The sequence below is a fragment of the Alosa pseudoharengus genome, unplaced genomic scaffold (assembly GCF_046254945.1).
Source record: "Alosa pseudoharengus isolate Yale_2024_CS ecotype anadromous, Long Island Sound unplaced genomic scaffold, YU_APseudo_1.1 YU_APseudo_1.1_scf_2, whole genome shotgun sequence".
In the NCBI taxonomy this organism is placed as follows: domain Eukaryota; kingdom Metazoa; phylum Chordata; class Actinopteri; order Clupeiformes; family Clupeidae; genus Alosa; species Alosa pseudoharengus.
Window position 1 is genome coordinate 36,298,687 of NW_027468663.1, and position 131,239 is coordinate 36,429,925.

Genomic DNA, 131,239 nt, shown 5'->3' on the forward strand with positions numbered 1-131,239 from the left:
ACATAGTCTCATTTGGGATTAAACCAGTGAGGGAATTTAAAAATGTTGTCAGTGCAAAGATGAGGAGGTGCTACACTGACAGATCATATTGGTGCTGGTACTGCAAATTGTTCCAAGTTTTTTTGGCATGTAAATAATCGAAAGAAAAACAAATGTAGGCTGATAGGATGTGAAGGCCCAGATTGGACATTTCTGTGCAAGTTTATGTGACATGTTATCAGGCTTTTATACAAAGACTTCTCTTTCTCTCTGTCATTCTGATAAAAAGGCACTTATTGCAACTGATATTTGTTATCATTATTGGGGAATACCAGCTTTAATTGTTGTTGATTATTCATGTTATTTAAGAAATTTTTTGAATGACTAAATTAAATGAAACTTTTCTGAATCTTCTATATCCTAATTTCATTTTGATTTTTGTTCAGGTTAAGAACAGTTTGCAGTCATCTTTTTTACAAGAGAAACTGAACTGAATAGAATATATTTAAGCAATAAGACCCGAGAGGCCGTTCTATATCGTGAATATAGCACAGCTGAGGGGTGTTGTTAGGCACGAAGCGAGCAAAGCGAAGCTGAGTGCCGGTAAACAACTCTCTGTGCTATATTCACAATATAGAACGGCCTCAAGGGGCTTATTGCTTTTATAAGACGGCTACCACATACAGGACATTTAAAAATTGATACAAAATAAACAAATAATCATGAACTATATATATATACACATATATATATATATATACACATACATACATACAGCGGGGGAAGTAAGTATTGAACACGTCAACATTTATATGAGTAAGTAAGTATATTTCCAGTAAGGCTATTTGCATGAAATTTTCACTAGACATTAGTATTAACTCAGATAATCCACCCATATAAAAAATCCAAACATTAAAGTCCATAGGTTATTAGAGTTATGTGTAATAAAGTGGAATGACAGGAAAAAAGTATTGAACACGCCTGCTGAAATTTCTTAAATACTTTGTGAAAAAGCCTTTATTCGTAATGACCGCTTCAAGGCATTTCCTGTATGACGAAACTAATCAGTCACAGTATTCTGGTGTGAGTTTGGCCCATTCTTTTAAACAGATAGTCCTTTAATATTGAAGATTTCAGGGGTTCCTCTTGTGAATCCTGATCTTTAGTTAACTTCCAAAACTGGACCTTGATTTCCTTTCTCTGAAACCAATTGAGTGTTTCCTTTGCTGAATGGTTTGGATCATTGTCCTGCTGGAAGGTCTAGCCATGTCTCATCGTCATCCTGGTGGATGTAAAGATTCTTCCAGAACAAAATGACTCCATTCATCATTCCTTCAACTGTATGAAGTCTGCTAGTACCATGAGATGAAAAACAGCCCTACACCATGATGCCACCGCCTCCAAACCTCACTGTTGGTAGGGTATTTTTAGGGTGATGCACAGAGCCATTTCTCCTCCAAATATGGTGTGTACTTGGCTCTTGGGCTACTCTTCTGACTATCCTTCTGACTTCCTGGTCAGAAATCTTGCAAGGAGATCCTGTGCATGGCCAGTTGATGATGCAGTGATGTTCCTTCCACTTGCAGATAATGGCTCCAATACTGCTTGCTGGATGATTCTGAAGTTTTGAAGTGCATCTGTAACCAGTTCCATTGATATGTTTTGCAACAATAAGGTTGCAAAGGTCTTGGGAGAGCTCTTTGCTTTTACCCATCATGAAATGTTTCTTGTTTGACACCTTGGTAACAAACAACCTTTTTATAGCCCACCAGTATGTACTAACCCAGCTTATATCAATTTGCACAGATAGGAGGGATACTTTCTCTAACTACTTATAGATTCCAGTTTGTTCCTTGCCATTCCTTGCCTTTGTCTACTGCTTTTTCTTAGCGTGTTCAATACTTTTTCCCTGTGCCATTCCACTTTTTTACTCATAACACTACTTTAAGACATTAATGTTTGGATTTTTATATATGTGTGGATTACCTAAGTTAATACTAATGTCCGATGAAAATTTCATGCGAATAGCCTCACTGGAAGTATACTTACTGAAAAAAATGTTGACGTGTTCAATACTTATTTTCCCCGCGTGTATATATATATATAAATATGTGTGTGTGTGTGCATATTCCAATGACCATGAAGTGTTAAGCAATATACATTTATTGTTTATGCAATCAAGAACATGTACAGCAGGGTATCCCAAACTATGTCTTTCATAATTTTAATTTCACTGAATCCGATGAAAGATTATTGTATTCTAATGATGGGTTCCTGAAATGATTCATACTTAAAGCAAATGTCATAGGCAAAGGTACATTTTCTCTTTCTTATTGCGGTTGGGGAACACCCCTTAAAATGGGAGTTTTCTCCTGTCCCCGCCTCCTGGTGACACATCTTTACATCATATTTAACATCTAAAATAAGTCTTCAATCGATTGTCTTTTGCAGTATTTATATATGTGGTATTTATTGGATATGTACAAATAATTTGTGATTATAAACATATTTTGCATACTATTATTTATGTCAAAGTTGTGTCCCCGAATATGCACACAGCCCTGTTACCCAAACCATTTTTGCCTGGCAGACAGACACAGGAAATTACATCAAACCATTTTCAAAAACCATGTGTAGACCAAAGGTGAGTGCCCTTTTGAATTTTTATAAACTTTTCTGGGATAATAGAGTGGGTAGAACATAACCAGGCAACACTGTTATTTCTTTGGTATAATAGCAAGAAAAATAGGAGAGAGGCTGCACTATGCATACATACTCTTTTATTTGCACATACGCGTTTCGGCGTGTGCCTTCTTCAGTGTGCAGACGCCGGCACACGCCGAAACGCGTATGTGCAAATAAAAGAGTATGTATGCATAGTGCGGCCTCTCTCCTATTTTTCTTGTATGTATAACTATCCAGGCCAGCACTCTTAAAGTTTAGAAATAGACAAATTGAGTGAAGCCTGCTCCTATCCTCACTGACTTTGGTATAATAGCTAAATTTCACACCTAGCTAGAGGAGGAGAATGCTATATTAGCATTGATTTGCAGCCCTGTTATTTGCAACCCTGTTACTGTAATTAGTCAATAGGATTATTATCATAGTTAACAGGATATTTTTGGTTAATGATGTTGAGTGACATAAAAATGAATTTATTTATATAATTTAACATAATTTACATACTTTTTCAGACTCTTTTGTATTGGTAACAGGGTTGCGTACATTTATATACACAGCAAATAAAACGTACGAGGGGAAACTAGTACCTAGTACTTTTGATGCCAGATAATTTAGTAGTTTATTACCTATAATTCTTAAATATTCAAAAGAAAATGTTAAATAGAACATATTTTTAAAGAAGTGTATCTGCCTAAAATGTCCCCTAATCCTGGAATGTCCCAGATACATAAATACAAATAACGGCTTCCACACACAGTTGGAGACGCATCCCGTTCACTTTACATGGGCTTACGTCATCCGTTGCCGAACTGAATTGTGGGTCCGTTGCGTCGCGTTGCTCCCGTCGCTCGCGTTGAGAAGTTTTGCTGCACCGACGGACGGCACTAGCCAATCAAATTACGAACAAGCGAACAACAGACGGCACCAGCCAATCAAATTACGGTTATATCTTAAGTCATTTGCATAGCTACCATCAGGAACACCCACTGGTATGCGTTGAAACGCAACTGTGTGTGGAAGCTGTATAACACAGGGATGATGGACATATTTGTGGAACAGAAAACACACAGGTACATGGACAAACAGAAGACAAAACTTGAGAGGTAGACAACGAGAAGGGAACACCTGGGGAAGTCAATTAACAGCAAAGCAAGTTTGAAGAGGTGGGTTTTGAGGGCCTGTTTGAAGGCGGGTAGGGTGTTTGATTGTTTGATGTGGTTGGGGAGGGCATTCCAGAGAAAGAATGCAGCAGCTGAGAAGGCCCTCTCGCCCTAGGTCCGGAGCTTGGTCCTGGTGGTCTTAAGTGTGTTTGCATCAACGGACCTGGGGCAGATTAGTAGGTTGGAGAGGTATGGAAGGGCAAGATGGTTGAGAATTTTGTAGATGAGGATTTCTGATTTCTTGCAATTGAGTTGGAGAAAGTTTCTTGCATCCTGAGTTCTAGGAGAATGAGGATGGTGAGGATAGTGATTTTAAGGAGTGCAGTTTCGGTGCTGTATTTGGAGCTGAAGCTGAATTGTTATGGTTCAAAGATGTTATTGGAGTTCTGGTGGGTTTGAAGTTGGGTAGCCACAGCTCATTCCAGGGTTTTGGACAGAAAAGGGAGGGTTGAGATGGGCTGGTAGTTCTTGGGGATGTCTGGGTCAAGACAGGGTTTTTTCAGTATGGGGGGTGATTGAAGAAAGCTTGAGGGGGTGTGGGGGGGCAATGCCAGAGGCCAGAGAGGAGTTGATCATGTTGGTGAAGAGAGGTAGGCTGTGACAAGAAATGTGGGGATGGGGTCAAGGGCAGAGGTTGAGGGCTTCATGCTGGATATTATGGAGGATACATCAGCTTCAGTGATTGGAGTGAATGAAGAGAGTGACTGGGTTGCAGGAGGAGGGCAGGGGGGTGGAGGTCCAAGGGTGAAAGAGGGGGAGCAGTGGGCCAGTTGATTATGGATGTTGTCAGTCGTGGTTTTGAAGGAGAGGAAGGAATCACACTTGGAGGTGGCGAAGGAGTTGGAGATTGTGTCAATGGGTTTCAGGGGTTTGTTGATGGTGGAGAAGAGGGTCTTGGGGTTGTTGGAATCAGATTTGATAATGGAGAAGTAGTGGCAGAAGCAGGCAGAGTTGAGGGCATCTTTGTATTGCTGTCTGTGGAGTTTGGAGGTTTTATTTGGAGTGTTTGAAGGAAACGGGTTTGGATTTAAAGGGGAGGTGATGGTGTTGAGGCAGGATGAGAGTCCATTGTTGTAGGTTCCGAGCAGATGCTATTACTGCACAGTGACCCCCCAAGCCCATCTTATGGGTCATTCAACAGGTCCTTCCATGGTAAACAGTGTTGCGCGGTCTGCCCGAAATTAAGCGGTCGCCCGCGGATGACCGCGGTCACCCGCGGTTATGAGTCATAAACAAAATATTTTAATGATATTCGGGTCATTTGCGGGCGGGTCAGTTAAAAATAATGAAATATATATTTCCTACAAATAGGCCTACTTAAAATATCACGAGAAGGCTAGCATCAATACAGTAAAACATCAATACAGTAAAGTCAACAGTAAAGAAGCTGAAGACGCAAGTTAAAATAATAAAGACACCCCTTCAGGAAAAGCGATATAGGCTATGGGAAATATTGGGAAAAGTTCTTAAAGAAGATGACAGTAGTACAAGTTATGGTCTATGTAGGCCTACTTCTTGCGAAGCCATTTAAAAGTATGACAGCCAAAACGGGCAGCCTGCAGGAATAAATGTTATGGCACAGACTACACAGCCATATCTACCGGTATGTATAGGTTCGCGCATGCATAAAAGTTACCTTAGTTCATTGTGTTTGTGACTTTAAACAGTGGATGCGCTTTAGTAAAGCTTTGTGCTTCATTCAGCATTATAAACCAGTTCTTACGCTAACGTTTTGACCAGCAATGTATCTCTCTTGCCTACCTTGCCTCACCATTTCTGTTTTCGAAAGAAAGATGTATGTCCTTCAAATCTTTCCTAGTGTTCTAATCCTTGGTGGTTGCGTGCGTGCTTGCGCTCTTATTCTCATTCTCTCTCCTGCGCAAACATTATGTCCTGCATGCCTACTGCGTGTAGTTCTACTGCATAAAGTTTCGCAAATAAATTAGTTTGTTTTACAGAAATGGCCTACTGTCACACGGCATGCAGGCTATAACCAAAAGCACACATTTTGTAAATAAGCGGGTCGGATCGCGGGTCGGGTATAATTTTGTCCTAATTAATATTCGCGGTCCGAGTTGCGGTCGGGTTGATTAAAATATCGGGCGACCGCGGGCCGCTTGTGACCAAACCCGCGCAACACTGATGGTAAACCCAAGGTAAAAGGACACTTCTTCCATGCTGTGTTCACTACATCAGTGTTTCTCAAAGTGTGGTCCGGGGACCACTGGTGGTCCGCAAGCTATCCCAAGTGGTCCGCGATCAGACGTGGTAAAATATAATATAGATGAGTTGTTTGCAATATTGAACCAACTTGTATGTAAATCCAAACAGTTCTGCAACACTGCCTATGTAAGCTATGCCAATTTAAATCATATGAATCCTCTGGCACAATAAGTAAGGTGCAAAGACAATTAGCAAGGTAGTTCAGTGAGTAGGCCTATTGTGTCTATTAGCTAGGTGGTCCGTGATGTTTTTTTTTACTGGTTAAGTGGTCCTTGGTCTGAAAAAGTTTGAGAAACACTGCACTACATAGACCTCCAAGGTCAGATTTTCAGTTTTCCCTTTTATTCGCAACAACAAATGTTCAACTCCAGGCTCTTTCCATATGGCTCCACTTTGCCATAGTTGGTGGGGCTTTTTCTGTTTGTCACTGTCAATCGCTTGGTCAATCTTTGCTTTGTGGACAATTCTTTTAAGACCCTTGGACTTTCCCAAGTAGAAGTGAGCAATGCAACTCTTAGCTGGGAACATGTAATGGAAGCGGCAATGGAAGGACCTCTTTGTGGAAGTGACATAGGTACGGACGGACACAGTGAACAATAATGTTTGCCAGGATGTAATTGACCCTGTTGATGAAGACTTTCTTGATGAGTTCTCAAAGATGAACTGCCATTTGTTTAAAAAATGCTCCATCTGCGATCCATTTTTTTCATTCAACCACTGGAGCAGCCCAGCAAATGTGTCAGCACGCTTTCCCTCAAGATAACATCTGTTTTCTTTGACAGTTTGCTGTAAACTGATATTCGGTTGTTTGGATCTGTCAGTTTCTCTCTCTTCCCCAGATTTGCAGAAAATTTTGACATATTTATTAAAAAGTTCAGACACTCTTTTTTTGTTTCGCTCTTCAGCTGAAGGGATTGTTTCAATCGATCTGGGTTTCAAATATGTGAAGTAGTTCTCAAAGAATAGAAAGATCTCCTTAATCCTTGGCTTCAGTGAATTCAGGAATTTCTCATGCCTGGACAACACAGCTAGAAATGTATCATTAACTGGGCAGCTGGTTTCATAGAGGACACTGATGGGTAAGTTTCCCTTCAGAAACTGGACTATTCTATGCCACTGGTGACCATCATATTTGCTGGCAAAGGAAATGTCCTCAAAAACATTAAAGATTATCATGATCAAATCCATTTCACCAACATATCCAGATGTATTGTACATGTCTTGACGTCTTCTATATTTTTGCTCAAAACAATCCATGGGTTCATTTCTCTTTGCAAGTTCTTGTGAATCTTTGAAAGATTGTGTGGCCTTCAATGCTAACAAATACAAGTCCAGGCAGTCTGGGCTGATATCTCTATTGCATTCAATTTCATGCTTTAAACGACACTTGTACACTTGACCAAGAGTGTCTGCAATGTAGGAATTGTTGTTCTTCTGTTGGGCATCCAAGGCCCACTGCAGTGCTGATGAAAAATTATTTTCTTTGAGGTAGAAATGTCTTGCCAGAGCTTGAGGCACAGTTGCATTTCTGTCAAATCTCTTTATGGCTTGTTTTAATACTAACTTTCCCTCAGCCAGTGGCATTTTTTCCACCAAATGAGAAAACAATGTGTCTTTATCATCTCCAAGTGCTTTCCTTTGCCGAGTGATTAGCATACTTAGGATGTTTTTCACCAGTATGTCTTTACCCATGCCCGATTTATAAAGAAGGTCACAGTGCAAAAGGTTTATTGCAATTTCACTCAATTTTAGATGGTGCTTTCCAGTGAGAACCTGAAGACTGTTTGGCGATCATCTGGTGTAGAAATCGAACTGCTTGGTATGTACCAAATTCCTCAACATTGAAGCAAATTAATAATGTAAAGTAAGGATCCATTTTGTCCCTCAATGTTTCTTGTCCCCAAAGAGCATTTCTAATCCCAACAAATTCTTCACACAGTGACAGTGACATGAAAGAGCCATCGACATACGAGTTCAGTAGTGCCAGGAATGAAATGAGTTGACCTGTATGTGTGGAGACATCAAGGTCTTCGACTTTGTTGCATACTAGATCCTTTATGTACTTTTCACTGAAGTTGTTGGTCATGATCATAAAAGCATAAAATGTATCTGGTTTCTCATGGTGGACTTCTAGTTCTTTCAACTTCACTTGGAAAAAGTCTTGTTCCTTGGTTGAGAGCTTATTAGTAATGAACATGCTGTCGATTCTAGTATTTCGGAAACTTGCGGCAGGGAACTAGGATCTTTGGCAATTTAGTATGATTGCCAGTAAGTTGCCCTGCTTTGTCTCACGGGCTGCATAAAGAATGCATCTTTGCAAGTCCTCACCATCTTCCCAGTTGTCTACCAAAAGTAGCACAGGAGTGTAGCTTGACTGCTGGTCTTTCCCATAGGTCAGCAAATGTATGACTTGAGCTGCGATCTCCATGTTCTGTGCAGTATTGTTTTTAACAACTGCACATCTGAATTTCCTTCTCAAGTTCCATAGCACATGCATAGCCAAAGTAGTCCCACCACAACCTGGATCATGGAACAAGTTGATGATGATGCATGGGGAAGTGTGCCCCCCTGTAGGTGTCATCAGATTGTATAGATCTTCATATTTATCCCGTTTGATGAAGGGCAAGCAGCCTGGCCTTTTAGATAGATAAAAATTCCACCAGGTCACTTGTCCTCCTCTATAGAAGTTCTCCTCAATATTTTTCTTGAAATCCCCGAAAGTCTCCATGGACTCAATCTCTGTGTTTTCACACTCATTCTCACTCAGGATGTCAAGGAAGGTAATCAATTCCTCATCTCTCTTTGTCAGGACCGAGCTAAAACCAGTAGATGGTAAATATCGCTGTGATGACTGAGTTTGGGGCTCTCTTACTTTTTTTATGGTGCAGTTTACCTCATACAGGCTCAATTCATAAATACATTTACTACTTATGTCAATCTGGCACCGTGTCCCCACAACTTCTTTCCACTGGCTGAACACTGTGGAATCTTTGCAAATACAAAGCATATTATCTTCCCCTCCAAGTTTTCGGTAAATTGTACAGAATGTTTCAAGGAGAGGGTTGGAGACATCAGTAATCCCAGAGTGAAGTAAAAACACAACAATGAGCCTGTTTCTTGGAAGAATGTCAGGATTGAAAATGAAATTAATCATGTCACTCACTTCCCCTGCTCGTTTCTTCAGCCAGTTGCTTGTGTCGAAGGGTAAATTGTCCTTATTTTCCTCTTTTGCTCGACCATTACAGAAGACCCAGCTTGTCTGTTTATATAGATTTAACTTTCCAACAGTTGCCGAAACACTGTCTGAGTTATTGTACATTCGAGGCAAGTGAATGTTAGTAATGCGATCCTTTCGAAAAAAACTGCATGCTCCTGTGACTTCTGATTCAGGGTCAAAATCGAGTACAGCAAACAACTTTAGTTCTTTCAAAAAACTCAAGTGTTCAAGTTCACTTTCAGGGCATTTGTTTGTAACAACCAAAAATTGTAAGGAAAGCTCAAGTGTGTCCAAGAGTGATAAGCTGTTGTAGCTTTTGTCCTTGATGACTCTGAGACAGTTCTTGACATCTTTGTTCCATGGACTTGCGAGTTGATGCCCAGGTCAGCACACCCGCAGACACATCCATGAGCTTCTCCTGCAAGCATCTTGGATTCTTCTCAGAAAGTAAATCAATGCTGTTTGCCCCCTGTCGGACATATAGGCACTTATTTTTGTATTTCTTCTTTTCAAACTCTTTAAGGACAGAAATGTAGAACAATTTCTATTGGGTTTCTGAAAAAGTAGGTACAATGTCAACCTCAATAACCCACTTTTTTGAATATGAACCATCTAAACACTGGACTGGGAAGAATTTTGGGGGCCTGATGCATGCTCGTGCAGCACTTTGGTTCTCTTCAAAATACTCCTTCAGTCGCAAGTCAAATTCATCTACGTATTTCTCATGTGAAGCCAAATTTATGCCAACCACCTGACCATGTGTGTAGTGTGGTGCATCTCCTACTCCAAAATGGATGGTTCCATTTGTCCGAACATTTATGCATCTCTCTCTCACTGGCATTCTCTGTGTTAGCCATGAATTTGTACTCATGGATGGGCTCAATCAGATTACTTGGTCCCGTCTCTGGAGGAAGCAGTTCATTTTGTGTGTACATGAAGGATGGACTGTTCTGGTCAAAGGGGCATGGTTGGCACATACGTTTTTCAACTGGCAGATGATTAGAGGGGGCACAGACAGAGGCACTTTTAGCCTCCAGTTGACCAGTGGGATTTCTGTTTGGACTGTTAGCGGACTGTAAGGCAACCATATCTCTATTTTCAACTATTGAGGGGGCTTCTTTACCTACACACATTTTTGCTGGTTCTTTGGTATCACAACATTTATCTAAGCCATCTAGGGTTTTCTTAACCTTCTTTACATTTTTTGACAATTAAGACTGCAGGTCCATGCCGAATGCCTAAATCAATTAAGTCTTGTTTTTCAAAGTAGGCAAGACTGGCTCCTGAAACATCTTCATCATAGTATTTGTCTGCATACTCCTGTGGCACCTTCAGATTTGTCAGTAACCACCGACGAACATCCTCTCTGGTCCAGTCCTCTATCCTGTGTGGCAGGTCTGGTGACTTGGGACCTGGACCTGGGGCTGGCACTGGTGGTGGTGTACCCTATTGATTGGGGAGAGGTCGTGGGGCACAAGGAAGTCAAATGTGTTCATTTCAACTGCCAACAAAATCACCACTTAAAACAGCATTCATCAATGTGTATGTGTTTTATGTACCGTTGAGTTGCAAATACATATTTTCATTTTAGAAAATATGTATTTAGAAATACTGCAATAATAATAATGTGTTCTTGACGCAGATTACTGTGTCAATGTATCGGAAAAGGTCATTACACCAATACAACAAGTCTGCACAATTTGGAGACTCACTCTCCTGAATCAAAGAATATCTAGAATACTGTTGAAAAAATACATCATGCCGACAACCCTACCCTCTTCATTGATGATTCCCTGCTTAGATCCTGTGATACATGACCATGGGTTCTACAAGACAGAGGGAAAGCACCAATAAATAAACTTCAAAAACATACGAAAAGATAAGCATTAAAAGCATATAATTTAGGGTGAATGGTGAAACTGTATATGACTGCACTCTAGATTTACCTTAACTCTGAGGAATCTGGAGGAGCAAGGATTGTTGTCACTCATCAGAGGTTTAACTGTTTTGTCATCCTCTTTGCCAGACTTTCCAAGATCTGTGACTTTCTCAGAGCTTTTCTTCTTCCTTGTAAGTTGTGCTAAGCCTTCCTTGGCATCTGTAAATTATTGTTCATTCTAGCCTGAGGAGGAAGATTTTGTAACCATACACACATTTTAAGAATTTGCCCCACCCTTTTTTCAGTAAGCAAAGTGAGGTGTGCCATGGAATTTTGAGCAACCCAATGCATTTTTATACAGGCTCATGAAATAATCTATAGGGGTATTTATAGATGCATAAATGAGACAGCTTCTTAATTTAAAAAGCTTCTTACACCAGTGTTATAGCTGCATACTGTTGATTTGGCTGTGCTATAAAGTGATATACAGAATATTCATTTTTACATCTTTATTTGCAGTGAATACTCTCTGGGAACTAGATTCATGAGGTAGGTTATTTTTTACATTTCAATGTTTCAAATCTTCACAGGCTAATATCTCACCTTGACACAGATGCCAGCAATTTTATAATCCTCAGTTATGAAGACGGCCGTAATGAGTGTGTGAGTCTACTCCTATTTATTCTCCAGAGTAGCTTACAGATGCCTTCCTTTACTCTGGTCGTCCTAATGTTTGCTGAAATGTGAAGCATCATTCATCATCCACAAAGCTATTAAACATTAAATCAAACCGTCCAGAGGAAAACAGTTGCTGAGGGGCACCAAAGGCCTACACAAAGAGAGTGTATGGTCCTGGGAAACAAAAACATTTTGGTTTTGATTCATGTGACCGTCTCCTGTATTGTTATATGGAAATGAGGTGATTGTGTTAATCTATGAAGGTATATTGGGTGCAAAAGTGGCGAGCATGTGTAATGTGAATGTGTAACAGTAAAGTTGAAGTTGTACATATTTTTTTATATCTTGTTAACACAAAATAGGGGCTACGGGTTCACAAATCCTTTTTACAGGTACACAAATCCTATCCTGTGAGTCACAAATTTCAAGAGTCAGGCACTTGACACTTTTGCTCCAAACGTTGCAGCGCAGTTGGTGCGAAACATATGGAGGGTGATAGCTGTCAAAATATTCGTGTCCATAGATTTGATACACGTGCGTATTTGTCTGTAGTTGTGCATAAAATAAATATTTGTGAATTCTCGAATGAGTCCAGTCGTGCATAAAATATATTGTGTGTATTTTATCCATCAGAATACGGATGGAAAAAAAATATGAATTCAAAAATTACAAGTACGAAATCAAACTTTACAGTTGGCTTTCTTTGGTATGAGTACGACTTCGCACAAGTGACTCAACTGTCAAAATACGTCATCGCCGCATTCACAGGCATTACTTGTTGAGAAAAGAAACATAGATCGAGATCAAGACTGCGCATGCGCTGAGACGAATCCGGCGGGGGCAGTGCCATTACTGCGGGTTAGGCACGTCGGCGCTAACGTTTGTGATAGCTGATAGCTACCTGTGGAGTTGAACAAATCGTCTTTTCCCCCCTTCGTTTATTGTCTTACGATGTCGGGAAGAACCTGTTGTGTGTTCGGCTGTTACAACAGCAGTGGGAAAATACAGATATGGAACAAAAATATATAAGTTCCCCCGCCGTTATTACACAGCCTGCCCCTGTGTAACACCATACATAAGCACTACACAGATTCCCAGGGCGAGCCGAAGACCAAGCTGTTCGTCAGAAGTGGATTGTGAACATCAACCGAAAGGACAAACATATCACGGTAAGTTTTGTTTAACAGTATTAATCTTAAATCTTGCCAGTTGCCACAATGACTAGCATGCTGTTGTCTAGTCTTGCATGGCGATACTTTAACGCTATCTATTGGTGTGTTAAGACATGGCACCAAATATTTGACGTAGAAGCAAAACTGTAAAGTAAGTGTGTGCTAGGAACTTCGGTAGTCGCCAGAATAATTATCTCCATCAACTAAATGGCACTATTGAAAAATTATTCGCTTTAACTACTAACGTTAGGGCAGCCATGGTGGCCATCAAATCAACATGATTTGGCATTACAAACAGAAAACGTATGGAGTTCGGGGGCAGGCGACACTATGCTAGTTGCAAGATTGCTTTCCTTCTTTGGTAACGTTAGGCTAACCATGAAAACATCAGTCATTTGGAAAGATCTTAGTGCGTTTTCCTCCGATTCAGTATTGTAATAAACAGTTTTTGGGTAGCACTCACATTTAAAAATCACTTGGATATTTAATGTAGATGTTTATTTTTGGGTTAAATTTGTTGTTGTGCTGAGTTATAGTCTACATGTAAGTCAATGTCCTTTTCTCTATATTTGTATTTTATCAGGGGTCAATGTCATCTGGAAGAGCACCTCCCAAAAGATGTCTTCAGCCCTCACAAGAGGACACATGTGCTTGGAACTTGTGCACAATGGAATAAAGAACAGTTGTTGATGTATTAATTACAGTTTATTTGAACTTGACACTTCATTTAATTTATACAATACATGTATCACACATACCAATTGTTGTTATATTATTATTACTACAATTACATTACATTACATTTGGCTGACGCTTTTTAGCCAAAGCGACTTGCAACATTTAAAGCTTTTAAGAGCAATTCTAACAATAAAAAAAAAAACACAATAAGTGCATCAATGAGTGCAATTGTCTGTAGTAGTGCTATGAGAGGAGATGATCTCTGAAGACCTGGGTTTTCAGACATTTTTGAAGATGTCGAGGGATGTCCCTGCTCTAGTAGGAACAGGTAGTGCGTTCCACCAACGAGGGACGACAGATGAGAAAAGTTTGTATCGGCCATATGTACAAAAAGGTTCAAATATGCTACTAGGCCGAGGTCAAATAGACTGGACCAGGTCAGTCTCTGTGGAAAATATTTAGACAGGATATCAACAGTAATGGCTCAAATTTAAACTAATGATTCAAATATAAATATAATTCTCTGTGTGGATATAAGGGCCAAAAAGGTACACTAAAAAGTAGTGGTTCAAAAGGTAGGCATAGATTAATCAATAAATCCCTGTGTGGAAGTATGTGCAAAAAAGACACACGAAACAGTAGTAATTCAAAAGGTAAGTATAGATTTATCAACAAATCCCTGTGTGGAAGTATAGACGGAGCTTCATTAGAACAAGCAACAGTTGTTCAGGGACAGCTAACTTGATGGTCCTTAGTTGTGAGTGAAAAGCCATAATGGCGTACAAAAATTGCCAAAAACTGTCCATGCCCAAGCCTGTGTAAATTTTGAGTCTTTGTCATCCAAATCATAGGCCTACAATGATCAGTTTGTGTCACAGTCTTTTGTTGACTTAAAACTGTAGTTGTGGTCTGCAGTATCTGGACACTGGATGCCATCTTCTTTTGGGAGGTGCCATTGAGGTTTGGGAGATGACATTGACCCCTGATAAAATACAAATAGAAAAGGACATTGACTTACATGTAGACTATAACTCAGCACAGCAACAAATTTAACCCAAAAACAATCATGAACATTTTGCACAACATCTACATCAAATATCCAAGTGAGTTTTAAATGTGAGTGCTACCCAAAAACTGTTTATTACAATACTGAATCGGAGGAAAACGCAATAAGATCTTTCCAAATGACTGATGTTTTCATGGTTAACGTTACCAAAGAAGGAAAGCAATCTTGCAACTAGCATAATGTCGCCTGCCCCCGAACTCCATCATACGTTTTCTGTTTGTAATGCCAATCATGTTGATTTGATGGCCACCATGGCTGCCCTAACGTTAGTAGTTAAAGCCAATCATTTTTCAATAGTGCCATTTAGTTGATGGAGATAATTATTCTGGCGACTACCGAAGTTCCTAGCACACACTTACTTTACAGTTTTGCTTCTACGTCAAATATTTGGTGCCATGTCTTAACACACCAATAGATAGCGTTAAAGTATCGCCATGCAAGACTAGACAACAGCATGCTAGTCATTGTGGCAACTGGCAAGATTTAAGATTAATACTGTTAAACAAAACTTACCGTGATATGTTTGTCCTTTCGGTTGATGTTCACAATCCACTTCTGACGAACAGCTTGGTCTTCGGCTTGCCCTGGGAATCTGTGTAGTGCTTATGTATGGTGTTACACAGGGGCAGGCTGTGTAATAACGGCGGGGGAACTTATATATTGTAACAAACTGTAAGGTTGTCTCAAAATGGTCTTTATTGGTTACGCACCAAAAACACGAACGTCATAAAACAGGCAACACAAGGGAGGTCAATTAAACAAGCACGATACACAAACAGGGTAGTCACATACAATACACGGGGTAAACACATGAGGTACAACACAAAGAAAGACCATACCAGCTAACACATACACAACAAGGCAAACGCCACTACTCATACTACAACCAACATCAACATTATACACACACACACGCACAGCATTATGGGAGTACAGTCATACAGCTAGGCTCAGATCATTACACAGCCCCCCGAGACTTAGTCCATGTCCCCTTGACTCAAGTCTTACCCTACGTCAGTCCATGAGCCTGGCTGGGACGCGACGCTGTCTTTGTGGGCGCCCCGCTGTCGCGGCGGTGACTTCCGGTGAAGGCTGCACGGTGATCGGTGTTAGAGCCACAGCTCCATTGTCACCACGTTCCACAGAGTCAGTGTCAAAGTCTCCACGACCCTCAGCTGAGGCCAGGGGTCGATATGGGGCCAGTCGATCACGGTGGAGAGCCACAACTCTCCGACGCTTAATCAGTCTCACACGATAGACCACATCAGACAGCTTCTCTAAGACATCGCACGGCCCGACCCACTGGCTAGTGAGTTTCGGGGAAATGCCTTTCTTTCTCTCCGGGCAGTACACCCACACTTTATCGCCGGTCTGGAACTCCTGGCCGCGACAGCGCGTATCGTAAGCTCGCTTTTGACGTATTCCAGCTTCACTCATAGCCTGCCGGGCCAACTCGTGTACTCCCTTCAGTCTCTCGCGTAGCTGCTTGTAGTATTCCAGCCCTGGCTTACCTCCAATCTCCGCTTCCGGAGGCGAACCGAACACCAAGTCCACCGGCGTGCGTAGCTCTCGCCCGAACATCAGAGCTGCCGGTGTGCATTTCGTTGACTCTTGCACCGCTGTGCGATATGCCCAGAGCACCAGGGGCAAGTGTAAGTCCCAGTCCTTTTGTCGGCGGTCGGCCAATATGGCCAGCTGCACTGCTAGCGTCCGGTTAAACCGTTCGACCAGCCCGTCGCTTTGTGGATGCAGAGGTGTCGTTCTCGTTTTCCGGATGCCCATGCGCTGGCAAACCTCAGCAAACACCTCCGCCTCGAAATTCCGCCCTTGGTCGCTGTGGAGCTCTTCCGGTGCCCCGAACCGGCAGAACATCTCAGTGACCAGTCTGTCTGCTGTCGTGTGGGCGCTCTGATCTGGCACTGCATACGCCTCCGGCCACTTAGTGAAATAGTCCATAGCTACGAGCACGTAGCGATTTCCCCGCTCTGTGACTGGCAGTGGGCCCATGATATCGACGGCTACCCGCTCCATGGGAGCCCCGACTGCGTATTGCTGCAGCGGAGCGTGCGAGCGTCGCGTGGGGCCTTTCTTCGCTGTGCAGGCGTCACAGCAGTGAACATGCAGTTCAACGTCCAGCCTGCATCCCGGCCAATAGAAGTGGCTTCTCAGCCGACGAAGAGTTTTTGCGATGCCGAAATGAGCCGCCCCCACAGCCCCATGTACCTGTTCCAGTACACGGGCTCGTAATCCAGCAGGAACCAGCAACTGGAAAATGTCAGATTGTCGATCGGGGGCTCGCCAGTGTCTATACAACAGTCCTTGACGTGCTACTATTCCCGGCCACTGTGAATAAATCGCTTTGGTCTCTGGATCGAGTGCTGATACGTCAGTCCATGGCGGTCGCTGACCGGCTTCGATCCATGACCACACTCGGCCAAGCGTGGCGTCCTCCGATTGCGCCTTCCGGATCTCCTCCCTCGACATCACGTCCACCGGCGACTGTGCGTCCATGGCCTCAGCTGCCGCTCTGCAGTGCTGTGTTGTGGCGTTGGGCTGCGGTGCGTTGTCTCTCTCGCTGGCGTGAAGCTGGCGAGCGGTGGCTCTCTTGATGGCGCGGCGCTGGCGAGCGTTGAGTCTCTCGCTGGCGTGCTGTTGGCGAGCGTTGACCCTCTCGTTGGCGCGACGCTGGTGGGCGTTGAAAACAGCGACTCTCTCTCTCTCTGCCAGCGGTGATGCAGCCTGTAGCCGACGAGCGGGCTCCGGTTGAGCCGCGGCCAGACTCCTCTCCTCCCTCCGGTGGCAGTGTTGGCACTGGTCTGCTGCACACGGACGCCTGGACAGGGCGTCCGCGTTGCCGTGAAGACGACCCGCCCGGTGTCGAATCTCCATGTCGTAGTCCTGGAGCGCCTCCAGCCAGCGAGCCAGCTGGCCCTCCGGTTCCTTGAAGTTCAGCAGCCAGGTGAGTGACGCGTGGTCCGTTCTCAGCAGGAACCGTTTGCCGTAGAGGTAGGTTCGGAAATGGCGCACTGCCACCACCACAGCCAACAGTTCTCTGCGTGTCACGCAGTAATTCTTCTCCGCTCGGTCCAGTGAGCGGCTGAAGTATGCGACCACTTGCTCGCCCTGCTCGCCTGCTTGTGAGAGGACGGCGCCGACGCCCACGTCGCTGGCGTCGGTGTCCAGGATAAACGGCAGTCGAGGGTCAGGGAAGGCGAGCACTGGGGCCTCGCATAGCGCCCTCCGCAGCCGCCGGAATGCCGCGTCGCACTCTCGTGTCCACTCGAAGAGCTGGCCTTTGTGCGTCAATCGATGCAGCGGGCTGGCGACTGTAGCAAAGTCCCGAATGAAACGCCGGTAATATGACGCCAGGCCCAGGAAGCTCCGCAGCTCAGCACCGTCGCGTGGAACAGGAACGCCTCACCGTCTCCACCTTAGCTGGGTCGGTGGCCACTCCGGCGGCCCCCACGACATGGCCCAGGAACCCGGTTTGCCTCCGGAACAGGTGGCACTTTTTCGGGTGCAGTTTGAGCCCAGCACCTCGTATTGCGTCGAACACCTTTTCCAGATGTCCGATGGCACCGGTGAAGTCCGTTGCATGACACAGGATGTCGTCCAGGTAAACCACGCAGCACGTTCGTGGAATGCCCGCCAGGACACGCTCCATCAGTCGCTCGAAGTTCGCTGGCCCGTTGCATAGGCCGAACGGAAGTACCCGGAACTGCCACAGCCCTTGCCCGATGGTGAACGCCGTCTTCGGGCGAGCTTCCGGGGCTAGCTCAATCTGCCAGTAGCCACTACGCAAGTCCAGCGAGCTAAACCAGCAGGAGCCGGCAATGCTGTCCAGCGCATCGTCAATGCGGGGGAGCGGGTAGGAGTCTTTCCGGGTTACCTGGTTGAGGCGCCTGTAGTCAACACAGAACCGCCACGAGTCGTCCTTCTTCCGGACGAGTACAGCCGGCGCAGCCCATGGACTACTGCTTGGCTCTATTACTCCTGCCGCGGCCATTTCCTTGATCTTTTCTTCAGCTGCTTGTCGTTTGGCGAACGGCAAGCGGTGAGGTTGAAGTCGGATGGGCCGAGCATTTCCGGTGTCGATATCGTGTTGGACCAGGCTCGTTCGGGTGCAGTCCTCATCTCTTGCCGCGAAGATGTCGGTGTAGGCTGCTAGTAGCCTCCGCACCTGGCTACCCTGTGCTTCACTCAGCCCCTCACAGCTACGAGTGCAGAGTTCATTTACGGCTTGCCTTGTCTCTACAGAGGGCCGCGCTCTCTGAGCGGAGAGTGGTGATTGCTCAACCCGCTCTCCTGGCTCCTCTCTAGTGGGCGTGAGCTGAGCAGTGGCGAACTCAGCAAGCGGACCTGGACGAGACCTGTTGTTTTCGCGGGCTTGAGTTTCGCGGGCTTGTGTGGGGAGGGGCGGAGACTCAGCAAGCGGACCTGGATGAGACCTGTTGTTTCCGCGGGCTTGAGTTTCGCGGGCTTGTGTGGGGAGGGGCGGAGTCTTGGATGGCGAGCACTCTTTGCTAGTTTGCTTCCTGCGGGCTTGTGTGGAGCGAGTTGAAGAGTTCTTCGTCGCGCCAGCTCTCCGCACTTCATGCTCTGTTTTCCCCGCCGTGTGCAACACTACGCTGCTCGTCCCTAAGTGTAGTGAGAACCGGGAAATGTCCACCACAGCCCCCCATTTCTCTAGCACGTCCAGGCCGAGAATGCAATCATCCTGAATGCTAGCCAACCACAGCCGGCGGCTCGCCGTCTCCCCGTTGATGCACACGCACACCACTTTTTGTCCATACAGTTCCGCTCGCTCTCCGGTAACTGTTGTGATGCACGTTTTTGTCTTTTCCCAGCCTCTGGGTCTGGCTACCAGCGTGCCGGGTAAGAGACCGGGGCGCACAAGCGAGATGGTGGAGCCAGTATCGATCAAGGCGCGACACCGAGTCCCATCTAGCGTGCAGTCCACATACAGTCCTCTGGTTTGACCGAGCCGGCCCAGCCGTATGCAATCCATAGCCCCTCCCGCCGTGCCACCTTCTTCTAGTAACTGGGGTGCGAGCGTGAGGGGTGCCGGGGCTGGGCAGTACCACGCGATGTGTCCCGGCTCGCCACACCGGTGGCATCCGTCTCCGCTGGCCGGCCTCTTCCACTCGCGTGGGCGCCGTTGTGGTGGCTGTGCCGTGGTCTGCCGCGTCACCTCCATCGATGTCTGGCGTACGCAATGCCGCGACTCTGTTGTGCGGAAGATGTTTTCCACCCGTTCGGCTTCCGCGAGCGCCACGGACAGCGAGCTGGGGGCGCTCAGGCGAAGGTGTTCTTTTAGCCGCTCTGGGTGGATGCCTCGCACGAACGCTTCCAGTGCCATCTCTTCATGTAGACCCTGGCTGTACGTTGGGTAGCCCCGCCGGGCATACAGCTGCAGGTCAGCCGCGAACTTGCCCAGTCTCTCGTCCTTGTGTCGCCGTCTGGAAGCGAGTTGTTCTCTGGCATCGCTGATGAAGATTCTCTGGCCGAATCGTCGTTGCAGAGCTGCTTCGATTGCGGTCCAGCTTACGTGCTCCGCCGGTGGCAGGTCTTCTAATACTTGTAGCGCTTCCCCCTCCAGGGCCAACGCCACCTGTACGCCCGTTCTCTCCGCCGACCAGCCATTCAGCTCGGCTGCCAGCCGGACCTGTACCAGGTATGTCGCCAGCGGCCTTTCGCCATTGTAGTGGGGCAACTTTACGCTGGGGCGCCCTTCTACCGCCGCCGTCGCACCGAGGACCGGCCGGTTTCCATCGCTCCCGTGTGGAGAGCGGGTTCAAGTGGCGGGATGCTGCCATCAGCCCGGTTCGTTTCCTCCTGTGGCCGGGGGCGGGTCTCTTCATCACGGTCACGCTGCAGGCTGGCTCCGTCTGCTGGGCTCAGCAGGTGGCCATGGGCGAGCGTGCTGTCGAAGAGCCGTCTTGGCAGGAAACTCATCATCGCCAGGTAATCGGTTGCAGCTTTCTCCTCCCGTCCAGTAGGGGTCGTCATCCCACTTCTGACACCAATGTAACAAACTGTAAGGTTGTCTCAAAATGGTCTTTATTGGTTACGCACCAAAAACACGAACGTCATAAAACAGGCAACACAAGGGAGGTCAATTAAACAAGCACGATACACAAACAGGGTAGTCACATACAATACACGGGGTAAACACATGAGGTACAACACAAAGAAAGACCATACCAGCTAACACATACACAACAAGGCAAACGCCACTACTCATACTACAACCAACATCAACATTATACACACACACACGCACAGCATTATGGGAGTACAGTCATACAGCTAGGCTCAGATCATTACAATATTTTTGTTCCATATCTGTATTTTCCCACTGCTGTTGTAACACCCGAACACACAACAGGTTCTTCCCGACATCGTAAGACAATAAACGAAGGGGGGAAAAGACGATTTGTTCAACTCCACAGGTAGCTATCAGCTATCACAAACGTTAGCGCCGACGTGCCTAACCCGCAGTAATGGCACTGCCCCCGCCGGATTCGTCTCAGCGCATGCGCAGTCTTGATCTCGATCTATGTTTCTTTTCTCAACAAGTAATGCCTGTGAATGCGGCGATGACGTATTTTGACAGTTGAGTCACTTGTGCGAAGTCGTACTCGTACCAAAGAAAGCCTAACTGTAAAGTTTGATTTCGTACTTGTAATTTTGAATTCATATTTTTTTTCCATCCGTATTCTGATGGATAAAATACACACAATATATTTTATGCACGACTGGACTCATTTGAGAATTCACAAATAATTATTTTATGCACAACTACAGACAAATACGCACGTGTATCAAATCTATGGACACGAATATTTTGACAGCTATCCCACTCCATAGAAACACATTTGCACATCCGTGTTTCATAATCTGAGAACATGCACAACATTCGTGCATTTGTAAACCCAAATGTGAACTAATGCATCCGAAGTTGTGCATCTGTGAAATAATTGCTCATTAATAAAATTCTACAGATCGCTTTGATTTTCTTGCACGACTACAAGTCAATTGATACAAGTGCTCGAATCTGCTTCTACGAGTGACGAGTGAGACTTTTGCTCCTGGCTAGGTGATATAATAGGAGCGTATGTGTGCACGTCGAGCAGTCGATCGAGAAAACAAGGCGGCCGGATCTGGATCCTGGATCGCGCTCAGATTACCATTGCCTGCTCATAAAGTAAGTAACCTCAGCATGTTTCCTTATCAATGAAGGACACACGATTTATAGTTTTTCTTTGCACAAAGCGAGGAAAAAATATTTGTTGCGGTGTGTTCGAAAATTGAACGATTGTGTCAGATTATGTGTCCTAACGATTTTGGACGGGCAGTGTTATATTTCTGTACTTCTAAACTAGTTACAGAGAATGTCTAATAAGGGGAGAACTGCCACTCTCGGAAAACTTCCGGTTTCTGAACTGGTTGCAGTTCCTTCTGGTTCCACATGAGGGCGCTCGTCCACGAGTGCAGAATGCATGGAGGTCTATGGAGCTGTACCCCTCAAAATTCACTTTTCTCGGGATATAATTTTTTTTCAAGTAATTTGAATATTGTATTCGAAAGGGGAGGCAAAGAAAATACACTTGGTGGAGTATTATATTTTTTAAAGTCACTTAATTGTTCTAAAAAGCCTTTCAAACGTGTCAATGACGTCATTCATTAGCACAATGCTAGCGTGTTATGGGCAACAACGACCCAAACTGTAAGAAATCAAAAGGACATAAGTACTCGTTCATTCAACTTTTGACCTATAACCCATGTTGAAGTTATACAAACTACAGTCAAATCTGAGATTTGTCAACGACAATCAGGTGAAAGAGACAAATTTAGCCGTCTAGCTCCATTGACTCCCATTCATTCTGCACTCATGGCGATCGCCCCCAGTGGAAATATGGTGGAACTGCAACCAAAATTCGGTACAATGGGACTTAATACGGAGTGGCAAGGCTCTCCGTAGACGGGCTCTGCTAGTTATTTATCTAGCGATAGCTAGCTAGCTTGATCTGGCACTGGAGGATTTAGCAAGCAGGTAAGCTAAGCTAAACATAGCTGTCATGATAATGTAAACCAACAAACAAGATAACTTTCTTCATATTATTATCATGTTACTTACCTGAGCAGGCAATGGTAGTCTGAGCGCGATCCTGGATCCAGATCCGGCAGCCTTGTTTTCTCGATCGATTCGCTCGACGTGCACACATACAAATCTTTTTGCTCCTATTATATCACCAGAGAATGTCTAATAAGGGGAGAACTGCCACTCTCGGAAAACTTCCGGTTTCTGAACTGGTTGCAGTTCCTTCTGTGGTTCCACATGAGGGCGCTCGTCCACGAGTGCAGAATGCATGGAGGTCTATGGAGCTGTACCCCTCAAAATCCACTTTTCTCGGGATATAATTTTTTTTCAAGTAATTTGAATATTGTATTCGAAAGGGGAGGCAAAGAAAATACACTTGGTGGAGTATTATATTTTTTAAAGTGACTTAATTGTTCTAAAAAGCCTTTCAAATGTGTCAATGACGTCACTCATTAGCACAATGCTAGCGTGTTATGGGCAACAACAACCCAAACTGTAAGAAATCAAAAGGACATAAGTACTCGTTCATTCAACTTTTGACCTATAACCCATGTTGAAGTTATACAAACTACAATCAAATCTGAGATTTGTCAACGACAATCAGGTGAAAGAGACAAATTTAGCCGCCTAGCTCCATTGACTCCCATTCATTCTGCACTCATGGCGATCGCCCCCAGTGGAAATCTGGTGGAACTGCAACCAAAATTCGGTACAATGGGACTTAATACGGAGTGGCAAGGCTCTCCGTAGACGGGCTCTGATATCACCTAGCCAGGAGCAAAAGTCACTCGTCACTCGTAGAAGCAGATTCGAGCACTTGTATTAATTGACTTGTAGTCGTGCAAGAAAATCAAAGCGATCTGTAGAATTTTATTAATGAGAAATTATTTCACAGATGCACAACTTCGGATGCATTAGTTCACATTTGGGTTTACAAATGCACGAATGTTGTGCATGTTCTCAGATTATGAAACACGGATGTGCAAATGTGTTTCGCACCAACTGCACTGCAACGTTTGGAGCAAAAGTGTCGAGTGCATGACTTGAAATTTGTGACTCGCAGGATAGGATTTGTGTACCTGTAAAAAGGATTTGTGAACCCGTAGCCCCTATTTTGTGTTAACAAGATATAAAAAAATATGTACAACTACAACTTTACTGTTACACATTCACGACTTTAATGTGCACATGCAAAATCTGCAGTTAAATGTGCTCGCCACTTTTGCACCCAATATACCTTCATATTAATCATGGGCAGTGGAACTGGTCGGGCCGGTCTCGCCCGAAGCTTCAGGCTAAAGACCTTTTATGTTTTTTTTTTGTATTTTTTAATAGCATCGGTTGCCACATTTTTTGGGTTGATGGGCTCGACCAATAAGATAAATCACAAGTAGGCCTAGGCTGGATTTGTAAGATCTTCTAGTATCATCTGGTACCTGAACCCCCCCCACACACACACACGCACAAGCATCTCTGAGCAATTATTGTGGTCTGATTTTATTCGGTCTTTCATGGTAAATAACACAACTGATTTTATCTAAACAAACCGTAAAGACAATATCTCAAATGAGGATTATTCATGTGGAAATGCAGTGGTCCAAATGCAGGGAATCAAATACTATTCTGTGTATTGAGTAATATAGATAAGGGTTGTTTTTGAATAAAGTGTTTTTGATTCATATAATCTGGGAAGCATTGCAAAGCATTGTGTTCTATTGGCATAGTGCTCACTGCTCAATGGACAGATGTGAGAGGGTCAGCACTGGCAAAGAAACTGGAGAAGTATATAATTATAAGTATTATAAGTATATATATACTCTTTTGATCCTGTGAGGGAAATTTGGTCTCTGCATTTATCCCAATCCGTGAATTAGTGAAACACACTCATCACTCATACACTGTGAGACGAAGCACACACTAATCCCGGCACAGTGAGCTCCCTGCAACAACAGCGGCCCTCGGGGGAGCAGTGAGGGGTTAGGTGCCTTGCTCAAGGGCACTTCAGCCGCTTCCTACTGGTCGGGATTCGAACCGGCAACCCTCCGGTTCCAAGTCCGAAGCGCTAACCAGTAGGCCACGGCTGCCCACAAGGGAGGACAGAAGGGAGGACAGCAAGCATTCATAGCAGCTCTTGACATTACTGCAAACTTGTAGATAGATAGATATATACTTTATTGATCTCCTAGGGGAAATTCAAGAATTGTGGCTATTGTGCAATGAAATGATTGTGCTATTAAGCCCTGTTCTGTTGATTTGTACTGTATATTTGAGTTGTAGTCCAGATTAAAGTGTGTGTGGATGAGACTCTTCTATTGCTGATAACTGGGCTTCTTCCGGTCAGTCTGTTTGGAGTTGGTCTCCTCTGGTCCTATGCATCGAACCCCCTCCATCAGCTGTGGCGTTCCATGGTGACGATCTAAGGCAGAACAAGAATGACATCATTCCACAACACTTACATGTACTCAGAGGATGACTACTCCTACAGTCACCAGGGGGCGATGTCGGATCGCTTTCCTGGCTAGACTGGTGCTTTCCCTCTCTCTCTGGATGACTTGGGTGGTGCAGGGAAGAAGCTGCCCTGCTTATCTGGACGTCTTCCAAATCAGATGATTAAAGTAAAGGCCTCGTGGCATACCACTAAAGGCAGAACTCTCCTAATTCCCAAAAGCCCTAAATTCTGCTGCAGTTTTATAAGAGGAGTATCACTTTGCATGTGTGTGAGAGCGAAAGACTGAGAAAGAAAGAGAGAAAGACTCTCTCTCTCTCTCTCTCTCTCTCTCTCTCTCTCTCTGTGTGTGCGTGTGTGCTTGTGTGTGTAACAGGTTAGACCTTATACTTACTGTATGTATGAATCACATAATTGCACAATAGATCTAGGTTATCTAGTTACAGTTTAAATCTAAAACTGTCTCCCCCCTTCCTCTTTCCTGTCTAATATCTTTATGGAGAGAGGTAGGTTGACTGATTGCAGCAATTTATAAGCAATCTTATAAATATTTATATTAAATATAGTCATCCATAAGATTGCTTAACTTTATATTGTTTGTATTCAGTTTATGTATATTATTTGTGAGTTATTTTTGTGAATTTACTTTTTAAATGCATTGTTTACATGTATATGTCCGTCTAGCCACATGCCAAAAATAGCCCTACAGTGATGTACAGTAGTTTAGCTAGGTAGCTGGGATAGCACATTAGTACCTGTAATATAGTTGGTATGTGTGAACTTTTTCAGGAGCTATTGGCGAACTCACCCTGTACTGTATGCTTTGCTGTGTGTGTGTGCAGAATAAAACTTCAGCAGTATCCCGTGCTCGTTTTAGGTCATCTTTATTAATAATCAACACAACGCATTCTACCCAGTTACATGTGCTTGTGTGAGTCTCTCTCTCATCTCTATCTCTCTATCTTTATCTGTGAGTGTGTAAGAGAGACAGGCACACATGGAGAAAGAGAGAGTGAAATATGTGTGTGTATGTGTCACTATGTAAGTGGCCGAATGCAAGTGACTCACCCATGACTCTGGCCTGAAGTTTGACCCTCACGCTACCATCCCTTCTGCTGCGGTTGACCAGCATCAACTCCTCCTGCAGCACCCCCTCCTGCTGGGTGCTGTACTCACAAACAACTTTCATTCCACCTGTATCACACACAGAGACACACACACACACACACACACACACACAGTCACACAAAGACTGGCACAGAATGTCTTATTCATTGATTATTTATCACATGAATCTATATTAAACAGCATATTGTCATACTGCAGTAAATCAAAGTGTAGTGGAAGGTCAGTAAAATATCTGGAAACATAGGATAAGTGTCAGTGGTTGGGTTAACTTCTGACATCACAATTCGCAGTTCTACCACTGGGATAACTGGTGACTGCATAAACAGAAGAGTACAAAACAATAACAAAAATACACTGGCAAAGTCTCTGCGTCTGTAGTAGTCTACTCTAGGGATAGATCAATAAATTCTCCACGTCTGTAGTAGTCTACTCTAGGGATAGATCAATAAATTCTCCACGTCTGTAGTAGTCTACTCTAGGGATAGATCAATAAATTCTCCACGTCTGTAGTAGTCTACTCTAGGGGTAGATCAATAAAGTGCTGAAATAGAAAACTTCGAGTCTGGAGAATCAATTGGGTCTCCTCACAGGAATGATTCTTAAAGACATGTGTGGTAGCTCTGAGGAAGGACAAGCTCACACACTATGAAAATGTACACAGCAAGCAAATGTCTGTGTATATGTAGCATCTACAGTGTTTAAGTTACACATATCCGTCTTAGACATTATGAAGAATTGCAAAGAGACATGGGAAAAAGACAATACTAAACTATGAGTTATACTGACATAAAGATGGGGGCCAACCAAGGAAGATATCCAAATTCATGGGGGGGCCTTAAACACATTCACTGATTCTCCAAACAGAATCAGAAAAGCTATAATTTTAATATTAAGTCAATAATGTCTTACTATAATAATCTTAACATTAATTCAATAATGTTGCACTATAATAATTTTAACATTAAGGCAATAATGTCGCACTAGCAACCTTTGGTGTGGAGAAAAAATGCCAGCTGACGCATTTCAGCCTGTGCCCATCTAACTGAGGGCATATGCTGGGCCATAGATGGCGGAGCTGGTGCCAGCTGGCCCGTACCTTCTTGGCGAGGGGTGATGCGGGTGGCGCGTAGGCGTGGCTTGGCTGTGGTCCTGAGGGCAGGGGACAGCGTGGCATCTTTGCCCATTGATGGGACTTGTGGAAGATTGAAGATGATCTCATAGCGGTGATGGCTTCTCAGGAATCCTACCTGGACATAAAGGACAGAGAATGACGGAGACTGAGTCCGAGTAACTCGTTCATGTAGATTAAGATTAAGATTTAGATTAAGTGTTAGTTAGTATAATTTGTATTTTAGTATTTTAGTATATTTAGTATATTCTTTATCTTCTACTGTCCTTAATGCTTAGTTGTGTTCTTATATACTTTTAATTACTTTTTCTGCTGTTAGTGAATGTGTGTGTGTGTTGTCTGTATGCTACTGAGACCTTGAATTTCCCCTGGGGATCAATAAAGTATCTATCTATCTATCTATCTATCTATCTATCTATCTATCTATGTAGTGGAGAGATTGAGTAACTCGTTCATGTAGTGGAGAGATTGAGTCCGAGTACTCGTTCATGTAGTGGAGAGATTGAGTAACTCGTTCATGTAGTGGAGAGACTGAGTCCGAGTAACTCGTTATTTAGTGGAAAGATTGTATAACCTCAACATTTTTTTCTTGCTCTCAGCAGAGGGTGGGAGGGCATGAGAAGCAGTAGTCTTGAGTGCATTTCATAGAGTGTGCACAATATCGTAGAAATCATTCATCTTGTGCTAACACACCTGCAAATTATGTTAAATCAAGCATATTTCATACAAAGAGTGTGACTTTCAGAAGTTTTGAACTTTGAACTAAACAATGCTATTGATCATTGCCTATTCCTTTTCTAATAACTCTTGTGGATCGGTATACACCTCTGAAGTCTGCCTACAAAAAAAGCTGCCATCTTTGCCATGAGATCTGGTATCTTGAATTTTTTCCTATGGAAAAAATAACATAGGGATTTTGAATGATCACAACTGTTACACTCTCTCAGGGATGAAGAACTCTGAAATACAGGCGTTTTGCCCTACATACTTTTGTCATCTGCCTTCGAGTGATGGAGAACTTTGATTTTTGCTACTCCAGAGCTAACTTGCAGTGCAACTTGCAATAGGTAGCTTCGATTAACACCTGGATCTCCTTATATGGGCAAAGATGGCAGCTTTAGGTACCTTTGGCGAACTTCAGCACAGAACAAAGGGTTGATGCTAGAATGGATCAGCCGGACGGACAGGGGGCGGTCGTTCCGAACGTTCGATGCTGATGCCGATTGTTGCCATAGAGGAATGCTAAATTATTTTGTATACTTCCTCATAGCTTACATGTCTGAGGCTACGAACTACGCAGCTAAAAATAGCTCTTTAAAACAAGCCCATTGATTGGTGGTGTAGTGTGCGTGCTGTGGTGATCCTCACTCACTATAAATCCCAGAGGCCCCCCGCACACACACTCACCTTCACCAGGTAAGTCCCGTCAGATTCTGGTATAGCACTGATGACCCGGTCAGGCCGGGTCTCATCCGAACACTGAGGTGCCGTGCTGGCATACTCCTCATCAGGGAAATGCACCCCACCACCCTTTGAAGTGGAACCTTGACAGGAGAAAGAATCTGTGTCTAAGCAGACAAGGCCAGAGATACTCAGAGTATGTATGCAACAGCAGGGCTGATATATAGTCCACCATTCAATTTAAAAAAAAAATGCATTAGACACGTGTACCTTTAACCTAATCACTCAATGTTATTATTACTGTGAACATTGATTAATGGGCTGAGTTTACGTTATGTTCCAACTGATATGAGGTTAAGACACATCAGACAGTGGAGAGAGAGAGAGAGAGCGTGTGTGTGTGTGCTGAAAGTGACACACTGACAGAACAACTGTCAAAGATATTTTTTTTTCTGCCATTGCTTGTAGCTTCAATCGGGAATATTTCTAAGCTGTTACTCAATAAAATGGGTTTTGGTAAAATGCAACAGTGGCTTGGATTATGGATTTAAAACTGATGTAATCCATTAAATCAAGATAGCACTATGACAAACAAAAACACAAAAACGACACATAAATTATACAGGTAACACAAACTATACCAGCAGTGCACACACCTTTCCTTTCTGTTGCCATGTCAGCACTGGGGAGGGAATAATCAGCCATGTCAGTGTGATTTCATTTCTGATCGCCTGAACCCCTGCCTGAAGTAACCTGAAAAGGAAATCGTTGATAGACAGGACAGAGTAAAGGATGCCCTCGCCCAGCAACAGACCAACCACATTTCAACCTTCATCAGGCACTATTTTGTACCACACTGCCATAAAACGGACTGAGAGCACCATATGATAATTAGTGGATGAGCAAGTTGCAAAGGTAGCCTACTCTCAAATAGGCCCAGTTGGTTTCCCTTCTCTTTAGGCTATGTGCATGTAAGTATATGGATAAAACATTAGGCTAAATGATATCCACATAGTGAGGGCTTTGATAAGGTGAGGATATATATACAATATCCTCATTCCAGATTCAGTGACTGCGGGTAGCCCAGGTTGCGAAGACTGAAGAGTGAAACCCAATAGCCTTTAATCTCACCGCAGTTTTATCCAATGTCATTATGTCCTGTCCAGCTGTGTGTGTATTCCAGTGAGGCAGACAATGACTGGATTCAATCAAAACTAAAGAGGCTTAGGCTATACATGAACTACGGCAGGGCTAGAACAGAAACATAGGAAACTGGCGTTTTTAACATTGTAAGGTGGCGAACGAAGTAGACGAAAGGGAAATACTAAAAGCGTTATGTAACCAAACAGGCTTGGAAATAAAAATGTGTTGGCTGCCTATCGGTGGGATGGTCAGGTGGAACATGTACGAACGGGACAGACTGAGGATACCACCACCACCGAGTCTATTTTCGGAGTGGAATGCAAAAAGCAAAATCCGACCATAATAGCTGCGTCAATTAATTTAACAATTATACGCTGAGCAACTGCACTGGACAATTCATAATGATAATTCGAGAATAATTATGCTGCAATGAAGGTTATAGCAGTAGTTTTCAATGGTGAGATCAGAGACAGTAACGGGACAAGAAGTGAACATGAGTGGAATAGCCTTAAACATCTCACATAAATATTATGGTAAATCCAAAAGTAGCATCTCATAGGCCTAGACAATGTTATTGTTGTTCTGTCATTTCAAGTAAGATGTTGAAGTAGTCCTACGTGAGGAAATAACGGCTATCCAACTATTCCTTGAAGATATTTTGAAGTAAAGGTGCAGGCACAAACGCAATCGTAGTCTAACATGACATTTTTTTACATGCAGACGACCCCCCCATACGCACACACACACACACACACACACACACAGAGAGAGACACACACACTCTCTCTATCTATCTATCTCTCTCTCCCTCTCTCTCTCAAACACAGACAAACATAGCCTTCACACGACCAAAGCAATCTACCTGATAGAGCATCAAGGTGCACCTGTTCCGGAACGCAATCGGTCACCCTCATAAAAAATACGCATTGCCTTATTCCTTACAGCCTATACTCACCATTAAGATTATCTGATCAAGTCTAGTTAGTCAATCACCCGTCCCATTCGCTAGGTAATGTTGCAGAAGGACCATACGATGCACTGAGCTAGGACTGACGCGATTCATCGGTCACTGTGTTTAGCCTCAGTCATTGGCTGCGGATGGTCCCAACAGAGAGGAGAGTGCTTTCCCGTATCTTTGAGGCAGAATTGAATTCCGAAATGTAGCGCTCTCTGCTGTCGAGTTTCCTCATCATCCCCACAGATAACTCTACCTCCCTCTAAGATGCAAAGGACATTGGGGTCAATAATGTGTATAATATAATTACATTTATACATAGCCATATTCTACTACTCTTTATACTTTTCATCCTGCACATACACTTTTTACTACTCTTATAATGTATACTGTTACTACCCTGCAATGGTACTGTTACACTGCACACAACTATACTACTGTACATATTTATTCTGTTCTTATAATATATTCTATTATTTGTACTACTCTTATAATGTTACTGCTACTTCACTGCACATATCTGTACATGTTGTTCATACATTGTTCATACTGCATATCCTATTCTGCTCTTTAAGGTTACTGCTAATACACTGCACATATTTATAGTTATATGTGTCAACACTGCACTATCTTTTACTGTTTATGCACCACCTGCCCAAACTGTGTATCACATTGCACTTTTCTGCTTTTTTACACTTCTGGTTAGACATTGTCTCTGTACTCTGCACTATGACAATAAAGTTGAATCTAATCTAATCTAACCTAACCTAACCTAATGAATCAAATCGAATCGAATCTAATAATCCTCTGTTAATGATTGGGAATATTAAAAAGAAATATGCAAAACAGTGCCTAATATGAAGGAAATTATGAGTGAATATGTGTCTATATCCATAGTTTTATTTTGTGATTTGTTTTTACAATAACAGTTAAATAGTTGTCTAGATAGGTGTAATGTATTTAGAAAATGTTTAAAACCAGTGGATCCTGTGCATTGTGTAGGCCTATTTACATATGATTATTTGGAACAACTAAAGACAAAAGTGATGCAAGTGGCATGACTTGTACTGCCACAACATGAATTAGTCATAAGGAAGGGAACATGGAATTCAAGTGTCTGTTGTTTACTTCTTTCTTTAAAATAGCAGCCTTTGAGGATCTGAATTATTTTGGCTTGACTTTACTGTTACAGAGCAGCTGAGCTGAGGTTGACATCTGAGGTTTTATTTTGTCCACATAGTCCAAATTATACAGAACCAATATACAATACAGAAAGAATATGCTTATGTCTAGCATCGATATGTCCCATTCCCCTTACTCTTGTGAGATGGGACAGATGACCAGTGGAGACTCATTTTTGCCCGACTTGTTGGTGCAGGGGCTAAAGAAAGGGTGGATGACCGCAGTGAAGGTGTCCGTGTAGGTGTAGATGAGGTGCTTGGATCCCGCATCGTAGAAGGAGACCAGCCCGTTGTCCATGTCCACGAAGATTCCAATCCTCTGGGGCTTGCTGGGCAGGTTCAGCGCAGTGGAGGGGTCAGTGCGGAAGACATAGTCGTGTTTGTTGCGCAGGCTGAGGAACCAGAGACCATGTGCGGGGCTGACATTGATCTTGCCCTTGCGGTTGATGGCGTGGCTGGCTATGCCCAGGTCCCAGTCAGTCTTGCCCCCCACGTGCACCTCCCAGTAGTGGCGACCAGACGTAAATGCCTGCTCGGCCAAGACACAGACGACACGGTCAAAGCGCAGCGGAGAGTCAGGCACTGGCTGGTAGTGGTCACTGCAGTGAACCCGCTTGTAGTCGGTGGAGAGGACTAGCCTCGGGTGAGCGGTGGAGGGGTCAAGGGTCACATTTTCTGGATCGGAATGATGACAGAATGGACAGTTTAGTCAGAGGAGAGGATGTCAGGAGAATGAATTTTCAAAAACTCTTTATTACACTCTTAAAAATACATCAAGATCAACTTGACACTGTACTCAAAAAGTAAAAGTTAGGAAAGTTAATTAAAGAAATGTGCAATCTGTAGCTTGCCATTATCAACAACACACATCACGCTGTTGTAGCACCATTTTTCCTCAAAAACATCAAGAGAGGAGAGGATGGCAGCGAAGGTGCCTGACATGTATTTTTGTGTTATTCTGGCAGAATATTTTACCTGCATAATCCTGCACACTCTGCTGTCCTGAAACACAAGTTTCACATCAGTTAAGAGGAGATATATGTTTTTTACAAACCACTGTGGTTACAATTGAATTTGCTCTCTGGATAGAAGATGCAATATGAACTTACTTGGCTGACATGAGGGAAGTGATGTTTCTGTTTGTGAATGCGAACCTGAAGTGAGCAGAAATATGAGGTAAATCTTGAGTTATTATTTACTAATATTTAATTTATGGCACTGACTATAGCTGATTTAAGCACACTAAACAAATATTCGCTTGGTAAAGTACAGTTTACAATTTAAAAAAGTAATCAATTCGAATATGAGAATGTAAAATTTGAATTTATTTTCTGCAGAAATAAATGTAAATGACGAGAAACAGTATATCTGTATTTATGTGCACAATGCTGCTTGACATGTCAGAATGTCACACCACAGTATTGTGTGTGTGTATGTGCCACCATGTGTTTGCGGGCCAGTAAGATGGCGCTGAGCATGTGTGCATGAATATTTGATGAAGGCAAGCTGCTCTCACAGATCTCCGGCAGCTTCCGAAGCTCCTCCTGAAGGCGCTCCACCATATGAGTGATGCCACGCAGCACCGCCCCAGCCATGGGGTCAGGGGTCAACGACACCTGCGCCCACTCACGTGTCATAGGACTTTGCGTAGAGAGTGATGGGAAGGTCTGGAGGGAACAGAATGTTCCAGAAGGAGGGGGTTAAGCAAAGAGTGGGTGTAGGCAGAGGGAGCGGAGTGGATCAACCCCGCGTGGAGAGATATGTTGTGCACTCAGCTGGGCAGTGATCAAACATTTATGTCAACCTTTTCACAGGACACCCGTAAATAGACATAAACAGAACTCAAGCAAGGCTGTTCAGCTCCACACAAACGGCAGCAGGCTTTAATCTCAGTTTCTCCTCACAAGAAAAGGAGAAAGCCTAAACTATAAGACATGGCCTTGCATGATCTCATTATCACTGAACCTTGAAATATGCCTGAATGTGAGTTACATGTAATCAGATTGTCACTGGTATGCAATTACATTATATTAACATACACGCAACAACATTCATTATAAATCCAAGCATGATTTGTTTTCACAAACAAAGGCAGATGATGGACATTGGACAGTTTTGAAGATGTCCACTCTGCCAGAGCTGACCTTGAGGAAGAAGACGTAATCGTTGGACTCGGAGAGCTGTGTGAACGCAGCGCTCCTTCTCCTTAGCTCGTCCGTCTCCTGCTCCAGGTCGCCCAGGAGCACTTGTGCCCGCAGCTCGGCGGACAGGCGGCCTTGCTCCACCACCTCCAGCAGCTGGGCCTGCCTGGCCTCGATGGTGGCCACTAAAGACGTAAACATGCTGGCACTGCCCTGGACCTCATGGTCAGCTTTGGCCTGTGAGGGGACAGGGACAGGGCCACAGGCGAATGTGAACATTGTAACTTACAGACATGGAGGTAAGGGGAGAGGGCAAGAGGGGAATGATAACATGGTACAGACATGGAGGGAGTCAGACATGGGACAACATGACAGAGAGGTGGAGAGAGAGAGAGAGAGTTTATAATGAGACACTGGTAATATGCAGCTGATGCACTCTGCCCAATAATTTAGAAACAGTGTGAATCACCACCACACAAACTGAAGCAGCAAAGTTTGTGAAACACAGACTTTGTGTCACTGCCAAAACCTTTAGAAATGGAATAACAGAAAAAGAATTTACAGAGGAAACCATTCAAATAACAAGGTGGGAAATATTGGAGATAAAAACTCTAAAAGATAAAAGAGAGGGGAAGAGATAAAAACAGGCTAAAGATAATGACCGTCTTATACCAGTAAAATTGATAAGTGATGTTATTTTGTGTTGACGGGCAAAGTTATTTTCATTAAGAGCTGATGTGAGTCGTGAAAGTGACATATGGCCATGCAGCCATGCTAGTCAGCAGGGTTCATGTGGCAGAGCGTATTTGTACAGTCAATTGGAGTGTAGGTTGACTCAAGACATGAGCAAGTACCTGAATATCAGCCAAGGTGGACCTGATCTCCTTGGCCTTCTTCTCCCTCAGCTCGATCATATCCTTTAGCTCCACCTCCACAATGTCCATGTGAGCCTGACAGGAGAAAAGACATTGCTCTGAAGCAGCTGAGATTCCTATAATGAACCCAATTGTCTATTTCTAAACATAACACCTCTGTTATCACTGGTAACGCTTCTTATCATATATTTATGTCATACATATTATTTCATGTTTCATGAACACAAACACACACACACACACACTCACAGATACACAAACACAAACACAGGAAAGGAGAGAAAGAGCATATACACACACATACAAACATAGACAGATACAGAGACACACAACCAGTTCCAGACCTTCTTGATGGCCCACTCCCTCTTGGCAGGTACAACTGAGTGTCCATAGTGCTCCTTGTCGATACAGGCAGTGCAAACGCACACTTGGTCATTACGACAAAAGAGCTCCAGTCCTAGCCTGTGCACGGGGCATGGAGGCGCGTCCGAGGAAGTCTCGCCTCCAAGGCTGCCCATTGTGAAGCGCCGCGTGACCCCCACAGGTGGTGGAGAGTGGGCCTCATAGGGAGGTGGAGCCGGCTGGCCGCTGTGAGTGGGCAGTGGCCTCTGGAACCGGCTCTTCATCTCATTGATCAACTCGTTGGGCAGCTCTTTGGGTTGGCGCAAGACGGCCGAGGTGGGGTTGGCAGCAGCCGAGGAGACCCCTGCCGCGGTGACGCTGGTGGCGGCCATGGCGGACGCCGTGTCGGTAGCCTCGGCCATGCGTTTGAACTGCTCGGTGATCTCCTTCAGCGTGTGGTTGACATGCAGGTCGGGGCGCCGGCGGAAGCTCTCCTTGCACAGTGGGCACTGCCAGACCTTCTGCTTGTTCTTGCCGTCCCAGTAGGAGGAGATGCAGTCCAGGCAGAAGCTGTGGCCACACGGCGTGGACACAGGGTTGGAGAACATGTCCAGACAGATGGAGCAGCAGAACTGCTCCTCTGACAGGAATCTACTGGGCAGCTCCATACCGGTGATGTCCCCCACTGGGTCTGAAAGAGATGGTCACTTTTAGATTTATATTCATGGATCTTGTATAGACCGAGTAATGCACACCAAAAAAAAAAAAATATTCACAAGGTACTAACCTAAACCTTGGGATAAACATAACATAAAGAAGAAGCATTATCTAATGAAATTAGATACATTTGGTACATGTGATACTGTACATTTGGAGCCAGAATGTGCAACATTTTCCTCTTATTTTTAGGCTTATGGATCTTCGCAAATGCTTTTGGCCAAAGGTGTGCACAAAAATAACAATAAGCGGAATTAGAAATGAACAGTTTATAATAGTCATACCTGCACGTACCTGCATGTAATAAACTACATTTTAACAGAATAATAACAACAGTAAATCTTTTTAAAGTGTAACTCTGATGAAAACTGACCCCAGGGTCTTTTTCTGCATTAAAACACATCAAATAAGCCATGGAGACAGTATTTTTCGTTGATCAACCACTACAGAGTGGTTGATACGCAAACAGTGGATTAGCTAAGGGCGGTATTATTAACCTGACAGCCTCTTGGGGTATGCCAGGTTCCGTGGAATTTCATCCATTGGGCCCATACAATAAATTCATTTATGTGTACATTTAGTGACTTTACACCCATCGGCCTTTAGATGGTGGTGTTGAACAAAGGGGTGCTGGTACAGGATGATGATACTACTATATTTGACATACACACACACAAACACACACACACACACACACACACACACAGAAGCACACATATACAGTACACAAAAGCAAACACACACATGCACACAGTCATTTACATACAAGAGTAGGGGATGGAGTAGGAGATGGAGACAAATTGACAAGCGTGATTTATTTTTGCGGAGAGAATGTGCAGGACTGAGCGGCGGTCATATTTTGTACCACTATGCGATACATCTAGTTACCCTTAGTTTAATGTTTAGTTGATAGGCTTTAAGGTGTTGAAACGCCCCATTATCCATTAGGATAATAAAGCCTGAATAGGTGATATGATTAGGAAACGTACATAGCTGAATTTCACCCTAATAAGTGAAAAAACAAGTGTCTTAAAATAGCACTTCGTCAATAGGCCTGATCTCATAAATCATTCTGAGCAAGTTTTGGAGTTAGGTTACATTAGATCAAAGAGATTGATTAGAGAGTCAGATTACAAACAGAACACACACACACACACACACACAAACACACACAAACTCGGACAGACAGACAGACACACACACACACACACACACACACACACACACACACACACACACAAACACGCACGCACACACACACACACACAAAAAACAATGAACTTGTACGGGAGGGTGCAGCAGGTGAAAGGCTAACTGTTGTGTGTAGGAGAAGATAATGGGTATTTTTCTACACTCTTCAACTGTTGATGTTGAGCGGTGGAATGAGGCAAGACCAGCCACTCCAAGGCTCCCAGAGTTACACCACCAGGAAGCCTGCCTGGCAAGTATGGCCATATGACCACACCTCTCCTCAGAACTGACAAAATCACACAAATCAACTCAAAAAGTTGGGGAAATACCAACTCCAGTAAATCTTTGATATACGGTCTTTTGGGCCCCCACCATCGACTTCAAGGCAGCGCTGCCTGGAAGGCATTAGGGTCAGGTAAAGATTAGGTGGCAGTGTGGTATTGAAGTCGATGATGGGGGCCCAAAAGACCATCAAGCTAATCTGGTGCACTTAGTCAAACAGTGTCAAACAAGTCAACCAAACTACTGATAGATATGAATCAGCCTTTCACTTCCTTATTGACACTCAGGGGCAGGTTGAGAGAGTGGAGGGGGACATATTAGTGCAACACTATCAAGACATCAGCAACGGGATTCATCAATACTGAAATCCTCATAATTCCTATGTTAAATACAGGGAACACCTCACAGGTCATCAGGCCCTGGTTTCAATCCACAGCCTACACTAAAAACAGTCTTCTGTGCTACAGAAACTCTGCTGTGAGAATGGGCGGGGATAACAATATTTGTAAATGTATTAACACGTAATATTTTTTCTCTACCTCTCTCACTCTCTACCTCACAGATTGATACAGACTCACAATCACAAAAACACAGACACAGATGCACGCATACACACACACAAACACACAGACACAGGTGCAGCCACACATATTCAGATGCACGCATACTGTACACACACACACACACACAAGTACACACAGACACACGTATTAGACCAAAATAGCAAACACAAAGGGAAATGACATGTTCATCATCAGAGTTGATGTGTGCGTGTTGTCTTACCTGTGATTAAGTCCTTCTAAAAGCCCAAATGAACACCTGTTTGCTATCGTTTTTAGTCTCCCGTTGCCCTCTATCACACTGGCTACCCTTCTCTTTTTCTACTTCAGTTCTATATGTGGTATGCAGGAAGAACAGACTGGATTCAGAGGGCAGGCGTGTCTACATACTTCTGCATCACAGAACACACACACACACATACTAATCAGACCGGTTTTACAAGTATGCTTCAAGTACCCAGTCCCAGTCAGGGTAGCTAAAACATTTACACATATTGTCTTAAGTGAGGCACTGCAGTCATGATTGAATGGTAAGGTAAGGTTACATTCATTTTCTGGATTAAATTTTATTTTCAAATTAATGAAAAGTAATGATGGAGAGATCTGGTATAAAAGTTCCCCATCCACTATACCTGAACTTACATTAAATGACCTTTTGGGAGGGAGCCATCGTGACAGCTTATCACATCACAGGTGGGTCCAGTGCCCACAGGCACCCCCAGGTTCAGGTCCAGTGCCCACAAGGTTGTCCACATATGGGGGTCTGTGTGTGTGTGTGTCTTTGTGTGTGAGCAATCATTCACTCAATACTACCATCTGCAGGCCGATTTGTGTATAGTCACTAAATGTACATATAAATTAATTTATTGTATTTCCCCCCATGAACGGAATTGCATGAAACTCATTGATGCATGCATTTAGAGGGTGTAATAGTGACCCTACAGGTCAAATTTTGTGCAGTTCTGAACACGTCAGATACCTGCGATTATAGAGCCTCAGTTTTGCTTTTTCATTTTTAACTATGTGGCGCTAAATGAGTGGTTATGGGATGAGTTGAGATTGCCCCTTGAGCCCAACATACAAAACAAATGTGATCCTCCTTGGCTCTACGGTTCTCGAGATTCACAGAAAACTACACAACGCTATGCTAACAGCACTCATAATAACTGTGATTATTACACGGCTCTTCATAATGCTGAAGAATGCTCTATTCACTTGAATGGGCCTTCCTAATGTTCGGTGGTCTGATATTTCTTGCTAACAGACCGTTGCTAAGTATAACAGACCGCTGTAAAGGAAAATGGGGTTTATGCATCTAATAGAGCAGTGATTTTCAACCAGTGTGCCGTGAGTGATCTTCAGGTGTGCCGTGGGAAATTGTCCAAGGTCCAAAAACATTTACTATTTAGTTGTTGCAAATAGTAGGCTAGGATGTGCCATTGTTGAGCATCTGTGCCTGCAATGTAATTAAATAAATACTCTTTCATGTCAGTTGGTGGCAGTAGCGCAATAATGGCCTTGTTAAAGGATAATTCCAGTATTTAGCACTTTGTGTCCCTTTCTGTTTTTTTTTGGATGAACTAGAGTCTGGACACCTTTCGCCTTTGACTGCTTCAGAGTGGCTGGCTATGGGCATGCACAAACATGTCCTTAAAATAACCCTTAACGTTCGTTTTCAAAACTGTGCAACTCACCGAGTGGTTAGTGGTGTTTGTTGATTATTAAAAACAAATATATGATTTTGTATGTATGATTTAAATCCGTGTTAAATCCGGGATTTTCCATGTATGATTTAAATCCGTGTTTAAATCCGGGATTTTACAAAATGCCAAATAAAACACGACAGAAACTGTATTTCGCTACACTACTTGTTTTGGAACATCAACGAACTTCACTAACCACTCAGTGAGTTGCACAGTTTTGAAAACGAACGTTAAGGGTTGTTTTAAGTACATGTTTGTGCATGCACATAGCCAGCCACTCTGAAGCAGTCAATAGCCTAGATGTTGATTGCATTCAGCACTGCACCATGTCAACAGCGGTTTACACAAAGTTAGTTTCACAAAAGACGATCTATTCTCAATATTTGCTTCAATCATCGGAAAGGCAAACTGCTTATCAATTGGCAAAAAAAACAGTTCCTTTTCTATAAAACTTTGGTCTGGCATAGTAGCCTATTTCACGTTGTTAATTTGGTTTGTGTAGAACAGAAAATTGGTTGCTACGGAAACGTGATGTCACACTTTAGTACTCTATTCACGTCTTTCATATTAGTCCACAAGTACTGGAACTTCATTCAAAAGTGAAAGCAGACGGCTGATTAGCTGTGTTCTAAGAATTCAAGTTCAGCATGTGTTGTTGCAAACTATTTGTTTCTCAGCTAAAGCCACGATGAAATGGTAACAAATATGCTATAGGCTATGTAGGCTAAAGAGTCATATCGTGGGGAGTTTCTTGTTTAGTTTTGGGAAGTAGCGTGTAATAAGCGGGATAATGTATGGAACGCCGGTCATTATCGGGAAATAGGTCCCTTCAGGTCCGAACAAGACCCCTCCGCTGCATCGGGGTCCGGTTCACCCAGGACCTATTTGCCGATAATGATCGGCGTTCTATACATTATCCCTTACATACAGCATGATGATGTCAAATAGTTATCAGTATTCCATATAAATGTTCACATTTCTCATGAAACCCACTTATTGACTGTTCGTCTTTAACACCATCCTCCCAGTGTCTCTGTCTCCCTTATCACATCTGGTTGTCCACTGTTAGTTTAAACGATACATAAATCACCATTACATCATTTTAAAGGCAAATCTTTCAGACCTCAGTGATGGAATTTGCAATTGGGTGGGTCAACTGGGTATCAGCAATGTTTTTGTATTTGAAGAGTTTGGTTTCAAAATGCTATATCCTCCATTTTACACATTCGTTCTACAAGTAATTTTACTGGAACTGTAATTGGGTTATTGTTACTACATTTATCTTTACTCAATCAAACCAACACAACTGCAATTTTATTGATATTACCTGAAATACACAATTAAATAACATGTTTTCAAAAATGGAGATATAGCATTTTGGAATCAAACTCTTTTATTTTTAGGTGTTCATATTTTTGTTACACAGCAGATATTCCCGGGTCTGGTGGACCCACCACATTATTAGGCTTTTAAATCAATACAGCCATAATAATTTATGCAAAACTACTTATCAGATCTTTACTTTAGCTCAATTACCAATGATATACAGTGTAGACATAAATTATGGTTCATATTTGCCATTTACCTTTATCCCTTACTCTTATTATTTACATTTATTGATTTGGCCAAAGAGACTTACAGCAGTGGAATAACATTTAGGCTGTTAACATTTAAGCAGTTTTAGATTTAAGCCACAGAGCTACACTACAGCAATATAATACAAATTTAACCTATTGACATTTTAGCATTATAGGATTTAATCTTTTAAACTACAGGGCTACAACTAAAGCATTAGAATAACGTTTAACTACAGAGCAGAGAAGAATATAGCTAGGAGTTATCGCTGTATCTGTGCTCGAGGATAGTAATGTTTATACATTAAGAACTAGTAGAAGTATGGAGGAGAAGTGATATAAGAGGTGATAGAGAAGAGAAGAGAGGGAAGTAGAGGGAGGAGGGAAGAAGGGTAGAAGAGAAGAGAGGGAAGTAGAGGGAGGAGGGAAGAAGGGTGGAAGAGAAGAGAGGGAAGTAGAGGGAGGAGGGAAGAAGGGTGGTAGTACTAGTGCGTATTAGGTGTGTGAGGCTGTCAGAAGCGTTAGGATAGGAGGTATTCTTGGAAGAGTTGTGTCTTCAAGAGTTTTTTGAAGATAGAGAGGGACGCCCCTGCTCTGATGGAGCTTGGCAGATTGTTCCACCATCGGGGGACCACAGATGAAAAAAGTCTGGATTGCCATGGGAGTGGGGGCAGCAATGCCAGACAATGTTCCTCAGAGGAGCGCAGCGCCTAAGCACTTAAGTAAGTGGGTGCAGACCCAGAAATCACTTGTGACTTGAATTTGATGCAGGCAGCTAAGGGAAGCCAGTGGAGCTCAATGAACAGGGGCCACAGCATTCTGGATTGTAGCTGGATTGCAGTTGGGAAATGTCACATACTGTGTTATGTAACATTATCAGAGAATGCCATAGAAAGTCAAAAGGTGACAGCCGTTTTGTACAAAGCACAAAAAATGAATCTTTCCCCTTTTGCAAACACACACACACACACACACACACATTTCTAGCATGCAATGGGAAACCCAAGAAGAAACCCATCCTACATGGTGAAACTATGCCCTGGTAGGCTGGAAGTTAATCATCTTTATTTTATGCTCTGTTTTGTGCTCTGTTTGGCTGCCTGCCTCCCCCCCTCCTCCTTCCTCTCTCGTCCAGGTTCTCTGGGTTTGTCAGCTGGCCCGGGCCGCTTCAGAGCCCAGAGGACAGACACGCAGCAGAACAGATCCACAGTGAACACAAACAGTACAGACCCATATATTGCATAAGGGATGGCGCCTAACATAAACGTGGTGCTCAGGCAGACCCCCAACACTAGCAGCCAGACCACAGCTGACACGGACACTCTGTACCTCAATGGTTTCAACCTCAAGAAGAGCGTTGGTTGAAGCACCGCCAAGTACCGCTCCACGCACACACACATCTGGAACAGGGGTCGTCCTGACAAGAAGAAGCCATCAAAGAAAGCCTTAGCTCTATTCAGCTGACATACATAGGGCATCATCATATGCACCATATAGAGGACTGCAGAGAGACAGCAGAAGATTTCGGCCACGGCCTGGTTCAGGAAGAAGATGTCTGACGACTCACAAGTCCTGGTCTACAACACCATGGACTGGGGGTCCTAGGATGAGATTGACGAACTGACCACATGCATGCAAAATAAGAGCATGTGGGTCAGTGATGGGTCCAACCACTACGGATGAGGGTGTGGTGCTGTTCATTGTCCTTGCCTAGGTGGGTTGATGGGTAAACAAAAGCAACATGAAATCAAAAAAAAGTTCAGCTGATGTGAAATCCCTTGTCTGTACATACACTCTCTCGAAAAAGACTTCAGGTCCTCATTTGAATGATGGGCAAAGTGCACAGTCTTAAGTCTAACTGAATCTAATTTAATAATAGGGCCAAATCAACTCGCTAACTTAACATCACAGGACCTTAACCACAAACACTAATGAGTCAGTTCAGTGCTTGTGGAAAACGGGTGTGCATATCCAAAATATATTTTCACAGGTGAACCGGCAACCCTTCGGTTCCAAGCCCGAGGCCCTAACCAGCAGGCCACGACTGCCCCTATACATGCCACACCATAGCTATTGCTCATGCACAACAACTGTGCTTGTTGACAGACTTTGCTCTTTGCCTGCCATTTAAATTAGGGCTCTTCAAATGTTATGAACCCAACACATTACACTTACAGTAGTTGTTAAACCCACAAAAGTAACAGGGAATATCATGAGGATGACACAACATTATCAATTAGTCCACACTTATAAATGTCCACATTTCTCATGACACCCACCTGGAAATTGACTGCTCTTCTAGATCGTCCTCCCATTGACTCTGTCTGCCTTATCTCATCAAGCTTTCCACTGTTAGTTTAATAATCACCCTCACATGATTTCAAAGGCAAATCTCTCAGACCTCAGTGATGGAATTTGCAATTGGGTGGGTCAGCTGAAACCGTATTGGCAGATCTGTGAATGAAACTGAAAAAAGATTAGCCAAGCGTAATGGTGCTGTGCATGATTCAACTCCAAAACTTTTTTGGGCAGTATAATTGGGTAACAACAAAACAACTTAAGCATACAGTATGAAAGCTCTAGCACAAGGAGTGATACCAGTAGGTTTTTAGCTTTTCATCAATATGAATAAAAATAAGTGTTTCTCTCAGTCCCTTTAGTACATTTCTCAGACCCGACTTGAAACTCTTCATAAAACATTTGGCATTAGATCTTTTTCATACACCATGACATGGAACAGAATCATTTTGTCATTTGTGTCCTGCAGCAGTGTAGAATGTGTTGGCCTTTCCTTTATGTAACAGCATGGTCTTACAGCAACAGTAAAACAGTAAAATGAATATAAATCCAGTAGTCTATCTTTCACACACATACAGTCAGTCATGTGTAACTTTACTCTGTTGAGTTTCATATGACACAGGAAAAGTGTAGCTGTATTCTCAATTGATGTCATCAAAAATGGAGCCAGAGTTTACACATGACATCATGATGTCTGTTATGTTTTCCAACCATTCATTTGCTTTGCCAACAAAAGAGGAAATAATTTTGCATAAAAAACATTCGGTGACACTAACCCTAGCCCTAACCCTAACTTGTCATGACAAAAACTGAATGACACTAATCCTAACCCTAATTTGTCATGACAAAAACCGAATGACACTTTGACAGAAGCGTTATGTCATAAACGTTTAGGATTTGTTTATAATGTTTATGACATGCATGACAGTGTCATGTCACTCTTCTGTAGATACCTTCAAATAAACAAATAAATGCAAAAACAAGTCATGCTTAATGATCTCTCAGACAAATGAAAACATACCAAACCAGACCTAATGATGAAGGTATGGCTTGTCGTGTCTTTGAGACACGGGAGGTTGCCCTCCTTATGCAGCGTATGGAATGACATTACAATCACTCAAAAAACCAAGAGAGCATTCAATGCATAGGAGACATTGCAAACGGACCGTGTATTGACGATATACTGGGGCACGAGGTTTGTGATTAGCAGTGGTGTGTAAGTGAGGAAGAGGAAGCCCAGTAGCTTGGAGATGGAGGCCCTCTGCTTGTGGCTGTCTTGCCCCGCTCTGTGGCTCTCTCCTGGGCCCGGCCGTCTCAGCTCCCACAAGATGGACGCACAGCAAAACGATATCACCACACAATTCCAAATTAAAACCAAAGCAGAGGCTAACAGTCCAGACAGGACTAACAACTCCTACTTCAACCTTTATTGCCCTGAACCTTCTGTATTTGGTGGGGTAGACAACCGCTATACATCTCAATACAGGTCCAGGTGTGTAGCAAGCTGCCAGATTAGCCAGGTGGGTTGGGAATACCATGGAGAAAACATATATACCACACATATAAACATAATTGAGACACACACCTGCACATGCCTCATCCATGGATTTACAGGTTTCCTCTGAAAAACATGTGAGACTGAAACTTTGGTTTTCGCAAGACAAATTCATCTTCAGGATCACTGTCCAAAAAAAGAAACAGTTAACCTCGATTGGCTTCTCGATTTATCAATTTGATTACTTTTTGATTATAGGAAAGAGCAAAGAGGAAGTGCTGACAAACGCATCCTGTATCTTATTCAGTGCTGTCATACCGCACAAATTACATTTACAAGTACATTACTTTTGACAGCATAAATATCGAATCCATGAAATACAGATACAAACCACCTCACATATCAACCACAGCCCCATTTATATCATCAGTTTCACAGAAGCAGCAACCTACCTCAGGATCAGAAACCTCTATACTAGGACTGGCACCCCAGTCGCACGTGCGATGGTGGTCACTGACCATACCTGCGCTGGTGTCGACTACCCCTCACCATGCCTTAGTTATGCTGCTATAGCATAGTGCTGTCATGGACTTTTCATGTGTCACGCCGTACAACCCCCCCCTCTCCTCTCCCCCCTTCTCTCTCTCTCTCTCTCAACTCTCCCTCTCTTGCCTATTCCCACCATGGTATACTGTAACAATATATAGTACTACTGATTACTTATTGACATTAACCATTTTGATTTTCAGTAATACTAACCCACTCTACATCTCTCTTTCTTCCCCCTTACTGTACCTCACTTGTGAGGTATATCATCACCAGTCATCAACCATCCGTGTGTTGGCCCTCCTCTCACCCATCTCACCTGAAGTCCCATCCTCGACTGCCCTATTACTGCCCCCTATCTGGACTCCTGGCCCGTACAGCCTAGCGACCCACCACCAGCCTATGACAACTCTGCCCGGATTACTGGCCCATCCACCAACCCACCACATGCCCCTCGAAAACTCCCTTCCCCTGGACAATCCCAACGCTGGACTATTGAACTTTCTGTCACTAAATCAGGAATAACGAATTACCATAACGGATACGTAATCATCCCACCTCTTGTAACTTTCAGCTCAAGTGCTTAACACCATGTCTTATTCTCTACACCCGACTATCATATGCATTTGTCATGTATACAGACCTTACTGTCATGTACTGACCCTAGGCAGATGGGTCAGGCCCTTGAGTCGTGGATCTGCTCGAGGTTTCTTCCTATATATATCTCCAATTCTAGGGAGTTTTTCCTCGCCCCTGTTACCCATGGGCCTCTCTCTTGCTTTCCTTTTCTTCCTTTCTTTCCTTCTTTCTCTGATTGCCTACATTCTGTAAAGTGCCATGATACATGTGTTATGTTTTTGCGCTCTATAAGCACAATAAATTGAAATTGAATTGAATATACTGCAGTGCAGAATGTACCTATCAATATAGGAACACAAATAATAATAATAATAATAATAATAATAATAATAATAATAATAACAATATGTTATTCCCCCAGTTACCTATGTAACAATTCAACCCTATATTTTATATACGAGATGAACGGTACTAAATTCAGAAGGAAATAATTCGGACATTTGATTTTAAGTTTAGTTGCCGTTTGACTTCACGGTCACGTTATGCTTCTTCTCTCTCGCTTAAAGGAACACGCCACCCAAAATCAGTAGTGATATATGTTCTTACCGTAACTTTCACGAGTTGAGTCGTACCTCTCCCGCGTCGGTAGGTGCACTCAAACGCTCTGTCACGCGGCGGGAATGTGTTAGCATGTTGCTATGCTAGCGGGCTCTGCCGTGGCCGTAGAGAGAGGCACATAGCAGTATTCAAACACCTCCACGTTTTACCTACTTAAATACAGTTGCACGAGTAGTTGATGAAAAATGTTAGGGCACACAACATGAAACGTGACGATTTTCCAAGCGAATAAACATGAGAACTACAATGTGTGGCGCAATAGCACTTGGGAGTACTTTGACCTAGCGTGGTAATATTATTAACACCTAATTGTAGATCCTATCCACCACAGAGTTTAGAATCCATGCTGGATCGACCCTCAGCCTCTCCCTCCCCTCTGAGCAAGAGAGGCACACACACTAGAGATGCGCTGATGGGCTATTATTTCAACCATAACTGCATAGCAAAACTTATCATCCATCAGCCATCCATCAGCACCAAAGTTTGTTGACCAATTTTCAAAACTACACCTGCCCACCATCCGCTGGTTGTTTTAATGTAGGCTATATGGGTGATGCAGCGCTGCTGACGTGAGGCTAGAAAGCCCTTGCCTGTTCTAGAAAGACTGATCTAATGCAGCAAATATATTAAAAGGCAAAAGTCGTACATTGGCTAGGCCTATCCCCAGAATATCAGCAGCAAACTCAGTCTCTGTCGCGCAAAACAGTCTCCAAATAAAACGCACATCGGCCTGTTGCCTATTCTGCCAGCTTGTGACAATATATCGTCCAAAATGCTTGGTTGCATTGCATTCTCCACATTTTTAGCTACATTTTCATGTACCACATCAGCATTTGTGTTCAGTGAATCTTTTGTAAATTGCTTTACAATTACCGTCGGGCCTATAGGCCTATTGCCTGGCTTGCCTCAGCTTCGGTCACGTCCTTTTACAATTTTATCATTGTAATAAAAAACGCAATTTGCCACATAATTTCAGCATGCTCCTGGCCTACTAATTAATGCCTATTGTACTTTATTTTTTGCAAAAAGAAAGAAATCCTTGATAAAATAACAAGTCATTCACATTATAGGCTACTTATGTCAGGTTGACTGACAAGCCTGTTCTGAAGACTCCAATTCATTTTGACTGCACGAGCGCGTCTTTTTCAGACAGACATCGCAATTCATTTTATAGCAGGCCATCGGACAAATATGACGCCTCGATATTAAAGAAACTCCGACTCCATTCATTCTGAAAGTCCACCGCACAACAATGCAACGTGCATGTTCACATTTTTAGTAACAACCGCCAAACTTGCTTGCTTGCCTTACTCATCTAAGTTTTCCGACTATTTTTCTTACCTTCTTTTTCCGCTGGATGTTAGTGAGTTTGTAGAAGTTTTAGCTCTTACGTTCTGAACATCTCGCACTGCCATCGCCCGATGTCATTTCTTAGTCATATCACTCTCTGTCTCTCTTTTAAATGCCTATTCCCTGAATGGTAGGCTACAATTATGTGTTTTATATATAGGCTAATATCTAAACAAAATAACCCAGGCAGTCTCATCTAGGATATAACACAGGTTGAAGTTGGTTCTATTTAGGGAGGTGAACATCTGTAGATGACTCAGAAATGACATCGGAAGACAAGGAGTGAATATGGCAAGAGGCAAGCCGAAGTCTGCTGACAAGGGCCCGACGGTAATTGTAAAGCAATTTACAAAAGATTCACTGAACAAAAATGCTGATGTGGTACATGAAAATGTAGCTAAAAATGTGGAGAATGCAATGCAATCAAGCATTTTGGACGATATATTGTCACAAGCTGGCAGAATAGGTAACAGGCCGATGTGCGTTTTATTTGGAGACTGTTTTGCGCGACAGAGACTGAGTTTGCTGCTGATATTCTGGGGATAGGCCTAGCCAATGTACGACTTTTGCCTTTTAATATTTGCTGCATTAGATCAGTCTTTCTAGAACAGGCAAGGGCTTTCTAGCCTCACGTCAGCAGCGCTGCATCACCCATATAGCCTACATTAAAACAACCAGCGGATGGTGGGCAGGTGTAGTTTTGAAAATTGGTCAACAAACTTTGGTGCTGATGGATGGCTGATGGATGATAAGTTTTGCTATGCAGTTATGGTTGAAATAATAGCCCATCAGCGCATCTCTAGTGTGTGTGCCTCTCTCGCTCAGAGGGGAGGGAGAGGCTGAGGGTCGATCCAGCATGGATTCTAAACTCTGTGGTGGATAGGATCTAGGCCTACAATTAGGTGTTAATAATATTACCACGCTAGGTCAAAGTACTCCCAAGTGCTATTGCGCCACACATTGTAGTTCTCATGTTTATTCGCTTGGAAAATCGTCACGTTTCATGTTGTGTGCCCTAACATTTTTCATCAACTACTCGTGCAGCTGTATTTAAGTAGGTAAAACGTGGAGGTGTTTGAATACTGCTATGTGCCTCTCTCTACGGCCACGGCAGAGCCCGCTAGCATAGCAACATGCTAACACATTCGCGCTGCGCGACAGAGCGTTTGAGTGCACCGACGCGGGAGAGGTACGACTCAACTCGTGAAAGTTACGTAAGAACATATATCACTACTGATTTTGGGTGGCGTGTTCCTTTAACTGATTTCATTTCATACATGCAACAAACTCCATAAAATTAACAAAATAACCCCTACCCCAACAGAAATATATAGTTTAGTCCAAGCATGTACAGTTAAACTTGACCACTTTGTTCTACCCAGCCCCAACCCCAAAGTCATATAAAGCGCTACCGCAACTCCAGGTGCGCACAATGTCCAACAGAGGGAAAAAAAGGAGTCGCTCCTCGAAACAGAAAAATGCAATAATCCAATAGTCCCGTAATCAAAAATCCACAAAAGTAAACTGTAGGCCTACAGCATAGGAAAAATAAACACCGCGGGCTCACCATACCTAAGGCCTGAATGTTCGAAATGTCCCGCCGCTTCTCCGTTTCCCAGACAGTAGCCACTCTAGCGGGAGAAGCGTTAATCATTTTTTCGCACGAAATGTGCCGAGAATAATCTGCATGCAGCGTCTATTTCAATAATCTCCCGTCTGGTCTCCCGCTATACCCTTTTAAAACCTCCATCCCCTCAGGAATAGGCCAGGTGCACATCTCACGTGACCTCTCGACGTACAAGTAGATAGCCAAAACAAAATAGGTACATTTTCATTTTAAACAAATATTTCATTACAGTTCAGTTCAGTTCAGTGTAATATTCATAAAACTCGAAGTGAAGGCTCTTACCAACATCATATTCAGGCAGGAAATTAAATAAACATTTCAGTTATTACCCTATCTTATTCAATTCATAGGACAATCAACATATGTAGGCCTACAGGTTACACCTAATACAGCAGAAAGCCCATATGGATTTTCATGGGGTCTAAAGGGCAGCTCTATCTACAGCCTGGTATAAAATTTTAAACTGCTTTAGAATATCCTGATTATGTTTCTGTTTCTCATCAGTGAGCCTGCACATGCAGCTTTTGTGTTTGTTTGAGTGGGCACACATCTCATTGACATTGCAGCTGGATTTGGAATGTTATGTGTGTCTTTAAGTCATATAATATGAACCTCCACAGAGGCAGTCTGTCTCAAGTCCCATTCATCCATGTATTTATTTATTCATTTATTTGCTTAAATCATGCACATACTGTATGCAAACATGGGTCAGCACATTGTTTAGTGCAGGTGTGTTGAGAAGATGAGCAGAATTTCTATGTAAGTTCTAAATCCTTCAAATTCCACGCCATTTCTGTGACACTTCTAAAACACTATCAGAGCCATCTCCAATTTAAAGTCAACCTCCAGTCCTTTATGCTCTATCCAGTCCTTTATGTTCTATCTATTGCGGGCAGCCGTGGCCTACTGGTTAGCGATTCGGACTTGTTGCCGGTTCAAACCCCGGCCAGTAGGCACGGCTGAAGTGCTCTTGAGCAAGGCACCTAGCCTCACTGCTCCCCGAGCGCTGCTGTTGTTGCAGGCAGCTCACTGCGCCGGGATTAGTGTGTGCTTCACCTCACTGTGTGCTGAGTGTGTTTCACTAATTCACGGATTGGGATAAATCCAGATACCAAATTTCCCTCAATGGATCAAAAGAGTATATATACTTACTTAGATGTTAACAAAGGCCTTGCACTAAAGCCATTTATGCTGGCTTGTGCTGCTCTGATAATGCTCTGTCAGTCATTATCACCACTTGTTCTTTCTGTATAGTTGCCGCAGCACTAAAGCATGTTTATGTTATGCGTTAATGCATTGGCAGGAGATCCAGTATGTGTGCCATTCCAGAAGCACTTGTGGAATGTAATGGACACAGGTAAATGGTGAATTCAGTTTCCAAATCAATAAAGAACATTTTCATAATATCAAGATTTCCAAGAGCATATTACCTACTGAACTAGCACTGCAAGCACGGTCAAAAAACTGTGATCCTCGGTTCTCTAATCCTTCCATCTGACAGTTCATCTCTTCCAATGCGTGTTTACACATGGATTTACACAAATCTATATAAAAAATCCCAAATTTCACATTAGTATCAACTTAACTGACATCCTTCTTTCTTCCATGCAATAATAGAGACATAAAAACTTAAACATTCATACAGAAATAATATCAAATATTCTATGGCTCTAATATTGTACATATTCTATAGTCCAGTCAGGACAAAGTGCCAACTCCACAAATCTTCTGAAAGTCATGTTATGACACTAGACCAACCCATAGGTCTTGTACCTCTTCATCAGCCTACTACAGTAAGCTGAGCTCTTGATTTAACACCCTCTTGTTGTCCTGATGCTGCGCGGAATGCCATGGGGCAACACCACCCTTGTCCCCTTACCATCGACTGCTTCTGACCACTAGATTGTTGCAAAGTTGTCTGCTCATACTTATGTCTTTTCCATTTACATGTAGCGTGTCTCCGTAAAAAAAAAAATATTATGGCTGACGACTAAGCTAATGTAGTCTTTCATATACCATAGTGACTACTAGTTTACTGCCAGAAGACTGTTGACATGACTGGCACTTTGATAATTGTGTACACTGTCGAGTTGATGATATATTAGGTTGTGGAAGGTCCTGCTAAATCTGATACCACATGCCTGGGGGAGGGGGCTGACAAGGGAGGGTAGCTAGGGGTGGGGGGTGACAAGGGAGGCTAGGGGTGGCAACACCCACACAGGGTGTGATATCATGTCTGTTGCCTCTGCCCTGTACAGCTCAGGAGCTGGCATGGGGGACCAGAGTCAGGAGCGTAGGGTGACGTGGTAACTGGGGGTTCTGTGGGGGAGTGCAGGGGGTAAATGCGTGACTAAAGATGACTTGGACGAACGGACAGCCTGACAGGATAATAAATGTGACCATTGGAGAGAGAGACAGCGAGAGATTCCTAAACAGAGCCCTTGGTGAAAAGAAGCTGACACGACTACACGGAGACTAGCTGCGGATAATGGCTCAATAAATGTGGAATTCATTGTGGTTTTGGAAAAGAGGCGTTAACAATTATTTTTCTTTTCCTCTTTTTTTATCAGTAATTTATTAATTTTTTTGGTGTGGACTGCTGGGATAGTTTTTTATGCTTCCGTTGCCTTTGGAGACCATGAAGTCACATAAAAAATCCAGAGGTCAAGCTCTGGGTCAGGAGAGCAACAACACCTACTGCAAAGCTGTGACCAAGACAGGAAATCGGTGAGTGGGCTCAGACACATGGTGATGGGAGATTAAAAAAACAATCCTCATCATTTTGTCACTGTTCAAAGAATAATTTTTTCAATGTTCTTGTTTTTCTTACAATGAGCTGGAGTCAAGTTTGATACTATGTTACTAGTACTAGGCCTAAATCTAAATGGAACTATTTTACATGCAGTATAGAATATGATAAGTCATTACACAAAATGAGACTTGTTCGAAGCACATGGCTCTGCACTGAGAATTTCACATCCTCGAAAAATACTTTTACAGAGAAAATTGAATTGTTATGCTGTTCAAATGATCAAGCTTGTGCAACAAGCTTTCTATGTTATGTTATGTAAAATAGGTCTTAGTGTGTCAGTAGGCCTACACTAGTTCTATTATAGAACTACAACACATTTTTCAAGGATCCAAAGTGACATGATTGACAAAATCAACAACAATTTCCTTTTGATAGATTTTACAGATGTTATAATTTTACTAATTTAGAAAGAGCTATCTTTCATGTCATAATTATAAATGAGATGTCAGAGAGATATGATCGATCCGATTGCAGTGAACTTGTATAGAGGTCCATTAACACGCTGACAGAGTTAAACAAATTTAGGATATTCAATCCACTGTTGCCACTTAGAAGGGAAAAAAACAATATATTCTGACAAAAGTGTACAAAACCAATACCTGTGGTTATGGTGGCTTACAATATGTCAATTTTGTATAACAATGTATTGCTAAAATGCACTCATTACGTACAACATTATAAGTAATTTTGGCCATTTCGGAGTCTACACAAGATACATGGACCTGTCAGAACATGTGTATTTAAGAGTCCTTTATGACAGGTTACGGAACACTATGCACCATGTCAGAAACACATGACATGCCTCTGTGCTTGCGTCGCCTTACAAAGATTTGGACAACTCGTTTCACTATACAAGTACTTATGTTTTATGCATTTGCGTCTGCATAGCTTGACACCCTATGAATTGACCCTTATAACTAAAGTATCATATTGTGTAGAAAAGCTTCTGTGGTTATGACAGTGACATCAATGATGACATCTTGAATACAGTTTCTTTTAGTTGTGATTATATAAATACTTATAGATTTATGTCGATCATTATGAGGTTTTAAAAATACTTTATAATCTTTTTATAATGTGTTTACAATGCCTCATACAGACAGCAAGTATGTGTGAATAACTATGAATGGATCAACACATGCATATTCAGTTTTATACAACAGTCAAAGAAAGTGATGTCATGATCCAAAACACCCATTGACAGCAATAAAGTGCATGTGTTGCTGAAATACCATGAACATCTGTATTCAGAATTAAACTGAAAGATAAACATTTTGGGATGTTGTATCAAACACTATACACTTTCAGTTCTGCACTAATTCCAAATGTCAGACAAAAAATCACATTTAATTACATGTTATTATTAAAATGACATTCGCACTGATATGTAGGATAATATATACACAATGAAAAACAAAACTTGTGCTCATCTAGAATATTTCTATAATATTTGTTTTTCTGTTGCATATTCTAATAGAGTTTGCTATCCTGTGTAAGCTCCCATCACATCTGTATATCAACATGATTTGGCTGAATTAAGGCGTCATGTTAGAAACTTTCAGAGAATAGTTTTGCCTGAATAATTTATAGCCTTGGTTGCTGGGTTATCTGGATCGGACTCCTTTAGGGAGGGCACAAGGTTGGTGGTGTCAGAGGCGGTGGGTTACAAATCACTAGTTTTATGATGTGGGCCATAGCAGTGGCATGGGTTACACAGTCACCTGCTCAATTCCCGTTTTAAATACCACGCTTCGGCAAGCAGTCATCTATGGCCTTGAGCCGGTTGATCTGAACAAGGTCCTTTTTCTAGTCAGACTGTGGTATATTTTCAGGAAAATTTAGAATGGTGTGTGACAGGTTGCCGAATGCAGGGAAACAGGTGAAAGGCTGCAGGAGGTCTTCAGCGGCTTGTAAATTCCACGTGCGGTTTATGAACATCGAAGTTCAGGTCAAGCTATTTCCACAAGCTTGGGGGTAATAAAAGAGAATAAATCATCAATCATTTTTGTGTGACTCATGCAGCACAGGGAGATAAATCAATTGGATCTCAATGGGGAGGTGTGTGTACATACACATGCCTATATGTACAGCCACAAAATATGACCTTTGCTTCATTACTTCATAAAATGACCATATGATTGCGAGAAAAAGGAAGATTAATTTCAAGGAGCCCTACTGAGGTTCTCTGAATGGAACATTTGTTGTGGTTTCCATTCCTTTCAGGTGCTGTTTTCATTCCTTTTTATGGCCAATTCAATTGAACCAAACATCTAAAAGCTAACTATTATTTTCTCAAACTGAGAAGAAGTTTTTAGAACATCTGTACGTCTATTAAACTTATTTAGAATAACGTGCACTTTCAAGAAGTGTCTGCAATGTTATACAAAAAATAACCTTTTAGAGCTTGTCTGGGTGTCCTACAGTATCTTGCCAGGCTCACCCCCTATGCCCTGCGCTTATAAACATTGCCCTTTTCTGTAGGTATGTTTTCACAGACAGAACATCACGGGGTCTTCTCACTAAGGACGTCATGTCCTCCAGAGATGGGAATCGCCAAATCACGTCTGTTGGCAGTAATCAAACCTTGACACAACCTCAGACATCCCCCCCTGAAACTAAGCCTTGGTGGCATTTAGGCGAGCCATCTTCATATTACTCTGATACCGGTGTAGGCCCTCGATGGTGTTATATCCATCGAAATAAATCAAATCTATTCCAGGAGCTTAACACCAGGTCGTGTGGTCACAGGGCCCAAGAGGGCTCGGGGACTATGCAGCTAATATGGCCCATCATCACGTTCCTGACCAGTTTTATTTGGTGGATTGCCCTTCGTTCTAATGTCACATGGCCCCGCACTACATTGCACGATCAAGGAATGCCCTCCGTCTTCCAAGAGTGGACGTAAATCACCTTGATTCACTGGTGTAGTGAGGGCATCTCTCCAGCATGCCTGGCATAGTTATTAGCTGCACTTATAATCTGTTTATAACACTTGGGTTTAGCCAGTAAGCCTGTTAAAAAGATTTAATCCATTGTTCGACAACTCTTGGCTCTGTTAGCATAAACACTCAAAGACCACTGTTCCCCTGCCCAGTGCCTGTTTGGCCACAGCTGGCCTGAGGAGTAATATGAATGTGTAGCATTGCATCTTTTGGGTGAACCTTATGCTTCCTTCGGCGTGTGATAGGCTAAAAATAAGAGTCTCCTAAAAAAGATTTACGGCCTCAGCTATACAGGCAGACACCCGAGAGACAGGCATAGCTTATGCCTGGCATAGGAAATAGAATGAGTTGGAGTTGAGAGAGAGAGAGAGAGAGAGAGAGAGAGAGAGAGAGAGAGAGAGAGAATCATTAAGCACTTTGATTTAAAGGCCTTTTCGACATTTGGACATACAAAGCTCATTTTTACAAATGACTCTATGACCTGTTGAGGTGGTGATCGGTTGGTGAGTGTTAACGTTTTAGAATGAGTCATGGTGTGTTACCATTCCTCTAATTTACACCCTTGTCCAACACGTGCCACTGAGCTGGCTACACCTGTTGGACGCTAAAATATAGCTTTAGGAGGGGGCAAAAGAGTGTGGGGCAGATGGGGTTTCTAGATCACGGCTCCCATGTTGAATTCGCAGGGCCAAGTTATGTAAGGTAAATTAAGTGTGCAATTCTTACTGGAAAATTAATTCCTTGAACACTACTTCTATGTCAGCCTACTTTGTGATACAATGCCCCTTCCTACAGAGCATGGAACATGGTAAATGACCATTACCAGTTCAACACCAGATGGGAGCCTGATAGGCAGTGTTTGCCCTGCTGCTGCTTGTTTGGCCAACCCAGGTGGAGGAATCCAGACCCCATGCTGTGATGTTTGTCCCCGTTTGCCTGTGGTGTGGTTTTCAGCCTGTCTTCACCACATCACTTCAAAGAGTCTCCCCATGTTATACAGTATATTCAAACGCCTTGAAATTCACCTCTCCAAGTCACAGACAGTATCTTGACACCCATAGAAAAACAATGACAAATTCAGTTACATCATGTGTTTGATATGGCCTACCTCGTTCCAGTTAATGTTAATACAACTTTAAAATAAATAACTTTATGTTAGGTAATATATCTGCACTCAATTTTTATTTTGGTCTCTGTTGATGCTTGGGAAAAGAAAATTGCTGGAAAAAAATATTTTGAAATCAAAATGATACACTATTATCTTAGACCTACAGTGCATACGGAAAGTACATCGCTTCACTTTTTCCATATTTAGTTATATTACAGCCTTATTCCAAAATGGATTCAATTATTTTTTTCCCTCAAAATTCTACACACAATACCCCATAATGACAACAAAGAACAAAAATATGTACAGTATTCACAGCCTTTGCTCAATACTTTGTTGTGGCACCTTTGGCAGCAATTACAGCCTCAAGTCTTTTGGAATATGAAGCCACAAGCCTGGCACACCTATCGTTGGCCAGTTTCGCCCATTCCTCTTCACAGAACCTCTTGAGCTTCATCAGGTTGGATGGGAAGCGTCTGTGCACAGCCATATTCAGATCCCTCCAGAGATGTTCAATGGGATTCAAGTCTGGGTTCTGGCTGGGCCACTCTAGGACATTCACAGAGTTGTCCTGAAGCCACTCCTTCGATATCTTGGCTGTATGCTTAGGGTCGTTGTCCTGTTGAAAGATGAACCGTCGCCACAGTCTGACACCTGACACAGTCAGACCAGAGAATTTTGTTTCTGGACACCTCACTAACTAAAGCCCTTCTCCCCCAGTCACTCAGTTTAGAGAGATGGCCAGCTCTAGGAAGAGTCCTGGTGGTTCCAAACTTCATCCATTTATGAATGATGCAGGGACTGTGCTCATTGGGACTTTCAAAGCAGCAGAATTCTTTCTGTACCCTTTCCCAATCCTGTCTCGGAGGTCTATGGACAATTCCTTCGACTTAATGCTTGTTTTGTGGTCTGACATGCACTGTTAACTGTGGGACCTTATATAGACAGGTGTGTGCCTTTCCAAATCATGTCCAATCAACTGAATCTACCACAGGTGGACTCTAATTAAGTTGTAGAAACATCTCAAGGATGATCAGTGGAAACAGAATGTACCTAAGGCTAATACTTATGTACAAGTGATTTCTTCGTTTTTTGTTTTTAATACATTTTCAAAAATCTCAAATAAACTTTTTAAAGTTGTCATTATGATGTATTATGTGTAGAACAAAATATAGATATAAAATAAATAAATAAAAAAAAACATACATTTAATCCATTTTGGAATAAAGCTGTAACATAACAAAATGTGGGAAAAGTGAAGCACTGTGAATACTTTCCGTATGCACTGTATGTTATCTATTTATTTTTTATTTATTCATTCATTTATATATGCTGGTTGGCTAGCAACATAAATTGAGCACAACTGTCTGATGCTTGGATCAGGGTTTGTAGCTGTTTTTTCATGGAGAGTTACACTTCAGATGCCATGTATAAGATATATGAGACTTGACAACAAGGTGAGGGATTTACGTTCTGTCATGTCAGGGATACAGAAACACAAATTATTGGCTGTGCAGGGTGCATTCTGGAAGAACTCACTTCCAATGTACCTTTTGGCTGTTTCTCCAGAGGTAGGCTGCAGGTCATCTCTTGGCATCTTTACTGAAGAGGCCTGTCCTTTTTTGAGGATAGGTGGCATAAGAGGGTAAGGCCTGAAGACGTGTCCCTGGATGAGGGAAGATTCTGATCTGAATCAGATTGTTATCCAATGTACTTTGCCAGCAGACCTGTAACCCAGCACAGATATCAAGTTCATTGGCCAGGCCTACATTGGCCAACAGTTGAAACATAGCCACATAATTTGATGTCAATTCCATGGGCAATGGGCTGTGATGACTCCCCTGGCGTGAACGTCTAAGTCAAAAGATAATAACATGACAACTTCTTTCATTCCCCCATATACAGACAAGTGAGCCATTATTATGACCGCCGCTTATAGGTTTAGTCAGATTTTTTCTTTTTCTTTTTTTTTTTCTTTTTCGCATGTCCAAATTTCCGTCAAGGATTCCTGGGACACTGTAAGACCGGGGTACACGAAACTTGGTGGGCATGTAACCCCACATGGATAGCATGGAACCTCCTGTTTTCGTTTTGATCTGTAGCCCCCCCGCTGGACGGGACCCCCCGAAAGGAGGGTAGGGCAGACACAGTTTTCTGTGAATATCTCGAGAACCGTAGGGTTTAGGAGGACCATTTTTTTTTGTATGTTGATCTCAAAGGGCCATGTCAACCCATTCCATAACCACTCATTTCATGTATAGCGCCACCTAGTTAAACACAAAAAAGTAAAAATGAGGTATTGTAATCGCAGGTATCTGTGACCTAACATAGTCAAAACTGCACGAAATTATCATTATGACACCCTCTGAATGCACGCCAAGTTTCATGGAATTCCGTTCATGGGGGGCCACACAATAAATTAATTTATGTTACTATACACCAACTGGCCTGTAGGTGGCCGGAGACAGTTTTCTGTGAATATCTCGAGAACCGTAGGGCCTAGGAGGTCCACCTTTTTTTTGTATGTTGGTCTTAAGGGGGCATGTCAACGTATCCCATTACCACATATTTCATGTATAGTGCCACCTAGTTAAAAATTAAAAAGCAAAACATTAGGTGTTTTCATCACAATATCTCTGGCTGACATGGTCAAAAGTTTCGTGGACTTTCGTTCATGGGGGGCCTTACAATAAAATAATTTATGTGTACATTTAGTGACCGTACACCAACAAGGATTCCCGGGACACTGAAAGACCGGGGTACACGAAACTTGGTGGGCATGTAACCCCACGTGGATAGCATGGAACCATCGCTTTTCATTTTGATCTGTAGCCCCCCCGCTGGACTGGACCCCCCGAAAGGAGGGTAGGGCAGACACAGTTTTCTGTGAATATCTTGAGAACCGTAGGGCCTAGGATGACCAATTTTTTGCGTATGTTTGCCTCCAGGGGTCATGTAAACCCATTCCATATGCACACATGTGCATAAACAGATACACACGCACACACAAACATTCACAGTAATCCTACGTATGACACATACTCACACAGTAGACATATATACGCATGCATGCACATGCACACACACAGGCACATAAACAGGCAAACACACAAGCACATGCACATGCACGCACACACACCCACCCACACACCCACACACACATAAACATAAACATGTACATGCACACAATTCAAGAATTTCTCAGAATTATGAACAGGCAAGATGGGGGTGGGGTTGTATAAAATGTATATTACATGTGAAATCTATGAACTAATCATGTTTTGGTACTTGTTGTCTAGCAGATACCAGTGAGAATTGAGTGTGCATAATGCAATTCAGTGAGACAGTTAGAATCATATATGCCTTTCAGCGTGACTTATTTTTGTGGAAAACATGTGCTGGACTGGGCGGCGGTCATATTTTGTACGGTACATCTAGTTGGTTAAACAACAATCTCCATAATGATCCAATAGCACCACATGAAGCTTACTATTCTACTAACATCTGCCAGCTAATCCACAAATCAAAATCCATATTGTGGTAGCTGGATTAATTATAACCATGTCACAGTGATGTTACAGGACACGTTTACTGCTTTGATGTCAAGCAGCTGAATGAAAGAATGAGAGGCCAAACAATGACAATTTTCAAATGCACAGAATGACACTGATTGTCAGAGGCGGACAGAGCACACAGCTTCATTACTTGAGTAAAAGTACAGATACCCTTTGCTAAATTTTACTCAAGTACAAGTAAAAGTACAACAGTCAGATGTCTACTTAAGTAAAAGTATTGAAGTACTTGTTTTTAGTAAAAGTACTTGAGTATGAAGAGTACAAGAGTAGCCTACAGTACATTTTCTAAATATTGCATTACTACTGCCACAGTGCTTACATTTATGTACAGAAACGTCCTATGGAGTTATGAAAAATGTTAATGTTAATACCTTGGAGAATGTAAAATGAATTGGAAGTAAAATCAAGTCATTTTAATCTTTTTACCATGTTGGCAGGGATGGAGAGTATTTCTAATACATGTATTTAAAATACACATTTCAAATACAAAATACTATTTTGTAATTGAAACACTTGAAGCGAAAACTATCATTAACTTGTTCAGAAAATTGAAATAGTCTGGCGAGGTGGGGCCACAGGTTGGCACATTCCCGGGATGGACCTGTTGCGTCTTCATCCATTGTTTCGTCCATGGTTTCATCTCTTATCTAAATCTGACCATGGAGTTGACTTTGGCGGAAAGCTGAAGGTGATTGCTGATAGGCTGTCCAATCAGTGGCGCCTGCACAATCCAATCACATTTGAAAGAGGAAACAACAAATTGAGGGTTTCTGAGATTTTTCTTTTTTCCTTCTTTTTTAGAAATAGTAACGGGTAACGGTTATGGATAAAAATGTAGTGGAGTAAAGAGTACAATATTTGCCTCTTAAATGTACTTGAGTAAAGTCATGAGTACTCCCCAAAAATGATACTCGAGTAAAGTACAGATCCCTCAAAATTGTACTCAAGTACAGGGGCGTCACTAGACCTTATTCACTGGGGCACGTGCCTTAGTAAAAGTCTCCAGTGCCCAAGTCTCCAGTGCCCCACTAGCGCTGCTCTCGCTGGAAACGGCATTCATGAGCGCATCTCCGTGCGTGCTTTAGTCATGAGTCACTCACCAGCCAATAACAATAAAAAAGAAAAAAAAAGAAAGGGGCCATAATAGCCAATCAGAAAATAGCACCTCTGTAGCTGGGTAAGATTGAACGCAACAACCAATGAAAATCGTTCACATGATTCTTCCGAGTGTTTCGTTGTATTGTGGAAACTGCTGGAGCTCATCACATCACTTTGAGCGCAGAATAATTCGTCCCCTGTTTTAATGTTACAACAAATTCACAGCTTGTTTGACAGAAAAAAATGACAAGTTGATCGCTGTTAGAGAATGTTGCCCACATAATTAGCATCTGTTTTTCAATGCTTAGTCATTGTAGCCTAAATTTAGCAACAGTTTACCAGCTTGTGCTCTCTCCCTCACACACACACTCACACCATGCGTAGGCTGCATGCACACATGCAGAGAATTAATAATGATTTACGTATACTGTAGAGAGAGTCCTGTAAAAGTAGCGTATACTGTTTGTGAAGCTGTCCTACTGTAAAACTAAACATAGCCTTCTGATAAACTATTCAGAGATGGACATTAGAAAATTCTTCCTGAACAGAGGCAGAGGGAGAGGAACAGTGAGGAGGATGAGGGAGGTATGATAATTGCCCACATTAACGGTAACATTAACATTTATGTTGGTAGCCAGTGCTGTGATTTGATCAGTGTTGGGCAACCTGCGGCGCTGTCGGCTGCGTCGCGGCATCGGCTGAGTCGTGGTAAACGCAATTGGGCCAGGTAATTTTGCCACCTGCAGGCAGCCATGCTACCGCACCTACAACTTTTTTTTTTTTTTACTTTTGGGTCATCTACCAATAATGGGTGATAGAAACAAAATGCCAGCCAAAATATATATTTTCTTGAATTTCCTTCGGGATGAATAAAGTAGGCTACTATCTTATCTTATCCTATCTAATAGCCTATCTTATATAGTTTTTACTGGCCCATATATTTTTTAACATGCAGACTAATCCTGTGTTTACTTGGGATGGGGTGGGTAGCCTACATGTACAACGTTTTGTTAGCAACTGAGTGTGCAACTCATTTTACTGGCCAATTCGATTTTTTACCAGCATTGACCGGTGATTGCTGTTAAACTCTGGGCGCTCGGCTCAGACCGTTTTTACCCGTATTCAGCCGATTTCAACTGCAGCAAGCGTCAAGAAGCACGTCACTGGAGTGACGTTTACAACTTTGGATGAGAGAAGACTCGAAAACTTTGGATGGGAGCAGACTGCGAAAACGGTGAACTTGAGGTAAGTCTTGTCTAACATTTCCTTAAAAAGCATTAACAATTGAGTTTCCTTAACATTTTACATTAACTCTACATATTTCGAATTATTGCTGATTAAATATTGATTATTATCGATCCGTTTAAACTTTGTTCATGAGGTTTCTTCGTCTATCCTCCAGATGAAACGAGAAGAAAGAATTCAGAAATGCAATGCAATTAATAATTATTAATTAGGACAACAACCTAAAATTCTTTATCATGCCTGCCTGAGTAAAGTAGTGCAAGTTGGGGAAAATATATATGAAAGTGTCTCCGGCTTTTAAGGCGCGAACGTAGCTAGCTGTTTAGCTCAGGGTAACTAACATTGACTAGCTGGGGTGTTGTTAGCTCATGGGTTCTTCGCAGCTTGGATGCAATTTTCGTGTTTTTTACGAGCACGGTCTTTGACCTGTGGAAGAAAATAAAGTGGAACAAAAAGTTAGCTGGCTTAGTTGTACTTTTATGGAGCGAACGCATCCAGCTAACAACACCATTTAGCTCAAGGTAGCTAACATTGACTAGCTGGGCTGTTACCGCAGCCTACCCCAACGTCCCTGAGAAGGGATTCCCTTGGCATTGATAGACCAGACATATCTGAAGTTAATTGCAAACAATGAGCAAGTCTGTCTAGCCTTCTGCATAGATCTTGTATTTGCATAGGCTATTGTTTGCAATTAAATTCAGACGTGTTTGACTTATCAATGCCAGGGGGATAGCTTTTTAGATGTGTTCACGTATATATTGACATTCAAGAGCCATGAACACCTCGCTGGCGAGACTCATTAATTGGAGTGGGGCCAACCAAAAGCCTGCATTCAAAAGGCTCATTTTGAAAAGTGTGGTCAGTACTGGATAACTGCAATGTGGTGATTGCAGTGACACAAGTGATAACTGCAAGGTGGTGCGGTTGCAGTGACATAAGTGCTACACTGAGTATACATCACATGATCATGCTGCCCTCTTCTTGTGTTTTTCTCAGATGCAGTCCGCCGGAATGCCCTAACCAAAGATTCCTCCGAAAAGGAGATAGAGCTCCTCATCACCAGATGGCTGCAGCTGGCCTGTGACAAGGATGGTGGCCGAAGCCAGAGGGCAAACCGGCAGACATCATAGGGTGTCACACTTAAGTGTGCTCCAATAATAATAAAAAAAATGTTTTAAACATGAAAACTGTCTACTTGTATTTGTATTTTCAGTTTATCTTGTAGCCTATAAAGAACGGCTGTTTAGCGATTCTGGTATTAACTTGACACGAATGGAAATCAATAAAATTAAAATAAACCCAAGGAACTGGATTGGGGGCGGGGGCTTTACGTCATCTCACTCGGCGTTCCGCAATAGGGCCGCGTCACAGCCGAGTGCTCGCAGAGCAATCGGACCTAGATTCATGCCGAGGATCGATCGGCCGAGTGTTTTCGCCTTAATCGGGCCGCTTTCGGCCCGCACAATTTTTGCTACCTGGGAAGTTACTTCAAAATCGTAGTGTATTATGTATTACTTATTACTGTCATTTCAAAGTAATTTGTTACATTATAATATTACTGTCTCTGAATTGTAAGGCATTACACTACTATTACATTACTTTTAAGTTACTTTCACCAAAATATCTAGAAATATGGATTTGCCATTCTAAATGCAGTTTATTACGCTCAATGCAGCTTGCTCTTCCAATGGAGGGAGATGTGGTATAGCATAATGACTGAGCTAGGCTTAAGGCTAACAACAGTAGAATGCAATAGGCACAGTGCTCATGCAATACAAGGAACAATCATAGTCAGAATTTTGTTAAAAACCGACAAAAGGTCAAAGTCTGGTAAATTGTGATAGAAATACTGTAACTTTAAGGCCTAGGCCTACTCATTAAAATCAATAGAGAGCCTACTGTATTGTAAATCAAAGCTTAAAGGAACCGTATGTAAGATTGTGGCTAAACAGATTGGTACTACAATCACTTTCAAATTACTGTAGAGCGGTGTATCCCCTTCCCCTCCCCTCTGACTGGCAGAGTTGGCAACCGGATGCCGAAACTCTACTGACTTTGTGATTAGTAGATAGGTGGAGGGTGGCGCATTAGGCCAAAACACAACATGACAACATCAACATCAGTTGAGGGCTGCAACTTCACTTTTTAAATGACAATATCCTGGCCAGACTACTGTTGTCAGTGATATAAGTATTTGAAATGAACATGATTTCTTAAGGCGAGACACGGCAGGTGAAAACATCGTTTTTTCATGCACTGGTCAATTTCGAGATTTTGAGCTAGTCTGTTACCTTAGCATGTATTCTATCACACTACTACAACAAAAAAGTCCGATTTACACATTTAGGTGTTTATTTCATTATATTGTGTCTACTCGCGCCTGTATATTTATCCTAAATTCAGCAAAAGTTAGCATTCTAACCTTGCATGCACTCCCGCGACTGTGACCCAAAACATATCGTGTATAGTACCGTTGGAAAGCTCTGTTTTTCCTGTATCACGCTATGTGATCCATATATGGACACTTCCTTTGTATCAGCAACCAATCGCGAAAGTTCAAAGACGAGGCTAGGCTGAGAACGGAATCTCATTGGCTGTCTTTCAAGGCTGTTTTCTCAAAACGAGTTTCCTCTCCCACTCTGAGCAAGGAAACTCCACTTCAGAAGCACTTACATACACCAAACTTTCTAGACTTATGCCTAACTATATTTCGAAGATATTTACAGAGGGGTTTGTTGATATATTATTCCTAGCCTGACTTACATGACATTTTATGCCTAAAAACATGGCAAAAATCGATTTTTTAGGGCTATTGACATTATATTCTGATTTACAGGATAACTAAAGTAGATATTCATAAATCCCTCTGTAAATTTTTCAACATCTATTATCTGAACACAATGAAAACATAATTTTGAACCTGGCTGTATCCAATGCTCAGGTTTCTTGTTTTAAAATGTATGCAAATTAGCGCATATTTAATTAGATAATGCCTAATTTGCATATGTAAACATTAAATTACAGAAAACTTGTAATACATTTTTTTCTCATATTAATGTAAGTAATCAACTGGGTAAGTTTCATAGTGATATCTGCTTGTTAAAAATTTTACCCTATTCACCTGTAGTGTCTCGCCTTAATGTCTAGTGACATATCAGGGCAATTTTATGATTATTTGAAATAAATTTTTTACATACGGTTCATTTAATAAAGACATGTCAAGATGGTGGCCTGCTGGCCATTTCGGTGCCCTACAGTAAGTGAGTGGCTTTGAGTGAGTGACATTTAAATGATAACTCAAACACCTAAAGTAAAATAAAAGGCCTATTATTTAAGACCATTACTGTGTGTTTTTAAACATTAATTTCTGAAGAAATGCTGTTTTACTTATAAATGGTGAACTGTCACTTTAAGAGCATTGATTTTTACGTTGTCATAATGCCCTTTTGCCAGCTCTTGTTTACAAGCCTTATTTGTTTGAGTTACATTGATAGCACAATATTAACAATAATATGCACAATGTTAAGTTGTTTTAAGCAGCCTTCATTGCTTTGGAAATGGAAGTATGCAATGACATGTTAATTCACATTTCGTTTGCGAATACAAGTGAATTATGAGCCTGGTATCCACCTGGCTATCTGAATGGAATGCGTTTCAGTCGACTCAGCATATCATGTGCTTAGCCTAAATGCTTGGAAAAGGAATGATTGAAGACCCACCAATTCTAGTACTATTGAGAGAACCCAAAAGGTATCAAACTTTCATATAACATCGTGTTAGTGCATTTTGACATTGTAAACGTTATTGATGAAGAGTGAAACGCAGTTTGCAGTAAAGCTACTATTCATTGGTTACATTTGGGTGTGATGCGCGTGGTGGGACCGGTGTCACTGCCAGGCTACACAATCTTTTTTCTGCATTTCTATCCCTTTATTCTCTTTAATTCAAGTTCACAGCACAAAGCTGACATGCACAACAGTATAGTTTGTGTTTTATTTAAGAATCAAAAAGATTAGCGTGGCACTACTTTAGATGTTTCATTAAATTACTTACGTGCTATTTCGCGAGGCATAGAGCGATCTTTCGGTTTCGCACACAAAGTGCACTAACTATTATGTTCTTCATAGCCTTGTCTCTGACGAGCTGAAAATAATGAGCCTAGGCTTATGTCCATCCCGCAAATAGAGTCTGCCTGCGAGTCTGCTGCAGCCACAGTCATCTTCAACCAGTATCAGGAGATAACGTTCTACTATTTTGCGCGGATTTTTTCTCCTCTGTTGTTCTCCCGTGGTGTTTGCAAATATGTATCAAAACAAAACACCACTTAATTTCGGGTTAAATGCATTGTAACGCGCGTTACTGAAGTTTGTACCGAGTAAAATATTACCCTTTTTTTTTGTAATGCCTTACATTACCACGTTACCGCAAACAGCAATATATTACAGTAATTACATTACTTTTGTGACGTGTTACACCCAACACTGGATTTGATATATGGTTTAATGGCAACCTTAAATAAGTTTGCTGCATTTGCAAATGTAGCCAGTGTTTTTCAACCACTGTGCCGGGGCACACTAGTGTGCCGTGAGAGATCATCAGGTGTGCCGCAGAAAATTACCCAAATGTCACTCACTGGTCCAGAAAAGCAACTGTTGCATCAAAGAATTTATAACCACATGCTCTAATTGATTGTATGATTGCACTATTTGTGGTATGCAGGCATTGTACAACGGGGCCCCCATATCCAGTATTCACAGAATCATCATCATCCAGTTCATAACAACAATTAAAATAGATATAGTCACCTACAAATGAAACAGAGGGCGCTTGTTTTATTGAGCAGGTCTTGCATAGAAGCCATAATAAGGCCATATCGTGTATTTTTTTAAATTTTAGGCTATGGTATGTTTATTTTTTCTTCACACAGGATGTTAGTGTGCCGTGGGACATTTTAAGTGTCAAAAGTGTGCCGTGGCACAAAAAAGGTTGAAAAACACTGGCCTATAATAATCTACACAGAATCAGAGTATGATTATAGGCTACATTTGGAAATTATCACCAAGTCAGTATGAAGGCTTTAGTAGGCTATTTAAGCTACAAAGAACTGCAGTATTGCCAGGATGACTATACCCTTGCCTGGGAGGGAAGTATATCTCAATTTTGACAAAAAAATAAGCTTCCCTTGTGTTAGTAAGAAAGCCTATTAAATTCATGCAGTGAGTTTAGGCCTACTTATGCCTATGTGTTTCAATGTTGCTGGATAGTGGCTGCTACAACAATTGAGGGAGAGTGCTGGTCCTACAGTATGACAGTGACAATTATGATTTTGAAGCTTGTAGCCTACCCGTAGGCTAGCCATTTATTTCATATTGCGCGCACATTTTTTTTTTTATTATGTAGGCTGGGAGTTGGGGGCCTGTGCCCCAGCAAAGCTCTAGATCTAGAATCGCCCCTGCTCAAGTACTGTACTCAAGTAAATGTACTCCGTTACTGTCCAGCTCTGCTGATTGTAATTCACCCAACTGATATGCACAATAATGTTTTTAGTTTAGCCTACGTTTAAAGAAATCAACAAGCTGTATTCTCATGGATAGGTGTTTGAATTACGTCTTTCTCTGCCTAATGAATATCCATGGGCACAGCATATCAGAGGCCATGGTGAGATAGCAGCAGGTCTCAGGGCTTAAGAGAGGTTTAATTTATACTGGACAAGTATGTTTTTCACCTCGTTGATCATGGTGCTAGGAGAGATGCCAAATGGTAGGGAACAGGTGTCAGGGAGTGGGCGCTGTAAAACTGAAAGACAACCCCATGGCATGTACTGAAATCAACACAGCTCAAAAGGACAGGGCTGGTGGAAAGGAAGGGCGTAGAAAAGCTGATAGGCTAGTGTTACAAATGTCTGTGTTTGCCAAACAAGCAGTCGACATAAACAGACATTAAATTCACAGTGGCAACTAAAATATATTATATCAGTACTTGCAACATAAGACATTTTGACGCATCTAATTCAGTTGAGACTCCAAACTGATCTCTTCATTGAATAAACCATACATGCATTTTCCCTGGGTATAAACCATGCTAAAAGAGAGAGTACAGTAGAAATAAAATCCCAAAAATATTTAAGCCAATCAAAGGGCCAATCATATAAAGGTTGTTTCAATGAATGAAACATGTATAATCCAAAATGTTGTGAACTGACTAGATGGTTGATTTCTTGGAATTGTTCTATAAAAAGGATATGTAATTCATTTGGTTCTCAGATGTTTTTTTTTCTTTATTAAAAGCATGTTTAAAATGACAAATCAACTGTCCCCAGTAAAATCATCTTTCACAGTTTTGTTGTAATATTTGAAAAAAAAAGATGACGTTGTTTTCACATCATATCAATAACATACATTTTAGAAATAAATAGTAATTTACAAATGTCACATTTTTTGTCATGTCCTGTTGTTAACGTTAAATATAAAACACATAGGCTAGGCTACATAGAAAAATGAGCAGAATGTCTTTGACTTTAAAGCGATGGTTCGGAGTAATTTCACTCTAGGGTCCTTTGCACCATGACCCCGAGCCAAACACCCTCCCAGAACCTGTTTTCCCTTGGTCAAACCCTGATCGAGTAACGCTGTCAGAAACTAATGACTTTCTGCAGGCGTAATGGAACCAACTTAGTATCTCGTAAATTACCCCACTAATAATGCCCTGAATGGTACGAAACTTCTACAGTAGTACAACTATGTTCTTTACTCAAAAAACGAGGCATTGAAAAGTTTGTAAGTACACCAGGAGTTTATTTAAATAACACTTGCCTGATGGATGCTACTATCTGCTACTATCTACAGCTGCGTTGACGTTACTTCCGTGATTTGGGAAAAGCCTGTAAAAGTCCTGGCAGGAAGCATGCATAATGATGTAGATCCAGGAATGCACTAATATTTTGTTCGTAGTACCAGTTTGCAACAATTATTAGTTAACACTAAGTTGTAAACACTTCGGAAAAAAATATTAAAAACTGGATATACCAAAAAACTTTAATGTATCGCTTCCTGCCAGGACTTTTAACTTTAATGTATCACTTCCTGCCAGGACTTTTATCATAAATAAATGTGAGGAGGTTGCTAACTTTAAAGATTGCATCTACAATCGAAACTATCTACATGCAAATTGAATGGCCTTATGTCTGGTCTAGGCCTATAGATGTCTGCTTTAGTTGACAGCATGGTCACTAGATTTTAATCGGTAAAGTTATCTGTGGTATCTGATGGTATCTGTTAATGTTCGTGCAAATAGGCGGATTCATGTCCCTTGTAGTTTGCAACTGCGAGGTACATGGCAGGCGCCCCACAGAACGGTTTTATTTTGAGAGGTGTATATCCATACACCCCCTCTGCGATACCAAGGTGAAGTTAGTTTAATATTTGATATTCGGACAGATAATCAAAAAATGTTTTTATGCAGCCAGTTTCACCCCGTGTTTGCAGACAATGTACAAACAGATGACCTGTCTACTTGCTCCCAGCCGACCTTAGGGACCGTCTAAAAAGTACCTTCTGAATTACCTTCATAGTCTTTTTGTCAATAGCTTTGACATCATGTGACCTAGTGACTTCAAACCAATTCAAAATAGTTATCCTACATGGGACTCATCGGACACACCTCTTTTTATAGTTACTGTATGCACACAGTATTTTATATGAATATTTTAAAGAAAATACGTTATTTCCCATAAGGAATGGTTTTCTTTTTTTTCAATACCTCCCAAGCCATGTGACCTAGTGACTCCAAACCAATGCAGAATAGTTATCCTATATGGGACTCATCCGACACACCTCTTTTTATAGCGGCTGTATGCACGCTGTATTTTATATAAATTTTTTTAAGAAAATACATTATTTCATAGAAAGAAACAGACTCCTTTTTTCAATACCTCCCAAGCCATATGACATAATGACTCCAATGCACGCTGTATTTTATATGAATTTTTTAAAGAAAATACATTATTTCATATAAGAAACAGACTCCTTTTTTTCAATACCTCCCAAGCCATATGACCTAGTGACTCCAAACCAATGCAGAATAGTTATCCTTTAGTGGCCCACTGGTTAGCACTCTGGACTTGTAACCAAAGGGTTGCCGGTTCGAGCCCCGACCAGTGGGCCGCGGCTGAAGTGGCCTTGAGCAAGGCACCTAACCCCTCACTGCTCCCTGAGCGTCGCCGTTGAAGCAGGCAGCTCACTGCGCCAGGATTAGTGTGTGCTTCACCTCACTGTGTGCTGTTTGTGTTTCACTAATTCACTGATTGGGTTATTTATTTTATTTATTTTTTATTTCAACTTTATTCAAGACACAAAGGTTCATAGAGACAACACAGTACAGATATATAAATATAAAACAATACAAAACATTTAAGAATGATGCAGATGAGGCATCATTTACAAAACATATACAGGCTTCGGGTACAATGTTTCCAAAAGCAAGATGTGTACCTGGTGTCACTCTTAGAGACATCAGCTATGGACACAATAATCATATTCTTAGACCCTGTCAGTCTGCACATGAATCTATACATAAAATGTCTTAAAACAGCGTTAAAAGTGGGCACATTGTTAGACACAAACATTTCACTGGCACTACTCCACCTAGGGATTTTAATCACAATTCTTAGTGCATCATTATAAGCCACTTGAAGTTTTTTCATTTTCGACTCACTAAAATTACACCACAGGTGGGCAGTATACAGTGGAGTGCAATAGGTTTTGAAGAGTGAGATTTTAACATCAGGAGTGCACATGTGGAATTTGCGTGCCAGCATGTTAGCCTGCCCATACAGTTTTCCACACTGACGCTGCACATCATCATCATCACAGAGGTCATCTCTTATCACATGTCCCAGATATTTAACTTTCTTTACAACCTCTAGTGGTTCACCTGCCAACGAGAAAGAAGGATAGACACACTTCATATCCTCCTTGGTTCTGGCGATCAGTATCACACTCTTCGTTGAGTTAAATTTTATATCAAACATAACTCCATATTGAGAGCATATTCTAAGAAGTTGCTGCAGGCCAGCACTGGAAGGAGACAGTACCACCAAATCATCAGCATAAAGCATATGATTAATGAGACTATCCCCCACCAAGCAGCCAGTTCTACATCCCTTTAGTTCCGTAGATAAATCATCCAATATAGATTGAATAGCATTGGAGACAGAATTCCACCCTGCCTCACTCCATTGGAGACATGGAAGGGTTTTGACAAACTCCTCCCCCACCTAACTTGCATAGTTTGGTGAGAGTACCAAAACTGCAGTATCCTGATTAGGTAAGAGGGGACACCACGCTCATGCAGTTTACCAAACAGTTTCCCATGATTTATACGATCAAAAGCCTTTGACGCATCCAGGAAGAACATGAAGACTGTACTATTGTGTGATCTGTACCTATGGACAATTTCTTTAAGTGCATAAATACACAGATCAGTACCATGCTTGTTCTTAAAGCCAAACTGATTATCTGTTGACGCTATGTATTCTACAAGCCTATCCATAAGGATCCCCTCTAACACCTTGGATAGTATACTTGCAAGTGCAATAGGTCTATAGTTATACTAGTTCATTTACCAGTCTTATTTTTAACTACAGGTACCAGCAAGACAGATAACATGGATCCAGGAAGTATGCCATGCTTCATTAACCCAGAAAAGCATAGAGCAAGTAAAACTGAAATACAATATTTCAGATGTTCTGCTGTTATTTTATCCTGCCCACTGGCTTTGTTTATTTTAAGTTTGTCAATAGCATAACATACTTCCTCCAGCCTGATGACTACACCATCGCTGTGAGATATCTGGCCTTTGTTAAACACATCACTCTTCACACAGTTAAAAATGTTCTCATAAAAGTGTCTCCTCCATAGCTCTGCAATGTTTTCAGGTTCAGTAATGCCATCAATACTAGAAGGCAGTGGCATTTTGCTGTTGTTAACCACTTTCACCTCCTTCCAGAACTCATAAACATCATTAGTTTGTAACTTTCTCGCCATAGAGTTCGCCCTCATAGTCTGCTCATTTCTTTTTATAAAACGCACAGCATATTTGAACCTAGCATTAGACCGTACCTTGAGCTCACAGACTGGGCCATGCCTAGGTTTGCCCATCTTCTAAATGCATCTCTTGCCTCCATATGAACATCATGGACACAGTCATTCCACCCTGGTCTTACAGTATGTTGTTTTACCACTTTACTTCTTAGTGGTTCACTTCTATCGACTAGACAGTTCACAATTCTATCATACATAGCACATAGGTCATTATTGTGACTTACATTCTTACAGTTGACATCCACACAGATAATTGCATCAACAGGTAACTAAATGCAGAGACCAAATTTCCCTCACGGGATTAAAAAAGTATATATACTTATATACTATATACTATACTATACTACAGTATATGGGACTCATCAGACACACCTCTTTATAGCGACTGTATGCACGCTGTATTTTATATGAATTTTTTAAAGAAAATTAATTATTTCATATAAGAAACAGACTCCTTTTTTTCAATACCTCCCAAGCCATATGACCTAGTGACTTCAAACCAATGCAGAATAGTTATCCTATATGGGACTCATCAGACACACCTCTTCTTATTGCCAGTGTATGCACACTATATTTTATCTGAATATTTTAATGAAAATACGTTATTTCCCATAAGAAACGCCTCCTTTTTTTCAATACCTCCCAAGCCATGTGACCTAGTGACTCCAACCCAATGCAGAATAGTTACCCTATATAGGACTCATCAGACGCATTTATTTTTATAGTCACTGTATGCACACTGTATGTTATACTAATATTTTTAAAGAAAATACATTATTTCCTATAAGAAACAGACTCCTTTTTTCAATACCTCCCAAGCCATATGACCTATAGTGACTCCAAACCAATGCAGAATAGTTATCCTATATGGGACTCATCAGACACACCTCTTCTTATAGCCACTGTGTGCACACTGTATTTTATATAAATATCTTTTAAGAAAATACGTTATTTCCTAATAAAATAAAATCTCCAGACTTTGGGAAACACTGGCTTACTCCGATCGTGTTTTCGTTGATCATTTAATCGAGTCTTAGACTTCACAGAGAATATCGATGCGTGCCGTGCAGCCACTGGTTTAGGTTAGTGCTAAACGAAACCAGAAACACCGGCGATATTCACACGGCGTTGTCAATAACAACATTTTTCAAATGTGTCTATGTCAAAAATTGTGAAATAAAAAATATTGTAGAAGGTAAGAACGATAATAATATATCCGAGTCTCAGAAACGTGCTCGTTCGTTATAGGCATTTTAGTCTGTTCCATCACAACATCGAAAATGGCTATGATATGCCATGTTAGGCTAACGTTAGCGACATAGCTACCATTTACAATTTTACAAGTTAGCTTGAAAGTTAAGACTTGAGGAACATCTAAGGAAGTTCTTTCTTAATTATTCACTTAAGCTGCGTTCATGTGTGGTGATCATAAGGTGATGATCGTTAGTGACATGTTCTCTGGCATGTCCACCTCTTCATGCAAGCCAACTTCAGATAACGTTGACGTGAATAGTTTAAGTCAACTAACTGATAAAAACATCTCGTGTCTGGGAGCATAAGTAAACATGATCACTATGGCATATGACAATAACGTTATGCCTTGCGATGAAAAGTTAATTTGTTTGAAAATGTCTTCGCATGTTTGGACGTCTGGTCGTAATGTCTAACGTTAACGTTACTTCAACAATAACTCGGTTTGGACAGGAAAGGAAAAAGCAATAGTATGCTATATTCTCTGCTCATTGTGCTGTGCCATGATTTGCTCTCTCCTCTTTAGACTCTCATTGCAGACACACACACACTCTCAGCTGGTGGGCTCTCCCCATCTCGGCAGTGGTTTGTTGAACAGCCCGCTTGTCTTTGCTCCTACCGGAGCCGCCGTGCTCCAACTGGCGCAGATTGAGGCTCAGCTCGCCCTCAACCAGCTCAGTGCCCTCAGCATCAGCAGCCAGCACAGTAACAACCCGGTGGCCCTGCTCGGCCTGCTGCGAGCGGCAGCTGCTTCGGCCTGCCCCTCTGCCGTCTCCATGTATCGGCAGCCCCAGGGGGCTGACTTTGCTCGGCCTCGGCACCTGATGCCGGTGGCTGTCAACCAGGACAATCACTCTATCTCGCAGGACTACCAACGGTCGGCCTTTCCACCCGCCATTCCTGAGGACCTGGAGGTTGCCAAGTACCAGAGGATTAATACTGGCTTTAGACAAAATGCCCCGGCTGTGCAGGACATGTGCTTCCCGCCCAGGCCCACACAAAACCTGGGGAAGCCAGGTGGTGAGGACTGGGCCCAGTACAAAGCCCCAAGCTCACAGCATGCTTCCTCTACAGTGATGGACCAATCAGGGAGCTCTTCCTGGAACACGTCGCGGTCAGCTGGGGAAAAGTCTACCTCTGACTCTGTGGGCAACTTGCTGGCCAGCTTTGGTCTCTCTAGCAAGGATCTGGAGCTTCTCAGTCGCTACCCTGACAGCCAGCTCACACCAGAGTCCCTGCCTCTTATACTGCAGGACCTCAAGGGCCGCAAAGCTGGCAGGAACGCACCAGTGTCTCCGCCTCACTCACAGCTCTCCATGCTTCCTCCTCACCACAGCCCGAAACCAGACCCAACCCCGGCCACTGCTGCCCACGCGCCCAGTTACCTGAGCATGGCCACACAGGTCCCAGGGAAGGTCATCGAGTACGGCCATGCCAGCCAGGAGAGCTTCAAGCGCGTGCCGTTACCCCCCTCTCCCACCAAGCACAAGCCAGAGGCCACGGTCAACACACAAGAGGCAAGGAACTATCTGCAACACCACAGGAAGCCCAGCCCCGGCTTAAGGTCGCACGCACGAACCTCCCGCAGCCCACCGTCCGTGAAAGGTCCGACACCCACTATGGTCAACGACTACATGGCGGCCCAGCCCAGAGTTTATCCCCACACATGCTCACTGTGCGTGGTGCAGTGTGAAGACGCCAAGGTGAGCAGCTGAATTTATCAGTATGAGACGACATCATACCGGGACAGAGACTTATTCCAAGTGGCATGAAACATGATGTTGTGGTCTGTCATTAAAGGAAAATTCCGGTATTTAGCTATTTGAGTCCCTTTTCTGGTTTGTTTTGGATGAACTAGAGTGGTGGACACCAAAATGTTGACAATTGGTCCTGTCTCGACTTTTCTGACTCGTTTTGAATCGCCTTTGACTAGTCAGAGTGGCTGCCTACAGGCATGCTCAAACATGTCCTAAAACAACCCTTAACGTTTGTTTTCAAAACTGTGCAACTCACCGAGTGGTTAGTGGTGTTCGTTGATTATTAAAATCAAATATATCGGCGCAATATATGATTTCCAGCCATCTTATTTGCTATTATGGAACTATTTTTTCAGACACCTCACAACCGCGTATAAACTTCCGCTCAATATTTGAGCCTGAAGCATAGACGGTGGCGCAGTAATATAAACGTGCAATGAGTCTTCTAACAGATTTGGGAATGGGATTTTACAAAATGCCAAATAAAACACAACAGTAACTGTATTTTGCTACGCTACTTGTTTTGGAACATCAACGAACACCACTAACCACTCGGTGAGTTGCACAGTTTTGAAAACGAACGTTAAGGGTTGTTTTAGGACATGTTTGAGCATGCCTGTAGGCAGCCACTCTGACTAGTCAAAGGCGATTCAAAACGAGTCAGAAAAGTCGAGACAGGACCAATTGTCATAATTTCGGTGTCCACCACTCTAGTTCATCCTAAATAAAAACAGAAAAGGGACTCAAAGTGCTAAATACTGGAATTTTCCTTTAAGCATAATGTTGCGGTCTGTCATAAATAGTGCCTCTCTGTTGTCTCTGTCTACTAGGATTGGCACAACCACATCAACACGGTGGTCCACACAGCAGGGTGCAAAGACCTCAGGAATCAGTAAGATCATATGAATGTTTCTATTTCCATGCCGTCACAGTAGAATCTCAAGCAGCTTCCTAAGCTCTAGCCTCAGTGATGTTGTGAACTGCCTCAGCTATATGTTTCAGAGTTGACACTAGTGACTTGTTTGGCTCCTCTCCCTCCCAGGTATCCTGACTGGAGACCCCCTGGCTCCAGTTTGTGGCCCAGGTGAGTGACTTATGCACTGCACTGGATGCACATTAGATTCATCACAGATGTACTAGAGGTTTGAGTAGGTGGCCAGGCTACACTGATAACTCAACTGAAGCGGAGCACACCCGCTGCTCTCACGCCTGGTCAATGCCAGTCCCATTGGTTGTCGTGAAAGCTGCAGCATATGCTCCACAAACGTTCCACTTGAGTTGCACCCGTACCTTAGAACCTGTCTGTTCTTCTGTTAATTTTGTGTCAAAGCAGAGATCGTTCCCCTTCTCTGGACGGTTGGTCTGGGCGCCACGGGAACCGTTCGGCCTCACGCTCGGCCTCGCGTTCCCTGTCGTCCTGCTCCTCGCCGGGCCGCTCCCCGACGCGCCACGGCCACAGCAGCAGAGGCGCCGCGTCAAGAGGCCAGCGCTGGAGATCTCCTGACCGCCAAACGCCGTACAGACACGCCCACTCCCATTCTCCACCCTCTCACCACCAACACCACCACCTCCCCCAGCACCAGCACCAGCACGCACCCCCTCACCGCGGCCGGCATGGGTCCCCTTACGGCCGACGGAGCCACCCACGCCACAGTTCCGGTCACATTCCTACAGGTAGACTCTTATTGTGGATATTGTGTGTGTTTGGAAGAATGAGAAAACCTTTTTTTAATCAAATAATCTACAGAAGGCGAGGGTTCAGCTGATGCTAACTAACAGATTCTGTAAGATGATTGTGTGGTAAGATGACCGTGTAGTGCTCAGTAAATGGCGTATTCTGCATGAGAGTTATGCTGTACTGTGTTGCATCATTCCACAGACGGTGCGTCAGCACGACATCTCCCCCATGACCGGCCCAGAGGCCCTCATGAGGTGTCCTGTCGGCGCGCAGCAGCAGGACCTCCATCGTCGTCCTCTCCCTGCTCCTCCCTGTCCTCGTCCTCGTCCTCCAGGAACAATAAGAGGCAGCCGTCCACCTCTCCTGGGGGCGACAAAGCCAAAGTGCTGGAGAGGCGACGGGCCTCCCGCTCCTCCTCCACACAGGGCAAGTCACCAGCATCCACCTCCAAATGCTCATCCACCAAAATTGACCATCCCCCCATGTCTCCTGCATCCAAGTCTGACCCGAAGGTAGCGGCTTCAGATCCCAAGCCAATTGTGGAACCAGTGGAGAGCAAAAAGGCCGACACTGTTTTCAGACAGACAGGTAATGGCTAGCTTGGGAAGAAAACAAAACAGAATAACAGAATAATAATTATGACAGAACTAGAATAACAATGCCGTCTAGCCATTGTGTGCAGCTCTGTAATCTTTAGTTGGAAAGCTGTGGACCTTTGAGGACTGATTGCTCTCTGTGTTGGCTTTGTTTTCGTAGAAACTACAGAGAAAGTGAAGTGGACAACAGATGAGGTGAGATACTAAAGTGGACCACCAGAAAGTTTGGAGCAGATTAGAGCACTCTATCCAGACAGCCCACAGATACACCATTAGCTGATGTGTAACCTTTGTTTCTTGTGCTACAGAGGGGCATCGTGCTGATGTCTGGACTTCCTGACAGTGGGTACACTGAGAGTGACATCGTGAAACTGGTTACTCCCTATGGAGATCCAACACAGGTCATCATCGCCACTGCAGAGGGCAAGGTACTCTCAACCTGACTCCATAATCTACTTTAATTTATCAGTGAATGCTTGTGTTTGTACTTCTGGCATACTTTTTAAATGAGCCTTGTTTCAGAATCTTGCTGTATATGTGCTGTTTTGGTCATTGAGCTGTGTGCAAAGGACACTGTCTAACACCACTACACAGATTATCATGATGCACTGGGAAATCTAAAATGGTAGCTGCTAGAAGGCTCTATAATGCAGATGATCCACGTGGTAACAGTCCCAGAAAGCCAGCCTTTACCATAGCCCTCCTTCTCACAGGTGTGTATGTCTATCTCTAGGCCGTGGTGGTTCTACCTGACAAGAGCTCGGCTCAGGACATGGTGAATGCACCTGCCTGCATCTGTGACTGTCAGCTCATTCTGGAACAGCTATCAGTGTCAGTGGACCTGAGCAGGCCGGTAAGCACCCTCACCCTGCTTATACTGAGACTATGTTAAAGTGTAACTCTCGCCAAAATGCAACCTAGGGTCTTTTTGTCAATGTACCCGAGTCAAACTGGTAACACTTTAAATTAACACACCCAGATTCATCATTAATTAGCCAGTAACTAACATAATTGTTAGTAAGATATTATCCCTTAATTAAAGCAGTTATCACTCGTTAATTAATCATTTACAAGGCATGACCATATTACACCCTTAATAGACCAATAACTAAGACTTACGTAGATATTACTTCCTAACCACTGATTATTAATGGTAAATTAGGAGGCAATAGGACGCAAATTATGGTCATAACAGGCAATTTATAGTTCTGGCCTTATTATGTTGCAGTTCCAAATATAAAAAAATGACTGTATATGAAGAGCTTTTCATTAGGAATCTAGATAGTTAGGCCTATTCAAATACATAATGCCCTACCTTGATTAGAACCTTGTTATGGGAGAACATTTTTACATGTTACATTTTTTTTTTTATTAAAAATGACTATCGGCTGATATATCGGTTAATAGTTTTTTAATAATTAAAATATCGAAATCGGTAGGTTATCAGCTTTCAAAATCCCATATTGGTCAGGCTCTATAGGAGATGAAGACAAATTGACATACACACACCAAATGCACACATCCACACCCACACATCCACACAATTAGACACACACACACACACATACACACGCACGCACACTGGCACACACACACACACAGGCACACACACACAGGCATGCACATACAAGCATAAACAAAAGTTGCAAGAGTAGGCGGTGGAGTATAAGATGGAGACAAATTGGCAAGCGTGACAAGCAGGAGAGGATGAACAGGACTGAGCGGCGGTCATATTTTGTACCGCTATGCGGTACATCTAGTTATACATTGTTTTAGAAAATAAAGAACTGCTTTGGACTATATTTTATTGTTGTTTTATTGTTTCACTCATTGTGAAGAAGTCCCATTAGATTGTTAATACTAGTTACTAATACTAGTTGGTAAACTACTCATGATTAAATATGAAAAGCACTCCACTTTAACAGGGAACATATTCTCACTTATACCGGAACCGGATTCATTCATATGTATTTAGGCAGTATTAACAGTTGTAGGTTTGCATTTCATTTCACAAGAACAGACCATGCTATTTGGGTGTTGTTAATGGAGAACGGCTGTTCTTTTGGAACTGCTACATAATAAGGCTAGAATTATAAATTGCCTGTTATGACCATAATTCACGTCCTATTGCCTTCTAATTTACCAGTAATAAACAGTGGTTAGGAAGTAATATCTGCTTAAGTCTTAGTTATTGGTCTGTTCATCTACGTTCATTTAAAAGCATAATTATCGGAAGCGCCACTTTTAAGCTTGACCGTATTGTCGTTTTCGGGTCAAATGGCCTTTTAAATGAGAGTGGTAGGGGCACTACTATTTTGATGCATGATCGCATCAAAATCGCTATTTTTCAAACACTAAGAAGGCTCAACACAACATGAAACTTTGATTGAAGTATCACCAGGGTCTCTACACATGAACTCGAGGCCATTTGACCCGAAAACGACAATACGGTCAAGCTTAAAATTGGCGCTTTTAAATGAAAGTTTGACTAGGTTGCATTCTGGTGAGAGTTATGCTTTAAACAATATTTGCGGAGTGACCTCATGCACTCATGTGAGCCCTCCATAGTTTTGTCATCGTAATTCAAATCTTTCTGCTGCAGGTGACACTATTCCACGTGATGATGGGGCCTGACAAACCTTGTGTGAGTCCCTTTACATCTTTGACTTGTTACATATCATTGTTGTGTTAGTGGTGCTCAAATCTGGGTGAAATAAAAGTGACTGTCAGCCTTGTGACTGCGTCTTTGTTAGGGAGCGTTAACGGCTTGGAACAGGCTGCTGGTTGTGAATAATGTTCCAGACACACCAAATGGACCCAGAGAGGTGCAGCAGCTCATACAACGGTTCGGCAATGTCTGCAGAAGTCTGGTGCTCAACCACAACAAGGTGGGACTGTGTGTGTGTGTCTGTGTGTGATTCTGCGTCTCAGTCTGATTTTGAATGTGTTGCATGTTATTGAATATGACTTGAGTTATTATGACTGCTGCAGCTGCTAGCACGCACACAGGCACACACACACACACACAAACCCACACAGAGAAGCACACATATACACAAAAACACACACACACACACACACACACACACACACACACACACACACTTTTTGGGGGCAGCCGTGGCCTACTGGTTAGTACTTCGGACTTGAAACCGGAGGGTTGCCGGTTTGAACCCCGATCAGTAGGCACGGATGAAGTGCCCTTGAGCAAGGCACCTAACCCCTCACTGCTCCCCGAGCGCCGCTGTTGTTGCAGGCAGCTCACTGCACCGGGATTAGTGTGTGCTTCACCTCACTGTGTGCTCACTGTGTGCTGAGTGTGTTTCACTAATTCACGGATTGGGATAAATGCAGAGACCAAATTTCCCTCACGGGATCAAAAGAGTATATACTGTATATATACTTATATATATACACTATGCACACACTCATTTACATACACAAAAGTTGCAAGCGTAGGGGCTGGAGTAGGAGATGGAGACAAATTGACAAGCGTGATTTATTTTTGTGGAGAGAATGCGCAGGACTGAGCGGTGGTTTTGTACCACTTTGCGGTACATCTAGTTTTGAGTTGTGGTGGGTCCTGGTTCAGAAAAGCCAAAGATTATCCTAAACTCGTAGTCTTCTCTCTTTAATTCGTAAACTCCTCTCTTAAACCTCTGCAGATAATCTTCGAAATGGAAACGGCTGCCATTGCCCAGGTCGTCTACAAACGTTTCCAGAAGTTTCCATGCATTGTGCAAAACAACCCCTTATCCTTCTCTATGAAGCCAGATGTCATGTTGGTAGGTGTGACATTCAGATTCAGAAATACTTTACTTAGGTTAATCAGAAACTATAATAAATATTTCCATCACAGTAAATAATATTACAGTACCAAGACTAGTGGTAAATAGTGCATTTCACCCTTTCCAGGTCAAGAAAAATGAAGAAGCTAAAAGGTACTTTACTTATATGAATCTGTCCAAGAGATGTTTAATGTTTCTTCATGAACAAGATCCACTACAGACAGATATCTGAGCTGTCACTGTCATGTATATTACTTTCCTTTTCTGCAGCAATCCATCAACCTCCACTTCATCTGATTGCAAAGCATCAGACCCGGCAGCTTCGTCAGACCCCTCTCCAGCGGCCGCTGGAGGCCAGGAAGCCTCGTCCAGCGAGGCCATCGCAGCCGAGCAGACAGACAGCGCCACCATGGAAGCGGATGCAGGGAAACTGCCAGACTCGTGCCCAGCAGGGAAGGACACCTCCACGTCCCAGGCGCCTGTGGCAGTGGCGGTGAACGGTGACGGGGAGATTGCAGGCAAGGGAGGTGGAGGAGGAAGTGATGTAGAGGCAGTAGGGGAGAAGGTTGACCTGCCGAAGTTCACCCCCGCGCTCCTGCAAGCCCTCCTGCAAGAGTGCAAGTCCCGGTCAGCACTGAGGGCTTCCGCAGAGCCAAAGGGAGCTGATACAGAAGCTGCCCCAGGCAAACACTCACCTGCTTCCACAAAGCCAAAGGGAGCTGATACAGAAGCTGCCCCAGGCAAACACTCACCTGCTTCCACAAAGCCAAAGGGAGCTGATACAGAAGCTGCCCCAGGCAAACACTCACCTGCTTCCACAAAGCCAAAGGGAGCTGATACAGAAGCTGCCCCAGGCTCACATGCTCCACCTGAAACAACTGCACCTAGAGACATAGGTGTTACACGGGATGAGGACCAAGAGATGGTATGTGACCGTAGGGTTCATTGATCTGTTCAAACTACTGGTATATTATGCCACACTGTGTTTAGGAAAGCCGGGAGAGGACAGGCAGTTCATTATTTCTACGTGTAATGAAGAGAGAGGAGCCTATGCTGCCTCTAACCCAAATCTAGGAGGCACAGGATAACAAACCTGTACACTGACAGCCACACCTAAGCAGCAGGCTTGTTGGTACAACAGTCAGAGCATGCTCTACAGTAGTGATAGCATTTGGTCACGCTGTCGGTCACGCTGCCCTCTCCTGGCACTTCAGCAGACCTGCCAACCTGTATGCATTTTGCGTAGCAGCCATGCATTTTCACATCAAAGTACGCGGGTACGATTTCTTACTTAACTATGCAAATACGAGCAGACATCCAACTTCTCCGGAAAGCTCGCTGGAATTAGAATCTCCCTCAAATCTATTTCATGCGAGGGTGAGATGCAGAGAGAAAGTGACAAGTGAGAAATTGAATGATCTAGACAAAGGATACTGGCCACTCGTTATGCTATATTTTCTTCAGCCAACGGTAGGTTACACGAAAGACTTGATGACAGGGAATTCTTGGGTGTTCACTCGGGAATTTGCGTTCCCCCTGATGTCATTTTGCGAAACTAAAAAATCTCAACGAGTGCGATTGTGAATTCACCTAGGCCTAATAGTTTGATGTTGTCTTGACAAGTTATTACTTGTTCATCAGTTGTTTCAGTTAGCATTATACTTTCTGTGTACAGCAGTATCGATGTTTTGGACATAAAAACAAAACATCGAGACGCTGGCAGAACTGGGAATACTTCGCCTGCCTACCACAACATCGGACCCGTCTGCTTCACCTGGCCGGCGTCACCGCAAGCGGTGTGCCAGTACAAGGAAGAAAGGCAAGCGAGCTGGCGTCGGAACAAGGCTAGCAGCCAACCCAACTCGCCCAGCAATACCATCCATATTCCTGGCGAACGTAAGATCACTGGACAATAAGATGGACGACATTCGGTTGCTAAGATCAGCAAACAAGACAGTGAGTAACTGCTGCGTGACTGTTTTTACTGAATCATGGCTCAACGAGAACATCCCCGACTCTGCTATACACCTGGAGCAGCTAACGTGCTATCGAGCTGACAGAGCCCTAGCAGACAAAAAACGTGGTGGAGGAGTTTGTGTTTACACACATGATGCTTGGTGCTGAGACGCTACGGTAGTACACAGACACTGCTCTCCACTGGCGGAGTTTATGATCATTAAGTGCCGACCCTTCTACCTCCCCAGGGAATTCACCGCGATTCTGCTGGTCGTGGTGTACATCCGCCCCAGCAACATAAACAGTGATAGGAGCATGGCACTGAATGAGCTGTATCGGGCCGTCAGTGAACAACAAAGTGAACACCCGGATGCCTTCACAATCATCGCTGGAGATTTCAATCACGCCAATCTCAAAACTGTACTACAAGTGGCATGACATACTTTGGCCCAGGATGAATTAGCTCTGACACATGCAATACACATTAAGGGTGACTTCAATTGTTTATGCAAAGGGCCTGAGGCACCGAAGTAGTTTAGTAGTTACAGATTACAATTTCAAATAAAAAACACACGACTACATAGGATCCATTACACTTGAAAACATTAAAAATAATTTTATTAACAGCCTGCAGGCCAGGGTAATCTAATATTACTGCATTAACATCAACTCGCATGGAATTATGGGAACACTCAATGCGCTCAATTCGCTAAATGCGCGTCTTCAACCCTCTGCTGAAACTGCAAGCGTAGATTGCTTGCTTATAAACTCGCACTGCGCAGAAACAAAAGTTAATGTAGCCTAACTTATTTAACCTTGCAGAAACCAAATAAAATCATTCATATGCATACAATCCCCAATATGCGTGAATTAGGCCATTAGAAGAAGGCCATCTTACGAGCCTTTCGTTGTGCAAAATCGTATAGCTAACCCACTGAGCCTCTCCTGCCCCATGCTGCTCATTAGGTAGGTCTTAATAAGTTTGAGTTTGGAAAAAGATCGCTCAGCTGTTGCCACAGTCACAGGCAATGTCAGAAACAACATGAGAGCAGTACACACTTCCCCGAATGTGGATGTTACGTCCTGCCGCTTCTTGCAGCCGCTCTTGTGTTTGAAGGGCATTTTAGTCGGAACGATGACTGAAATGTGCAGCCACCATCCATTCAAAAAATCACAACAAATCACTTAGCCTACCCAGAAATCCTTGCTGCATCTCAGTTGAAAGAAAGATACTCTGGCGAAACAGTATGACGACAAACAAAGATGGTAATTTGATTTAGCCGTTTTTATTTGATAGTTTGATTCTTAATGGTGAAGTTCTAAAAAAAAAAAAAAAAAGAGGCGGCAGGGCGGGGGTAGCGACGGGCCCCGGGAGGTCACGGGCCCTGGTGCGACTGCACTTGCTGCACCTACTATAGTTACGCCACTGTGTACTACCAAAATTTCACCAACATGTAAACTTCCCAACAAGAGGACAAAACACCCTGGACCTTGTTTACACCCCACAGAAAGAAGCCTACAAAGCCAAACCCCTCTCCCACATCGGACAGTCAGACCACATTAGCATCCTGCTGCTGCCCCGATACAGACAAAGAGCAAAAGTCACCAAACCAGTTCTGAAGGAGGTGAGAGTGTGGCCGGAGGGGGCCGTCTCACAACTTCAGGACTGCTTTGAAACAACAGACTGGGATATTTTCAAAACAGCTGCCACCCACAACAACCACATTGACATTGAGGAATACACAGACACTGTGACCTCCTACATCACCAAATGCATCGATGATGTTAGAAATAAAACACATCACCACTCGGGCCAACCAGAAGCCATGGCTGAAGTCCACAGACTGTGAGCTGTGAGAACTACACCTCTTTGCTAAATAGGGTTGCAAAATTCTGGGAATTTTCAGTTGGAAACTTTCCATGGGAATTAACGGGAATATATGGGAATTAACAGGAATAAACGGGAATTAATGGGAATAAACTGGGAATTTTTAATATGGCAAGTTAGTCTATAACAGGGAACTTAAATGTAGTGGACAAAACCCCATCTTGCAGCATAATATTAGTTAAAACAACCTGATTTAATGCAATTTCAGACAAATTTCCATATGTCAATTACATGCACATAGGCTGCTAGACATAAAGGAAATCTATGGTGCGTTCATATGCATGGGGAAAAAGTGTACCAACCAATCGGATTTTGTTGTTGAGTGGTGTAATGTATCTTGGGCAGTTCAGTGTTGCTAGTTTAGCACACTAGTAAACCATAGGCAGAGAATGGGATTCCTGCTAGCATGCTAGCTAGCTTTGTATGCTAAGCTAAGCAAAAATCCGAACATACAAATCATATTGCCTATTACGAAACAAAATGTTTGTATATGAAACCGTTTGTATGAATTACCCAAAATTCCATGTTAATTTCCGTAAATTCCCATTAATTCCCATAATGTCCTTTAATTCCATGAAAGTTTCCAATTTGGAATATTTCCAAAATTCCCCATCTTAACTTCCCATGGTAAGTTTCCGGAAATTTAACGGAAATTTTCCGCCCCTTTGCAACCCTATTGCTAAATGACCTGAACAGTTTTTTCACCCGTTTTGAAGCACAAAATGACACTCACCCACAGAAAACCCCACCTCCCCCCCACGACCAACCCCTGTACCTGTCCTCTGCCAGCGTGAAGAGGACACTAGCCACCATTAACCCACGCAAAGCAGCAGGCCCAGACAACATACCAGGCCGAGTGTTGAAGGACTGTGCAGAAGAGCTGAAGGATGTTTTTACAGACATTTCCAACACCTCTCTGGAGCAAGCAGTCATCCCATCACTTTTCAAAGCTGCCACCATCATACCCGTGCCAAAGAAATCATCACCATCATGCTTCAATGACTACCGTCCTGTAGCACTCACGCCCATAATCATGAAGTGCTTCGAACGGCTAGTCATGTCACACATCAAAGCCACCCTACCCCCCACCCTGGACCCCTTACAGTTTGCATACTGAGCCAAACGATCCACGGAGGATGCAATCTGCTCTGCCCTCCATCCAGCCCTCACCCACTTGGACAATAAAGACTCATATGTGAGAATGCTGTTCATAGACTTCAGTTCAGCATTCAATACCATAATACCACAACAACTCATCAGCAAACTGGACAAGCTAGGATTCAGCACCTCCCTCTGCAACTGGCTGCTGGACTTCCTGTTGCAGAGACCACAAGCAGTACATGTCGGGAACAACACCTCAAGCACTCTGACCCTGAGCATGGGGGCCCCGCAAGGGTGTGTGCTCAGCCCCCTGCTCTTCACACTGCTAACACATGACTGTACAACCACTCACAGCTCCAACCATCTGGTGAAGTTTGCGGACGACACAACACTGGTGGGCCTCATCACTAAGGGCAATGAGGCTCACTACAGAGAAGAAGTAGACCTGCTGGCCAAATGGTGCAAAGACAACAACCTCCTGCTGAATGTCAGCAAGACCAAGGAGATTGTTGTCAACTTTTAAAGTATGTCTATGTCTGCATGGGAAAGTAAGAAACGAAATTTAAATTCTTTGTATGACCAGTGCATGTAAAGAAATTGACAATAAAGCCGACTTGACTTGACTTGACTTCTGTGTGTCGCTGATGGTTAATGTTTTCATAACTAAAAGGCGCTCAGGGAGCACAAACCTTTCCAAGGCCAAATGCAGCCATTAACAACGACTCTGAAAGTGGATCTAGGCTAAATATTTTGAGCTTCTCATTGATTGGAGCATATATGGATCATAGTTGTTCTGGTTTATTAGCACGAAAACAAGCGAGAACAAATAATAGGCTTCCAGACAGAGATTGCGTACCAATCGCTTTAGTTAGGATAATGTAATCATTGCAGGCCCAGATGGCAGAACATTTTTTTTTCTCTCGAGGTGCTACTCAAAAAAGTTCTTCAAGGTTGGCAGGTCTGCTTCAGTTGTGCACATCCATTTCATGCACTCAGCCACATCCCGCTTATATACCCCCCACCTTCTGCCCCACCTTCTGCATGCACCCCACCACTTCTGCCCCACACATTAGTGCCTCCGCTATCTCTGCGGTCACTCACACAGCGGTCAACCTGTCCTGGGGCCCCCTGATCTGGCTCCCTCGGGGCGCACAGGGACATGCCTCCAGTGTCCCCGCGGTAAGCCACCCCACCTCTGGCCCCTATGTGATGAGTGGAGGTCCAGGAGTTGACAGAACAATGGAAACAGCCTGTTAAATAACATGCAGTCTCGAAAACTTTGAACAATTCAGCAGTATTTGTCACCGAAGGCCCCAGCCATTTGTGCGGCAACAATTTGCCCCCTTTAGAGTCAGTCTGTTTAGTGGGCAGCCGTGTCCTACTGGTTAGCGCTTGCCCTTGAGCAAGGCACCTAACTCCTCACTGCTCCCCGAGCGCCGCTGTAGCAGGCAGCTCACTGCGTCAGGATTAGTGTGTGCTTTACCTCACTGTGTGTTCACTGTGTGCTGAGTGTGTTTAACTAATTCACCGATTGGGATAAATGCAGAGACCAAATTTCCCTCACAGAGTGAGGCTACTTATACTAGATGTCAGCTGAAGTCAGCAACATACGCTATGTCTTGGTCTTTACATCAAGTATAGGATGACTGCAGTGCATATGCAGTGCAGTGCAAGACTTGTGTACCATTGGGAGTCTTATTTATTTACATTAGCGGAAATATAGGGTTCAAAATATCACCTGTTTCCTGTTTTCAGTTCAAGCCCTGTAGCAGGCATCACACTCCGCCTCAAACGCGGAATAGACACCTGCACCGTAAACCTGCCCACTATGCCAAAGAGCCATTCCTAGTATGGCAGTCTGAGCACATACTCCACTGTATTGACGAACGCTGCGACAAACTCTGATTGAATGTAAACCCTATTCTGATCACCGCCCTCACCTCTCGATTTTTCCCTGTATTAGGGAGGCGACCTGGAGGACGATCTCGTACCTTGTGTGATGGATGACTTTGTGACGGTAGATGAGGTAGGGGACTTTGCTGGGGAACCCAGCCAGCCATTAGAGGAGGCACTGGCGGTCACTGCAGAGGGAGTCAGTGCGGAGGGGTCACTGCACTCGGAGATCGCGAGCCTCATCCCAGAAAACACGGGCGCAGACACCAGAGAGGAAGACGAGAGGGTGGAGAGCACAGCACCTGGTGGAAGAATCAACCAGGACCTGATGAAGGAAAATGTGGAGGACCATACACAACAGGTTTTTTATTTTTTTTTACTTTTCCTTATTGTTTTGTTATAACAAATTGTCAAAGTTGTCACTCCACAAGCCTGTTTTCTTTCATCTCACCTTTACTGTGTCTTCCAACTCTTTCTGAACTGTAGAACGTGGAGAGTGAAAGCTGCACTGGTAGCATTGCCGTAGGTAACCAGCAAGGTGAAAAGGAAAAGGAGGAGGTCATCACCCCAGGTCCCATAAGTGAGTGTGGTGGTCACTTCAATTCCGATATATAGATAGATAGATAGATATACTGTATTGCCACACAACAATGTTGGTGGTAATTGCTGTTACAGGAAGAGGTAGCTCAATCCAGTAAAGGAGAAAAGAAAGAAGAACAAAACAAAAACAAACAAGTAAATAAACAAATTGTTGACATACATTTTGTGGTGTTCAGGAGTCTGATTGCTGAAGGGAAGAAGCTATTTTTGAACTGGTTTTCATGGACCTGTCCTGTAGCATCTCCTAGAGGGGAGAAGCTAGAACAAGTGGTGGTTTGGATGAGAGGGGTCTTTGATTATTCTGGAGGCACGGTTTAAGGTGTGCTTAGAGTACAGAGTGTGGACTGGAAGGTCACAACCAATCATGTCAGAGGCTTTGGTGACAACCCTCTCTAATTTCCTTTTAGTGCGACTGTCTGAACTGTTATACCAGACAGTGATGGATGAAAATAGTTGCTTATTAATGGATACTCTCCCTATTGGCAATGGTTAGGTTCACAAGGGGAAACTGGTTCATCGTCAGATTGTACAGATCAATTGGAGGAGGACGGTCCACACCGGGTCGTTCAGATGGACAGTTGTGCCACTATGGACACTGTGGTCACAACCGGGGAAAAGGAGGAGGAATCGGATTACAAAACACAGGACGAGACTTCCATAACCACTTCACCCACATCAGAACTCAGAGGTGAGACTGCAGCTTCAATTCATGTTGGTGATCTAGTATAAGAGTGACATATTTGTTTCGTTTTACACTGACCTGATGGAATTGTGTAACCTGACCCTAGCCAGATGAATTTTGTTCCGCTTAGCTCCGCCTAGCTTCACTCACATCCACCTGGGACCTCTTCCATTGAGAGTGATTTCTGCAACCGACTTTATGGTTCAGCCAATCAGGACGCAGGGCGGGAGTTTCATAGATGTGACATAGCGTAGAAGCGACTGTGACACTGTTATTAGCGTCACGGGTTGGCTTCGATGTGAGTGGTTGAAGTAGCACGTCAATAGATGACAGACAAGTGGCTTATTCAATCATATGCAAGCATTTTTTGATTAGGCCCAGCCTTCTGAAGCAACACTTCAATGGATCGGTTCCAGATGGATGAGTGGAGCTAGGCGGAGCGAAATTCATCTGGCTAGGGTCAGGTTAGGAATTGTGTGTGATGACGTTTGTTTTGTTTTACACTGTCCTGATGGAATTGTGTGTGAAGTGATTTCAGAGGGGCCCAAGCGCCGGAGATCTCCAGATCAGCCTGAGGTGGTCACAAAGAGGATCCGTAAGGAACCAATCTTCGCTAAAGACTACAGCCTGCCTCCCTTTGGCTCTGATCGTCCTGTAGGTGAGTAAGGAGGTGAAGTTGCCACTGATATGAGTTATATATAGATATTTCAGTCTGATATTGCCTTTCGCACACCAGCAATATGACACTGTCAAAGGTGGTAAACCTGTATGCCGAGTAAGCATTGTATATTGGCATTGGCAGTATGGTTGGAAAACCAACGACTGTTGACCCTCACATACAAAATGTGTGATCACTTTTGTGAAATGTATCTTCCAGATGACAACTACAGGACAAATAACATGACGGTGCGTTGCAAATTTATGCGTGTGCTCGGCTGTTGAATATCTTGAGGGTGTATTTGATGACAGGCATGGAGTTCCTGGAGCCAAGGACCGGCTTCTTCTGTCAGGTGTGTGCCAAGTTCTTCTGCGGAGACGAAGAAGCCAAGGAGAGTCACTGTCGCGGAGTGGAACACTATGAGAATCTAGAGGTAGGCTGCTGCCGGCTAGCACCCTACTGCCAAAACACATGCAAATAAATCTACTGCATGAACCTGATTTACATAATGTATGAAAAAGACCAGGCATTTTCCCTCTGAGCACCGACGGTGAAACATTATTTTCCAAAGAAAACTCTGGCGAGTTTTTTTTAACATGCAGTAGATTTATTTGCATGTGTTTGGCCATTTGGCATGGGGTTGGTCTGGCAATTGCCAGAATTCTCCTTGGCTTTAAGTGAAAACATAAAAAAAATAGCTCCCGCATATGCATATCAAACAGCATCTTTATGTCAACTTAAACTGTTATACTGTTCTCCTTATCTCTGCTTTTCACTTCTTCTTAACCTATATGCAGACCGCACTACAACACTGGAGACTGAAGCTCAGCAGTGGGCCCAATGGGGCCTCATTATGAAGCTCTCAGGGGAGTCTCCGAGTTCTGCTCATTCCTACACCTCTTCGACCTGTGGGTCTTTTTATTTCACAGACACCAAACTCGTGCTATGGTGTACATGTAGTATGTTTGATCCATGCAACAAAAGAACTGTAAATACAAAAAGCAAATAAACTTTTTTTTTGTTTGTTTTGTTTTAGACATTTTACAAATGTGTCTTCTGTGTGGGTCCATGCACAGTCCGTTTGGTTTGCAGCTCTTGGTCTTCACGGTGTGCGTATTTGTGTAGAAGGAGCTTTTATAGGGTTTTTTTTTGTTGTTGTTATTGTTCTCAGTGTTATCAGGCTCTTGCAACTGCTAATAAAAAAAAAATGTGGTTTAGAAGGGAGCTGAGTAAATGCTGACAAGTAGTCTCACCTTATTTCTTAGAATGTGACACAAACACAACATAGTTTCCCATACAGATGCTCTTAAAATAACCACTGCGATCAGCAGTACTGTAAATATCGCAACTCAGCAAAGACAAGTGCATATGTCAGAGACGTGGTCACCCAGTGTTCCTTATATTGGTGCAGTCAATAATTACAATGCTGCTGCGGTCATACACCGATCAAGATCACTTCTGTCCCTCAAATGAGGACATTCAAAAGCAAATTAGGACAGTCAAATGTGTCCCATTTGTGAACCACATACACACAGTACAGTGCACTATAAATCAGATTGGTCAGTGACCACATGCATCACTCTATGTGAAAGCTTTGACAGGGCAGTGACAAAAGTGGAGACCTGAGGACGGTACGTACTGCATTATCATCATTACACATTTTTGTTGTCCATTACAATTACATTGGATCAGGTTCATAGTTATTTTTGTGTGGGCTATTTGTATTATTGCATACTTTTTTTTATTTGATTACCAATTTCATAAAAAATCCAACCAGCAGGTGTTTCATTAAATATGGAAATGGAAACACAGAATATCACTGTAAATCGTTCAGTGTTAGGACTTGATAAAGTACATAAAGAAAGCTTAATACAATGGAAAAACGTTTTTATTTATTAAAGAATTGTAAGTGTAATATCTGATATGTTTTAGAAATAATTTTGGAAGCATACTGGTTACAATATTAAATCTGTTTATGTTCAGTATTTTTTCCCTCGAATGAAATTATTTATCTATAAAATATCCCTATTTTGTCATGATTAGATAAGCAAATGTAATGATATAAAGGGAGTTGTTTTGTATTTAGAATGAGTGCACAATCATGGTAATATAACAACACACACAACATCAGGTTCATTTATTCATGTATAATGAATCAAATCGAGCCTTGCCAGGCAGATGGTCTCACCTGTTATTCTTTACTCACAATTTACAGGTTCCCACAATTCCCCTGGTACTGCAGAAATGTGCTTCATCAACGAGAGCTCCCCTGAATCAGATATGGAGACATTATACCGCTGTGCAGGGGCCCATTATGTGAGATTATACCTTGTAGGTGAGAGCATGTACCTGCTCCTGGGCTCCCCACTTCACATCTATTTCATCTGGCTGGTGGTGACACAACATGCAACAATTTCCAAGTTCTATGCCATGAATGTGGCCCTGTGCGAGCTAGTCTTCTCTTTAACTGTCGTTGTTGGGAACTCGGCTTACTTATCTACACGTCACCATTGCCTTCTCTATATGGTGTTGCCCTCCTACGCCTTCATTTTCTCTGCCCGTCCACTCTTCCAAAGTCTCATCTGTATGGAGCGGTATCTGGCAGTGGTGCATCCTCTAATCTACCTAAAGTACAAGACCCTGAGACACAAGATGACCTGTACTGCCCTGGTTGGTGTGGTTATAGGGGGATTTACTGCAGCAGAGATTGTTTATACACCCCACTTTCTGATACGTGAGTTTGCTATTCTGTTTGTCATCTTGCTGTCCATTGATGTATTCTGTAGTCTGTCTGTGCTATGGGCTCTGAAACGCCCCAGCCCTGGAGAAGGTGAGGGGCAGAAGGATTGCATGAACGTCATGAAGAAAAGTGCTTTCAAAACCATCATGGTCATTCTGGCTATTACTTTCTGTGACCATATCTTTGTCACTGTTATGGGTCTCTGTGGAGGCTTTTCTGAAGACGATTGGATTTGCACAGTTGACATAATTAACACATTTGTATTTGCTCTGTGTGGATTTGTCCAGCCTCTCTTGTACTTACAGAAAATGAGGAAACTTCCATGTGCAAAAGAATGGCATGATACGGAGTCTCGTGAATTGAGCTAAAAATGAATATTATATTGTAAATCTGGAAAAGTCAATTGATTTAACACAATCTCAAGTAAATTATTTGTATTTCTGGTCAAACTCAGTTATTGTGTCTTCCATGTTACCTTTTACATCATAAGATCATATGGGTCTTTTTTGTTCACGACCCAGTGAAAAACCAGGTCTGCCCTGATGAAAACTGTATGGTTGAAATGCGTTGGAATGTAGCCATTTTTGATTAAAGGGTTTTTATATTTATCAATGCCTCATTTTTCTGTTTTTTCAATGTTAGCGTATAGGCCCTTTTTGAAGAGCACCCTGGATTTGACCCAGAGAAGTGTTCCTTCTTCTTTTCTTTAAATTTCCTTTACATTTTTAAAACTTTGTCACTGATTTAATGTCAATAGGCACTTATAACCACTTTAGTTGTTTCTGATGCATTTGTGATTGATTAGCTAAAGAAGACACTTGTTTACTTTTACTTCTTGTTTGCCAGTATTTTTAAGTATATAGGCCAACTGTCAAATTATTTTGACCACAAAATGTTCCTCTGCAGCAGCAGTGGCTCCGTATACGTGCAAACCAGCAGGAAGAATGACAAACATGCTTATAACATAATATTCAAAATGTTTCCAGCAGTACTTCGGAACATCACATGATATACAGACTGTGTCCAAGGCTGCTCAAGGTCTGTGCTGCTGAACTGGGGGAGCCACTGAAGCACATTTTCAACCTGAGTCTCCGTCTCGGACGAGTTCCAACACTGTGGAAGACATCATGTCTTACCCCCGTCCCTAAGAAGCCACACCCAAGTGAGCTTAATGATTACAGGCCTGTCGCTCTAACATCACATGTGATGAAGACATTGGAGCGACTGGTCCTGCGCATACTCAGACCCCAGGTACGCCATGCACTAGACCCGCTACAGTTTGCATATCAGGAGAAAGTGGGCGTGGACGATGCCATCACTTATCTCGTACACAGGACACATTCTCACTTAGACAAGGGCAAAAGTGCTGTGAGAATCATGTTCTTTGATTTCTCACCATCCAACCCCTCAGACTGAGAGACAAGCTCTTGCAGATGGGTGTGGACGCTGACCTGGTATCCTGGATCACAGATTACCTGATCGAGCGGCCACAGTTCGTGAGACTGAAGAACTGTTTCTCTGACACTGTGATCAGCAGCACCGGAGCTCCACAGGGAACTGTGCTCTCGCCAGTCCTGTTCACCCTGTACACATCTGACTTCTGTTACAACACCGAGTCATGCCACATACAGAAGTTCTCTGATGATACTGCAATTGTGGGGTGTATCAGGGACGAACAAGAGGAGGAGTAAATGGAGCCTGGTGGACTTTGTGCAATGGTGCAAACTCAACCACCTTCAACTCAACACTTCAAAGACCAAGGAGATGGTGGTGGATTTCCGCAGGTCAAAGCCCGCTCTGCTACCAGCTGGCTCTGTCGTGGGAGCCGAACTGGAGTGCATCACTTCAATATCAGACAAAAGGACTCTGAACAAACTGATCAGCATCTTGGACGATGAATGTCATCCACTCCATAGCACTATTGTAAAGCAGAAGAGCCTGATCAGCTGGAGACTTCGCTCACTGTCATGCACAACTGATGGAGACTGAGGAAGTCATTTGTCCCCAGGGCCATTGAACTGTCCATATTACTATCCCCACCCTTTCACCCTTCCACGACCATGTCACCCTTGACAGGTCACAGCAAGGAAGCGATCATCCTTAGCTGCACTCTGAATTACAGGCTCAGTCCCTGCCCTGTCATGCTTGATCATCCTTAAGCATCCTTAAGCATACTATGTTGATATTTGACTTAGTTTTTATAGTATATTTAGTATTTAGTATCATGTTTATCTTCTACTCTGTAAGTGCATGTTGTGTGTGATGTCTCTATGCTACTGAGACTTGAATTTCCCCTTGGGGATCAATAAAGTATCTATATCTATCTCTATCTATCTATTTCATTAACTGCACTTTCAAGGTTGTGGTAACCAAACTACTCAATAAAAAAAGTTTTTTGTTCAATTTAAATATCTCCATTGCACCTAATTTGATTAATTTCCCATCAGATATAGGTTAGAGTATAAGAAACAGATATCACTCAAGGAATCCCTGAATTAACACCTTAAACCTATAGGAGCAGCCGTGGCCTACTGGTTAGCACTTCAGACTTGTAACCAGAGGATTGCCGGTACTGACCAGTAGGAAGTGGCGGAAGTACCCTTGAGCAAGGCACCAAACCCCTCACTGCTCCCTGAGCGCCGCTGATGAGTGTGTGCTTCACCTCACTGTGTGTTCACTGTGTGCTGAGTGTGTTTCACTAATTCACAGATTGGGATAAATGCAAAGACCAAATTTCCCTCGTGGGATCAAAAGAGTATATATACTTATACTTATATACTTAAAATAAAATTAAGATATACTTAAATTGTCCGTAATAACCCCCTTAATCACAACAAATAAAGGGAACCCCTGACTTGACACCTTAAATGTAGATTATGGGGTCACCATAAAGTGGCATTTTAAGGTAAAATTAAGTAGCCTGGAATAATCCAGACTCATTCATAAAGAGAACACTTGCAACCCGACAGATCTAACTTTGGTCCAGCCTTACCAATCACATCGATCCGAGATTCCTAACTCCTACTTTGCCTAAAATTTCCAGTCAGGAAACAATGTTTGCTGTATGCATTTCTGTATTTTTCCAACTGCATTTTTTTGCAGGTGTTGCTGCTTTTGTTTGCAGGTATTGCTGCTTCTGTTTATCACAATAAGTTTTGGTTTTCGTCTTCCCCTCTCGTCGCTGATTGGCCTGACATTTTCCTTGTCCGAGGGAAACGGTTTGAACTACAGTATGGTGTTTCAGACTAGATTTCCCTGAAAGAAAATATATGTGGGCCTGTTTTACAAATTAAGGGCCACTTCTGTCGGTTGGTTTTGGTATGTTTTCAGGGGTAATTTAGGGTACGTTTGAATAGGCTACATAACGTTTCATAGTGGAATGAGTGGCTTCTGAGAGGCTGCATAGGCCTCCAGTATAGGCCTCATGACGTAGTTAGACGGGAGGTCAGAAGCTAGGGGGCGATCGCGAATTTGTCTGTTTAAACTAGCTGGTACATGACCGTCTCTAAATAACGTTAGCTGTGTGCGTGCGACACAAATAACAAAACGTCAGCTTGTGACACTTCACGGTGTGGGGATCATCTGTGGCAATTACGAAATTTTAACTCGTATAAAGAAAATGCCAGGTAGGATGGTACATTGGTGCGTCATTGCATGCTTATATGCACTAACGTAGCAATTCATAGTTTTAGCTTGTTTCTGTGCAAGTGTGTCACACATGGTACCACATCACAGACTTACTAGCTAACATTAGCTTGCTAGCAAGCTATCGTGATTCCTAGCATCAATCGTTTTTGTGAGCTGTGGCTAAAGCATTGGCTTTGTCCATTTATTTTCATCTGGTAGTAGGTCCGCTGTACCGACGACGTTAGCTGACAAATTGATCCAGTTCTTTAAAGTAATCGCTGACAAAGATCCCTTTTGTTGTTTATAATTCCAATGTTAGTTCGAGCTATGTAGGAACCTACCAAGATCAATTGATAAGAGCTAATGTTGCTCCATGTCTTTGAGCGCGTTATCGCTGGAAACAACAGAGCATGGTAGCTTACTTGCTAACTTGTTTGCCAAAGTTGCTTGGAACGGGCATACTTCTTCTTTACAATGTCTCTTGTGGTTATCGCCAGCTGCTAACTAAGCAGGACTGTCCAAAAATCATTTGGGTTTTGTTTAAAACAACATTTTAGTGAGGCTTCTTACAGCTTCTACAACGACGTAAGATGCTTTCAATTGAATAGCATCTCTTGCATCAGTTCAGTATGTTTTATCATGGTACAAGGCGCTTTTGTCCAAAGCGACATACAACAACAATACAATACACATTTCATTAACGTTATATATATATATATATAAAAAAATAATGATGATGATGGAATAAAGTCAAATATCTTAGTACAAATACAAATGGTCATAGATTAAATCATTTAAGTAAACAGAACAATAATAATAGCAAATCCTCACAATAACCATATACAAACCATGAATAATTAATTAGTCAGATACAAGGTAACCAGATGTGTCTCTGAAAATCCCATATTCTCATCACTCATTAGAGTTGTGCCGTGGCTGAGGCCCAGAATGAGGGATTCGAAGTTAATTCTGGCATGCAATAGGAAGCCAATGAAGAGTAACAAATAGTGGAGTTACTGTGTCTTCTTTGGCTGATTAAGTTGTGTGGCATATTGTGTGATACAAGGTCTGCTCTTCCGAATATGGCATAAACAGACATCACTTTGTGTATGGTAGGAATGTTTGCACTGGCACCAAGTTTCCGATAGCACTAATGATAATAATGAATGAAATTCATGTCAACAGGCACACATTGATAGCATTAACACCAAATATATATGTATTGCATGTATTGTACGTATAGCATTACCTGTTTCTCAAATTATTAGTAGCCTAATCACAAATCTTTTATTTAACACAGAGCCTACTGATATGAACAGTCCTGAGGTGGCCAAGACGCCGCTAGGAGGTAGCACCACAGGGAAGAATGAAGGGGTTGTCAATGGCCACAAGGAAGGCGAGGCCAACCCCTTCGCTGAATATATGTGGATGGAGAACGAAGAGGAATATAATCGCCAGGTGGGTTTGAAGGCCTTGCAAACACTCCTACCAATAAAATGCTTTCTAAACTTTCTAATGTCAACACTTAAGAATATATATATATAGGAATATATACCCATCAGAAATGTAACTCTATGAAAATGTAACATTGTGATTATAGTGACAGAAATGGTCACTGTTATCTGTATTATGTGCTGAAGTGAAAATGCTCCTAAATCCACCACCAATAATGAACAGAACTCTTAACTGGCCAACCGTCTGTCTTCCATGGTACAGTAGCAATCAAACTAAGTCAACAAAATAGCATTCATAGGCTGTAACACATTTTTATAAAGGTAATGTGGTTCCTGTAAGAACAACTCAGTGTGAGAACGAGGGGGAGAGAGAGAAAACGCAAATGAATAACTCGAAGCGGTAAAAGGGAAGCCTGTGGCAGAAGCATAATTAGTGAAGCAGACTTGTGCATAGTTTGAATTGACAACATTAACAAGCACACCATATTCAAATTAAGGTCTATATTCTGATTAAGGCATTATTCAGATTAAAATGTTAATATACACAGTAGAATCAGAGAGGGTTGAAGCGGAGACCTCGCTGCACTAATGGGAAACTTGTGGAATTTCACCAATAAATTGGTCATTATGTCATATTGCTTGATCAGACTTTTATTTATTATTTTGTAACGTAAAGTGACACACCCACTTATGCAGACTGGAGCTGCCCCATTTTTCTCCCATAGAAACAAATTGTGTTGCTCTATCCTGTTAGTCATCAAGGATCTTTGGCCGAATGTTGACCTACGTTAATATTCGTGTTGACATGTGAATTGGCATATCCTGAATAAACCAGCAACATATACAGGGCTCCAGAGGGCGACAATTTGGTCGCATATGCGACCTAATTTTTCAAAAGTGCGACTAAAAAAAATTGGAGGTCGCACCGGTGCGACCAGCTATTCGAGAGAGGAAAAAGTGTCCGCATTGAAACTCTACCTTTGGTTCAATAACAGACACATATTTGGCCAATATCGTGGTTTAAACAGATCACAGATAGTGAAGGGCGGGACCTCCCCTCTGATTGGCCGTGGCCCAGTGCCTGTGTGTAAATTTGAAAATGCGTGTGCTGCAGAGAGAGAGAGAGAGGGAGGTCAGAGACCGATGCCAAATTTATAGTCATTGCAGATGAAAAGACGTCTTAAAATTGCGAACAATGCATACAACGACCGAACGACAGAGATACAGATATCGCCGAAAAGGTGCGTCATTGACCGCAGTTACATGCAGGGAGTAACCAAGTTTTCAACAGCAATATTCGTTTTGCGCGAGAGTTGTGTACACTCATTCTGATGGCATCAATCAATTGAATCCGGTATTTGGCGCAAACCGAATATCGCTGCTACATTTAAAGCCCTTATATTTCCTGCATGTATACAGTGGTCATTGTGTACGGTGAATTGAATGGACAAATTTAGATCGAGCATGGCAAGTCATTGCAATAGCCTATAATAATAGGCCTACCATTTCGTTACTGCATTAACCATGTTCTTATTGAAAATTTAAAAATACTAAAATTAAAAAGTAAATTGCATTGTCTGGCTGTCAAATGATTATTGCAATCATCATTGCAAAATCACATAAAAATCCCCCAGGCTACTTGGAACATCTCTTTAAATTGTGCTCAAATACATTTCTATGGAAGATGCTAGCATGGCGAGCTGGTTTAGCCAAGGCCTAAAGATCATGAAGGATAGTATGTAAAACATTGAGCCATGAGATGTGCAGTTTGAAGCCCTTAACAGACGTGCACTGTTAATTTATTCACTGTTATTTTTATTTAATACATCTTGAAATGTTTTAAGTTTAAATTTCAGCTCAGTGAAGCACTTAAAGCACCAACACTTCATTAAGTAACTTTTCTTGTAGAATTGTCAATCATAAGTCATAGGACAACCTATATAGGACAGTAATTAAGGAAAAAAAGTGAACCTGCTGCGGTGTTAAATGCGATGTGGTTGAAAATTTGGGTGCACCTAACTTTTGTGCTGGTGCACCTAAGAAAAAAAGTTAGGCGCACCAGTGCAACCAGTGCAAAAAGTTAGTCTGGAGCCCTGATATAGTCGTGGTAGTAGCAGGGTGGGGACGTCTCTTGACAGTGGAGTGTTGAGCTACGGTGGAATTCCTGTCGACATGTTAATTGGCATAATGCTGAATAAACTTACAGTAGTAGAAGCAGCATTGTGACGTTTCTTGCTGTCCGCTGTGTCCCAGGTGGAGGAGGAACTGCTGGAGCAGGAGTTCATTGAGCGCTGTTTCCAAGAGATGCTGGAGGAAGAGGACCAGGATTGGTTCATCCCAGCACGGGACCTCCCATCAGGGATTGGCCAGTTGCAGCAGCAACTTAATGGCCTGTCGGTCAATGATCGGAATGCAGAAGACATCGCAGTAAGTGAAAGATTGTGAAATTTGTTCCTTGATTGAACAGAGTTGCATACTTCTGGCGAACATTACTGACGACTCTGTTCTTGTCCTGTCAACCCCCTCCCCCCCCAACCTCTCTCGTTAAACAGCGGAAGAGCAGTTTGAACCCCGAGGCGAAGGAGTTTGTCCCAGGCATGAAATACTAGGGGCTCGTCCCTTGACCCCATAGAGACTCAGAGGATTCTGGCGGCCACACTTTCATACATTTCATACATCCACTCACCAAGTGGGGTGGGTTTTGATTGTTATACCGCTGGTATTTTTTCCGTCTTTATTTTTCTTAAGGGGAACAGGCGCCATGGACACTCTCCTGGAAGTTTTTTTTTTTATTTTATTTTTATTTTTCCTTGTCAGAAATCAGTATAACTTTCCCAATGGATTTGTGCAAGAAGTGAATAGCTATCCAGACAGTTATGTGTGGTATTTTCTTGATCACTGAGAAGCAATTATGTGGTATCCACCATTATGATCGTGTTATAGAAAGTTATTCCAGCTCAGTGTTTATATTTCCTGTTTTCCTCCTATTTAAGAGAGTCATACTTGATGAGATTATTCAGGTGAATGGGAGGTGAAAAGGTTTAATAACTCAAATAAAGCAGGTAGACCAGAGGACCTGACTGCAGTGGCCGGCAGCTTCAAAGGTTTTTTTTTTTTTTCCTTCTCTTTTTTGAGTCCTGTGTGTGTAGCGTAAAACAGTGTGTACAACTAGCAAAGACAAAATATGTATGAGAAAGTATATGTAAATAAAGAAAAGAGCAGGTTCCCTCTTCATGAGTGTTTCAGGCTCTTTGTGACAAAATGTCTGGTGCTCTGCCGTGGGTGGGTAATTTCCACTTACTACTGAGAGTGACTCAATGTTTTAAGAAACAAGCTCTAAAGTTTAGTTTACACATACTGTATTAACAACCATGTTGGTTCATGTCACATGTACTTAGCAGAAACTGAAAGTCTAATCAGAGCCTTTTAAAAATCAGCTGCCACATCAATCATAATCTGTATTAACCGTGCCGAGGGAGGCAGCACTGTGACTAATATCTTGGTTTGGATATCAGGTGTGTTTTTACTAAGGGAAAGGCACATTTGCCTGGTATGACACATAGGTGTGTTGAGAGCATGTATTCTGTTGCTGGTTTGATGATGCTGAGGCTGTGGGACAGCAACCAAGGAAACGACAAAACAGAACCAAGTAAATAATACGTATTAATATGTGTGTGTCTGCCACTAGGAATAAGATGAAGGTAAAGACTGCTTGGTGTCCAGGAGCTTTCTACACCAACATATAGCCAATAGTACATAAGAATCAAATGTAAAATGCACAACAATATATAGCACTTTTTTTTTTTATCTAAAGGAGCTTCAGGATAGCATCTAAACCCAAAAGCATTTTTCTTAACCACTCCTTACAACACCTTTAATCATACATCATACATCATGCCGCCATGTCAAGTTCATGTTGGGGGGCACAGCGGGGCGGCAGGCTGCAGCGCCAGTACCATGTACGGGTCCGAGTGCCCAGGGGACCCAGGTTCGAATCCGACCTGCGGTCATTTCCCGGTCCCACCCCGTCTCTCTCCCACTTGCTTCCTGTCACTCCACTGTCCTGTCCAAATGAAAGGCTAAAAAGTCCAAAAAATATACAAAAAAAAGTTCATATTGTTCCTCTTTCTGGTTTCGATGGAGCCCACTCGTGATCATTCAGTCACACGAGAGACAATTCACAAATGCACCCACGCTCACAACCCACGAGTCACGACCTATAGCACTTTGGCAATATCACCGAAGTTTTGAGTAATTTTAATTGACGTAATCTACTTTTGGGACAACTTCCTCTGAAGTTGTGACATCATGGCGAAGAGGCGTGTGTCCGTCGGGTTGGGCGCACACGTAACTTCTCAGGTGTTGCACAAATTAGTTTCTATTCGATGTGAGATCCCTACATTTCATGAGAACACGTTCGAACGATAGATAGACTTCTAGTTACGGAGTTATGGCCATCATTTGCCAGCGATATCATTGAAAGTAGGCTACAGAGATTCTTCTGTGATCTAGGTAAACATAAGTTTAATGGACACGCACGTAAAACGAGGAGAAGTCTACTTACAGCACCAGAAACATGACGAGGTAAATTTTACGTATCTACCGTTGTTGTTGTTGTATAAAACGTGTTATTAGCCTACTTGTTGTTATTATTATTAGTAGTAGTAGGCTAGTATAGGCATATTTGACCCATTGCCTACTGAAGATGAGGTTATGATTTTGCAGAATAGCTTAGTGTTAAGCAAGCTGTATTGTAACATTTAGATTTTTGTCAGATAACTTTTCCAACATTGAAAGATTTAGAAGTAAATTATTTACCACAGTTAAATAAGTTATTGTTTTTTTAGTTATTATTTATTAGCAAGAACCTATAGGTAAGATGTTTACTTGAAAATCTCTCAGCCTTTCTATTTGCCTTGGCATGTCAAATGTTCCTGGTGTAAAAGATATCTGCAGAGTCCTGCATGTTTGGGCAGGACCTCACTCAGGGTTGCAGTGCTACACACATTCCAAGGCTCCCAACCCCTCCCTACCTCTCTCACAAACACACATGCAAGGCCAGGCATTCAGTACTGTTTGAATAATGTTTATTCTGCAACATAATACATTTAGTAGACCAGTAGGTTATTTTAGACCATGGAGGTGCAAAGGCCCAGTAGGTCATTTTAGACCATGGAGGTGCATAGGCACAGTAGGTCATTTTAGAGGTAGACAATAGTGTGCCTCCAACAGCATCAGTGAAAGAGCACCTTGGAGAAGTGAATGTTATAGCATACACTGTACCTTTTGCAACTAGTACAGAGCAAATACAACACATTTCTCTGTGAATATAATGTTTTTGAAGCAAGGACAGCACTCATCATTCAGCACTTTAAAATCTTTTGAATTGCCCCACAGACGTGAAATTGGTGTAGAGATTTAAAACAAATTAAAAGTACCGATGAGTGCTGTCCTTGATTCTATGGATCCTTTAAAGGGACACGATGGGAATTTAGTGATTGAGGTGGGAATTTATATTCTTGAACTCCTATTGAGTTCCCTCGCAATAGTTTTGCATTCTATTACAATGTTTCTGCGTTCCCTCGCAATAAGTTTTACATTCCCACACAAAGTCAAAAGTTGGCTATTGCGTGGGAATTCAAAAGGAGTTCTAAAAATATATTTCCACCTCTAAAAAATAATTCCCATCATGGCCTCCGTAGGATTCAGCATCCAGTCCAGTCTAAATTAAGGTGATGAGCGTGTTATTCTTGTTTTTTTTTTTTTCATTTCTCTGTCTTTATGTATACCTGTAGAAGTGGAGGAGGATGTGGCTGGTGCTGTACGCCTCCAGCCGGCGGGGTGTGGCCCGACTGGAGATGTCGGACGCGGACAGCGGTGGCGATAAGCTGTTGGTGGTGGTGCGCTCCAGGCACCCAGAGCGGCGCGTGGTGCGGCTGGCAGACTGTGTGAGCGTGGTACAGCTGCCCCCCCATGCCGAGGCATGTCCCGGAGACAACATGGCTGCCTTCTGTGTGGAGACATTGGAGCGCCGGCTGGTGTTTGCCACTGAGAGGGACAGCTGTGCTGACTGGGTGGAGAGGATGTGCCAAATCGCCTTCCCGGTGAGTCCAAGCAGATGTGTGTGGGGGGTGAAACTGTGAATCACTGCTTATTTCTCAATCAGATGCCTCACTTTCCTAAAGACAAGGCCTCATGTTGATACATGAATTTGAGTGCTTGGTCCTCCCTTATCTATCATACAGGTAAAATACCTTTTTGTTATAATATTATCCTACTACCTGTAATCTCATGATCTCTCTTTCTCTCTCTCTCTCTCTCAGATGGACACTGGAAATGGAGATGTCCAAAAGCAGAAACTTCAGATGGAAGAGAATCAAATATACGTTTCCAGAAATGAGAGTGAGTGTCTGTTCTGGTGTCCTAACTTTAGCAGCATTCTGTATTTTACCCTGATTTCATTTTAGAAGCACTCTGAGTAACCAAAGCAAACTTAGAGTGCTAAGGCGGTGGTAGTGGCTAAAGAACTGTGACAATAGCTTCCAGTAGCCAATTGTTGGTTCAATTCCCAGATTAATTACAATATTATCACATAGCAATAATAGCGTAACTATGCTTATGTTGTTCCCTCAGTACCTGAGTTCAGAGTGAACGTCCAGACAACTGAGGCATCTGCTCGCTGTGGCCTAAAGGGGGCGTACTGGCTCCAGGCTGGTGCAGAGTGTCTGCTGCTCAAGGATCTGGAGAGCCACAGGACAGTGCTGGAGTGGCCCTATAACCTGCTGCGCCGTTATGGTAGAGACAAGGTCAGCAAAACAGGATGAGGTCGTTAGTTAGTTAGTTAGTTTATTAGTTGTCCCCTCAGGGAAATTCTTTTTCACATATTCCATATTGCTTTTCATCTTACATGAAACACGTGCACAGGATGGCACATACATGGTCACAGACATAGGGATGACACATACAGACATACACATATCATATACACATTTCATACACATGAAATGACATACACGTGAAATGACATACACATTTCAAATCAATAGCTTTTGGGAGTCATATTGTTGGATTCAAAGGGATAGCCATTCAGGATGTCTTTGTTGAGGACAGTATTATTGAGTCTTACCTTTTAGGTGATAAAATCCAGACTTTGGGTGATCACATTGTTATTCCAAAAAATAATATTAATGTTAAGTTAATGTTTCTTTTTATTAATAATTTTGGAGTTATATGTGCAGGATTTGCATCTCTGTGTTTTATTTAAAATGTGTTAAACAGTGGAGCATTTTTCAGTACATATTTGACCCATATTTCTGTTGGTCTCTGTGTTCAGCTGGTCTTCTTAATAGAAGCTGGCCGACGCTGTGAGTCCGGTCCTGGAGCGTTCACCTTTGAGACCCAGCAGGGAGACGATATCTTCAGCCGCATTGAGACAGCAGTGCAGGAGCAGAGCTCCAGTGCTCTGGCAGGAGTCAAACGTAGGCCCAACTCACCCCTACCCAGCATACCCAACAGCGCCGCCCTGGCTGGGATGTCAAGCGACTCCAGCTCCAGGGTCGTGTCAGATTCAATTAACATTGTTGGTGCGGGTAAGCCAATTTATACAGATCCAGCCAGCGTGATCAGCTTCTCCAAGCCCATGTTGTCAAATGTCTTAGACCCCCCTGACTCACCTGAGATAGTGTATGCTGACCCAATGGATGCCATCAGAACTCCTTACCCCATGAGAGCAGACCAACCCTCCGCCCCACCTCCCACCATTGGCCTCAGCGAGAGTTCTGAGCCGGTGTACTCCAGCCCTGTGAACTGTGTGTGCCCGCGCCTGGACCCTGATCGCTGTGATGACGCTGAGCCAGTGTACTCTGAGGTTTACAATGAGATGCCTGACATTGCATTACCACTCCACAGCCAGCAGGAGGCAGTGTACAGCGAGCCACACAGGGCTGCAAACCCAGAAACAGATCTGTCACAAAGTGATGTCAGAGGTGGAGTGACAGAGGACAAGCCAATGGATGACCCTTCGGCCTTGTACAGCAAAGTCAATAAACCCCCCAAACTGCCCAAGAACCTTAGTACCCAGATTAACAAACCACCCAAACTCTCCCAAACCAGACATAGACTACCCCACCATGGACAATCTACTCCAGATGTTGTCTGCGAGGACCTGGGGGTTATTTGAAATCATATTAGCTTTTCAGCCAAACCTAATACACCTGATGATGACCCATGCCTTTCAACATTTCACCTGTCCTTAATAAGTGTGTGGACCATTTCAAACATGTGTGGGGCACTTGCTATGCAGAAAATACTATTTACATTGTTGACATAACCAGTGCACATGAAAAACATTGGGCTCATACTATTGCACACAGTGTTAGAGATAGCACAGTAGCCCAAATTATTCTCTGACATAATACATACAAAATTGCTCCTTAACCCTTAAGAACGTAGCAATTTTGTATGTATTATGTCAGAGAATCATGTGACAGGAAATTATGTCATAGAGAAAGACCCCAACTGCTATGAGTCAAGGTTAGCAACTCTCTTAAAGTAACATAATAGTGTTTTTAGGTCATGGCCAGGCAAGCTTAGGTTACATGTCAAATTGTATGACCTTTTAAAAATGTTGATAAATCATAATAATCATAAAATATTCAATTTAATGTAAAAACTGTGTTTGAATATTCACATAAAGGTGAAGTGTGTACATAGTTGTCCATAATAATGCCTGCAAATTTTGCTGTTAACCAGTTACACCATTTGACTCTTTTCTGTTTGAGACCAGTTTGATCAGATTCAGGGCCAATAATATTATTTTTATAATATTTTTATAATTTAAAAGTGACTAACTGTTTAGCATTAACAATAGCTTTAAAAGGGTTTAATTAGATTGCAATTTAAGCGATTTTTGAAATTTCAAAGCTTTTCATTTTAAATTTAAACTTTAAACAAAAACATAGCCTGAAAAAAGCAAAACTTCCCCCTATAATGTTCGAATGACTGAATAAATAACCTAAGGACATTTATTCTGCAGAGGAATTGCTGCTTACATCTCGTGACAGTGCGTCTTCAGCCGTGTTTCATATGCGCCTTTCGCTATAGACCAGGCTTTTCTTGGTCAGTGGCGTAATGCTTTTTGGGCGGTATAAGATAGCGATTTTTAGATCATGTGCCAGACCACACCTTATGTTGGTAATTGCCACACCCCTGGGTGCATTATTTAATAAAATTGAAGTGTAAGATAGGAAAAAACTTTGCGTCTGAATAATAATACGCTTTGCGCCAGGTTTTGCATCGTGAAAATAGGGCCCTTTATCTCACTCTCTTTGAAAATAATGGGTATAGACTGAAATTGTATGAGAACTGAATTGAAATCAAATAGAATACAAGTTTCTTCATTAATGTTATGAAATTATATTTGATATGGAATATGATGAATGACATGAATACATATCAAAATATCCAAATATAAAGCCTATTTTCTGTGTTAATTTCTTGTCTTATTGCTATAAATGTTTTATGGTCAAATGGTGTAATCGATTTATGTCAATTGGTGTAACCAGTATTTTGTCTAAAATACTAATAATGTACAAAAAAATTAATATGGATAATGATTTAATACTCTACTTTACTGTAATAATGGTTGTTTAAACCATTTTTACTCAAATGGTCAAAGAATAGACAGAAAACAAGATGTTTACAGCATATGGTCTTGCTCAGTACAATAAAAAAATCCATATAATTTAAATGTAGAAATAAATATAATAAAACATATTCTCATAGGATATTACAAAATAAACTAATAATTTCATGTGAGCAATTGCATGAACTCTAGGAGGTGTGAAATATTAGATATTTGTCATTTTTGTGGTTACACCATTTGACAATTTAACAGGCTGTTAGTTCTATCTTTTGTTAAAAAAATAGCATACACGTCATATTAAATAATATGAATACAACAGAAATACAAAGTATACACTTTAGCAAACCTCAGGCATGTTTTGTTTTAAAGGTTTAAACATATTTTTAATTTTCTCATCTTACCAACCCTTATCTGTCACTGACCCATAACAAATGTACCTGTTTATGTTAATTTGCTACTGAGACAGTATTCATAAAGCGCATTAGAATAGAAAAGATATATAGGTGCATCTCAAAAAAATCATCATCATCATTGAAAAGCATTTTTCCGTAATTTATATCAAAAAGTAAAACTTTCTAGATAAATTAAAGTGAAATATTTCAAACTTTATTTTTTGTATTAATCTAATGATTACGATTTACAGCTCATGGATATCAAAAATCTAGAATCTCTGAATAAAGAATTTATATAGAAATGTCGACCTGATCAGCTATATCAGAATGCTGCTAGTCAAAACACCAGCAGTGGTTTCCTGAGAACTTTATCTCTCAGTCTGGGCAGGGCAATGGACTTTTCCATGATATTTAAATTTTTTGAGATGCACTTGTATAAAATATGATATAAAAGTATATAGGAACCAATATGCTATATTACTAAAATGTTCTTGTTGAGGTCTGCTGTCAGCACATAGCACTTTCAAGAGTGGAAACTGACATTGTGTTTTTCTTCCAGTTTTGCTGAAATTGGCTCACATATCCAGAGTTGTTGATAGGTTCAGAGTTCAGAGAGTACAGTTTAACACAGGTTTCTTGTGTACCTGGACAAGTGTGCAGCCTGAAGCTCAACATGTGAAACAGAGTTTATAATACATTTACTGTTGGTTTTACAGCTCCATCATTTTTTCAGTCCAAAAATAAACTTATGCAGACCTCGGACTGTGAATGATATTTGTTCATTTATTTATTCACTTCATTGCAGAAGTGCCAATAAAAGCCATTGACCTTGTAAAGTATACACAAACCGTCCCAGTTATGTTGCTTGTTGTGAAGTATGGGCCTCATGCAGCAACAATTAAATTTTCCAGTCAGTACTGCCACGTAGCTCTATTTAACACACTTCATGATATAGACCAATGTATTCTGAAAATATACAGTGGGCCTACATACCATTGTTGTAGCCACCATGATCAGTATCAGAATATGGGCCCTCATTGTTACAGAACACGGGCAAAAAAAACTTTTCATTTCAAATATCTACCAGCACTAAGAATTTAAGTGACCACCACCACCACCACAACAACAACAATACTACTACTATTATTATTATTATTACAATGTATTATGGTTGCTCAGAATGATAATTATTATGAATGAATGATAACTGTAACAATATTAATAGTTCCTTGAATATAACCTGAGCGCTCCACATACGAACAATAACCAGATATTGATTATGATGTCTTATCACAAGTTTTTCAACAAGGTACTCGTTTGCCCATGGCACTGACCCATGATTATAAAAGTAACGACTGGTGTAGCCTATGTAGTAGCAGAGGTAAATGTTCTACAGATCTACAGCAACTTCTGGTGAGATTACAACTTACATGAGTAAACGAGACGAGGGGTATGTGGCCTCAACCAGAGCCTGTCTACGAAGAGCCTGTTTACTTTCATTGTATCAAACCTGGTTGCAGTTTACTCATTGTTCCTCTAGGGGCCGCCGCTAGCTAGTGCAGAATGAATGGGAGCTGGTAAGTCCCGCCCATCCGCTAAACCCCCAGTGGACCTCTAGATTGAAAAATCGTCAATGCAAGTGAATGTGAGAAAATAAATATTTTCTGGTCCCGTTTGAATTGTGCCATGAATGTGAACATATGTTGTCTGTGAATTTTTAATATAATTTTTCATGTTACGAGTTTGACAGTATATTGTATGATTCTTCGGCTATCAGTTGTGGAAAAGACATAACGAGAAAGACTACATGTCGCCTGTGACGTGAGCTAGCTCTAATCGCTAACATTAACTGATGCTAGTTTTTGTAACGGCAGGAATAAACACACATGGTAACAAAAATATTCGAAACATGTCTAGCTTCACTCAATACATTAACACTATGAGACAGTGTGATTGTAAAGTTGTATGGTTCACTGTGTTCAAAGTCGATCTTAATAACCCTCTACATCTCGACCAACTGATGGTTGTTATGGGAAACTAGTTAGCTGTCGTCTAGCGGAAAGTTGTAGTCCACAAAGTGCTCTCACACAAAGTTTAACCGCATCAAACTTCTACCCGCTCAATTGTAGCAATCTTTACACGAAAATTTATATTAAAAATTCACAAACAACATATGTTCACATTCATGGCAAAATTCAAACGGGACCAGAAAATAATTATTTTCTCACATTCACTTGCATTAACGATTTTTCAATCTAGAGGTCCAGCGGGGATAGCGGAAAGGGCGGGACTTACCAGCTCAGAATCATTGCATAAAAGACGGCGGGCTAAATTGCTATTAAATCCGCTTAGCATCGTGACAATGCTGCGCAAATTGTTCAAAACTGCTGCATTAAAGTAAACTCTGCTAAGGTCTTATAGAGGAAACTAAACTAAGTTAAGTTATGCAATCAAGCAGTATCTCAAAGCTAACGTTAAAATACTGTTTGGATATAGATGTAGCATGCTTACAGCTGCTTGTCAATTTTGTTACTCATTTTATTGAATCTGACACTGAATGTTTGCAAAATCCCGATGTAAATGGAAAAGTGTTTTCCAAGACTCAAAAGTGCTTGTCTCAAGGTGAAGTACGAACCTTTATTTTAACTAAGTAGAAAACATTATAAATTGCATCCACACATCAGCAGCCTTTTAACTGTGTTACAATTGCAAGGGTTCCTTCACGAACGTCTTGAAGTGACAGGCACTCAATTAGACCTATACACTACCAAGACGATCTTAACCCCCCCCCTCCCCCTTCCGTTGTCCCGCCACAAATTCAATCAAATTCTGTGTGAAACACTGAGCATACCAGCAACAGGTCTTACTTGAGCTTCCCTTGCCGATGAAAATAGACCTCTCCAGAATAAGTCCCGCCTCCGTAACTTCCGTATCCATCCAACTTCCGGGCGTGGATTGTCTATGGGGAATAACATGGCGTTTCGAAATATCATACCGGTAAAACATTTGTAGGTAGCGAAGTTGAAAAAGCCGGTGGGCAGATTGGCCTACACACTTCTGCCATATAGTTTCAACTGGATTTTTTGATTGTCGGTGCCGTTTAAGTAGTATACTATAGACTATACTACTCAAACGGCACCGAAAATCAAAAAATCCAGTGGAAACTAGATGGCAGAAGTGTGTAGGCCAATCTGCCCAGCAGCTTTTTCTACTTTGTCACCTACAGAGTTTGACAGGTACGATCTTTCAAAACGCCATGTTATTTCCCATAGACAATCCACGCCCGGAAGTTGGATGGATACGGAAGTTAGGAGGCGGGATATATTCTGGAGATGTCTATACTATGAGTCAGAGGATTAAACACATCAGGTAAGTTGTATTCGTCCATACTGTAAAGTACTGTTAAGTGACATAGCTGGCACTAAGATGTAACCGTCAACTAGCATAACAGCTAGTCGTATCGTTTCATTATGTTGGTGACATACATCGTTCAAGTCGAGAGATGTATCGTAACACCCCCAATTATCACCACTTTTGTTCAGAAATTCTAAAACAACGATGTTTTTTAACACTTCAAAATAACATTTACTAAATGAACCTTACATTTTTCAGTAGCCATAGGTGTGTAGATTTGAACAAAATCTGGTTTGGTTCTTAACGGGAGCATTTACTGCCTGAAATATCCGATTTTGTTTACCACGCTCGGAGTTATAGTGCTGGCCTGATGGGTCGCCTATTTACACCGTTTCAACGGCACATGGACGGTTAGACCGAGAATTCTCGTCGTGAAATTAAAATTCCACTGGAGCTCCAAGCGGTTGTGTACACGCAGCCTTACAACACTGTTTACAGCTCTTCGAGTCACGGTAAAATTTCATTTTTGGTACATAGCTAATTTAGATACACCTATGGTGTGGGTAGTTGCGTTTCTATAGGAGTCCGCTGTCTTGGTTTGTATAGAAATGGATATTAAGTGACACATACACGCAAGACGGCGGAAATACGGGACCGGTGGAAATAGGGGGAGTTACGATAGTCAACTTTTAAAGTCTATCGAACAACAGTACTTTCTTGACGTGAAACGCGTCCGTTTTACATTATAACCCTATGGAGTAGACCGTGTTTTCAAAAAAGTTGTCGGCTTCTTTTAAAACGCGACTACATCCGTCTTTTTCTGCAGCTCAGAAGTTGAGAAATGTTCAACTTCTAGCGGAAAAACGCCATACGTCATGCTGTCTTTTTTACAGATGACCAATCACAAGCAGATTACCGAGACCTGTGGTTTCCCATGACAACCAAGTAAAAAATGGAGAAGATGACAGAACCCCTAGTCTAGTCGTGAACCCCATAGGCCCAATAGTAAACCCAGAAATGTTGAGTACCCTAAAGTTTTATTGCAGAAATGTCATCTATAGGCCTAGTGGGTGGAATTCAACTTGGTTGCCTAAAGTTGCACTTTGGGCAATTTGCATAATTAGCATAAATAGGCAATTAAGGCGAGGCAGTACAGGTGAATAGGGTAAAAAATTTAAATAATAGATATCACCATGAAACTTTCTGAGTTGATTACTACGGAGCCCCCCGGGTGACATGGGGGGAAAAAAACATGGGTTAGAAAAAAAAAAAAAAAAAGTAGTGGGGAAAAAAAAACATGAAGAAGAAAAAAAAAAACGATGCACTTTTGCGGGATCTCATTGCGGGATCTCGCAAAGTTTTTTTTCTACTTTTGGAACTTGCTGGGCTTCCTACTTGACCCCAATAGGCCCACAAACCACTACCGCCAGATGGCAATCGTATCATGATACTATGATTGCTCTATCACTGTTGCGTGTTGTGGGTTTTCTGGACACATTACATAGGCCTATGACACGGGAGGGAGAGGGAGACACCTGTGTGCAGACACGCACACACGCAGGCGCGTAGCAAGCGTGGGGGATGTGGGTGTTATAATGTACACAGTTTTGCTGGAACACAATTATATCCCCCACACTTTTTGTCAGATTAAATTGAAAGTAAAATATGGAAATAAACGCTCCCGTAAAGAGTTGGAACCGTATCTATAACGAACACACAGAGACACAAATAGGTCTGTTGATTTGATTGAACGGTCATCCAGGCAATCACACCAAGTTAGGTGAAGAACCAGAGCCGCTCTGATCAAATTCAAAGTGTACGTCTTTCAAGGCTGCTGCTTGGGTCTGCATTGTAACGTCTGCAGTGAGCAGATTTCAGATAGAATTGAAATGATAATTGTTACCGCATTATGCTAATTTAGTAAACCAAAATTCACTGTCTGACTGACAGTTTTTGCCACAATGCAGGGAGTCAAAGTGAAAGCGGGGTGCGTGCACCAAGGCACCTGTTTCTGCAGGAAAACCTTTGGCTACTGTTCTCAGAGCATTATGCTTTCTCTGCCTATGATCTGCAGCTTTTCTCAAACTATGGGCCTCCTCAACAATGAACCTACTACTGCTCCACGTAGCCGCGAAATTAAGTTATGCCCGGTGCTTCACACATCTGCTCATTTGCAGCATACTGTAGTGAATGGCTACTTGCGAACGTTGTGGATTACTTGCGAACATTGTGGATTACTTGCGAACACTGTGGATACTTGCGAACTCTGTGGATTAGGCTACTTGCGGACTCTGAATTATCTCTGGACACTTACGGTCAGTCTCATAACGCTCCAGGCTGGAGCTGCTGTACGGACTAAACCAGTACTTTCTCAAAGCCGGTCATAGGACCCTGTGATCTAGCTCAGTCTATTGATTGCCTTGTTATTGCAGTCTAGTGTGGCCTACTGTGTGTGTGTGTGTGTGTGTGTGTGTGTGTGTGTGTGTGTGCGCGCGTGTGTGTGTGTGTGCGCTTTGAGTTTAGCCCCCGGCCGGGGTTAATGGCCAGTCCCTTCCCCTAGTTTAACTCGGCCATAGAGAGGGCTAGTTTAAGCGGGTTGTATGAATGCGGGGTGGTTGTGTGTGGGAGGTAGTGGTGTATTAATTAATTCTTGTGAATAAACTGTGAAAAGTAAATCCCGAGTTGTGTGTGTGTGTGTGTGTAACTCCTCCTCCGACTACCAATAACATAATTACAATACTTATTCATTTGGTGTCATCAACTATATAGACATAGCCCAGTCATCACACATACAGTACGTCTCCAAGACGCTTGGAAAGGAACAGCTTAATTACATCGCGTTCCATTTAGAACGTTTTATTTGATCTGATCTTACAAACGGCAGCGTCAAGACACATTTGAGTTCTACATCGGAGATAGAACGCTTATGATCGATCATGCAATGTGTGCGTCCCTGCAGCAAGTGAAACTGGAGGTAACGTGGGCTAGAAGCAACAATAGTTTAAACAAAACGTGGCTTCCTGTAACTATCAATGGAAAAATGCATAGAAACTGCTAATCATAATCTTTAAATTGACATTAATTAAGCTGGCTATATGCAGCACAATTTATATATATTCCCTTTGCATATGTTTGGGTAGACTTCAAACGTTTTTGAATTTGAGCTTACAGTTCTGTGTCCTTTACATTTATTTAATAGGTATTAGTGATACACAGGGTGCGATTTGTGTAAAAAACAGAGGGGGGGATTTTGAATATGTTACCTTGAATACCTTTAGCTTAGTTTTAGTTTATCGTTGTGTATGACTTTAAACAGCGAGTGTGCTCAGCTCCTCTAATGCAGGGTTGGACTACGTTTTGAGAAACATACAAATTCACCTTGTTCTTGACCCATCTGAAATGACTCCTCTGCCTTTGCTGCCTCCATCCTTTCTGTATTTGTTATGTAAAATGTTGTATATGATGACACTGAAGTCTTGAGTTAGTGAATTGGCTAACAGTGTTAGTTGGTATACAAATAGCCTACACATTGCGCTACACGCTGCGTAGGCTGCGTGCATTCTCTCTCCTGCAGATTTGCGTTCAGTAGCCAAGTGCGTAATATTGTAAAAGTTGAAAAAATAAATGTGTTTATTGAAGCCTACAGAAAATAAATAGCTTACTATCATACTGTCAGTTAATTGGCTACAGTGCAGTGAAGAGTTTGGAGAGAAGTTATAGGGCAACTTGAAGTTTTATGAAAATAATTTACGAACCAGAACATATGGGCCATGAGCTTCTATTTCTTGCAGCTGTTAAAACACCCGCTAGATAGTTTAAATACCCACCAACATTTGTTTTTGCTGTACAGATTATTTCTGTAAGTTATTTGTCTACTAGGCCTATAGCCTACTGGCTGATTTATCAAACGAGTGCTTTCTCGTTCGTCCTCCGCAAACTACTAGGTGTTTAAAGTAAGACGATATGCTGCTCTAAGCGCGTTTCATGTTTGGTTCAGCGCTGTTTTCCCTGCGGAAGTTCCCGCACTAAAATGTTGAGAGGGACTGAAAACGTTACAATGTTTTTGTGTTCGATGACGTTCAGAAATATGCGCCGTCTGCCAGAAGGCTACTGAATAGCCTACTCTGATGTATTGACACTGAAGATCGCTAGATTTCAAGAGTTTAAGTAGGCTAGCAGTTAAGTTGCATTCATCGCTATCAATGGGTTTAATCCTTGTCCCCACCGGAGATAAAAATTATTTAGCAGAGGTAGGGATAGGAAAACCAGAGTTGGGGAAATCCTCACCATCCCCCCTACAAATCGCACCCTGGTGATACCTCGAAATTAGGCTGCTGTCTGTTAGGCAATTTATTGTAGCCTGCTGTGTGTGCGTGTCTGCACGCAGGTGTCTCCCTCTCCCTCCCTTGTCATAGGCCTATGTAATGTGTCCAGAAAACCCACAACACGCAACAGTGATAGAGCAATCAGAGTATCATGATACGATTGCCATCTGGCGGTAGTGGTTTGTGGGCCTATTGGGGTCAAGTAGGAAGCCCAGCAAGTTCCAAAAGTAGAAAAAAAGTTTTGCGAGATCTCGCAAAAGTTTTGCGGGATCTCGCAAAACTTTTGCGGGATCTCGCAAAAGTTTTGCGAGATCTCGCAAAACTTTTTGCGAGATCTCGCAAAACTTTGCGAGATCCCGCAATGAGATCCCGCAAAAGTGCATCGTTTTTTTTTTCTTCTTCATGTTTTTTTTTCCCCACTACTTTTTTTTTTTTTTTCTAACCCATGTTTTTTTTCCCCATGTCACCCGGAGGGCTCCGTAGATTACTTATGTTAAGATGAGAAAAAAATGTATTGCATGTTTTTTATAATTTAATGTTTACATATGCAAATGAGGCCCTATCTCATTAAAAATGCTCTAATTTGCATACACACAAAAGCAGATAGTGTGATAAAGCCAGGCTCAAAATTGTTTTTCCAAGGTAAACACGTGTACTTGGTTGGGTGAGTTGGTGAAAACCTTTAAGAAACTTGGTAAGGAGGCAGTGTTGACCTATGGACAGACAGATTAAGAAATTAAGTGTGCCATGCAAAACTAGAAAAGCACTCAGAGAGTGCAGACCTCCGCCAAGCGAAAACATAACCGCCTCCTGGATCCAGACGGTGATCCGGATCACTCCCAAACTTTTTGAGTTATCTTGCGAACAAACAGATGAACAGACAAACAAACCCTGATGAAAACATAACCTCCTTGGCGGAGGTAATAACTATACACAATATGCAAAATAACCATATCCAGCATGCACACGTACACAAATGCACAATAACTATACAAGAACTATATACAACATGCAAAATAACTATATACAGCATGCACATACACACAAACCCACAAGAACTATATACAATATGCAAAATAACTATATCCAGCATGCACACGTACACAAATGCACAATAACTATATACAAGAACTATATAGAACATGCAACGCGCGCACGCACACGCACACACACACACTGTAAACTATATAACTATATACAGTATGCACACACGCGCGCACACACACTCTCACACACACACATATTTAACAACAACCACACAATCCCACTCAATAGCCTTCACAATCTTCATCATTTCTTTCCTCATTCCCTTCAGTCTCATCATCTTCTTGATCTTTATTTTGTATTGTGAATGGGTTGCAGCAGCGGACCTCACCCCCTTCACACTTGCAATAGTCAGTACAACTGACTGACTACAACTGAGGCTCTCTCTGACCTGCAGCCTTCCACAACATGACCTGAAGATGAGCACGCAGTGTGAGCACGCAGTCATCAGGTTGGCATCTGTTGGAGGAAGCTTTTTAAGCTTAGGGGGCTTTTTGTTGCGACTGTAAATCTGGTAGCGAGTGTTGTTCATCGACTTGGCCTTCTTCTGCCCATACAGAGCAACAAAGAACTCGGTCCCAGTATCTTTTAGGTCACTATGAGTGGCATCAGGTTCCCCAAGCACTGTATTGAAACCAGGAATGGTATTTCCTAGGATACTTTCAGCGCAGATGTCTTGCCCTTCCCATGAGATGTGACACTGCCTCCTATCCCTGTGGGAAGGGTAAGACATCTGCGCTGAAAGTACTCCTAGGAAATACCATTCCTGGTCTCAATGAACAACACTCGCTACCAGATTTACAGCCGCAGCAAAAAGCCTTCTAAGTTTAAAAAGCTTCCTCCAATAGATGACAACCTGATGCTGCACATACTGCATGCTCATCTTCAGGTCATGTTGTGGAAGGCTGCAGGTCAGAGAGAGCCTCCTGCAGAGGCCAGAGACATCACACAGTTTGGGTGGGAGGTTGCTAGTGAAGGGGCTGTCATGTCCGCTCTTGCCATTCAGGCAGTGGCTCTAGTAAATTTGCTTGATGTCACCAGCTTTAGCTGCAGCACATTGAAAGCCTGCAGCAAAGGAAACTGCAGCTGCCATGCTGCAAGTCTCAGTTGCACTGACTATTGCAAGTGTGAAGGGGGTGAGGTCCGCTGCTGCAACCCATTCACAATACATTCAGATAAAGATCAAGAAGATGATGAGACTGAAGGGAATGAGGAAAGAAATGATGAAGATGGTGAAGGCTATTGAGTGGGATTGTGTGGTTGTTGTTAAATATGTGTGTGTGTGTGTGCGCGCACGTGTGTGCATACTGTATAGTTATATAGTTTACAGTATGTGTGTGTGCGTGCGCACGTTGCATGTTGTATATAGTTCTTGTGGGTTTGTGTGTGCATGCTGTTATATAGTTATTACCTCCGCCAAGGAGGTTATGTTTTCATCGGGGTTTGTTTGTCTGTTTGTTTGTTTGTTTGTTTGTCTGTGTGTCTGTTCATCTGTTTGTTTGCAAGATAACTCAAAAAGTTTGGGAGTGATCCGGATCACCGTCTGGATCCAGGAGGCGGTTATGTTTTCGCTTGGCGGAGGTCTGCACTCTTGGAGTGCTTTTCTAGTTTTGTATGGCACACTTAATTTCTTAATCTGTCTGTCCATAGGTCAACACTGCCTCCTTACCAAGTTTCTTAAAGGTTTTCACCAACTCACCCAACCAAGTACACGTGTTTACCTTGGAAAAACAATTTTGAGCCTGGCTTTATCACACTATCTGCTTTTGTGTGTATGCAAATTAGACCATTTTTAATGAGATAGGGCCTCATTTGCATATGTAAACATTAAAATATAAAAAACATGCAATACATTTTTTTCTCATCTTAACATAAGTAATCAACTCAGAAAGTTTCATAGTGATATCTATTATTTAAATTTTTTACCCTATTCACCTGTACTGCCTCGCCTTAATTGCCTCGCCTTAATTGCCTATTTATGCTAATTATGCAAATTTCCCAAAGTGCAACTTTAGGCAACCAAGTTGAATTCCACCCACTCGGCCTATAGATGACATTTCTGCATTAAACTTTAGGGTACTCAACATTTCTGGGTTCATGAAATCACGACTAGACTACCCGGTTGAGAGACTCGTTTTAGTGTCTGAGGCTATAGGGAATTGTTTGACATGACTTCACAACTTTACCATAACATTCCAAAAGCAATAGCCAACCCCAATTTTTTCTTCTGCGATATTTTGTATCCACACGTAACGTTAGTTACTTTGCCTATGGCAAAAAACGCTTCCGGCTGCTTTTTGGAACAAGAACGCTGGCAGATTTTTTTTCAAACTGAAAAAGCGGTCTGCATAACTTCTTTTGTCAGAAAAAGACGCTAAGTCTGAACGTACCCTTGTACTTCTTTTTCATGTGTAGGCCTACACACTGGGCTTGTCAACCAGATATCCGTATATGGCGGACCAATGAATCTCTGGCCACTTAACTAATGTCTACCCATTCTGTTATCAGTCAGTTAATCACCATTAGCTAAGACTAATTTATTAAGGCATGGTTTGTGGTCCTGGGGTGACAATGACAGTCAATGTATACCTTGACAGTTCAACATACCGGTCTATTAGCTGCGCCATTTTTCTAACCCCATGCTGCGCACACACCTATTCTGCACGGCTAGACCAGCTGGCTACTGTTACATTTGTTCTTGTTGACATCCTCACATACACACACCTTGCAAGATGAAGACAGGTTACACTTTGGTTTGGTAACTTCTTTATTTCACAGCCAGATCAGACAAGCCAACACACAGTAACCTACCACTCTCCAACTCAACTTCTCAAAACCGTCAGTTGGGGGGAAATGTATGGGGAACTAAAATCCTAATATGTTAATCATTCACCATTACATTGACAGAATAATGGAGGAAGACTGAATGAAATAAAATGACATTAAAGGTTGTATCAGTGATGGCGGGGTAATGTCACTTCTGTTGACGTTCAAACAAAACAGAGAGCTAGCTGCCTACAGTACTCCCTCCCCCTCCCTCCCGTGCAATTGAACCTGAACGTGCATCTCGTCGGTTATTGGTTGGCCTGCTTATGGGGCGGGCAGCTAACGGATTATTAGGAAAGATTAGATGAATGTGATGAATGAGATGAAGGTCGCTGATATAACCTTTAAGCTAAATATTAATATAATAAAATCATTCTTTACAGTATTGATTACTCTCCTCTGTAGTATTTATTCATATAAAGTATTGATTACTCTGGTAGTATTTATTCCTCTGGTATAGTATTGATTCCTCTGGTAGAATTGACTCCTACGGTATAATATTGATTCCTCTGGTACTATTGTTACCTGGATCTTCTTAGCTTGAATGGTATTCCTCCTTTTGGTTTTGTATAACAGTATCTGCTAAATGAATACATGTAAATGTGAGTAGCTGTTTGTGCCAGGGAGCGAGCTAACCACTGGTGGCAGAGATGCTGGTGCTTGTAGACAAGAAATCGTTGAGCAGTTCCAGTATGGATAGAATCCTAGCCAAGCTATGAAGCAGGGACTACATATGGGCTGTTTACAACAGACTCACATTTATTTAATTACACCCATTTCACAATATTCACTTCCTTTTGCAATTACCAGATCTTGGTTATCAACTTGCTTGATCAAATACTGGTTCATGAAATGTAACAAAATAAAATACAAAATACTGATGTGAAAATGTATGTAATAAAAAAAAATAGCCACACAATAACTTTTTTTTAAATCACTGAAAGGTCAAAACACCAGAGATTCTTCTTAGAGCATCAGTGACATACTTCACAGAATAATAATGTAGACTGGTCTGCTGTAAAAGTCCATGAAGCAAAAGCACATTTGAAAAGATGCAAAATAAAAGCAAAAGTACAGAAGATATTATATGAAGACCGTACACAAGGTATTTCAGATTGCTTGATAGGTGTTATCCCTGGAGATTCCGTAAAATTGCATTTCAAACAAATATAACATACATGTACAGTATGGCCTGTGTTGCCAGTATATGGGACAAACGGAAAATAAAAAAACAAATGCATTTCTTGAAAAGTAAAATGCAAAATAAAAGCAATATTATATGAAGACTTTACACCAGGTATTTGAATCAAAACTGTATTTCAAACCAATGTAACATGGTTGGCCTTTGTTGCCAGTATATGGGACAAAATGAAAATAAAAAACAAATGCATTTCTTGTGGCAATAACACAAATATGAGAAATGCATAAGAGTGATTCACTTTCAAAATTGGGAAGTAGCACTAACACTTATGAAGGGAGGAGCAGAAGCATTTTTTTTTTTAAATAAACACAGAATTAAGTAAATATTTTTGATGACCCTTCCATTAATGTGGGCTTTTGAGCAGAGATATGAAAAGCTACAAAAGAGAGAGAACTAAACCATGTTTGTCATTTAGGCTAAATGTGTTTAAGTACAACCAACTTCTTCAATAATTCAGAGTTAATCCTCTTCTAGGGCGGTAGACCTTGCCTGCAAAAGAGACGCTAAACTGGTGCTGATGAGTGGTGTTGAATCTCATGAAGAGCAGCTTGATTAGTGGATACGAGTCCAGTGAAGACAGGTCCTTTATGGGATCCTCCAGGAAGTGAAGGGTCTTGGTAAGATTTCTGTGTCCATTTGGTTGTCAAATCCATTTGAGATTGAAGACAGAATCAGAAAAAACAAATATTGTTATCCACATACTTTCATACACAAGGTATGATGAATAACTTCTCATTTAATGATTAATACCTGAAATTGCTGTTTACAATCCTTCTGACATGAACAAATATTCTCTTTACCTTGATCAGAGAAAGAATTCATCATCATTCTCCTCAGTGGTGCTTGTTGATGCAACATCACTCTCTGAGCTGAGTGCAGAATGAGTTGATGTATTGTCTTCTTCTCACACGTTAGTCTCAAAGGCAACCACCTCATCCTAAAAAAATGGTGTGTTACTGTAGCAAGGATGGCTTCATTTACATCCGTCTTCAGCTGCAGGAAGTTGCTGAAACTCCTCTCAAAGCCAGCTAAGGTAGCTTGCAAAATGTGTGAGCAGTAGCCTACCGCAGGTTTGAAGCTTGCAGGTCATGTAATTTAGCTTAGACAGCAAAGAGAGTTGGTAAAAGCTCACCATAGTCTTGAAGCTCACCATAGTCTTGAGTTGCTGGTCAATGCAGTTGGCTTAGTATCTCAGCACTCTTTGGTCTGCCACATGCAGCCCATAGGGCTGAGCATGTTGCCATGGATGAATGATTCAGTCTAGAGAGAGTTGGGTTTTCTTTGATTGATTTCTTGGTTGTTGAGACCAAACTCAGAACTGCTGCCGGTGGTCTGTCAAGATGGCCAACTGAACAGCAAGTGTCCAGTTGAACCGCTCCACCAGCCGGTGACTTTGTGGGTGGAGCGGCGTCATCCGTGTTTTACGGACACCCAGCCGCCAGCAGACCTCAGCGAATACCTCCTCCTCAAAGTTCCGACCCTGGTCATTGTGGAGTTCTCCTGGGACACGTTGTCTGGTGCCGACGTCTCTCCGTCAACTGCACGGGGCTGGGGAGCACTGCTTGCCATTGCCGCCGTTTGTCTGCCGACTGCGCTGTGCTGGGGTGTGATGCTCGCTGCCAACCGATACCTCTCTGCCGACTGCACTGTGCTGGGGTGTGATGCTCGCTGCCAACCGATACCTCTCTGCCGACTGCACTGTGTTGGGGTGTGATGCTCGCTGCCAACCGATACCTCTCTGCTGACTGCGCTGTGCTGGGGTGTGATGCTCGCTGCCAACCGATACCTCTCTGCTGACTGTGCTGTGTTGGGGTGCGATGCTCTCTGTCACCACCGTCTCCTTGCCGACTGCGCTGTGCTGGGGTGTGATGCTCACTGTCGCCGTTGCCTCTCTGTCGACTGTGCTGTGTTGGGGTGTGATGCTCTCCGATGATTCGGCCTGTAACCGACGGACGATCTGTGGCTCCGGCCTGGCATCAGCCAGACTGCTTTCCTCTTTGCACTGACAATGGCAGCACTGCTCTACCACACAGGGGCGCCTGGACATGGTGTCTGCGTTGCTGTGTAACCTGCCTGCTCGGTGGTGAAAATCATAGTCCTGCAGAGTCTCTAGCCACTGAGCTAGCTGGCCCTCTGGCTCTTTAAAACTCAGAAGCCAGGTGAGTGAGGCATGATCAGTTCTTAGCAGGAAACACTTGCCATACAAATAAGTATGGAAGTGGCAGATGCCCAGCACTACTGCTAACAGATCCCGTCGGGTTACGCAATAGTTCCATTCCGCCCGACTGAGTGAACGGCTGAAGTACACTATTACTTGTTTCCCCTTTTCTCCCTCCCGAGAGAGAACTGCGCAGATCTCCACGTCACTGGCGTCTGTATCCAGAATGAACTATAGCTGGGGGTTGGGGACAGCAAGTACTGGGGTCTCACACAGTGCTCTCCGGAGCTGACTGAACGCAATATTGCAGTCCTGAGTCCACAAAAATGGCTGCCCCTTGTGTCAGCCGATGCAGTGGGCTGGCAACCATAGCAAAATCCTGAATGAACCGTCGATAATAGAACGCCTGCCCCATCGTGCGGCACAGGCCTGTTTTTCACAGTGTCCACTGTGACGGGAACGTTGGCCACCCCTTCTGCCCCTACGACATGACACAGGAATCCAGCCTGTCTCCGGAATAGGTGGCACTTCTTTGGGTGCAATTTCAGTGCAATTTTAGAATAGCATCAAAGACTTTCCCCAGGTTATCCAAAGACCCTGAAAAACTGGTCGCATGGCACAGAATGTCGTCTAAATAAACTACGCAACAACTGTGGGAAATGCCCGCCAGGACTCGTTCCATTAAGCGTTCAAAGCGTTTGCTGGGCCATTACATAGTCTGAAAGGTAACACCCGAAATTGCCATAACCGCTGGCTGCATTCCTGGTCGCACTAGTGATATGGTGGAACCTGTGTCGATCAGTGTGCCTGTCCCAACCCCCCCAGCCACAGGTAATCATGATTCAGGGAGGTGGCCAATATTGTAGGTGACATCCCCCCACCGTGTCACCCTCCTGTAGTTTGACTATGGATCAGGTGTGTGAGACACAAGGGCTGGACAGTTCCTGGCGATGTGTCCCATCTTGCCACGCTGATAGCATCCGTCGCTCCTCGCCGCCCTCCTTGAGTCTTGTTGGCTGCATTGTGGGGGTTGGTTTTTGCTTGTCATGTCGTTTCCAGCCCTTCATCGTCCTCTCTCACATCCACTTGATGTATATAATGTTTTGGCTCAGTTGAGCACAATATGTGCTCCACTCGCTCAGCCTCATCCAGTGCTGCAACTCAGCCGCTCCGGCTGCACGCCTCGCACAAACGCTTGCAGTGCCAACTCCTCCTGTTGGCTAAGGCTGAACGCCGGATAGCCTCACCATGCATACAGTCAAAGGTCCGTCGCAAACGCGCCCAAGCTTTTCTTCTCGCTCCTGCGCCTGGAGGCAAGTTGATCTTGGGCGTCATCGGTGAAGACTCGCTGGCCATACACTTTAGGGCCATTTCGATCGCGGGCCAACTTGCTTGTTCTTCAGGGGGGAGATCCACCACTACCTGCAGGGCCTTCCCCTCCACCGCCAACGCCACCTGAACACAAGTCTCCTCTGCTGACCAGCCGTTCAACCTCGCTGCCAACCGAACTTGGATCAGGTATGTCGCCAGCAGCCTCCCGCAGTTGTAGCATGGCAACTTCATGCTGGATCAGCAGTTAACCTCCGCCGTCATTGCGCTCGTAGGTCGGTGCTCGATGTTCCCGAGAAGGCTGGGTTGTGGCCAGCGGGGTACTTTGCGTGATTCTCCTCCAACTTCTTTGTTGAAATGGCGTGACATGCTGGCTCCATCTCCCGGGCCGAGTAAATGGCCTTGAGCTTGGACGCTGTCAAACAGCCGTCTCAGTTGGAGGCTCTTCAAAGCCGGGGTCTCGGGGCTTCCAGCCGCACTTCTGTCCATGAGCAGAGCGGTCGCCATCCCACTTCTGACACCAGTGTAACAAATCAGAGATTTGTGGAAATGCTTTCATCACAGAGTTTTTATCGACTCAGACACAAAAAAAGGAAGTCCCAATGATGGGCTGGCAGCCCCGGCCCTTATGACCCAGTATTGAACATCTGCTTCAGGCTGTGCTGACAACACACACTGGTTGAGCCTGGTTGTTCTAGCTTGCACACTGCTCCAACAAACGGCAACAAACTCCAACAAACACCAACAGTTGGGTCAGTGTGGGCCGTCTGTGTTTGTTGGCGTTTGTTGGATGGAGTCGTTAAGAGTTTGACATGACAGTTGGTTTTATGAACATTCTAAAGACTAGCACCAACAGCTGCCAACTTTAGAATGTTGGAGTTTGTTGGTATTTGTTGGAGCAGTGTCCAAGCTCCTTAAGCACTCAAGTAACAGTGGAACACGGACACAACATTACATGGTTTTAACATTAACATTTATACACACCTAACACAGCATTATGGGAGTTCACAACTCCGGAACTGTGCCTATGCTGGCATGCTACAATATTGTCAAATAATTTGTGATACCTCCCTGAAATGACTTTTTGGAGGTTGGGATGTCTGCATTTGCTGTCCTAGCCAGAGCAAGTGGATGTTGGAGAGGAGTTGAAGTCGAAGGTGAAGTAATGTTCCAATTCCACAATTTAAACATGACAAGAAATACTGAAACCAACTAAAAGAAACAAGACTCTGAGATAGACTATTTGCAGGGCAGTATATGACTCTAGCTGTTCATCCCCTGGTCAATGACTGTGACGGATCTACCTAACTACCTCGAGTTTCCGTCTAGTTTTGGGCTTGGCCACAGAAGCAGAGAGACAGTAGTGGTAAAGTACAGAAATTGGATTTAATTTAGGGCTTGCCAAATAAGAGCAAGCAAATGAAAAGTCAATGTACAGCTTGTGAAGAAAAGTATAATAGTATGCAAAAAATGAATAAGTAATACAGCTATCAACCAATCCTAAAGTTCCACACGGAACACGACTACAAAAGACTGTTAAATAACTTTACTATAGACGTCACAAGACAACCCTAGACTAAACTCTCTAGACTGACAGAGGGGTGAACATATATGCAGGTGGCCAGCACCATTCTAAATTGCAGGGGTAGACAAAACAAACAATTAACACATAATTCACGAGACAGACTCTAAGACAAAATAATAATGTTCCTCCATGAACTAACATATTCAAATAAACATCACATAGTAAACGAACATACAGAGCAACTTGATCAGGATTGCCCTGCTCCCCCCCCTTGGCGCTTCCCACTTGAACATGGCCAGTTCCCTCCGGAACCCAATTAAAAGTCCATTGTTTCCCGACGGCACCTGTTGGAGCCGTTTTGATATTTATGTTTGTAAAATCATTTAAATTATTAATATTGATGAAATTCCAATGACATTAAGATAATATTTATGTTCATGAAATATGGTTTGTAATTATAAGGAATATGGTTTAAATGTACATAATTTTACGTGTTAAACTGTCTGGCCAATTAAGAGTGACGTCTGGCCGTCTGATTGACGGATAGCTATTATAGGGCTGGGACACCTGTGGCCAGGTAGAGCGGAAGTGGCAAACAATTGTTCAACCGCGTGAATGCGATAGAAGCTTTTGCTTGTATTTTGACGACAAAGTGAATAAATAAATTACTCTATATTCTAACATGCGCGTTGTCCAGAGTTATCCGCTCTCAGAAGTGTCCGCTGAAAAGCTGTCACTACATCAAGTTAAAAAATTGCTCATGAAACGTCGGACAAGCCGGGAAACTTGTGGATTATTCCGTGGATTATACACCTGGAAATTCCTGGAACTACGTTCACTCAGTATCTTCTTTTGTGAGTAACCTGGCGATTTGCATTGTCTTCAGACCAAGGTACGATCAGACATTACGAGAAAGACTTTAAAATGTTTGATGGGACAATACAATTGCGCAATTGCTGAAAATTCGAACTGATTCTGATCATTGAGATCCCGACGTCTTGATTCAACGTGGACATTGTTGTAAGAGGACTTCTCATAACAAACTAAGACTAAGCATAACCTGTAATAAAGCAATACAATAATTATGAGCCTGCACGCAACACAGAACGAACGAACAGGTGGCAGAAAATGAAACAATGATTAAATGAAAACGCTGTGTGTAGCCTATGCATGAGACTGAATATGAGGGAATAATACTAATTGCAATAAAACGAAATAAAATAATTGTGATCATGTCTGAGGAAGAAACGGAACAACTTGAACAAACTCAAGATGAGCCCGAAGGCACAGAAACAAATAAATCAGAGAAAACCTGTTTTTAAAGAGCTTAGCGCAACGCGTCGCGGCAAACTTGGTCATTGCACTCGCAAAATGAATGAAATTAATGAAATGATCATATTTAGCATTGGTGATTCTGAACAAATTTAAAATATCTCATGAATCTGTTCAATCTGTTAAAGGGACACCAGGCAAGCCTGATGCTTTTTCTCTACGAAACTCCCCCTCGCTCGGTCTGAAGCTCTTTTCCTTTTCTTTGCATCTTCCGTCAAGGGTTTTCGCTGCTTCTTCGCCGGCTCTGCCATTATACACATGTTTGCAACAATCGCTAGCGTTTCGTTAGCCTCCCTCTGTGCTGTGGATGCAGGATGGAAACTGCTTCGGTCGCCGGGTACGATACACTGAACTTGCAAGCGGGATATTCTTCCTACAGGCAGTAGGGGCGGGCGAGAGAGTCTTCATTCGCCCTGTAATGAGTCATTTAACCATATACCGACTTACGAAGATGATTAATTAACACGAAAACGTTGCCTGGTGTCCCTTTAACTGATGATGTGAAAGAAAATGAAAATATTGACTGGTATGAAGCAAAGATTGCAAGGTTTAATGAATTTATTTCTCAAACTGAGATCTGGTTGGAACGTCAATCAAATGAACAATCACTTGTTGATGTGACTTATAGTGTGTCAAGAGTATCTAAGGCTGACTCAAAGGCATCATCTGCCCACACAGCACGCATTAAAATTGCTGTGGATAAAGCTGGTTTAATGGCCCGAGCCAAATCCTTGAGAAAGGGCATGCTGAAATGGTACCTGAAGAACAGCTCTGCCGGACTGATGGGAGACTCTGGTACATTTCCCACCACGGAGTGTATCACAAGCGAAAAAAGTCAATCCGGGTGGTCTTCGACTGTACTTCAGCCTACCAAGGTATATCTTTGAACACTGAGCGACTACAAGGCCCAGACCTTACGAACACCTTGTTAGGTGTACTTATGAAGTTCAGACAGGAACCAGTAGCTGTGATTGGGGACATTGAGGGAATGTTCCACCAAGTGAGGATTCCTGAAAAGGATGTGGACTTCCTGAGGTTCTTGTGGTAGCCAGGTGGTGACACTAACCAAGCACTAAGAGAGTGCAGAATGACTGTGCATCTTTTTGGTGCAGTTTCATCTCCCAGCTGTGCAAATTTTGCTCTCAAGCAGACAGCCAAGGATAATGAAGGGAAAGCTGATGCCTCGGTACTCAACACCATTTGTCACAATTTTTATGTGGACGATTCTCTGAAATCTGTTTCAGATGAGAAGCAAGCCATCAGTTTGGTTCAAAACCTGAAGATCATATGTGCAACTGGAGGATTTAAACTTACCAAATGGATCAGTAACAGCCGTTCTGTCCTCGCATCTTTACCTGTAGGAGAAAGAGCAAAGGAAGTTAAGAAAATAGACCTTGAGAAGGACAGGCTTTCTGTGGAGCGAGCCCTTGGCATGCGATGGGATGTTGAGTCAGACACATTCTTCTTTGACATCACACTGAAACAACAACCGGTTAGTCGAAGGGGAATCTTGTCTATGCTCAATTCTGTCTATGATCCTCTGGGATTTTTATCACCAGTTATGCTCACAGGAAAACTGATACAGCAGGAGTTGTGTAAAATCAACTGTGGATGGGACGATGAAATCCCAATTGCCCTTGCGTCAAAATGGAGCGAGTGGCAGAAAGATCTTCACATGATCTCCAACTTCAGAATTGAAAGATGTTACAAACCAGTGGATTTTGATGTCACTGAGGCCCAATTACACCACTTCTGCGATGCCAGTGAGAGGGGTTATGGGACAGTCAGTTACTTAAGACTTACCTGCAGAAGTAGACCACCTCACATTGCGTTTGTGATGGGGAAAGCTAGGGTTGCACCCTTGAAAGTAGTGACAATTCCCAGACTGGAGCTCACTTCAGCAGTTTTGGCAAGTCGGATGGATAATAGTGGTGTCAACAATAATCGATTCGGCAATGCATTGCAATGCGGGGCATGCACGATTCAGCATCGATTATGTCACTGTTTATTTTCTGGCCTTGAGTGGACAATAAAGTTGTAAAGTTTCAATTACTTCTGGGGGCATTTCCGGAGCAACATTGTAATGACATGCGCAGCCTGTAGCTACATGCTAAGCGGCAGCACTAGCTAGCATAACAACAACACTAAAGAATCAAGATGACGGAGGGAGATGACCGCAATAGACGGGTAATTAAAAACGCACCCAAAGCTAGAAACTAGACAAGACGTATGCGGTGTGTAAAACCTGTCACACTAAAATCAAGCACGTTGGCAATACAACTAACTTCACAAACCATGTTGTTCGTTGCCATCCTGAGTTGGCTTTGTTACTGTGTGTGCAGTATGTGCAGGGTAGGATCGTTGCCCCTTGAGTTGGCCGTGATGCCCCTTTGAAAATCAGAGGTTTACAGGCCACTGTGGCCTTGGTGCCCCCCTCTTTCAATATTCTGTTTTGCGACTAATAACGATTTTTATTTAGCCTATGGCCTGTCAAAATAATCTAAGCATTCACAGCGCAAATTAATTTAGTCTTTTACGCAGTGGAGAAAGTGACAGCGCACGGCAAGAAAGAAAGTGCATCCAAATTCACCCATTCTTCTCAGTTGAACTACTCGCGAACGAGCCTACTCATCACACAGACATCACAAGTAGCCTATCACATCACATGAAAGAGCTTTTTCTCAGCTTTTAAACGATGTTAGCCGTTAATTGCTGTGGTGAACGGTTCGCAAGAAAAGTAAATAAAATAATTCAATTTAATCATACATTTTACTGAAGGTTCTGCGCCCATCTCCCTACCCATTCATCTCGGTGGAATACTTCACGAACCCTTTGTTCAACACATAACAAACCATATATCAGAATAAACAGCTGGCCTTACCGAACAGAAAGGTGTAAAGCAGTCCCAGTGTACAGTTAGCCGTTCCAGAGTAATCCAGTTATGAATTTGCAGCAACAATTTCGACATGCATGGATGTCTCCAAATTTGGGCTTTAAGTTTTACAATGTGTTTAAATTATTAAACTTATTAAAATGCCATATCCAATACCCTGTACCATTCAATTTTATTTTATTGAATGATATTTATGTCAAAGATACAGGAGAGTGATAATACACACATAGCAGCCAATAAAATCTGTTGTTCAATATCTGACTGCTTGTATTGCCTCATGACCTCAAAATTTGCCTTGTTGTGTGCAGTAGAATTTTGATGCATCACAATGCATCGTAGAATCGAATTGAATCGAATCGTTACCTGGTGAATCGTAATCGAATCGAATTGTGAGGTCAGTGCCAATGCACACCCCTAATGGATAATATGCTCAAGAAATAACTGGAACTGCCGATCTCAGACTCCTTCTTCTGGACAGATAGTACTTCTGTCCTGAAGTACATCCTGAACGACACACAGAGATTCAAAACTTTCGTGGCGAACAGGGTA

At 42.6% G+C, this 131,239-nt stretch overlaps 7 protein-coding genes and 2 long non-coding RNA genes across 11 annotated transcripts in view; 5 read left to right on the plus strand and 4 right to left on the minus strand.

Moving 5' to 3' along the window:
• The window catches only part of LOC143134433 (dual specificity testis-specific protein kinase 2-like), a 17,682-nt gene extending 17,397 nt beyond the window's left edge, over positions 1-285 (plus strand). Inside the window, exon 11 of the mRNA XM_076294837.1 lies at positions 1-285. This exon is cut by the window's left edge and continues 3,865 nt beyond it. The gene's annotated coding sequence lies outside the window, so the exon portion shown is untranslated.
• A 7,210-nt stretch (positions 286-7,495) lies between these two features.
• Positions 7,496-9,787, minus strand: LOC143134435 (sterile alpha motif domain-containing protein 9-like). The gene is given in 1 exon segment (XM_076294838.1): positions 7,496-9,787. A coding segment is annotated over 1 exon segment (1,581 nt). The 5' UTR covers positions 9,364-9,787; the 3' UTR covers positions 7,496-7,782.
• A 1,443-nt stretch (positions 9,788-11,230) lies between these two features.
• On the minus strand, positions 11,231-22,969 carry LOC143134436 (uncharacterized). Its single transcript, XR_012988643.1, has 3 exons — positions 22,875-22,969; positions 11,744-11,876; positions 11,231-11,383 (listed from the first exon to the last, which is right to left on the minus strand). It is a non-coding gene; the product is annotated as an uncharacterized LOC143134436 (long non-coding RNA).
• A 2,128-nt stretch (positions 22,970-25,097) lies between these two features.
• On the minus strand, positions 25,098-29,617 carry LOC143135261 (adipose-secreted signaling protein-like). The gene is made up of 5 exons (XM_076295979.1): positions 29,599-29,617; positions 28,949-29,085; positions 27,509-27,659; positions 26,353-26,478; positions 25,098-25,254 (listed from the first exon to the last, which is right to left on the minus strand). The coding sequence occupies exons 1-5, from the start codon at positions 29,615-29,617 to the stop codon at positions 25,148-25,150; spliced, it is 540 nt and encodes a 179-aa protein (XP_076152094.1). The 3' UTR covers positions 25,098-25,147.
• Positions 29,618-31,920: 2,303 nt separating this feature from the next.
• Positions 31,921-38,689, minus strand: LOC143134446 (E3 ubiquitin-protein ligase TRIM21-like). The gene is made up of 8 exons (XM_076294855.1): positions 38,553-38,689; positions 35,582-36,270; positions 35,217-35,312; positions 34,366-34,599; positions 33,738-33,888; positions 33,331-33,375; positions 33,197-33,223; positions 31,921-32,896 (listed from the first exon to the last, which is right to left on the minus strand). The coding sequence occupies exons 2-8, from the start codon at positions 36,245-36,247 to the stop codon at positions 32,355-32,357; spliced, it is 1,761 nt and encodes a 586-aa protein (XP_076150970.1). The 5' UTR covers positions 36,248-36,270; positions 38,553-38,689; the 3' UTR covers positions 31,921-32,354.
• Positions 38,690-62,325: 23,636 nt separating this feature from the next.
• LOC143134466 (uncharacterized) lies at positions 62,326-64,240 on the plus strand. Of its 2 annotated transcripts, none has more exons than XR_012988648.1 (3): positions 62,326-62,381; positions 62,717-62,899; positions 63,896-64,240. It is a non-coding gene; the product is annotated as an uncharacterized LOC143134466 (long non-coding RNA). The 2 variants fall into 2 exon arrangements; XR_012988649.1 differs by having other exon boundaries at positions 62,326-62,362.
• Positions 64,241-74,076: 9,836 nt separating this feature from the next.
• Positions 74,077-94,159, plus strand: LOC143134439 (uncharacterized). Of its 2 annotated transcripts, none has more exons than XM_076294846.1 (20): positions 74,077-74,194; positions 74,777-75,953; positions 76,838-76,899; positions 77,050-77,091; positions 77,338-77,681; positions 77,887-78,273; positions 78,442-78,476; positions 78,590-78,709; positions 79,015-79,134; positions 80,884-80,925; positions 81,035-81,169; positions 81,947-82,066; positions 82,197-82,222; positions 82,340-82,994; positions 88,978-89,268; positions 89,394-89,487; positions 90,001-90,195; positions 90,719-90,847; positions 91,159-91,280; positions 91,645-94,159. In XM_076294846.1, the coding sequence occupies exons 2-20, from the start codon at positions 75,027-75,029 to the stop codon at positions 91,702-91,704; spliced, it is 3,906 nt and encodes a 1,301-aa protein (XP_076150961.1). In that variant the 5' UTR covers positions 74,077-74,194; positions 74,777-75,026; the 3' UTR covers positions 91,705-94,159. The 2 variants fall into 2 exon arrangements, with proteins under 2 accessions (XP_076150961.1, XP_076150962.1); XM_076294847.1 differs by having other exon boundaries at positions 77,341-77,681.
• A 2,960-nt stretch (positions 94,160-97,119) lies between these two features.
• Positions 97,120-101,900, plus strand: LOC143134461 (polyadenylate-binding protein-interacting protein 2B-like). The gene is made up of 4 exons (XM_076294877.1): positions 97,120-97,213; positions 98,515-98,672; positions 100,922-101,095; positions 101,221-101,900. Exons 1-4 carry the CDS (start codon positions 97,207-97,209, stop codon positions 101,275-101,277), a joined length of 396 nt encoding a protein of 131 aa, XP_076150992.1. The 5' UTR covers positions 97,120-97,206; the 3' UTR covers positions 101,278-101,900.
• Positions 101,901-103,013: 1,113 nt separating this feature from the next.
• LOC143134450 (docking protein 3-like) lies at positions 103,014-106,865 on the plus strand. Its single transcript, XM_076294861.1, has 5 exons — positions 103,014-103,252; positions 104,464-104,772; positions 104,992-105,070; positions 105,302-105,474; positions 106,002-106,865. Exons 1-5 carry the CDS (start codon positions 103,196-103,198, stop codon positions 106,845-106,847), a joined length of 1,464 nt encoding a protein of 487 aa, XP_076150976.1. The 5' UTR covers positions 103,014-103,195; the 3' UTR covers positions 106,848-106,865.
• The last annotated feature ends 24,374 nt before the right edge of the window (positions 106,866-131,239 follow it).

What these genes read in the sequence shown, in the direction of transcription:
- LOC143135261 (XM_076295979.1), bottom strand. An exon ending in ACGGGACTTACCTGGTGAAG is followed by an intron (nt 27,660 to 28,948) that starts GTGAGTGTGTGT and finishes CTTTATGTCCAG; the next exon opens with GTAGGATTCCTGAGAAGCCA. An exon ending in ACTTCAGGCCAGAGTCATGG is followed by an intron (nt 25,255 to 26,352) that starts GTGAGTCACTTG and finishes GTTCTGCCTTAG; the next exon opens with ATCGTCACCATGGAACGCCA.
- LOC143134446 (XM_076294855.1), bottom strand. Translation starts at nt 36,247, where the DNA reads ATGGAGCTGCCCAGTAGATTCCTGTCAGAGGAGCAGTTCTGCTGCTCC. An exon ending in CCACCTTGGCTGATATTCAG is followed by an intron (nt 34,600 to 35,216) that starts GTACTTGCTCAT and finishes GTCCCCTCACAG; the next exon opens with GCCAAAGCTGACCATGAGGT. An exon ending in ATTACGTCTTCTTCCTCAAG is followed by an intron (nt 33,889 to 34,365) that starts GTCAGCTCTGGC and finishes TGTTCCCTCCAG; the next exon opens with ACCTTCCCATCACTCTCTAC.
- LOC143134439 (XM_076294846.1), top strand. Translation starts at nt 75,027, where the DNA reads ATGTATCGGCAGCCCCAGGGGGCTGACTTTGCTCGGCCTCGGCACCTG. An exon ending in TTCCGGTCACATTCCTACAG is followed by an intron (nt 77,682 to 77,886) that starts GTAGACTCTTAT and finishes ATCATTCCACAG; the next exon opens with ACGGTGCGTCAGCACGACAT. An exon ending in TGAAGCCAGATGTCATGTTG is followed by an intron (nt 82,067 to 82,196) that starts GTAGGTGTGACA and finishes CACCCTTTCCAG; the next exon opens with GTCAAGAAAAATGAAGAAGC.
- LOC143134461 (XM_076294877.1), top strand. An exon ending in AAGAGGAATATAATCGCCAG is followed by an intron (nt 98,673 to 100,921) that starts GTGGGTTTGAAG and finishes GCTGTGTCCCAG; the next exon opens with GTGGAGGAGGAACTGCTGGA. An exon ending in GGAATGCAGAAGACATCGCA is followed by an intron (nt 101,096 to 101,220) that starts GTAAGTGAAAGA and finishes CTCGTTAAACAG; the next exon opens with CGGAAGAGCAGTTTGAACCC.
- LOC143134450 (XM_076294861.1), top strand. Translation starts at nt 103,196, where the DNA reads ATGGACACGCACGTAAAACGAGGAGAAGTCTACTTACAGCACCAGAAA. An exon ending in TGTGCCAAATCGCCTTCCCG is followed by an intron (nt 104,773 to 104,991) that starts GTGAGTCCAAGC and finishes TCTCTCTCTCAG; the next exon opens with ATGGACACTGGAAATGGAGA. An exon ending in GCCGTTATGGTAGAGACAAG is followed by an intron (nt 105,475 to 106,001) that starts GTCAGCAAAACA and finishes CTCTGTGTTCAG; the next exon opens with CTGGTCTTCTTAATAGAAGC.